Genomic DNA, 144179 nt, shown 5'->3' with positions numbered 1-144179 from the left:
TATGGCAGTTGAGACAGCAGCTCAGTGAGTGAGCCCTCATTGATTCCTTATAAGTCAGGCTGGTGGAAAGGTCTCTGGAGCTCTGTGGCATTTCACAGAACACAAACCCCACAGGTCAGAGACCCCTGCCCTGCCACAAGGGCCACAGGGGCCAGCAGGCCCCGCACCGCCACACCTAAGACTCCTGTCCTCATTAGAGCAGCATGGGACCAGCTACAGCTGCTATCGATACTCAGACAAAACGGTGGTATCTGTGTACGATACAATCAAAACAAGCCTTTGTCCACTGCTCGAAGAAAACAGCAAAACACACTTGTCTTCAGTTGTTATCAGGTGTATTCAAGAAAGCAGATTATGACCCACAACCTAAATCATGTGCATTGTCAGGCATATCAATGTGCAACTAGAGGAGACAAAACTCTTGATAACCTTTACTCCACACACTGAAACGCATACAAGGCTCTCCCTCACCCTCTCTTTGGCAAATTTGACCATAACTCTATCCTCCTGATTCCTGCTTACAAGAAAAAACTCAAACTGAGAGTACCAGTGACACGCGCAATACAGAAATGGTCCGTGAAGCGGATGCTAAGCTACAAGACTGTTTAGCTAGCACAGACTGGAATATGTTCCAGAATTCATCCAATAACATTGAGGAGTTTAACACAATCTGTCACCGGCTTCATTAATAATTGCATCAACAACGTTGTCCCCACAGTGACGTACGTACATGTCCCAACCAGAAGCCATGGATTACAGGAAAAATCTGCACTGAGCTAAAGACTAGAGCAGGACTGTCACGACTTCCTCCGAAGCTGCCACCCCTCCTTGTTCGGGCAGGCTTCGGCGTTTGTCGTCACCGGCCTTCTGGCCACTGCCGCTCCTCATCTCATCATTCCATTTGTTTTGTCTTGTTTATTAAACACACCTGGTTCATATCCCCTCATCAGTACCTGTATACGTGTTCCCTCTGCCCCCTTGTCTTTGTGAGTGATTGTTTACTGTGGAGGATAGAGAAGCTCGTGGCGCTCCGTGTATTTTGTATCGCCGGGATATTTCCCTGTGTGCCTTGTATTTTCCAGTGCGCCTGTTTTGCGCACTGGAGGTTGTGACGCATTACTGCGTAACTCTGTGTTTCAGAATAAATCCTGTTATTCTGTGATTTACCTTCCTGTGCCTGACTCCATCGAAATCACCTCATCACAGGGACACTAATCCGGACACTTACAGTTGAAGTCGGAAGTTTACATACACCTTAGCCAAATACATTTAAACTCAGTTTTTCACAATTCCTGACATTTAATCCTAGTAAAAATTCCCTGTCTTAGGTCAGTTAGGATCACCACTTTATTTTAAGAATGTGAGAAGTTTACATACACTCAATTAGTATTTGGTAGCATTGCCTTTAAATTGTTTAACTTGGGTCAAACGTTTCGGGTAGGCTTCCACAAGCTTCCCACAATAAGTTGGGTGAATGTTGGCCCATTCGGCCTGACAGAGCTGGTGTAACTGAATCAGGTTTGTAGGCCTCCTTGCTCACACACGCTTTATCAGTTCTGCCCACACATTTTCTATATGATTGAGTTCAGGGCTTTGTAATGGCCACTCCAATACCTTGACATTGTTGTCCTTAAGCCATTTTGCCACAACTTTGGAAGTATGCTTGGGGTCATTGTTCATATGGAAGACCCATTTGCGACCAAGCTTTAACTTCCTGACTGATGTCTTGAGATGTTGCTTCAATATATCCTCATAATTTTTTCACGGTTGGGATGGTGTTCTTCGGCTTGCAAGCACCCCCTTTTTCCTCCGAACATAAAGATGGTCATTATGGCCAAACAGTTATATTTTTGTTTAATCAGACCAGAGGACATTTCTCCAAAAAGTACGATCTTTGTCCCCATGTGCAGTTGCAAACCGTAGTCTGGTTTTTATATGGCGGTTTTGGAGCAGTGGCTTCTTCCTTGCTGAGCGGCCTTTCAGGTTATGTCGATATAGGACTCGTTTTACTGTGGATGTAGATACTTTTGTACCTGTTTCCTCCAGCATCTTCACAAGGTCCTTTGCTGTTGTTCTGGGATTGATTTGCACTTTTCGCACCAAAGTACGTTCATCTCTAGGAGACAGAATGCGTCTCCTTCCTGAGCGGTATGATGGCTGCGTGGTCACATAGTGTTTATACTTGCGTACTATTGTTTGTACAGAAGAACGTGGTACCTTCAGGTGTTTGGAAATTGCTCCCAAGGATGAACCAGGTCTACAATTTTTTTTCTTAGGTCTTAGCTGATTTCTTTTGATTTTCCCATGATGTCAAGCAAAGAGGCACTGAGTTTGAAGGTAGGCCTTGAAATACATCCACAGGTATACCTCCAATTGACTCAAAGGATGTCAATTAGCATATTAGAAGCTTCTAAAGCCATGATATAATTTTCTGGAATTTTCCAAGCTGTTTAAAGGCACAGTGAACTTAGTGTATGTAAACTTCTGACCCACTGGAATTGTGATACAGTGAATTAGAAGTGAAATAATCTCTGTAAACAATTGTTGGATAAATTACTTGTGTCATGCACAAAGTAGATGTCCTAACCGACTTGCCAAAATGATAGTTTGTTAACAAGAAAATTGTGGAGTGGTTGAAAAACTAGTTTTAAAGACTCCAACCTAAGTGTATGTAAACTTCCGACTTCAACTGTATAAGAAATCCCGCTATGACCTCAGACGAGCCATCAAACAGGCAAACCTCTCCCTGACCCTGTCAGTAATACCTACATTAGGATTGTCAAACTCATTCCATGGAGGGCCTAGTGTCTGCAGGTTTTTTGTTTTTCATTTAAATTAATCCTAGACAACCAGGTGTGGGGAGTTACTTACTAATTAGTGACCTTAATTCATCAATCAAATACAAGGGAGGAGTGAAAACCCGCAGACACTCAGCCCTCCGTGGAATGGGTTTGACACCTGTGACCTACATGTTGCAAGCAAACCACCATAGTCCCTGTGCCCAAGAACGTCAAGGTAACCTGTATAAATGACTATCGCCCCGTAGCACTCACATCTGTAGTCATGAAATGCTTTGAAAGGCTGGTCATGGCTCACATCAATACCATCATCCCAGACACCCTGGACCCACTCCAATTCGCATACCGCCACAACAGATCCACAGATGGCGCAATCTTTATTGCACTCCACACTGCCCTCTCCCACCTTGATAAGAGGAACACCTATGTGAAAATGTTGTTCATTGACTGCAGCTCAGTGTTCAGCACCATAGTTCCCTCCAAGCTCATCACTAAGTTCAGGACCCTGGGACTGAACAACTCCCTCTGCAACTGGATCCTGGACTTCCTGACGGGCTGCCCCCAGGTGGTGAGGGTAGGCAACAACATATCCGCCACGCTGACCCTCAACGCGGGTGCCCCTCAGGGGTATGTACTTAGTCCCCTCCTGTACTCCCTTTTCACCCACGACTGCGTGGCCGCGCACAACTCCAAGACCATCATTACGTTTGTTGACGACACGACAGTGGTAGGCCTGATCACCGACGATGATGAGACAGCCTATAGGGAGGAGGTCAGTGACCTGGCAGTGTGGTACCAGGACAACAACCTTTTCCTCAACGTCAGCAAGACAAAGGAGCTGATCGTGGACTACAGGAAACGGAGGGCCGAGTACACCCCTATCCACATCAACGGTGCTGTAGTGGAGCGGGTGGAGAGCGTCAAGTTCCTCGGTGTCCACATCACTAAGGAATTAACATGGTCCACACACAGCTACACAGTCATGAAGAGGGCACGACAACGTCTCTTCCCCCTAAGGAGGCTGAGAAGAATTGTGATACAGTGAATTATAATTGAAATAATCTGTCTGTAAACAATTGTTGGAAGAATTACTTGTGTCACGCACAAAGTACATGTCCTAACCGACTTGCCAAAACTATAGTTTGTTAACAATAAATTTGTGGAGTGGTTGAAAAACAAGTTTTAATGACTCCAACCTAAGAGTATGGAAACTTCCGACAACTGTGTACATATCTAACTCAATTACTTCGAACCCCTGCACATCGACTTGGTAGTGGTACCCCATGTGTATAGCTCATTGTGTATTTATTCTTTGTGTTATTATCTTTCTGTTATTTGTTTATTTATTCTCTCTGCATTGTTGGGAAGGGCCAGTTAGTAAGCATTTCACTGTTAGTCTACACCTGTTGTTTAGGAAGCATGTGACAAATACATTTAATTTCATTTGAAATGGGTGCCAATTTACACATCCGTAATGAGTATTCATACTGCTAATGATAATCATACAACATTTGTCACATAACTTTTAAAATAGAATATAGTAGAAACTAAGCTATTAGTCATGTTTTATTCTTTCATTCAGAGTTTCATTGGACAAGTATAATAGTTTCCTCAGACTAAGAGCATTAGTATGCGAGCTGTGTTCTCTGCCCACAGTCTGGAGCATGGAGGAGCTGTGGTGCTCCGCAGGTCAGTGGAGGGTTAAGAGGGTTTGCCAGAAGCGTTGCCCCCAGCAGGCTGAGCCCTCTCTGGGCACAGTTCTCTGATCTGCTCCCCCATCTCCATGCCCTGGACAGAGAGGAGGAGGGGAAACAGAACCACACTATTGATGTTCAAGAGGCAAAGTGTAGCCTGCTTTTCTACTTTTCGCTTTCTTTTTTGTATCTTTTATTAATTATTCAGATTATTTTTTCACAGTCTATTTTGAGCAACACAAGTCTGAATCCAAGGACACAGTGATCAGGGGAATATTCAGATACAGCTGCCTGAGGTTGTGTCCTTCACTGGGACTGAATGGAGGATTGGTCCTTCACAGTGATTATGGTGAGGCCATGCCAATGTGATGTGGTGCCACAGGCACTGTGGCAGTGTGTTTAGTACCATAGATGTCCAGTACGGGCGGCAGGTAGCCTAGCGGTTAGAGAGGTAGCCAGCAACCAGAGGGTTGCCAGTTTGAATCCCTGGTCCAACTTGAACAATCTGGCGGGAAGTGAGCTGGCAACCGGAAGGTTGATGGTTTCAAATCCTAGATGCCATTGCCTGCCGTTGTGCCCTTGAGCAAGGCACGTAGCCCTTTCCTGCAGTCTAGTGGCCTCATGGGTGGAATGATATTAATATTTTTCATAATTAATAAACATGATTATTTTTTAAATGCCGAAAATCCGTGTGTTTCTATGTAAAACAGTTTTGTTATATTTCAGTCTTCTGTGATATATATAAAGTGTAATATTGGCTTGCAAACTAAAAATGTTATACATTTCAACTCTATATCTGACATGGTACAGGTTTCTTTTTTTAAGCCCATAACCATGTGTGTGAGGTGTATACTTTAAGACTACCAACAAACACTCTGTGTGACCCTGATTTAGCCCACTAGCAGTAAAGGTTAAAGGGATACATTGGGATATTGGAAGTGAAGCCCTTTATCTACTTTCCCGAATGAACTTGTGGATAGCATTTTTATGTCTCTGCCTCCAATATGAAGGAAGTTAGAGGTAGTTTTGCGAGCCAATGCCAACTAGCATGCTAGCTGTTACTATAGAGATCCAGTCATTGTGCTAATGCTAGTTAACAATTGTGCTAACGCTAGTTATCAACTTACTTCAAACTGCACAGCAAAATCCTGAAGTATCCCTTTAACCCCCCACCACAACAGCTCCCCAGGCGCCCATTGTGGAAGCCCCCGCACCTCTCCATAACTTGGGTTGGGTTAAAAGTGGAAGTAAGAATTTGGTTGGATCAATAAAGTGATCATAATCTTGCTCCGCTAGGAAGTGTGGACGGTGGTTGAACACGCAGGTGAAGGGGAAATGGCAACCCAACATCCTCTCGCAGACTACTATTCCAATAACCAAACTAGTATGATAATTACAACGCATGCCCAATACATTGCTTCATGTGGATTGCTAGTATGGACATAGGAATTAAGCCTAAAGGAATTAAACCCTGGCCCAGTGCTTATTAACAGTAATGGCTATGAAGTACCATTCATAATGAAGCCCTTTCCTCACCACCCTCACCCCCACTGTATCACCTCTGACAGCTCATCTTTACGCCCCCAAATTAAGCTCTTTGTTAGGGGTGCAGTATCCTCCCTCTCTGAGCACCATGGTGCCACACAGTAAAGGGCAGCAGAGGGACCCACAGCCTAAATGAGAGGCTTAATGAAGGCCACAACACAACCAGCAAGGCCTATATAAAGTATAAACATAATGGCAGTCTGTGCACTACCCTGTATGTGTTTGTAGAGTTTCTGCTCTGGTTTTTGTTAGTTGTGTGCTTTGCATTGCATGGATAATTGTTCTATATAGAACACAGCCATTTTTCATCGGGACCATTGGAAGCGTAGTACTGCAACAATGTATCAGGGGGACTTTTTGTAAAGGTCAGGATTGCCATGGTACGGCCAGTGTGCTGCTCTACCAGTGTGTTGAGGCCACTGCTAAAGCAGGAGCGAGGTTGAGATTTGTCAAATATAATTTACAACTCACATTTCCTATACTGTAGTGAAATGCATCAATGGCTTTGTGATCGGTTGGTTATAATATGTTGCTCCACTAGTACCGACAGACATTGTAGGGATTATCGTGTGTGTGTGTGCGTGCGTGCATACTTTTATGTGCATGCGTGCGTCAGTGTGTAAGGCCACAGTAGCAGAGCCAGTGCAGATTATTATGCGGGATGGTGTGTGTGTCTGTGGCCTGCTCCATTATGTATGAAGCTCAAGGGAGTCTGGCCAGTGGCGTGTGAGAGAGACGCCCAGGAGCAGGCCATGCTGTCGGACACATGTCAGCGCGGTCACACCACCTCTCCACGGACCGCAGACACACTCCTCAAACACACACACTCCTCAGTAGGCTGACAAATCTGTACACACACTCCCTGTCAGAGAAAAGTAAATGTGATCCATACCATGACCTGGATACACTGCACTTTAGTTAGTTAATTGTTAAATACATTGGAGGCTGGTGGGATGAGCTATAGGAGGACGGGCTCATTGTAATGGCTGGAATGGAATCAATGGAACGGTATCAAACAGATCAAACATATGAAAACAATGTTTGACTCCGTTCCATTGATCCCATTCCAGCCATTAAATTAAGCCCGTCCTCCTATAGCTCCTCCCACCAGCCTCCACTGGTTAAATACAATAGACAGAGGCACATGCTGTACATGCGGTAGGCTACAGTAAGGTTTACAGTATGGGTTTGTATATAAATTGTACATAAAGCTGGGTGTCAGTAGTTTATTATTGGCATTAGTGTTAATTATTTGGATTGTTCATATGCTGTCAAGCCTCATTAGGCAGCCGAAGCTAATTGGCCTCTGAAAAGGTGGAATGGAATGGGTTAAATTTAACACAGGAATACATTATTATTTTGATGTATTTTGGCTGTAGCACAGAAGTCAAAAAGGTGTGTTGGTGTGTGTGTTTGTATGTGTGTGTGTGTGTGTGTGTGTGTGTGTGCATGCGTGTGTGTGTGTGTGTGTGTGTGTGTGTGTGTGTGTGTGTGCGAGGGATTGACAGTTTTTTAGTTGGTCTTATCAAACTGTTATTATAATCTCTCCAGGATTTTAAAAGGCAGCATGCAACTCATTCCTAAGAGGACAATGTGGAAACAGTTTGTTTACATTGCCTTGGAGCGTCTGCCCTCTCGCTGGGTAATGCATAAACCTGCCTTCCTTTACTCCTACCTCTCTATTCTCACTGTCTTCTTCCTGAGAATGGGGATACTGTATATTGTTACCGTTTTTTTCAATCACTTTGGTGCAATTTTCACAAGTATATGGTATATTTTCACAACTCACAGCACAAAAATCTAAATGCAATATTCAATTTACTTTGATATGATTTTCTTGTCATTTGTTAACAGTACAATGAACTATCACTTAATCAAACCTTATACGCCATATAAGGAAATCAGTCAATTGAAATGAATTCATTAGGCCCTAATCTACGGATTTCACATGATTGGGAATACAGATATGCATCTGTTGGTCACAGATACACTTTATATACAAAAGTATGTGGACACCCCTTCAAATTAATGGATTTGTCTATTTCAGCCACACACGTTTCTCACAGGTGTATAAAATTGAGCACACAGCCATGCAATCTCTATAGACAAACATTGGCAGTAGAATGGCCTTACTGAAGAGCTCAGTGACTTTCAACGTGGCACCGTCATAGGATGGCACCATTCCAACACGTCAGTTCGTCAAATTTCTGCCTTGCTAGAGCTGCCTCGGTCAACTGTAAGTGCTGTTATTTTGAAGTGGAAATGTCTAGGAGCAACAACTGCTCAGCCGCGAAGTGGTAGGCCACACAAGCTCACAGAACGGGACCAGCGAGTGCTGAAGTGCTTAGCGCGTGAAAATCGTCTAACCTCGGTTGCAACACTCACTACCGAGTTCCAAACTGCCTCTGGAAGCAACGTCAGCACAAAAACTGGGTTTCCATGGCCGAGCAGCCGCACGCAAGCCTAAGATCACCATGTGCAATGCCAAGCGTCGGCTGGAGTGGTGTAAAGCTCGCCGCCATTGGACTCTGGAGCAGTGGAAACACGTTCTCTGTAGTTGTGAATCACGCTTCACCATCTGGCAGTCCAACAGACTATTCTGGGTTTGGCAGATGCCAGGAGAACGCTAGCTGCCCGAATGCATAGTGCCCATTTTTAAGTTTGGTGGAGGAGGAATAATGGTCTGGGGCTGTTTTTCATGGTTAGGGCTAGGCCCTTAGTTCCAGTGAAGGAAAATATTAATGATACAGCATACAATGACATTCTAGACGATTCTGTGGCAACAGTTTGGGGAAGGCCCTTTCCTGTTTCAGCATGATAATGCCCCTGTGCACAAAGCGAGGTCCATACAGAAATGGTTTGTGGAGATCGGTGTGGAAGAACTTGACTGGCCTGCACAGAGCCCTGACCTCAACCCCATCGAACACCTTTGGGATGAATTGGAACGCTGAGTGCGAGCCAGGCCTAATCGCCCAACATCACTGCCCGAACTCACTAATGCTCTTGTGGCTGAATGGAAGCAAATCCCCGCAGCAATGTTCCAACATCTAGTAGAAAGCCCTCCCAGAAGAGTGGAGGCTGTTATAGCAGCAAAGGGGGTACCAACTCCATATTAATGCCCATGATTTTGGAATGAGATGTTCGGCAAGCAGGTGCCAACATACTTTTGGTCATGTAGTGTACCTTTAAAAAACAATTTCCCTCATGCAGCGTGACACATCTCCTTTGAATAGAGTTGATCAAGCCGTTGATTGTGACCTGTGGAATGTTGTCCCACTCTTATTCAATGGTTGTGCGAAGTTGCTGGATATTGTCGGGAACTGGGACACTGTCGTGTTCGCTGTCCGTAGCTTATGCCTGCCCATACCATATCTCCACCGCCACCATGGGGCACTCTGTTCACAATGTTGACATCAGCAAACTGCTCGCCCACACGACGCCATACACGCTGTCTGCCATCTGCTCGGTACAGTTGAAACCGGGATTCATCCATGAAGAGCACACTTCTCCAGTGGCCATCTTCGGTTGTGCGAACCCACAGTTTTATCAGCTGTCCAGGTGGCTGGTCTCAGACGATCCCGCAGGTGAAGAAGCCGGATGTGGAGGTCCCTGGACTGGTATAGTTACACGGGGTCTGCGTGTACTTCCAAATTATCTAAAACGACGTTGGAGACGGCTTATGGTAGAGAAATTAACATTAAATTCTCTGGCAACAGCTATGGTGGTGTCACGCCCTGACTCATGGGACTCTTGTATGTTGAGTCAGGGTGTGGATATTCTATGTTGTATTCTCTATGTTTGTGATCTATGTTTTGTAGTTCTATGTTTGGCCGGGTGTGATTCCCAATCAGAGGCAGCTGTCGCTCGTTGTCTCTGATTGGGGAGCATACTTAGGCAGCCTATTGGCAATTATGGGTTGTGGGATCTTGTTCCGGTTTAGGCTTGTGTTGTGTTTTAGCCTTAGGACTTCACGGTTCATTTGTTTGTTGTTTTTGTTTGTGTGTTTATTCGGTGTAATAAACATGTATGCCTTTCACGCTGCGCCTTGGTCTGACCCGTCCTTAAACGAACGTGACAGAAGATCCCATCAAACACGGACCAAGCAGCGTGCCCAGGAGCAAACACCCTGGACACAGGTCGGGAAGATGTGGTCTTGGGAGGAGATATTTGCAGGGAAAGGACCATGGGTGAAGGTAGATGCCCAGGCAGGAGAGGAGCAACGGCAACACGGAGGGCGCCGGTCGAGGAGGAAGCCCGAGAAGCAGCCCCAATAACATTTTTTGGGGGGGCACACGGGGTGGTTGGCGGAGCCTAGGTTCAGAGCAGAGCCAACTACCCGTACTCACGCTAGTAAGTGTGTGATTGGGCAGGCTCCGTGTTATGCGGAGCTACGTACTGTGTCGCCAGTGCGCTGTACGTCCTGTGCTAGCAAAAATGGGCATCCAGCCAGGACGGGGTTTGCCGTCTCAACGCTCCTGGTCTCCAGTACGCCTCCTCGGTCCCGCATATCCTGCGCCGGTTCTACGTACTGTATCGACAGTGCGCGTGCACAGCCCAGTGCGTCCTGTGCTACTACCACACACGTACTGTGCGGAAGTAGGCATCCAGCCAGGACAGGTTGAGCCAGCTCTCCGCTCCAGACCTCCAGTCCGCCTCCACAGTCCGGTCCGGCCAGTTCCTGTTCCTCGCACCAAGCTAGTGGTGCGTGTCGCCAGTCCGGCCAGACCCATTCCTGTTCCTCGCACCAAGCCAGTGGTGCGTGTTCCCAGTCCGGCCCGGCCCGTTCCTGCTCCTTGCACTAGGCCAGTGGTGCGTGTTCCTAGTCCGGCCCGGCCCGTTCCTGCTCCTCGCACCAGGCCAGTGGTGCGTGTTCCCAGTCCGGCCCGGCCCGTTCCTGCTCCTCGCACCAGACTAGTGGTGCGTGTTCCCAGTCCGGCCCGGCCCGTTCCTGCTCCTCGCACCAGACTAGTGGTGCGTGTTCCCAGTCCGGTCCGGCCCGTGCCTGCTCCCCGCACCAAGCCAGTGGTGCGTGTCACCAGTCCGGCCCGGTCCATTCCTGCTCCTCGCACCAGACCGGTCAGCAGCTCCAGTCCGGAGCCAGAGTAGTCTGCTCCACCGGTGCCTGGTCCAGCTCCGGTCAGCGGCTCCAGTCCGGAGCCAGAGCAGTCCGCTCCACCGGTGCCCAGTCCAGCTCCGGTCAGCGGCTCCAGTCCAGACCCAGACGTCAGCCCCTCTCCAGGTTCGGGGTCTCCCACACCAGGGTCCAGACAGGGCTTGGTACATCGTGGGAGGAAGGAGAGGGAAAGCAGCGCGCCGAAGTCCAGACCAGACCAGGGGCATAACGGGGAGGCTGAGAGAATGTGGTCGTCACGCCCGGAGCCGGATCCGCCTCCGAGGCGGAATGCCCACCCGGACCCTTCCCTGTCATGTCAGGTTGGTGCGGTCGGAGTCCGCACCTTTGGGGTGGGGTACTGTCACGCCCTGACTCATGGGACTCTTGTATGTTGAGTCAGGGTGTGGATATTCTATGTTGTATTTTCTATGTTTGTGATCAAGGTTTTGTAGTTCTATGTTTGGCCGGGTGTGATTCCCAATCAGAGGCAGCTGTCGCTCGTTGTCTCTGATTGGGGAGCATACTTAGGCAGCCTATTGGCAATTATGGGTTGTGGGATCTTGTTCCGGTTTAGGCTTGTGTTGTGTTTTAGCCTTAGGACTTCACGGTTCATTTTGTTGTTTTTGTTCGTGTGTTTATTCGGTGTAATAAACATGTATGCCTTTCACGCTGCGCCTTGGTCTGACCCGTCCTTAAACGAACGTGACAGGTGGACATTCCTGCTGTCAGCATGCCAATTGCACGCTCCTTCAAAACTTGACACATCTGTGGCATTGTGTTGTGTGACAAAACAGCATATTTTAGAGTGGCCTTTTATTTTCCCCAGCACAAGGTGCACCTGTGTAGTGATCATGCTGTTTAGTCAGCTTCTTGATATGCCACACCTGTAAGGTGGATGATTATTTTGGCAAAGGAGAAATCCTCACTAACAGAGATGTAAACATATTTGTGCGCTAAATTTGAGAGAAATAAGCTTTTGGTGCGTATGGAAAATTGCTGGGATCATTTACATAATTTTGGTTCTGTAGTTTGATTAAGTGATAGTTCATTGTACTGTTAACAAATGACAAGAAAATCATATCAAAGTAAATTGAATATTGCATTTAGATTTTTGTGCTGAGAGTTGTGAAAATGTACCATATACTTGTGAAAATTGCACCAAAGTGATTGAAAAAAACGGTAACAATATACAGTATCCCCATTCTCAGGAAGAAGACAGTGAGAATAGAGAGGTAGGAATAAAGGAAGGCAGGTTTATGCATTACCCAGCGAGAGGGCAGACGCTCCAAGGCAATGTAAACAAACTGTTTCCACATTGTCCTCTTAGGAATGAGTTGCATGCTGCCTTTTAAAATCCTGGAGAGATTATAATAACAGTTTGATAAGACCAACTAAAAAACTGTCAATCCCTCGCACACACACACACACACACACACACACACACACACACGCATGCACACACACACACACACACACACACACACACACACACATACAAACACACACACGAACACACACACACACCTTTTTGACTTCTGTGCTACAGCCAAAATACATCAAAATAATAATTTATTCCTGTGTTAAATTTAACCCATTCCACTCCACCTTTTCAGAGGCCAATTAGCTTCGGCTGCCTAATGAGGCTTGACAGCATATGAACAATCCAAATAATTAACACTAATGCCAATAATAAACTACTGACACCCAGCTTTATGTACAATTTATATACAAACCCATACTGTAAACCTTACTGTAGCCTACTGCATGTACAGCATGTGCCTCTGTCTATTGTATTTAACCAGTGGAGGCTGGTGGGAGGAGCTATAGGAGGACGGGCTTAATGTAATGGCTGGAATGGGATCAATGGAACGGAGTCAAACATTGTTTTCATATGTTTGATCTGTTTGATACCGTTCCATTGATTCCATTCCAGCCATTACAATGAGCCCGTCCTCCTATAGCTCATCCCACCAGCCTCCAATGTATTTAACAATTAACTAACTAAAGTGCAGTGTATCCAGGTCATGGTATGGATCACATTTACTTTTCTCTGACAGGGAGTGTGTGTACTGATTGGGAATCACACCCGGCCAAACATAGAACTACAAAACCTAGATCACAAACATAGAGAATACAACATAGAATATCCACACCCTGACTCAACATACAAGAGTCCCATGAGTCAGGGCGTGACACCACCATAGCTGTTACCAGAGAATTTAATGTTAATTTCTCTACCATAAGCCGTCTCCAACGTCGTTTTAGAGAATTTGGAAGTATACGCAGACCCCGTGTAACCATACCAGTCCAGGGACCTCCACATCCGGCTTCTTCACCTGCGGGATCGTCTGAGACCAGCCACCTGGACAGCTGATAAAACTGTGGGTTCGCACAACCGAAGATGGCCACTGGAGAAGTGTGCTCTTCATGGATGAATCCCGGTTTCAACTGTACCGAGCAGATGGCAGACAGTGTGTATGGCGTCGTGTGGGCGAGCAGTTTGCTGATGTCAACATTGTGAACAGAGTGCCCCATGGTGGCGGTGGAGTTATGGTATGGGCAGGCATAAGCTACGGACAGCGAACACGACAGTGTCCCAGTTCCCGACAATATCCAGCAACTTCGCACAACCATTGAAGAAGAGTGGGACAACATTCCACAGGTCACAATCAACGGCTTGATCAACTCTATTCAAAGGAGATGTGTCACGCTGCATGAGGGAAATTGTTTTTTAAAGGTACACTACATGACCAAAAGTATGTTGGCACCTGCTTGCCGAACATCTCATTCCAAAATCATGGGCATTAATATGGAGTTGGTACCCCCTTTGCTGCTATAACAGCCTCCACTCTTCTGGGAGGGCTTTCTACTAGATGTTGGAACATTGCTGCGGGGATTTGCTTCCATTCAGCCACAAGATCATTAGTGAGTTCGGGCAGTGATGTTGGGCGATTAGGCCTGGCTCGCACTCAGCGTTCCAATGAATCCCAAAGGTGCTCGATGGGGTTGAGGTCAGGGCTCTGTGCAGGCCAGTCAAGTTCTTCCACACCGATCTCCACAAACCATTTCTGTATTGACCTCGCTTTGTGCACAGGGGCAGTATCATGCTGAAACAGGAAAGGGCCTTCCCCAAACTGTTGCCACAGAATCGTCTAGAATGTCATTGTATGCTGTATCATTAATATTTCCCTTCACTGGAACTAAGGGCCTAGCCCTAACCATGAAAAACTGTCCCAGACCATTATTCCTCCTCCACCAAACTTAAAAATGGGCACTATGCATTCGGGCAGGTAGCGTTCTCCTGGCATCTGCCAAACCCAGAATAGTATTTTGGACTGCCAGATGGTGAAGCGTGATTCATAACTACAGAGAACGTGTTTCCACTGCTCCAGAGTCCAATGGCGGCGAGCTTTACACCACTCCAGCCGATGCTTGGCATTGCACATGGTGATCTTAGGCTTGCGTGCGGCTGCTCGGCCATGGAAACCCAGTTTTTGTGCTGACGTTGCTTCCAGAGGCAGTTTGGAACTCGGTAGTGAGTGTTGCAACCAAGGTTAGACGATTTTCACGCGCTAAGCACTTCAGCACTCGCTGGTCCCGTTCTGTGAGCTTGTGTGGCCTACCACTTCGCGGCTGAGCAGTTGTTGCTCCTAGACATTTCCACTTCAAAATAACAGCACTTACAGTTGACCGAGGCAGCTCTAGCAGGACAGAAATTTGACGAACTGACTTGTTGGAATGGTGCCATCCTATGACGGTGCCACGTTGAAAGTCACTGAGCTCTTCAGTAAGGCCATTCTACTGCCAATGTTTGTCTATAGAGATTGCATGGCTGTGTGCTCAATTTTATACACCTGTCAGAAACGTGTGTGGCTGAAATAGACAAATCCATTAATTTGAAGGGGTGTCCACATACTTTTGTATATATAGTGTATCTGTGACCAACAGATGCATATCTGTATTCCCAGTCATGTGAAATCCGTAGATTAGGGCCTAATGAATTCATTTCAATTGACTGATTTCTTTATATGAACTGTAATATTTTTGTTTTTGTGCCTATAAATACTACAACATCATTCTCCATCAGCCAGTGTGCTTCAATAGGACAAAGTGGAAAGAGACTCTATGTGCTACAATTCGGAATTATAGTGCAGTGTACAATGCACTGCTGAAATACCTGGGTTGTATTTAAGCAATAAGGCCTGAGGGGGTGTGGTATATTGGCCTTATATCACAAACCCCCGAGGTGCCTTATTGCTATTATAAACTGGTTACCAACGTAATTAGAGCAGTAAACATAAATGTTTTGTCATAGCCATGGTATACGGTCTGAGATACCACGGCTGTCAGCCAATCAGCATTCAGGGTTCGAACCACCCAGTATATAAACAACAATATATTTCTACTCATTATCTGAATTTCATTGATACACTGTAAGCGGATTAATTTCAAGCGGAGAGACAGGTGATTCTGTATCAGTTGAGTCACAAAGTCACGTAGAAATGGTGATCTTGTACAATGTTCCATAGGGCAGAAATGGCATACAACACAGTGCTACATTTCTACAGTAGCCAACTTCTTTACAATAGGCTACCCCTATTTCTGATGATTTGTCCTACATATGTACTGTATAAGGATAATGAAACTGTATGGCTGACATATTCCTCAACATGCTCACAACCTGCCATTGGAAACAAATGATCAAAACAATAGTTCATGTCAAGTTATAGTAAAATACTGTGGAAAATGATATTAACCATCTGCTATTCTTTCTATTCAGAACTTCAAAAAGAACAGTTTTGAAATGTGTATCTTGTATTGGATTAAATGGTAGTTAAAATGACTGAATGATGAGCCTATCATCATCTGATGTATTGGTGACTAAATGAAGTGTTCACATGGTATTTCAGGGAAAACTTTGATTTTGAATGAATGACTCAGGGGTGAAAGATGTGTGAAACCCCAATGAATGCACAATCAAAGTTTCTGAACATAAGATAGGGGGAATTACAAGTTTTATCAGTTTAGAGTTTTGTACTCAGATTTTTTAAAATATACCACTTACATCAGGAAAATGTGCCAAAGTGATTGAAAACAAACTGTAAAAGGCTAGCAAGTTATTCTGGCAGGCTATGAGTGAGTAATGGAGGGGATAACATGGGTTAGAATACTTTTGTGTGCATGCAACATATAACATATGAAGTGATCATCACATTAGTCAATGGGAACAGTACACCTCAACTAGGAGTAACTATAAGTGTTGTTATCAACCAAAGTGTGTAGCTCAGTACTTCAGGGAGCATATTTCTGTGTGTTCTTTTGTGTATACTTGTTTTTTTGTGTGTAAGCGGGCTGGTGGATGAGGTCCCGAGGGATTACCCCTCTGCATGCCCCAGGCCAGAGCAGCTCTGGGGGGATTACTCTCAGACCTGCACCCTGGCTGGATTATACTGCTGGGCCTCATTTCCATCTCCTTATTTACCTCAGCCCACCAGAGGAAACGCTCAGCTGCACAAAAAGAGCTAATTAATGCTATGGAAGCCATGGAGAGATGCACAGTATTCAAGCTTTATTCCTCGGCTTCGCTTTTTGGGATTAAGTTCTCAAAATAGGCAAAAAACATTTTCACTCTGTCAAAAATAGAGACATACTGTTGTCTTGGTTTATCTGTGTGTATGATGTTTTGTGTGTGTTGCATCTGTGTTTTGTGTGCCATGGCATGTGTCTGCTGAGTGCATTCTTTGTGTGTGTGTGTGTGTGTGTGTGTGTGTGTGTGTGTGTGTGTGTGCTTGCCTGTGTGCCCCTGTATGCAGAGGTCTCATTATTCTCTAGGGTGGTGTACAGACATGGCCAAAGTGTGATGAAGACAGTTGGCAGACCTACTCCCCAGCTCTCTAACGAGCTAGTGATGGCTAGAGCCGCCTCGTTTCCCTAGCAACCACGTTGAACTTCGACCCCCGAGGTTGGCAACCTGTATATATTAGGATCACAGGAGTATGCAAATCCACTGCGAGTCCCTTTCCACCTTCTTTCGTCTGTTCCAGTGTCCTTCTTGTTCCATCCAAGACTTGACATGTGTGCTAACAGTGCCCTTGCTCTGAAGGGCAGGAAGCAGAGAGGTGGGTGAGGTGGCTGCTATGACAGGTGAACTGTGCAGCCCAGAATATGCCCAGAATCAGCCCTAGGTCTATTAGTGATTGCAGGTGTGACAGGTGCTCTGGTCTGACTGTATCTTGCAGGCTGCTAATGTGGGAGGTTTGTCCTCTCAGAATAACCCTGGTTAAAGGAGAAATGAATTATTGTGATGAAATGGAAATATTCATTTGTAGATACTGTGGTGTAGATTAGCAAATGTTTTCTAAAGAGTTTTATTTTATGTATTTTCGCCTTCTTTGTGTCCCTTTCCAACCAATTATCCAGGATGTTTTTGTCTCGCTTTTGTCTTTGAGTCGCAGGCTCCTTTGTAAAGAATGGGCTTTATGATTAAATTAGTACTCACATTCAAGTGACTTAGTAAATAGACACACTAATACTGAAGAGCCCACTGTATAGTACTCCATCTCAAGGACAGAAAAGGTGTGATACGCAGCATTTGAAATTAGCTATCTCTTTCTACCCCTCTTTTATAAGGGTTCAATTGATTGTCAGACAATTATAGCACAACATAAAATACTGATATGGCTAAGATGAGTGAATAGATGGAAATTGTACATGTGCTTAGAGAGTGTTTACAGATCTGCAGTCATAGAAGGTCCATCCATGCTATCAGAGTTTACTGTAGGAATATACACTGAGTCTACCAAATATTAGGAACACCTTCCGGATATTGAGCTGCACCCCCTCAATTTGCTGGGGTATGGACTCTACAAGGTGTTGAAAGCATTCCACAGGGATGCTGGCCAATGTTGACTCCAATGTTTCCCACAGTTGTGTCAAGTTGGATGGATGTCTTTTGGGTGGTGGACCATTCTTGATACAAACGGGAAACTGTTGAGCATGATAAACCCTGCAGCGTTGCAGTTCTTGACACTTAAAAGGCACTTAAATATTTTGTCTTGCCCATTCACCGTCTGAATGGCACACATACACAAGCCATGTCTCAATTGTCTCAAGGCTTAAAAATCCCTCTTTAACCTTAAATCATTATTTAACCTGTCTCCCCTTCATCTACACTGATTGAAGTGGATTTAACAAGTGACATCAATAAGGGATCATAGCTTTCACCTGGATTCACCTGGTCAGTCTATGTCAAGGAAAGAGCAGTTTTGTACACTCAGTGTATATTATATAGCTTACCTGGGCTATTAAGAGAAGGTGTTCTTAATGTTTCGTATACTCAGTGAATTGTCTTGCCTTACATGTTATCCTTGTTGTTAGATGTTTCAGGCATGAATGGCTGTTGTTAACCTGTCATGATCACTAGGTCTGATGTGCATTTGTTTGTCTAGGAATAGCCAACCATGTCTACCAACCGTACTCACAAAGGATACATAACAGTACAGTCTCCTAATCTGACATGGGATCCCTGGTCTGCCTGCTTGAGGAGGTAGGTCAGTGAGGTAGGTTTATGCCTTCTATAAAAATAATATCAGTGTGCACATGTGAAGTGATCACAATACTGCTGTGTGAATATTTAAACCAACTTTGTTATACAGTATATCCCAACACACACACACTCTCTCTCACACACACACACACACACACACACACAAATTAATGCATAACCTTCTCATTTGAGGCAGCATGTTGGTCTTGCAGCAAGGATAATTTGATTTCCTGTCAGGCCGACTTGTCTTGTCTCTGTTGGCCTCTATGGAAAGTCAACTAAATAAGAGTTTAATTCTGTTAACAGACTCCTCTCCCTCCGTGCTCTGTGCCGGCCGGGCTGGCCAGGCTCAATGGAGCCTGATTTATGCTCTGACAGGCTATGGAGCCTCGGTGTGTTCTGTGTGCATGGAAGACATATCACTGCTTGGAGCTAAATAAAAAATCAATGAGAGGGAGGTTGGCCGGTTAGGGAGTGTGTCCGCTCGGCTGGAGTTTAACAGCATTTTAACTCTCCACTGACTGTGGCTGGGGGAGCCCACATCGATCTCCCCCCCATCGCCCCCTGTTCTCTTTGATTAAATCAGTTTGGTTGGTGTGTGCGTGCGTGCGTGCGTGCGTGTGTGTGTGTGTGTGAGCGTGTGTGTGTGAGCGTGTGTGTGTGTGTATGTGTGCGTACGTGTGTGTGCGTGCGCGTGTGTGTGTGTGTGTGTGCAAATGTGTTTGTGTTTGTGTGGTATACCTATAACACAAATCTCCCTCTTTATCTCCAATCTAGAAAGTTGGGATGGTTTCTGCTCTTGATTTCTGGTCTAACTGTGGTCTGTGTAGTACTTGGGGTTTTTCATAAACTGGTCTGTATAAGGTTGGGTTTTTTGTGGTTATGTTTTATTCTTAGACCTTCTAATCAATGATCAATTGCATCTTACCAGAATCTTGAAATAAAAGTTCCTGGGTTACCACACAATGTTATAACCACACTTTTCCCCTTCCTGGCCACTCTCTGCCATTTAACACGAACAGTGTCCCCCTATGGAAGGGGACAGGGCTCAAAAAGGACACACTTTTCATATGACACTCACACATACCTCTGGTGTGCTATGAAAGCTCTGGTGTGCTTTACAACGCTCTGGCAGATCCATTTGAGTGAGGAGCTGAACGCTGATCCCAGAACAGCTCCACAATGTCCCAGCCCATCTCGTCTACCTCTCATTGCCAACTGCTGACTTGAGATCAGCCCATTACGGCTCTGTTCTGGCTCTGTAATGATGTTAACACACAGTAATCTCTTCAGCGAGGGTCTCTCCTCTCTCTTTCCCAGGAAGGCAGACAGGCAGGGGGAAGTGGAAGCGCCGGCAGGTTGATCAAAGAAGGGTATTATGGTTTCTGATGACTTCCCCTGGCACTCTGGGACCAAACCAAGCATTCTGAATAGAGGTGGTTACTTACTACTTACAGTACATGTAGCTACACCACAGCAGATAAAATAGAGATCTCCCACTGAAGAGAGAGAGGGACTCATGCTAAAAAGACTTCACTTGTTCCAAAAAGCTGCCAGTTTGAACAGCCATTATTTTGTCCTATTTTCTCCCTATGGCATGGAGCTTTGGTGTGTTGAGCAGTGTTGTAGTTTTGTCACCAGATGTATGTTAGGCACAGTGTTGGCTCAGCCATGTAGACTGTCTGTCTGAGGATAGCAGCGCACATGCTAATGAAGATCCCAGTGTGAGATTGGAGAGGCTGTGTAGGGAGAGGGGAAGGAGAAGGGAGCAGTGGTGTCAGTAGAGACAAGAGTAGGGACAGAGACAGCAGGGCTACGGGCAGGGTCAGAGATTGGGCCAAAGTGAAAGATAATCAAGATGGTCTGTGATCATAATCAGGACTGTGCATGTCACATGGAACATTCTGGGTATCCCATAAAAACATAATGTGCATTTTGGAAACATATTTTCTATTGTGAAAAAGGAGTCTTCAGAAACGTATTTTCTAACATTCCCAGACCATTCACTCATTCTAATGAATAGCTATATTCTGGGAAACCTTTAAAGAACTAAATGTGGGTTGAATGTGACTTTTCCAGAGTTGAGTACGATGGTGTCCTCTCACCCTGGCCCGGACCCCATTCCTCTCTTGACTGGCACTCCCTGATTATAATAATGAGCTGTAGTCACAGCGCAGAGGTCAGAGGCCACAGCCATTATCTGGTGTCTCCCCATTAAAAATGTCTCAGACAGACACAGCGTCCATTTCCAGTCTAATCATTTTGAATCAAAATTAGGGGGCAGAAGCATGAAGATGAACTCGCTCCAATAACAGCAAAAACAGAATGCTGTGGTAGATTTTATGATAGATTTCCATTATGATTATATAGGACGATGTAAAGAGGAGTTTTAATCAGAAAGCAGAGTGTGATTAGTAGCATCAACATAGGCCTCGTCACAGTGATGTTTAGGGGAGGGGGGTGGGGGGGGGTGATTATACAGCAGAGGTCAGTAGGAGACACAGGGGGGTGATGACATGGCTGTTGTAGCCATGCTGGCCCCAATGTCACAGGCACCCCTCAACCCTCTCTGTCACCACGCAGACACAAAGCCTGAAGCCATACACACACACACATACAAACACACACACACAGAGACTCACACACACAGCCTGGGGGGAAGTGACAGACACACCAGGAGCATTTCCAGACTGCTGCGAGAAGAGGAGACAACAGTAGCTATGTCTTTTTCAGAGCCGCTGTATTAGCAGCAGCAGCTCCATAAAGGCTGTGTCAGTGTTGTACCTCTGTTCATTCTACTGTCACCATGGGCTCCTCTTTAGTGCCTCTCACAGCCAGGGGAAGGAAGGAATGCTACAATATAGAGAGAGAGATAGGGAGTAAATCAAGCTGCCTGTAGAGTAGATAGGTTATGAAGTCTCTGCCCCCCATGTTTTTCCTCTGAGGCGTGGCTATTGATTGCTGTGTGTGTCGCTTCCTGTGATCCACATCAAGCCTTAGGAAGCAAGAACAATACATGGCTCTGGACCTGGGGGTTGCAGGTAGTAGAGCACTCGTTTACCAGCTATCTACTGTAAGTGTTTCCTGAGTTGGTTAGATAGTCTTGTGATTATGAGTGGCATGAATTACTCCATTATATACTGTATACATTTCTTTTGATTTATATGAATGATGATTTATGATTAGGGAGATAGTACAGTAAAGATACATCATAGTCAAGGAGTTTAGCTTTCAGTATTGCAGATTACATTTTGACAGCAAAGTTGACATTCTGATTCAAGGAAATGGACTGTGGTTGTAATGCTATAGTTGTAAAGTCAAGAAAGTTGATATTGTATAAAATGCATTGTTTAGATTGCTGTGGTTTCTCCTCTGTACATTTGGACATCTCCCCTGGTTGTGCCCTAGTCTGTGTGGACATGAGAGGAACTCATCTGACCCCCGCTCATCTTCACTCATGCGATGCAGTGGTCCGTGTCCTCGCTGCGTTCCATCGCCCCACCGCTCCCCTTCTCCCATTAAATTCAATTAATGTGATGGTTCATCAGTGGCTGGATGACTCTGTCACGGGCCCTAGCGCAGTATTTATCTGATTACTCTTAATGGGAGAAAATTTGATATATTAAATTATCTCTGACCTATTTCTATATACAGACAGGCGTGAGATTATTAAATTCATTTTTAAAGGCTGGTAATGAAGACCCCTAATTACCTTGACACATTCTGGATATACATGGAATAACAAATACATTACATATTTATGGTGATAAACAACTGGACGTTGTAAAAGGCCACAGTCAGACTGATAGAGTGATATATTGGTGAGATATACACCCCCCCCATCCCCCCCGCACCCCCGTTCTCTCCTCCTCAGTGGCCATCAATTGTTCATGGAGACGGTGTGGACTCACTTCATCTCCCAGTATTGATGATGGGAGTCATGGTGATATGTATTCCTCCAGCAGCCTCTGGAATGATGAAGACAGATGCATATAGATTTAATTAAATACAGAGTTGACTATATTAAGATTGAGGGAGGTAATTTAAGATGAATGTTCACAATGCAAGCCCAGCCCTTTTATGAAGAACAGTGTTACTCTGTGGAAAAGCATGGGCTCCCTCTGTTGGTGGTTCTTCAGAAGCAGTGGTCTGCCACAGAACATTACAGTTATTGTCATAGCAGAGACACACTGGTGCAGTGACTGTCATCTGAGATAAATGCGATAGAGAAGTGTTGGGGTCAGTGTCCTACAACCAAAAATGCACTTGATTTAACCTCCACTGAGAACCAATGACTGCTGCTGTAAGACAAGAATGTTTCCTTCTATTGAGCTGCTTACTCGTTGTATGTGCACCCTTGTGTGTGTGCGTGTGTAGAATACAGTACAGTATATACGTCTGTGCACGTCTATATACGATACTGGCAACCATGTGTTTGTGTGTGGGGATGGGGTGTGTGTGCACTATGTCTCAGAGAGTTCACTGACTCCAAAGGATCGATGAAAGGGGGAGATTCTGAGCCAATTATTTTCAGCTTAATGGTCCCTGCGGGGGGGGTGAACAACAACAGAACACCTTCAACAGAGATCCGTTCTAGACAAGCCAGCTCCTCCATCTCCACAGTAGCAGACGTGAACCCCCAGCTCTCTCTCTCTGTAGCAGACTGGGAACACAACCAACACCAGCCAGCCACAGCAGAGCAGCTGGGAACTGTAGCGTCTGAGTGTCACTATCAGACAGACATGTACTGTAACTCTTCACCTTAGTGTGTCCACTGGGCCCAATAGTGTTAGAACGTAGTGACATTTGGCAAGTGACAAAGCTCTCTGAAAAATACAGTAGACACTAGTGAATCATCTGAAACACCTTTTTTTTCAACTCCTAAATGCTCCTCAATTGTATCTCCAGTGTTCCCATTCATTCCCAGTGTAGATGTTTGGGTTGAATGAAATAAAACGAGAGAGCTTCCTCTGATAATCGTCTTTAGGGATGGGGTGTGTGTGTGTGTGTATTTCTGAGTGAACAGCCTGCTGGGAGGGATGTGGGCCCAGTATTGTCTCCTATTCCAGGTTCTCTAGCAGCGGGATGGATCCAGGGGATCCTCTTTAAAACGTTCCCACAGGGCTTCTCATAGGCACTGTTCAATGAGGCGCCGCTGGCGACACTTTCCCCAACAGCTTATAGCTCATCAACTATTTAGATATGCACTTAACGCTCCTGGGGAACTAAACATCTAGCTACCGGCTGGCTGGCTGGCTGGCTGGCTGGCTGCAGAGAAGGTGCTCAGGTACCAGATATAAGATGTAAATGAAACATGCAGTTGGTTGCTAGTTAGATGTTTTGTTGGTGCATTAAACAAATCAAATCAAATTGTATTCGTCACATGCTTCGTAAACAACAGGTGTAGACTAACAGTGAAATGCTTACATACGGGCCCTTCTCAACAATGCAGAGAGAAAGAAAATAGAGAAATAATAGAAAAGTAATAATAACACGTCATAATAAAAGTAATAATAAATACACAGTGAGTAATGATAACCTGGCTGTATACACAGAGCACCAGTGCCGAGTCAATGTGCAGGGGTACGAGGTAGTCCCCTGTAGCTCAGTTGGTAGAGCATGGCGCTTGCAACGCCAGGGTTGTGGGTTTGTTTCCCACGGGGGGCCAGTATGAAAAATGTATGTCGCTCTGGATAAGAGTGTCTGCTAAATGACTAAAATGTAAATGTAAAAATGTAATTGAGGTAGATATGTACATATAACTAGAAATAAACGGACTAGGCAACAGGATAGATAATAAACAGTAGCAGCAGACAAATATGGAAACCTAATGAAATCTGTAGGACAAATTATAGTTTAGATGGAGGGAGGAGTTGATCTGTAGAGTGGGGACTGTGGTATCTCTCTGCATAGCAGTCTCTCAGCATAGGGCTGTGGAGACTCCCCTTAATGCTGAGTGTCCCTCTACTGTATGGATACACTATATTCCACAGACACATCCTTCAAAGAGTCTGTCTGCTCAAGGCTCCAACCTGTCCCCCATCTCCCTCTTTGCACACCCCCTCTCTTTCTCTCCAATCCCTCCATCTCACACTCGTCCCCAGACTCCCACAGGCAACTCCACAAGGGGTCGCATGATGAATGAGCAGACAGTAAGCAGGGTGTGTGTGTGTGTGTGTGTGTGTGTGTGTGTGTGTTGGTCAGAGAGTGATGACCACAGACACCAGAATGATCACAGTGGGATTCATTATGGTGACAGACAGGGCTGCCTCTAAAACACTGACCATGGGTGTTTACGTGTGTGTGTGTGTCTGACAGGCCCTCCACTAAAACAGCATCTGAGTGGGACAGAATAAACAGCGCCCCTTGTGTAGGTTTGATCAATTATTTACATCATTGAGAAAGCAGCGTCGACACTGTTTATGCCCGCACCTGCTCTTCCCAGTGCTTAAAATATGATTTATGTGTTATGGCCACATTGAATTTCAGCGCTATTGGGACGGTGCCTTTTGGGACAGAAAGTGGTGGTTACAAAGTGCTGCAGCCTCATTTGGGAGGCGGCACAGAGAGAGAGAGAGAGGAGCATCTTACTGAACCAACCAAAGTCCTGTCCAGAGAGCAGTTACAGCGCTTTGTTTCTCTCCCCCTCACATGAGTTATGGACACATCTCTCTGGCGAGGGAGAGAAGGGAAGGCTGGGACAGTGTAGCGTGGTTCTGACATCACAGGAGAACATACCAGGATTAGTTGAAGATCAAAGCTGAGGCCTTCATCAGTCCTTATATCAAGGAAACAGAGAAATAGATTCTGCAGTGGTGGAGTTATTTGATCATTTAGTGTAAGTTCTCAAAGGAAAAACCTATTATTAACACAAAAAAACATGTCCCCTAGTTTGACTGTTACAAGCAGCACTCATGGGTGCTGTGATATGGAATATAAAACAGTCTCTGAGTTTCTATCAGTTGTCTAGGCTTGGCATCATATTGCATCATGCTCCCCAAAGTGTCCCCAAACATGTCCTAGATATCAGTCTCGCTGGTGTCACACCCACATTTATATAGTGCCTCAACAACACAGACACCCAGTGGTACCACAACGCTGCAGACCAGCTTAATATTTCATCGCCGTATGAAATATGCCTGAATGTGTGCTCGGCATCTGCCGTCTTTGGGGCTATACTTCCCCAGGAGGCCCGTTTGATCTGTAATTGGGAAGTGTGCTGAATTAATCAGCAGTTTATCTGCTTTTTAATTGAAATAACATTCAAAAACAGCGCTTACATGGTGAACATCACCACTGTTCCCTCTCATATTGTCATTCTCATATTGTCATTTTCATCTGTGCTCTCAAACGGTCTGCTGAGAGTCAAAGGAGCATAACATTAGGTTAGCGGCAGAAGTCAGTTACAGCTAATAAAGATAAATAATATACAGTGTTTTGGGACAACATTTCCTTTGTGCACAAAATAGTGTTTACGAGATGAAATAGCTAGGATTTTTTCATTCGTTCAGCTGTTTGTGTTTTGTATGTGTGTGAGTATGTGCTTTTTGTTGCGTTCTCTACAGTATGATGTCTGGTAGCATTATGGTGGACAGAAACACTGCTATGATCATATACATGCATGAAATTAGATATTGTTTATTAATAGTTTCATTTTATTTGTATGCCTGAGGCCACAGAGGCAATTGGCTGATGGCAGCACTGTTTCCTACAAACATTGGCTTGTTACCCCCTCAACTGCTTTCAGGTATCAGCTGCCCCCCACCCCTACCCCTCTGTAACTCTGAATTATTATGGACCTCCCTAACCCGTGAAACCCTCCAGCCCTGAGTCTCTGGCTCCTGCCCCAGTAATTTACGCCGGCTCCATTGCCCTCAGTGGTAAACTTGTATTTAGTGTGTGGCTCTGGCCACGACAGATGTCCTCCCAGACTGGCCTGAAACCCAGCCAGAGAGGGGGGACCCACCACCAGCAGCAGTCAGTGTAATAACATTGTAATGTAGATACAGTGGGTCCTGATGACAAGACATTACTACCCAGTCTCAGCCTGTCATTATGACAGCATAGTGTTGTCCACCACAAAGATCCTATTCCTATGTTGTCCACCATAAACTGAGACATCCTGTGTCCTGGCTCAAATTCTTATATTATTAGAATACAGTCTGTGTTCTATTGAAGTAGCACATGATTATATAATATAATTTAAATGTAGATGCAATACAATATTAGAGTACCATATAATATTCCAATAGTCTTTATTCTGCTATTGGATTAACGCTGTATTTTCAGCTGAAAATACAATATCACAAAAGCTTTCTACCGCTGTAGCTTTGTGGACATGTGATGGTGACATATTATTAGAGATTATATGGGGCTCTCAAACAAAAGCAGGGAGGTATCTCATAACTTCCCCCTGACAATAGACGATAGCTGAGCTCATATAATGAATTGTTGCAGTGGAGATCAGTGTCTGTGGGTACAGAGCTAGGGAAGGGAAGGACGGGAGCGGCTCTCGTTTGTCCTGCTCTCTGTGTTTCCTCTCTTTAAGAGAGATCCCTGGCTGCCCACATGACGGATGGTGAGCGTTCTAGAGTGGCCGTTTGGTACTTGGCATCACGGCGGAGCGGGAGCTAGGGCCGTCAGGCCTGAGACGGCGGGCATCCCCCAGCGCTCCCCAGGAGGGCCCCCAGGTGCCTACACTCTGCCTAGGAGGAAAGGGGCCTCCATAAATCAGGCTGTCTGGGGAACTCGGCTGTACCCCGTCATCCATCTCAGCTCTGTTCCCCGAAGGAGGAGGAGGTGGGCGGAGGAGAAGGGTTAGGGGTATCTTCAGATGTGCTGAGGAGCAGGAGAGGGCAGGGGGTCTCTTCTAGCCTGATGACATGGTAACCTTGTGGCAGGACAACCACAGGAGAGGAAAACAGCATGGGAGAACAGCAGGAGAGAACAGCAGGAGAGAGGCTGAGGAGAAACCGGGGCTCAGATCACACTGCCTGGTGCATTTGAATAAGGTACCGGTAAACCATAACCACATCACTGTTATTGAGGCATGAGAGGGGGGAAACAGATAGCTAGATGGTGAGGTATAACTACAAACTTACAGGGCATAGATCATATGGGCTGGTGTGTGTGTGTGTGTGTGTGTGTGTGTGTGTGTGTGTGTGTGTGTGTGTGTGTGTGTGTGTGTGTGTGTGTGTGTGTGTGTGTGTGTGTGTAGTGTATGCCCGTGGCGGTGGCAGGGTCCGGGGCCCCTCGTCTTCAAGGCTGGGGCACCAGGCCCCTGCAAACGGTGACAGTGCCCCAGGGTTGGGTTTAGAGGTGCACAGAGGCTTCAAAGAGAGGAGACACAACTGCAGGGCACAGCATCTGGGGCAGCGCTTCTGATCTGTACTGCACGCTGCCATGCACGCTCCACCCTCTAACCGCAGCACAGAGAGATGGAGACAGAGAGAAAGAAAGAGAAAGTTCTCAGTTCACTGCTGCCTTACTCTCCTCAACATCCCACTCTACAGTACAAACAACAGAGACAGGGAGAGAGAGGGAATTGAAGAAGTTGCCATTATCGCCCGTCACACATCTTAAATATCGTGCTCCATCTCTCCTCCTGGGAGCGGAAAACCAGAAATGTGCCAAAAGCTACAGAATAAATAACAGGCCTGTTCTTCAAATGAATGCAAATTTTTTTCCCCTTCTCTCTCCTCCAAACTTTGTTCACATATTGATGCGTTCTGCAATCAACTTCAATGGCACGAGCCATCTCGGCTGAGAGAGAGAAAGAGAGAGGGGGGAGGGAGGAGATTATTTCCTCGTCGGGCGGCGGGCGGCAGCACCAAAATGCTGCTTCTTTCATTAGCACTCCATTAATTAGGCTCCTTGAGCTCATTTGCAATTCGATGGCCATGGCTGTAGGACAGCCGGCTTTGAGCCGCACCCCTGTGATCTGTGGGTCCTCCAGCCCCTCTACCCGCAGACACTGGATGCAAGCCTTCCTGACAATTAGTACAAAAGAGATTCATGTTCCTTATAGCCAATACATTATTCATATTTCTCTCTCCTCACTTAAATAAATCATAATGTTCTTGAGGGTTTTGCTTAAACTACACCCACCCCTGTCCCCCTTCCACCACCCCCACCCCATCCAGGCTAATCTTCCAATGAAGTGAGCCAGGGGATGACCTTGGCACATATTTGGGTCATTTCCTGAATAATATCAGACTGGCAGAAAGCCCTACCTCTCCCCCAACACTGGGGTCTGAAGTAAAGAGGACAGCGGAGCCACCCTTCCACCCTCTCATGCTGACACAGCTGAGTTATCAACTAATTCAATTACATGACCATTTTGATCAGCTTAATGTATATTTTCTCTCACCCAGGGTTGGTTATGAGGTCCCCTGATAATCAGGCATCTTTCCACAGGCACCCAGGTCTCAAGCCCGAGTTGGTGCTCCCTCAACGAGCTAGCAGGCAGACTGAGGCCTCATCTCCAGTGAAGAACGCCTGTGCTGTGCTTTCATGTCTTCTTCATTGATCTATTATCTCTTGTGTGAGCGGAGAGCAGACTGGACAGAGCACTGCAGTCATCTCAATGATTTAGCAGCCCTTTGTACTATTATTCACCGGTCAGAGGGGAGTCCGTGTCCAGCTGAGGGTCTACATATTTTATGACGACTTGAGGCCAATCCAGACAAAGGTACTTCCATAGAATAGTTACGGGACCCACTTCACATGTATATTAATAGCGTATTGGATATGAGACATGGAAATGACACTGACATTGACTGACTACAGTATGATTAGATAGAGATGGATGGAAATTGGGACATCTTTCTTTTATTAAATAAGACAGGAATCTATCATGTAATGGTATGATTGCTGTCAATCCTCATTCGATCTATTCTGTCTCTCATAATGTGCTCTGCTTGGTGTTGCTGCAATTGGCTTTTTTCCATCAACATAGTTGAGAGATTTCATGGATAACATGGATATCGTTATAACATATATGTTATCATATTCTCTTGTCTATCTGTCATGTGTTAGTTAATCCATCAATGCCCACCTGACAGCTGTCTGAAGTGTCTCTAACCAGGAACGTCTGTTGACTGTTCATTTGGAATTACATCAACCTCCCCATTCTCTCTGAAGTAGTACAGCTATGGCCGAATGTGCTGTGCATTTCAGCATTACAGCTCATCCCCAACACAACAGAGTCCAGGAGATCTGAAGACACAGTGCTAACAGCATCCTGTCACTGGATCTTGGAGCCTGGGCTAGAATAGGTAGAGCAATTAGCCCTGAGAGAACATATTTATATGTGACAGCAAAGCAGACTCCCAATGTATGTATGCTATTAGGCTATTTTATAGAACTCATTTGAGCTACAAAAAGGGGGAATGTGTGTGATTCCGTTCCTCTATCCAATTAGGAGAGGATATCCTCACTTCAGCATTTATTAGACCTACTCAGTATTCTGCACGCCGCTATCAGTTTCCATAACTAGACTGCACAAAGAGCAAATGCTCCATTTGGTGTGATTTGTTGCCTCGCTTGACCACTTCTTTGTCTGGGGCCGGGACGAGGGCTGGCTGGTTAAGCGGTGTGGAATGGGGCACCCCCGCTGTTTTATCAAGTCTGCTGAATCTGTAATGAAATAAGTGGGGATGACAGTGATGGCTGGAGCAAGGGAGGAGAGGGAGAGAGAAACAGACCGCCTTATTTGAATCATTTAAGAAAGACCCAATTATGGCAGGGCTTTGTGTGGAGGAAACGGCCTGTTTTAAAGGCAACACAAATCAATGAGCACGGTGATGGTGATGTGTTTGACAGAAATGCCTGTTAGTGGGTATAGCAGAGCTGGAGGATCATTACACACCCTGTATCCAATACATTATCACCAAAAGGCAGGAATGAAAACAAAGAGCAGTGTGAAGGCAGGAAGGGAGCACTGGACCATCTATATAGTGGGCTGTGGCTGCTCTTTTGGAACCTGATAGCAGCACAGCAACTCTATTTCCAGCACTTTAAAGGGTTCCAAAATGCCTGCTGCTTTACTATGACTCTATAATCTTATTTGCATGATTCTACGACATCATACTGTATTTAATCTAATATCAAATTAGGGATGGTTTGGAGGATTGGCAAAGTTCCACACCTGGGAGTGAGAGCAAGCTAAAAGCTATTAGACTTGATTAGACTTGATCTCATGGTACTTTACAAAGACCCTTGACATAACTGGCAAAATCCTCCAGTTTGTCTATGCATCAAGACGCATTATTTACATTTACATTTAAGTCATTTAGCAGACGCTCTTATCCAGAGCGACTTACAAATTGGTGCATTCAACTTAGGATAGCCAGTGGGACAACCACATCTTGATCACTGTAAGTACACTTCTTCAAACAAGCAGCTGTGAGCAAAGTCAGTGCAATCAGGGACAACTACATCTCGATCACAATAAGTACATTTCTTTAAACAAGTCAGTGCTAGCAGGTGAAATAAGTCAGGTGTTAGTTTAGACAAAAGACAGTGGTAGTAAAGGGGGGGTAAAATGATTACTGTTATATTATTCCAGGTATAATACATCCATCTGTAATGTTTTGGATGTAATAACTCTGGCGTTTTCTTTCAGTCCCCTGGGCTGCTTGAGTTCAGTACCAGTCCTCCCTCCCTCCATCTCCGCCTGCCCGAGGAGGCCATCTGGCACAGCAACTGTCTGCTTGGCTGGTAACTGGAGCCATTGGGCCAGCGTGTCAAACACATCGCTCTGTATTGGCCTGGGAGCCCGATGATCCCCTCAACATAACATTTAACATTTGGAACATCCCTCATTTGCACTTGTACAGACAAGCTGTGCAGGCTAGGCCTAAGAAAAGCATCATTAATAAAATGATCATGTAAAAATATGGGAGGTTGAGATGGACTGTGGTGGAAATGATCCGTTGCTGTATCTGTGTCAGCTGGCTCGGCCTTTAACTCTGAGAAAGAGGACACTGGGGATTGAGTAGTAACTGTGAGAACTTGTAAGAATGAATTAAAGAAGGTTCTGGGCTACAGACTTATTGCCCGGAAAACAGGAATGAGAGTGGCCTCCACACTCCAGACCAACCGGCTGGGAAAAAAAACACACCTCTCAGTTCAGGGTCCACTGGCCTGTCCTCTCAGCTTCACTGATCACGAGACCTGCAGACTGCAGCCAAATTGAGAGGAAGTCAAGAAACTGTCAAGTATCCATTCACTGAGCTATATTAAAGCTAAATGAATGCAAGGAGAATGGGTTCCAGTAACTTAAGCTCTCTATCCCATCTCCAGAGTTAACCTCCTCCGTATCTACCTACCTACCCCCTGGTCCTCCGTGGAGAAGCCTGGCTGGCCATTGGAGCCCCAGCCTGGCCCTCCCCTCATCTATCAGTGACACTACTGGCTGACAGAGCACTTATTCATGCTTACTCATGAATATTCAATTTACTCCCACTTACAGGGTACAAAATATATATTTATTCACAAGAGAGAGGAGACATCCCTCTCTCTTTCTCTATTTCTCTCCCTCTCTCTCTTTCTCTCTCTCTCTTTCTCTCTCTCTCTCTCACGGTCTCTCTCTCTTTCCCTTCACTTTCTCTCTCTCTTGCCTCAGCTTGCACAGCCAAAAACACAGCGAGCAAACGTGGGCTCTAATTTCATGCACACATTTCATTAGAGGTGTCGACCAGGAGACATTTTTCCTGATACTTTGAGCAACTCGACACAATCTTGCACCGTTCGCTAGAAAAAAAATCCCATTTGTCCTTTGTCAGCACAAACACTTTTTGGATGCTTTCACTCCTGAGTAAGCAGCAGATCTCCTCAGAAGCCCTCAGAGACACAGGAAATGCATGTGGGTCCTTTCCTCTACCTCATCAGCAACTCACCTAATACTACATGGCCTCCATGTTTTATAAATTATTTGAATCATGCATAAGTGGAAATACTGTAGAGGGGAAAAGTGCAGGTGTGTCAGTTTCCAAGTGGCCAAAACAACGAACCATCACAAATCACACACTAACTAGGTCTTACTGTATACAATGGCATTCAAAATATACAGTATGCTATACTGTAAGATAGTAATGAAAGTAATCATGTACTTTATCATGCCTTATATTATACAATTAAATTAGGAAGCATTTACATACAGCACTGATTGTAACAATGATTGCATTCATGATCACAGAAAGACTGAGCTGTAGACATTTCTTTTTTCTCAGCATAGGAAATATATGACTGAGCTGTGAGCCCACTCCATACTCTGAGCTGATCCCTGTCAGGACCGGCATTCAGAGAGGAGCCCAGGTAGAGTGAAGGTCATCAGGTTCCTGAAGCTGCTCTCTGCCCTTCCTTCCTTTCCCTGTAGTGGTTCTACTGATGACTGGAACCCTATGCCTTTGAAACTCTGTCATTTAGCAGACGCTTTGATCCACAATTGACAGTGACTCATCCAGACAGTATGATTAGAGTGTAGGCCGTGTGGGAATCAAACCCATAGCCTCGGTGTTGCCACTTGCCAGAACCATTCTCTAACCCACTGATCCATTGCGACCATGTTCAATGTACAATATATCCACACATATAGGGCTTATGGTACAGTACATAGTGAATCCTCCCAAAAGTCAAGTCTCTGGGGAGCAGACGGTCGGTCAGGCGTGGAGCCCTCTCGCGGTGCCTCATAAACCTCAGTCACAGCACACTGAGCAGACAAGGCCCCAGACACCTCTGACTGACGGCCCTCTGCCCTGTCAGACACAGCCAGAACATAGCCAGCGCCACTGTCCGACACAGCTCCACCACACACACATGTCACTCACACAGTCTGTCAACCACAGCCAATCACGTCCTCAACTTTATTCATATCATGCACACAGAGAGTGACTGGGCGTGGAGACATACTCATCAGCTCATATGTAATAGCAAACCTACTATACTGTACCTGAACAGGCCACCGAGATATACGGCACCATTCCTACCTACATCACACATAAAATACATTATGTATATACACTGAGCGTACAAAACATTAGGAACACCTTCCTAATATTGAGTTGCTCCCTTTTTTTCCCCTCAGAACAGTCTCAATTCGTCGGGGCGTGGACTCTACTAGGTGTCAAAAGTGTTCCACAGGGATTCTGGCCCATGTTGACTCCAATGCTTTCCATAGTTGTGTCAAATTGGCTTGATGTCCTTTGGGTGGTGGACCATTCTTGATACACACGGGAAACTGCTGAGCGTGAAAAACTCAGCAATGTTGCAGCTTTTGACACACTCAAACCGGTGTGCCTGGCACCTACTACCATACCCCGTTCAAAGGCACTTAAATCTTTTGTCTTGCCCATTCACCCTCTGAATGGCACACATACACAATCCATGTCTCAATTGTCTCAAGGCTATTATTTAACCTGTCTCTGTCCCTTCATCTACACTGATTGAAGTGGACATCAATAAGGGATCATAGCTTTTACCTGGATTCACCTGGTCAGTCTATGTCATGGAAAGAGCAGTTTTGTACAATCAATGTATATTATATTGCTTACCTGGTCTATTAAGATTATACGATTTCCTCTGTAATGTATACAGTAATGAGGGGTAGATGTTTGGCATCATAAAATCTGTCACGGTGTGCAGAATTGAAATCCTTCATTCTGATGTCTTATATTGAGATCAGCATGTTACTCTCCAGGTGTGATGAGGCCTTAATTAGCTGTTTGTGATGGCTGCTGTGCTGTGGGTTGCAGCGTGAGGTGAGCCACGTCGCTGGGGCAATGAGCGGGCTAAGTGCAAACCTCTGTTCTCTGTAATTGCACAGCTGTTTCACAGTGTTGGCTGAGGTAATTGTTGCCTCCCCATCTCATTCACATCCGTAGTCTGTGACTGCAGGTAAAAGTCAGAGCAGGTAAACCAGAACAGGGAAACCTGTCTCTCCTGTAATCAACAGAACGGCAGCACAGATGAACAATTGTCTGTGATTGAGACGTCTGAACAATAATAACTCATTATTGACTCACAAGCTGGAGCCACTGAGCATTGAGTCCTTACCCAACAGCAGCACCTAGTGGGCATTTTTTGAATTTTAGCTGGGAATTTAAGCCCACATACAGGTAACTGCCAAAATAAAGGAAACAATTGAGTAGATGAGGGATGCAAAGTACACTGTATGTGTTCACATGCTCGTTGAACATCTCAACCCAAAATCATGGACATTAATATGGAGTTGGTCCCGCTTTTGCTGCTATAACAGTCTCCACTCTTCTGGGAAGGCTTTCCACTAGATGTTGGAACATTGTTGCACGGACTTGCTTCCATTCAGCCACAAGAGCATTAGTGCACTGAAGTTGGGTGATTAGGTCTGGCTCGCAGTCGCCGTTCCAATTCATCCCAAAGGTGTTTGATGGGGTTGAGGTCAGGGCTCTGTGCAGGCCAGTCAAGTTCTTCCACACCAATCTCGACAAACTATTTCTGCATGGACCTCGCTTTGTGCACATGGGCATTGTCATGCTGAAACAGGATAGGGCCTTCCCCAAACTGTTGCCACAAAGTTGGAAGCACAGAATCGTCTAGAATGTTATTGTATGCTGTAGCATTAAGATTTCCCTTCACTGGAACTAAGGGGCCTAGCCCGAACCATGAAAAACAGCCCCAGACCATTATTCCTCCTCCACCAAACTTTACAGTTCGCATTATGCATTCGGGCAGGTAGCGTTCTTCTTGCATCCGCCAAACCCAGATTTGTCCGTCGGACTGTCAGATGATGAAGCGTGATTCATTACTCCAGTCTCAGTCACCAGATCTCAACCCAATTAAGCACTTATGGGAGAGTCTGGAGTGGCGCCTGAGACAGCGTTTACCACCACCATCAACAAAATACCAAATGATGGAATTTATCGTGGAAGAAGGGTGTCGCATCCCTCCAATAGAGTTCCAGACACTTCTAGAATCTATGCCAAGGCGCATTGAAGCTGTTCTGGCTCGTGGTGGCCCAACGCCATATTAAGACACTTTATGTTGGTGTTCCCTTTATTTTGGCAGGTACCTGTAGTGTTCTATATTTAAGAAAAGTAAGTTGTGCAGTTAATCATAACTTACATAAGGTAATAGAATTTCTGTCAGATTTTAACCACATCAGTGCACTTGGATTTCTCAGTTAGAATTGTGCATGTGTAGTGTAGGAGGCTGGTGCTAGTCTTGTGGTCACTTGCAGGGTATATAGAATCATGCCACTTGGTGTCAGTGTGTCAATGGGAATAGCTGTCATGCTCTGTGACTGTCCAGTGCAATGTAACCCAATTTAGCAGTCGCGAAATAAACGAGTGAGCAGCGTTTCCTTCTTTCTGGTCCTGACGATAAAATGTTTTTGTCGTGGGAGGTTCTCTTCTGCACTGTTCAACCAATCCATTAAATGTGGAGGGGGAGTTAAGATGGAGTGTTGCCTTGTTGATGCAGATATACTGGTTAACGTCGAAAAAGCGGAAGTCCTGTCACAGGTTCTCTTCCATTTCCCTTTAAAATAGCCCGCTGAGGGTGAGTGGACTGTAGCTCAGAGTACTATCCTTATCACCTTTTATATCTCACCATGCTTTTTACATATTAACTGTGTTGAAATCCACCAAGCCTGCAGTGACAAGAAAAAATAGAGCAAAATTGAGTTTATTTGACAATAGAGATTTACTGTACTAGATAGCTAGGAATAATAGTTAAAAACGAGGGTGCAGTTATAGAGTGACACATTTGCTCATTTTTAGATGCATTATCATTTTTATTAGAACGCCCTAAAACCATTACAAATCAGCTGTAGAGATCCCCACAATTCGATGGGTGTATCTGCACTTGACTAACTCATTCAAAATCCACAGTATCATGTGTTTCTCTCAAGTGGGGGTATTGGGGTGCCTCAAAAGTGGGGTCAGGGGACAGACTTCCACACATAACATCCACATACCTTTCCTTTCTAACTGCAGCTCAACATATTATCCTCCAGGAATCCTCATAGTGACAGTCACTTCTTTATTGCAAGAATTCTTCCCTTTTTTGTACATTCTTCATGAATGCGATTTTCAATGGAAAGACTTTCATTTGGAGCAGCAGAGAGCTCTATGGGTATGATAGATGTGAACTGAAAGACAGAATAGTTCACCTTCAGATAGAGATAGAGAGAGAGAGAGAGAGAGAGAGAGAGAGAGAGAGAGAGAGAGAGCGAGAGAGAGAGAGAGAGAGAGAGAGAGAGAGAGAGAGACATTATAGAAGAAGAACAGATTACAGGATTTCTATAATTCTCTTCAGACCCTTCACCACATATCTCTATTGTGTATCTGTTTGTTACCTATTATACCTTGAAATCCTATTAAAACAGCTCATAATAGGTTGGTATTGAAGTGTCATGGGGAGGAAGTGACTGAACATAATGTTTCAATACTAGATGGTGCTCTATGATTGGCTGCTAAGGACTAGAACTGCTAGTTAAAGAAGCTCGACATTTTTGATTTTCCTTGGCCACACAAAATGTGAAGGATTTCTCAGAATTCAGGAACTGCTGAAGGACCAAAGTTTGAGTTCAGTTTTAAACTTTAACATTGGACATTTAAGTTTAGAATATACAGTAGTTTTTATCAACAGATGTGGGAGGCTTTACGACTGACAAAGCGAGTTTACAGTAGATGTCCAGCACAGTTTTATGCATTGGTGCTTTTTAGTGAGAAAGAGGTCTGAAATGAGAGGTGGTTTTAGGATGTGTATGGGGTAACAAAGGTCAGACGCAGACCTGGCAGTGGCAGAGTGCTCTGACATACAGCTAACAGCTAATGTTAGACCGCACCCTGCTGTGACTGCATCAGACCATCTCTCTCTATTTTTTGTTTCTTTGTTTCTTTCTTTCTTTCTTTTTCTTTCTTTCTTTCTCTCTCTCTCTCTCTCTCTCTCTCTCTCTCTCTCTCTCTCTCTCTCTCTCTCTCTCTCTCTCTCTCTCTCTCTCTCTCTCTCTCTCTCTCTCTCTCTCTCTCTCTCTCTCTCTCTCTCTCTCTCTCTCTCTCTCTCTCTCTCTCTCTCTCTCTCTCTCTACTCTTCTGTCTTTGTATTGTCCTAACAGCCCTACAACGTTTATGGCGCTGCTTTTAAAGGTGGTCTCCGTAGCGACGGTGTGACCCTTTCCCCAGCAGAGGTGCTGATTGATGGTTCAAGGGGCGGTCATAAACATTATCTGCTCTGGCCAGATTAGGCCAGACAAACATGCCCCCAATGGCCGGCAAGGCAGGAATGTTTGTTTACGATGCGACATTCCGCCATTTTCTGAACCCCAGATTTACAGATTTACCCCCAACCCCTTTAAGAATTCCATTAAATCTCATCTACGAATGTATTCTTATATTCTTGTCTTTCTGGTGTTTTTTTTATCTCTTCGAATCATCTCTTTATCTGACTACAGGTTAGTCTTGTCTGTCAGAGGACTCACATAGTCTTTGTTGTCCCCCACGATGAAATCGGGGAGGGGACTGTGGATCTGTCTCTGTCCGTCTGCTCGTTCGTATGTTAGTCACATGCGATATCTCAGACAGCACCGGCCCGATGTTGACGAAACTTGGGTAAATGATAAGTCTTGCCATATTAGAATTAGACGATATGAGTAGAATTTGCTTTGTTGAGAATTCACTGGACTCTGGATAGTTAAAGTGTTCAGTTCAGAGTCAGACATTACTGAGCAAAGAACAGTGTAGTAATGATCACACTGAAATGGAGCGGCATAGCAAAACTGTGCAGGTATCCCCTCAACTCTCAAAACATTGATGCCCATTTTAAACTATAGTCATATGACACTTTGTTGCATCTCCAGATTGCTTAAGGTAGTACAGGATGTAATATAGCATTCAGCTTCATCATATACACTACATTACCAAAAGTATGTGAACACCTGCTCGTCGAACATCTCATTCCAAAATCATGGCCATTAATATGGAGTTAGTCCCTCCTTTCCTGCTATAACAGCCTCCACTCTTCTGGGAAGGCTTTCCACTAGATGCTGGAACATTGCTGCAGGGACCACAAGAGCAGTAATGAGGTCGGGTACTGAAGTTGGGCGATTAGGCCTGGCTCGCAGTCGGCGTTCGAATTCATCTCAAAGGTGTTTGATGGGGTTGAGGTCAGGGCTCTGTGCTGGCCAGTCAAGTTCTTCCACATCGATCTCCACAAACCATTTCTGTATGGACCTCGCTTTGTGCACGGGGGCATTGTCATGCTGAAACAGGAAAAGGCCTTCCCCAAATTGTTGCCACAAAGTTGGAAGCACAGAATCGTCTAGAATGTCATTGTAAACTGTGGCGTTAAGATTTTCCATCCCTGGAACTAAGGGGCCTAGCCCGAACCATAAAAAAAAACAGCCCCAGAGCATTATTCCACCTCCACCAAACTTTATAGTTGGCACTATGCATTCAGGAAGGTAGCGTTCTCCTGGCATCCGCCAAACCCAGATTCGTCCATTGGACTGCCAGATGGTGAAGCATGATTTTTCACTCCAGAGAACGCGTTTCCACTGCTCCAGAGTCCAATGGCGGCGAACTTTACACCACTCTAGCCGACGCTTGGCATTGCGCATGGTGATCTTAGGCTTGTATGCGGCTGCTCGGCTGGAAACCCATTTCATGAAGCTCCCGACGAACAGTTATTGTGCTGACGTGGCTTCCAAAGGCAGTTTGGAACTCAGTAGTGAGTGTTGCAACCGAGGACAGACAATTTTTACGCGCTGCGCGCTTCAGCACTCGGCGGCCCCGTTCTGTGAGCTTGTGTGGCCTACCACTTCGCGGCTGAGCCGTTGTTGCTCCTAGATGTTTCCACTTCACTATAACAGCACTTACAGTTGACCAGGGCAGAAAGGTAGCATCCTATGACGTTGCCATGTTGAATGTCACTGAGCTCTTCAGTAAGACCATTCTACTGCTAATGTGTCTATGGAGATTGCATGGCTGTGTGCTCGATTTGATACACCTGTCAGCAACGGGTGTGGCTGAAAAGGCGAATCCACAAATTTGAAGGGGTGTCCACCTACGTTTGTATACTGTATATAGTGTAGAATCTTGTTGTTGAACAAGACAAAGTTAATGGGGGTGTCAGTATCCCAGGGTGTCTGGGCAGCCTACAGTGGGCTGGTGCTTCTGGGAAAAGTGTTCATCCTCTCCCCACATGTAGCTCACTGGCCCTTTGTCTCCTCTGATGTGAGCCCGCGGAGCCCAGTGTTTGACGTTTCCATGCCGTTCTTACAACCCCCAGGTTGTCATGGAAATACGCTGCTTGGCAAAGGCCACAAAGTTACAGTGGAGGAAAGGGGAGAGAAAAGAGGGTGAAAGGCGGGCTCAATTACTCCTGGGCTCTTTTGTATTTCTACGACATCATGGCCAAATGTTGATTAAAATAAGCTGTTGACTGCTTTACCATGGATATTTGTTAACACCAAGCTAAAGAAGGTGTGACCATACTCAGGCAGTTCAGAAGCCTAAATGTTGTACTTTATTAGTTTTACAGTACATGGACGTCTTGTTAATGATTGTAAATGTTTAATGTGTTTCAGTCGCATTGGTAAAAGATGGACTTCTTGACTGTGTAAAACAGAGAAACTTGAATACCCCCCTCTATCCCTCTCTCACTCTAGCCATCAAAGTAGTGCAGCCCTTACAAAAAAAACACATGACAAAATCACGTGAAAAGAACGTGAAAAAACGTGGTTCTCGGACACGTGCTAACACGTTTGAACAAATCCTGTGAAAAATGTCACTTGTGACATTTTCACGAGTTAGACACGTGGTTTTCGACACATATAGCGTTTCACATTAAATTTTCACATGCGAACAAATCACAGAAGTGATATTCTAAGTTTCACGTGTGCTTTTGTAACTGCAGGGATTCTCCCACAGGAGAAGCTAATGTGTTGACGATTTGAACTAGATGGCCAACACAAATTTTGAAGTCACAGATGAGGCTACCTCTTCAAGTGACTATGGGCAACCGTGACAGACTGATGACAGACTCATGACCGACTCATGTCCACTAAACTTTCACATGTGCATTTTCACATTTTAATGTCAACTATGGCTGTCAAACAGTTCAAAAATGTAATCAGGTTTATGCTTTTCTTCTCACATGTGAAAATGTGGTGTTAACATGTGAACACATGTAATTCATGTGAAAATATGGTTTCATACAGTGGCTTGCGAATGTATTCACCCCCCTTCGCATTTTTCCTACATTATTGCCTTACATTTACATTACATTTACATTACATTTACGTCATTTAGCAGACGCTCTTATCCAGAGCGACTTACAAATTGGTGCATTCACCTTATAGCCAGTGGGATAACCACTTTACAATATGTTTATTTATTTATTTTTTTTATTTTTTTGGGGGGGGTGGGGTAAGGGGGGGTAGAAGGATTACTTTATCCTATCCCAGGTATTCCTTAAAGAGGTGGGGTTTCAAGTGTCTCCGGAAGGTGGTGAGTGACTCCGCTGTCCTGGCGTCATGAGGGAGCTTGTTCCACCATTGGGGTGCCAGAGCAGCGAACAGTTTTGACTGGGCTGAGCGGGAACTGTGCTTCCGCAGAGGTAGGGGGGCCAGCAGGCCAGAGGTGGATGAACGCAATGCCCTCGTTTGGGAGTAGGGACTGATCAGAGCCTGAAGGTACGGAGGTGCCGTTCCCCTCACAGCTCCGTAGGCAAGCACCATGGTCTTGTAGCAGATGCGAGCTTCAACTGGAAGCCAGTGGAGTGTGCGGAGGAGCGGGGTGACATGAGAGAACTTGGGAAGGTTGAACACCAGATGGGCTGCGGCATTCTGGATGAGTTGTAGGGGTTTAATGGCACAGGCAGAGAGCCCAGCCAACAGCGAGTTGCAGTAATCCAGACGGGAGATGACAAGTGCCTGGATTATGACCTGTGCCGCTTCCTGTGTAAGGCAGGGTCGTACTCTGCGAATGTTGTAGAGCATGAACCTACAGGATCGGGTCACCGCCTTGATGTTAGCGGAGAACGACAGGGTGTTGTCCAGGGTCACGCCAAGGCTCTTCGCACTCTGGGAGGAGGACACAACGGAGTTGTCAACCGTGATGGCGAGATCATGGAACGGGCAGTCCTTCCCCGGGAGGAAGAGCAGCTCCGTCTTGTCGAGGTTCAGCTTGAGGTGGTAATCCGTCATCCACACTGATATGTCTGCCAGACATGCAGAGATGCGATTCGCCACCTGGTTATCAGAAGGGGGAAAGGAGAAGATTAGTTATGTGTCGTCTGCGTAGCAATGATAGGAGAGGCCATGTGAGGATATGACAGAGCCAAGTGACTTGGTGTATAGCGAGAATAGGAGAGGGCTTAGAACTGAGTCGTGGGGGACACCAGTGGTGAGAGCACGTGGTGCGGAGACAGATTCTCGCCACGCCACTTGGTAGGAGTGACCAGTCAGGTAGGACGCAATCCAAGAGTGAGCCGCGCCGGAGATGCCCAACTCGGAGAGGGTGGAGAGGAGGATCTGATGGTTCACAGCATCAAAGGCAGCAGACAGGTCTAGAAGGACAAGAGCAGAGGAGAGAGAGTTAGCTTTAGCAGTGCAGAGAGCCTCCGTGACACGGAGAAGAGTCTTGACAGTAGATCTTGAAACCTGACTGGTTTGGATCAAGAAGGTCATTCTGAGAGAGATAGCAAGAGAGTTGGCTAAAGTTTTGGAGAGAAAATAAAGAAGGGATACTGGTACCAGCTCCTTCAAGTTGGATGGGTTCCGCTGGTGTACAGCAATCTTTAAGTCATACCACAGATTCTCAATTGGATTGAGGTCTGGGCTTTGACTAGGCCATTCCAAGACATTTAAATGTTTCCCCTTAAACCACTCGAGTGTTGCTTTAGCAGTATGCTTAGGGTCATTGTCCTGCTGGAAGGTGAACCTCCGTCCCAGTCCCAAATCTCTGGAAGACTGAAACAGGTTTCCCTTGAGAATTTCCCTGTATTTAGCGCCATCATTCCTTCAATTCTGACCAGTTTCCCAGTCCCTGACAATGAAAAACATCTCCACAGCATGATGCTGCCACCATCATGTTTCACTGTGGGGATGGTGTTCTCGGGGTGATGAGAGGTGTTGGGTTTGCGGCAGATATAGCGTTTTCCTTGATGGCCAAAAAGCTAAATTTTTGTATCATCTGACCAGAGTACCTTCTGCCATATGTTTGGGGAGTCTCACACATGGCTTTTGGCGAACTCCAAACGTATTTGCTTATTTTTTTCTGTAAGCAATGGCTTTTTTCTATCCACTCTTCCGTAAAGCCCAGCTCTGTGGAGTGTACAGCTTAAAGTGGTCCTATGGACAGATACTCCAATCTCCGCTGTGGAGCTTTGCAGCTCCTTTAGGGTTATCTTTGGTCTCTTTGTTGCCTCTCTGATTAATACACTCCTTGCCTGGTCCGTGAGTTTTGGTGGGCAGCCCTCTCTTTGCAGGTTTGTTGTGGTGCCATATTCTTTCCATTTTTTAATAATGGATTTAATGGTGCTCCATGGGATGTTCAAAGTTTCAGATATTTTTTTAGAACCCAACCCTGATCTGTACTTCTCCACAACTTTGTCCCTGACCTGTTTGGAGAGCTCCTTGGTCTTCATGGTGCCGCTTGCTTGGTGGTGCCCCTTGCTTAGTGGTGTTGCAGACTCTGGTGCCTTTCAGAACCGGTGTATATATATTTTTTTTTTTTTTTTTTTTTATTTAACCTTTATTAAACCAGGTAGGCCAGTTGAGAACAAGTTCTCATTTACAATTGCGACCTTGCCAAGATAAAGCAAAGCAGTCCGATAAAAACAACAACAACACAGAGTTACATATGGGATAAACAAAAACGTACAGTCAATAACACAATAGAAAAAAAATCTATATACAGTGTGTGCAAATGTAGAAAGTTATGAGGCAATAAGTATGAAAATGCAATAAGTATGAAAATGTATGCACTCACTAACTGTAAGTCGCTCTGGATAAGAGCGTCTGCTAAATGACTAAAATGTAAATGTAAATGTAATAAATAGGCCATAGTGCAAATTAATTACAATTTAGTATTAACACTGGAGTGATAGATGTGCAGAAGATGATGTGCAAATAGAGATACTGGGGTGCAAATGAGCAAAATAAATAACAATATGGGGATGAGGTAGTTTGGTGGGCTAATTACAGATGGGCTGTGTACAGGTGCAGTGATCGGTAAGCTGCTCTGACAACTGATGCTTAAAGTTAGTGAGGGAGATAAGAGTCTCCAGCTTCAGAGATTTTTGCAGTTCGTTCCAGTCATTGGCAGCAGAGAACTGGAAGGAATGGCGGCCAAAGGAGGTGTTGGGTTTGGGGATGACCAGTGAGATATACCTGCTGGAGCGCATACTACGGGTGGGTGTTGCTATGGTGACCAATGAGCTAGATAAGGCGGGGATTTGACTAGCAGTGATTAGTAGATGACCTGGAGCCAGTGGGTTTGGCGACGAATATGTTGTGAGGGCCAGCCAACGAGAGTGTACAGGTCACAATGGTGGGTAGTATATGGGGCTTTGGTGACAAAAAGGATGGCACTGTGATAGACTATATCCAATTTGCTAAGTAGAGTCTTGGAGGCTATTTTGTAAATGACATCGCCAAAGTAAAGGATCGGTAGGATAGTCAGTTTTACGAGGGCATGTTTGGCAGCATGAGTGAAGGAAGCTTTGTTGCGAAATAAGAAGCTGATTCAACTTTGGATTGGAGATGCTTAAGAGCCCGAGAATTGAACCCTGTGGCACCCCCATAGAGACTGCCAGAGGTCCAGACAACAGGCCCTCCGATTTGACACATTGAATTCTATCTGAGAAGTAGTTGGTGAACCAGGCGAGGCAGTCATTTGAGAAACCAAGGATATTTAGTCTGCCAATAAGAATGCGGTGATTGACAGAGTCGAAAGCCTTGGCCCGGTCGATGAAGACGGCTGCACAGTACTGTCTTTTATCGATTGCGGTTATAATATCGTTTAGGACCTTGAGCGTGGCTGAGGTGCACCCATGACCAGCTCGGAAACCAGATTGCATAGCGGAGAAGGTAAGGTGGGATTTGAAATGGTCGGTGATCAGTTTGTTAACGTGGCTTTCAAATACTTTCGAAAGGCAGGGCAGGATGGATATAGGTCTGTAACAGTTTGGATCTAGAGTGTAACCCCCTTTGAAGAGGGGGATGACCGCGGCAGCTTTCCAATCTCTGGGGATCTCAAACGATACGAAAGAGAGGTTGAACAGGCTAGTAATAGGGGTTGCGACAATTTCGGCGGCTAATTTTAGAAAGACAGGGTCCAGATTGTCTAGCCCAGCTGATTCGTAGGGGTCCAGATTTTGCAGCTCTTTCAGAACATCAGCTATCTGAATTTGGGTGAGGGAGAAGCGGGGGGGCATGCAGCGGAGGGTGCAGAGCTGGTGGCCGGGGTAGGGGTAGCCAGGGGGAAAGCATGGCCAGCCGTAGCAAAATGCAATTATCATAGATTTATCGGTGGTGACAGTGTTTCCTAGCCTCAGTGCAGTGGGCAGCTGGAAGGAGGTGCTCTTACAGTGAGGGAAAAAAGTATTTGATCCCCTGCTGATTTTGTACATTTGCTCACTGACAAAGAAATGATCAGTCTATAATTTTAATGGTAGGTTTATTTGAACAGTGAGAGACAGAATAACAACAACAAAAATCCAGAAAAATGCATGTCAAAAATTTTATAAATTGATATGCATTTTAATGAGGGAAATAAGTATTTGACCCCTCTGCAAAACATGACTTAGTACTTGGTGGCAAAACCCTTGTTGGCAATCACAGAGGTCAGACGTTTCTTGTAGTTAGCCACCAGGTTTGCACACATTTCAGGAGGGATTTTGTCCCACTCCTCTTTGCAGATCTTCTCCAAGTCATTAAGGTTTCGAGGCTGACGTTTGGCAACTCGAACCTTCAGCTCCCTCCAAATATTTTCTATGGGATTAAGATCTGGAGACTGGCTAGGCCACTCCAGGACCATAATGTGCTTCTTCTTGAGCCACTCCTTTGTTGCCTTGGCCGTGTGTTTTGGGTCATTGTCATGCTGGAATACCCATCCACGACCCATTTTCAATGCCCTGGCTGAGGGAAGGAGGTTCTCACCCAAGATTTGAAGGTTCATGGCCCCGTCCATCGTCCTTTTGATGCGGTGAAGTTGTCCTGTCCCCTTAGCAGAAAAACACCCCCAAAGCATAATGTTTCCACCTCCATGTTTGACGGTGGGGATGGTGTTCTTAGGGTCATAGGCAGCATTCCTCCTCCTCCAAACACGGCGAGTTGAGTTGATGCCAAAGAGCTCAATTTTGGTCTCATCTGACCACAACACTTTCACCCAGTTCTCCTCTGAATCATTCAGATGTTCATTGGTAAACTTCAGACAGGCATGTATATGTGCTTACTTGAGCAGGGGGACCTTGCGGGTGCTGCATGATTTCAGTCCTTCACGGCGTAGTGTGTTACCAATTGTTTTCTTGGTGACTATGGTCCCAGCTGCCTTAAGATCATTGACAAGATCCTCCCGTGTAGTTCTGGGCTGATTCCTCACCGTTCTCATGATCAATGCAACTCCACGAGGTGATATCTTGCATGGAGCATGTGAGATCTTGCATGGAGCCGAGGCAGAGGGAGATTGACAGTTATTTTGTGTTTCTTCCATTTGCGAATAATCGCACCAACTGTTGTCACCTTCTCACCAAGCTGCTTGGCGATGGTCTTGTAGCCCATTCCAGCTTTGTGTAGGTCTACAATCTTGTCCCTGACGTCCTTGGAGAGCTTTTTGGTCTTGGCCATGGTGGAGAGTTTGGAATCTGATTGATTGATTGCTTCTGTGGACAGGTGTCTTTTATACAGGTAACAAGCTGAGATTAGGAGCACTCCCTTTAAGAGTGTGCTTCTAATCTCAGCTCGTTACCTGTATAAAAGACACCTGGGAGGCAGAAATTGTTCTGATTGAGTGGGGGTCAAATACTTATTTCCCTCATTAAAATGCAAATCAATTTATAACATTTTTGACATGCGTTTCTCTGGATTTTTTGGTTGTTATTCTGTCTCTCACTGTTCAAATAAACCTACCATTAAAATTATAGACTGATCATTTCTTTGTCAGTGGGCAAACATACAAAATCAGCAGGGGATCAAATACTTTTTTCCCTCACTGTATTCTCCATGGACTTTACAGTGTCCTAAAACTTTTTGGAGTTCGTGCTACAGGATGCAAATTTCTGTTTGAAAAAGCTAGCATTACCTAACTGATTGTGTATATTGGTTCCTGACTTCCCTGAAAAGTAGCATATCGCGGGGGCTGTTCGATGCTAATGCAGTATGCCACAGGATGTTTTTGTGCTGGTCAAGGGCAGTCAAGTCTGGGGTGAACCGGGGGCTATATCTGTTCTTAGTTCTGAATTTGAATGGGGCATGCTTATTTAAGCACATTTAAAGAACAACCAGGCATCCTCTACTGATGGGATGAGGTCAATATCTATCCAGGATACCTGGGCAAGGTCAATTAGAAAGGCCTGCTCGCTGAAGTGTTTTAGGGAGCGTTTGACAGTGATGAGGGGTGGTCGTTTGACCGCAAACCCATTATGGACGCAGGCAATGAGGCAGTGATCGCTGAGATCCTGGTTGAAGACAGTGGAGGTGTATTTAGAGGGTAAATTAGTCAGGATGATATCTATGAGGGTGCCCATGTTTACGGATTTAGGGTTGTAACTGGTAGGTTCCTTGATCATTTGTGTGAGATTGAGGGCATCTAGTTTAGATTGTAGGACGACCGGGGTGTTAAGCATATCCCAGTTTAGGTCACCAAGCAGTACGAACTCTGAGGATAGCATATATAATTCATGTATGGTGTCCAGGGCACAGCTGGGGGCTGAGGGGGGTCTGTAGCAAGCGGCAACAGTGAGAGACTTATTTCTGGAAAGGTGGATTTTTAGAAGTAGAAGCTCAAACTGTTTGGGCACAGACCTGGATAGTATGATAGAGCTCTGCAGGCTATCTCTACAGTAGATTGCAACTCCGCCCCCTTTGGCAGTTCTATCTAGACGGAAAATGTTGTAGTTGGGGATGGACATTTCTGAATTTTTGGTGGCCTTCCTAAGCTGGATTCAGACACTGCTAGAACATCAGGGTTGGCAGAGTGTGCTAACGCAGTGAATAACTCAAACTTAGGGAGGAGGCTTCTGATGTTAACATGCAAGAAACCAAGGCTTTTACGGTTACAGAAGTTAACAAATGATAGCGCCTGTGGAGTAGAAGTGATACTGGGGGCTACAGGGCCAGGGTTAACATCTACATCACCAGAGGAACAGAGGAGGAATAGAATAAGGATACGGCTAAAGGCTTTAAGAACTGGTCTTCTAGTGCGTTGGGTACAGAGAATAAAAGGGGCAGATTTCCGGGCGTTGTAGAATAGATTCAGGGCATTATGTACAGACAAGGATATGGAAGGATATGAGTACAGTGGAGGTAAACCTAAGCGTTGGGTAACGATGAAAGAGATAGCATCACTGGAGGCACCGATTGAGCCGGTCTCTGTGTGTATGGGGGGTGGGACAAATTAGCTATCTGAGGCAGGTTGAGCGGACTGGGGGCTCTACAGTGAAATAGTACAATAAGAACTAACCGAAACAGCAATAGGCAAGGCATATTGACATGGGAGAGAGGCATAAAGCAATCACAGGTGTTATTCGAGAGAGCTAAGACAACAGCTGGTAATGGCGACGAAAGTTTGGGCTGAGGCTAAACAGATAAACAGGATTTTTTTTCATTTCACTTCACCAATTTGGACTATTTTGTGTATGTCCATGACATGAAATCCAAATAAAAATCTATTTAAATTACAGGTTGTAATGCAACAAAATAGGAAAAACACCAAGGGGGATGAATACTTTTGCAAGGCACTGTATGTGAAAATGTGAAAACTGCAAATTTGATAGGTGGTTTTTTTTGTAAGGGAGTGTTGACTTTGGGTGAAACAAGGCTGTTCTGAGGAAAAACCCATAGTGGCCAAACAATGTGTCTGAATGTGCAGTTGTTTACAGAGTGAGCCCTACGCAACCAGCTTACAAAGCCTTCAAAAGCACTCTGAGAGATATTTCTCCACCATCTCCAGTGGCGTTTAAAACATCATCATTATGTACAGTGCCTCGCAAAAGTATTCAACCCCCTTGACGTTTTTCCTATTTTGTTGCATTACAACCTGTAATTTAAATGGATTTTTATTTGGATTTCATGTAATGGACATACACAAAATAGTCCACATTGGTGAAGTGAAATGAAAAAAATAACGTTTAAAAAAAGTCTAAAAAATAAATAACGGAAAAGTGGTGCGTGCATATGCATTCACCCCCTTTGCTATGAAGCCCCTAAATAAGATCTGGTGCAATCAATTACCTTCAGAAGTCACATAATTAGTTAAATAAAGTCTTCCTGTGTGCAATCTAAGTGTCACATGATCTGTCACATGATCTCAGTATATATACACCTGTTCTGAAAGGCCCAAGAGTCTGCAACACCACTAAGCAAGGGGCACCACCAAGCAAGCGGCACCACGAAGACCAAGGAGCTCTCCAAACAGGTCAGGGACAAAGTTGTGGAGAAGTACAGATCAGGGTTGGGTTATAAAAAAATATTCGAAACTTTTAACATCCCACGGAGCACCATTAAATCCATTATTAAAAAATGGAAAGAATATGACCAGGAAAGGAAGGCATTAATCAGAGAGGCAACAAAGAGACCGAAGATAACCCTGAAGGAGATGCAAAGCTCCACAGCGGAGATTGGAGTATCTGTCTATAGGACCACTTTAAGCCATACACTCCACAGAGCTGGGCTTTACGGAAGAGTGGCCAGAAAAAAGCCATTGCTTAAAGAAAACAATAAGCAAATACGTTTGGTGTTCGCCAAAAGGCACATGGGAGACTCCCCAAACATATGGAAGAAGGTACTCTGGTCAGATGAGACTAAAATTGAGCTTTTTGGCCATCACGGAAAACGCTATGTCTGGTGCAAACCCAACACCTCTCATCACCCCAAGAACACCATCCCCACAGTGAAGCATGGTTGTGGCAGCATCATGCTGTGGGGATGTTTTTCATCGGCAGGGACTGGGAAACTGGTCAGAATTGAAGGAATGATGGATGGCGCTAAATACAGGGAAATTCTTTCAGTCTTCCAGAGATTTGGGACTGGGACGGAGGTTCACCTTCCAGCAGGACAATGACCCTAAGCATACTGCTAAAGCAACACTTGAGTGGTTTAATGGGAAATATTTAAATGTCTTGGAATGGCCTAGTCAAAGCCCAGACCTCAATCCAATTGAGAATCTGTGGTATGACTTAAAGATTGCTGTACACCAGCGGAACTCATCCAACTTGAAGGTGCTGGAGCAGTTTTGCCTTGAAGAATGGGCAAAAATCCCAGTGGCTAGATGTGCCAAGCTTATAGAGACATACCCCAAGAGACTTGCAACTGTAATTGCTGCACAAGGTGGCTCTACAAAGTATTGACTTTGGGGGTTGTATAGTTATGCACGCTCAAGTTTTCTGTTTTTTTGTCTTATTTCTTTTTTGTTTCACAATAAAATATATTTTGCATCTTCAAAGTGGTAGGCATGTTGTGTAAATCAAATGATACAAACCCCCCAAAAATCTATTTTAATTTCAGGTTGTAAGGCAACAAAATAGGAAAATTGCGAAGGAGGGTGAATACTTTCGCAAGCCACTGTACTTGCCGTTTGCAGCATCCCAATAACAACATCACCATTTTCAGACCTTCTCATGTCAGCAAGCCAGTGACACTCTCTTCCCCATATCTACAATGACAGTTATGATCTGACATACAGTAGCTAATCTACTACTGTTTGTGTGGATAGGATCAGCACCAGGATACACAAAGTTATGTAGTAGGTCGGAGCCTCCCCCAAAGTCCTGGGCTCTTTCTTTACCATGAACATGCAGCTGTTAAAGAGGTGCTTTTTCAGCCAGACTTTTATCTCCTTGCTCCTGCTGTGCGCTGGGAGCCCCCGGACAATCCTGTGGTGCCTCCTCCACATTATGTGTTGACCAGCATTGCTTTTATCACTCTGTGATTCATTGCATTGTAGTTGAAATACCTGTGTGCCAAGGTAGTCATGCTTCCACTGCATTCCACATCTCCTCCCTCAGCCCTACACACCACATTCTCCTCACACTCCTCAACATGGTTGTCACGCTGTCACCCTACATCTCAGTACCTTTTCAGAAAGCCCTGCAGTTAGCCCAAATTACATTAAGGGAAAGATGGATTGAAGTGAATAGCTGAAGATTGATTAGTGTTGTCAATTAGTTAATTAAACCATCAATTGATATGTTTTTGAATGGGATTTAAAATGTCTTATGCATACAGAGACCTTTCCTGAATTCATGCCCCTATCACACCAACACACAAGACAAATCCCTTCTCTACCTTTCACAAACATAACAATGGGATTGATTCATAAACTTTAACCACCATGTTAAACGTACTACTTGTTTTGTAAAGGCAAATGACATGAGCCGTCAATACCCCACTAAACATCATCATGAGTTTCAAATATTTGCTTGTGTGTCCTTTGCTGACACCCTGAGTGGGAGGAAACATCACAACTATACCCATTATTTTTGTCAACTCAGTGTATAGAGCGAACAGGTGGTAGTTAAGTTTTATGCATCAACCTCTAATGTGTTTTACTGCAGTGAGTCAGCAACACAGGGCTTATACTGTTTACACAGAAGGTGGACAGAGACACGCACTTAGAACCTAATTTATACTCTTCATAAAGCCTGTTGAGATGATTAATAGTCAATGCAGACCATACATTTTCTACAATGAACGGAGGAATTTTAAACAATCTGAACCCTTCAATACATCTGAGAGACATGCATCTATTTTGTTACAATATTTCCAAATGCAAACTTGCAAAAGATGGTTACGTGGTCAAACCAATGTGTATGGTCTGGATGAGGGGAGGCAGCAGGCTGCTGTTCAGAGACTAGATAAAGAGAGGGGAGAGATGAGGAGTGCCCATCTCCATGCAGCAGCAACAGGCTTTGTGGATCTGGGTCTGTGGTGTGGCTTTCAGGCTGTGGGTTAGTTGGTGCGCAGGGGAATACTAATGCAGCTCTTTGTCTTCCAGATCAGTGTACATTGGGCATTAGTGATGTCATGGATTTTGTGTTGGGCTCTTACACTCAAGGACACGTGTGTGTACTTAGGGGCACACGGGAGGATCCCTCTCCCGAAACAGACAGAGTGGTCCATACTATTTACTTCATTTAATATACAGTGCAGGTATGCAGTATACTCACTGTAAATGTGTATAAATCTATACTGTACACTATGTACATCCAAGAAGAAAGTATGTGTAAGTATGTTATACAAATGGAATAAACTACCTGAAATAGATGATGCCCTATCATTTACTTTGGTTGCATTTATTATCATCTGTAGTGAATGGCGTCTCTTTGACTACGTAATGTACTGATACCGTATGTATACAGTAAACTTAAAGGAACTCAGCAGCAGTAGCGACATTAATCGGAGGGGTGCTAAAATGCCTACCACCCTGCTGGTCTTGAATAACTCTCTGTGCCAAGCGCTTGACACTGCTTGCGTTAGTAGGGATCTTTTTTTTTAATGGCCCTATTTGCATGACAAAGTGTGCTTCTGATTCAAGGGTGCTGAGGAAGGTGGAGGTAGAGGGGAGAGTAGGCTGGCTGGAGGCAGAGGTGGACTGTTGGACAGAAAGGCTGTGATTTGTACCTCCTGGCTGGCAGCATCAGACGGACACTCCTCACCATGTACGGCAGAGGCTTCGCCACAGAGGCCAGTTAGCCAGGACATGCTGGAGACTGGAGCTGGACACTGGATGAATGGACTGGGCATATGTCAGAGGACACACAGTACATCGGAGTAGTGGTCATCAGGACGTAAGGAGAGTTACAGCAGCCTTGGCGTAACACTGAGCAGTGAGAGCTGGAGCAGGAGCAGCCTGTTCACTACAAGTCTACAGTAAGCCCAGTTACTCATCACATGTTGCAGTCTGGTTCTGAGGTACCTTTTATATGTGTTAGATGAGGAGTAGTGTAAAGCTATTTTATTTGACATAGTTCTCTTTGAAATATACAAAACATATAGTATAGTATCTATCATCTTTCAAATATTGTTTAACCACACATGTTTTTGTGCTGTGTTAGTCATTGTATTGTTGAACAGAAGTGAATTTGTCTTTGATATGAAAAGAGACTACAGCATGATCCATTGAAGTTAACCTAAATGTTCCCTGAAAGGCAGAGGCCAGTAAGCATTTTGTTTTCTTCCAGCTGTGGAACATTGAGAAGTAGAGATGACTGGAACCCTGCTGACTCCGGTTCTGCTCTGTTGCATAGTGGTAATGTCTATTCCTTTCTTACGTAAACTATGAAATCATTTGGAGAAAAAAACAAGTTCACATTTTCAGTGTTTTATTTTAGAAATGAATGCATTCGTTGGTAGATCTGATAAGTTTGATAGGCTTAACACAACTACTAATTTGACTGATTATTCGGTTTGTTTCTATTTTGAGATTATTGGATAAATAAATATCAAGGATATTACATGTCTATGCCATAGCCAACAGAATAAAGCAGTGTAAATGTTTTCCTTTATGGTAGGTGCTGTGTGAATGTGAGCCAACACAGCCAGGGCTAGACAGAGGAGAGAGGGGCTCAGAAGGTGAGTTCTGGAACTGTCAATCACTTTCAATGCCATGGCAGCAACTCTTACAATCTGATGTATGATGCTTGAAACTCTTTTGTACATCAAGGCTATTCCATGTTGTTTCCATAGAGATTTGCTCAAAGAGATGATAGAGGTGTTCCTGTAAAGTGTGATATCCACATGTGGACTGATCCATGCCTATTTGTGGTTGTGTGTTCCTGGTGTCATATTGACAGAGGGCAGCAGTCTGCGCCTGGTCCATCAAACATCAGACTGGGTGTTCCAGCTGGTCAACGTGTCCCTGGACCTCTCCCAGGCAGGGAGCTTCTGCAGGGGCCAGTTCAGCTCCCTCACCACCCTGGGCCAACCTGAAGACGAGGACGGAACCCTGGAGCTCCAGAGGCAGGCAGGCCTGCATGGACCCATATGGGTCAGGGACCCCAACAGACCAACTAGCAGGTCTCTGGCCCTCACCAAACAGTGTGAGTTAATAACTTAAACACCTACAGATGTAGGATCATAATTTGATCACTCTTTTGTTGCTGAGAATTTTCCTTCATAGCAGGAAACGCAAACTTGTAGTGTATTTTAGTTTTTAAAAGGCTTCTAAACTTTGTCATTTCCACTTTGAAATGTCAGACTTGATTTGCCCTAATGAAACAATTGATCAATCCCTACAAAAATGTCAATTAATTATAATCCACATAATAATTCACATTTCCTATTGCTGCAGGATTGTTTTTCTGCTGTAGAAAATTGGCTCAAATTAAGATCTTAGATCGGTATGTCCTGATGCAATATTGCATGATGATCTGTACTTTGGTGTTGTGGGTTTGGGTTAGGGTTAGCATTGAAAGTGATCTCCTTCTGTCTCTACCTGTTTAGATGTGTTGTTCCAAGCCCTGAACTTCCCCAGGGACTCCCAGGAGGGCTACGGCCGTGTCAACATGACGTTCCCGGCAATGCCAGCGGTGAGCGTGTGCGTCCGCGTGCAGTGGGACCCCCAGTGGTACCAGGTGTCCACCATGTACTCCTACGCCGCGGCCGTCTTCACCAACGAGTTCCAGCTGCGCGGGCAGTTGGACGGGACAGGACGCATCCTGCTGGCGCTCATTGTTCATGGGCAGCACCGCCCCTACAAGGCATCCTTCCCCAACGATGGGGCCTGGCACCACCTCTGTGTCACCTGGCGCAAGACTGACGGCCACTGGGCCATCTATGTGGATGGGGAGAGGGGGGACATGGGCTCCGGGTCTGACACCCCCAGGGACATACATGGAGATGGCATACTTATCCTGGGGCAGGACCAGGACTCGTTTGGGGGGAACTTCACTGAGCCCTTTGTAGGGAATATCACAGATCTGAATGTCTGGGACACAGCCTTGGAGCAGAGGCAGTTCCGTGCCCTGAATGGCTGCTCATCTTTGACCCAGGACGCTATCTTTACCTGGAGTATTGATAATATGACCCGTCACCCAGTGGTCAGAGAGGTGCCAGCCATGCTGTTCTGTCCAGGTGAGACTGCACCTACAGTCACACAGCAATGAGATACCCCTACATAGCAGTTGAATCTTGGCCAAAACTTTCTGTCAGCCATATTGTTTCACCTGCCCCCTTGTGGTCTCCTGCTCCTATTGCGGTACTTTACATTGATGAAGGATTTGTTCACTCATAAAATTCAGCTCACATTATTTGGGTGGCCTCCTGCAGGTTTTGATCAGAATGTAGGTCTTTTGATTCTTTCACATAGCATTTTAATTATCTTATGGTACCTCCTCAATAGGACATTCTATGGCAAACCTATAGCCCTTCTTCCAGACCAATCCATTTCTATTACTAATCCAATACCGAGGCAGTGGTGGTTGTTCCCAGTCTTCCGTCAGTTGGTTGTTGGAATCATTCAAGGTGATCTACCTCTAAAGAGGCCAGTGAAGCCAGTGGCTGTCTGCCTGAACACATCCACTATGTCTGTCTGAGAGAGAGACATGGGGGAGAGGAAACTGGTTAGCATGGTTCACTGGCTAAAGGCCATGTGGAGGGCAGAGGGACGGGGCTTCGTGCAAGTATGAGGTCTGCTTTACGAAGAGAATGGAGCTCTACTCAATAGTGAAAAGCAACAAAATGTTTAACCGTCATGAAAAATAATGGATTTCATTGCTATGTGTAACAAGTGAACTGACTCACGATGGATGGGCTTTTTGCTGGCATCCATTCTCAGTAAAAACACGGTCAAATCAATTGCAAGGAATTGTCTGTGTTTTCAAAGGTTGTTGAATATGATGAATATTAAAATATTATGGTATTTCTCTTATAAATTGCTTTAGATTTCAAATATGTTATGTTAGGCTACAGCATGCTAAAATAAACAAAATACTTAGAGGACTATGGATTAAACAAAAGTGTCACAAAATCAAGAACTCACTTGATGCAAGCGAGTCATTTAAATGTATTTCCATTAACTTTGGTAGAACAGATGATGTAGTCACTGGAGCTGTCTCATGCTGTGTGTGTGTGTGTGTTGTGTGAGCAGCGGTCCACAGGCAGAGGGCGATGCAGGGCTGCAGGACTCTAAAGGGCTGGTCTAGCCAACAGCTCCCCCTGTATGACTCTGCGGACTGCTCCACCACACTGCCCTTCATCTGCAGGACCAGCAGGGGTGAGACCTAGACTGCCACTACCTAGGACCAGACCATTACTTACATACTGTAACAAAGAGGGCTATCACAGTACTGCATGGCTCGTTACTGTACACCCATAAGTTGTCTACTTCTGAACAGACAAGTGAAATGAATTTTGCATCACATTAGGGAAACTGACTGAACATGAATATTTGTGACTTTGTACAATGCTAGTAACTACCCTCACCAAACATCAGAGAGGAACCATGGACTGTCTCTGACATGACTGTTTGTTACAGAGCGCTATGTTAAGATGAAGGAGTTGAGTGAGTCTCAGCGCTCCCATCCCAGTCCCTTCATGCACCAGCTCATGCAGCTCTCCAATGGAACGCAGGTAAAGACTGATTACTGTAAATCGTTGGTTGTTCTGTCAGTGAATTGGTTGTTCTGTCAGTGAATTGGTTGTTCTGTCAGTGAATTGGTTGTTCTGTCAGTGAATTGGTTGTTCTGTCAGTGAATTGGTTGATCTGTCAGTGAATTGGTTGTTCTGTCAGTGAATTGGTTGTTTTGTCAGTGAATTGGTTATTCTGTCAGTGAATTGGTTGTTCTGTCAGTGAATTGGTTGTTCTGTCAGTGAATTGGTTGTTCTGTCAGTGAGCTATGTTCAATATTATTTTAACCCTGTTTTTGACTTCCTCTCCATCCTCTGCTGTGTGTGTGTGTGTGTGTGTGTGTGTGTGTGTGTGTGCATGCTTGTGTATTAGGGCATGGAGGGTGTGATGGGGGAGCAGCCAGGGGGCCAGATGAGCTGGGGTCAGGCGTCCAGTCTGCTCAACATGTCCAGGCAGGCCCTGGAGGACACTAGGGAGGGGCTGCAGCCAGGGGACATGCTGTCCCTGGTCCAGCTGCTAGCGCGGGTTGCAGACGTGCCCACAGACACGGCCGCAGTAGGCAACGACAGCCTGGCCACCACCAGCGCCGGGGAGCTCAGCCACACCTTTATCACTGTGGCTGACAGCATCATCAGCCAGGACAACGCCCCCAAGTGGCAGGCCATCAAACAGGTACCAATCAATTATTCAAAAGTTTTTATAAAGCCCTTCTTACATCAGGTACCAGAGAGGCAGGCTAAAACAATGACTGGGAACAGGTGGAGGTAGAGCCGCCAAGGTGTTGGGAACATAAACAAGAGTATTACAGTGTTATTTGAGCATATCTCCACTAGAGGGCAGTAAGCTCAAATGGATAATGTGAATGAAAAACTATCAAATGAATGGTTACACTTGGCTAGATTAGTGTACTTGTACAGAGCACATAGGGTTGAATCTTGATCAAACTTAATCGCAGATACACTCAATTTAATCTGCTCTAGATTGCATGAAAATCGGGCATGACAATAAACAGGTTGAATTTGTATATTGATGCAGCACTTTTTCACTGACTATTATGATCTCTGGGAATTTTCAAATGTGTGTGAACATTTTGAAGATAATATCCATTATTGTCTTTGTTGAATGTTCTTCAAAGGAACACAGTGAAGTGTTTTGTGCTATTATGGTTAACAGATCCCATCCAAAACAATTACTCAGACATGTCTAATATTATACTTCATATAAACAGCAAGTATTTCATGTCTATGTATCCTAGTGCTAGCCATATGATAAGCGTTCATATTGTTGCAGATCTTGCCTCCCCCATTTCACCCACCTCCCCCACCTCCCCTCCCCCAGGCCTCTCTACCCTCCAAGGTCACAGCAGTACAGCATAGCCAGACTGAATGTATTAGAGCAGCTTGAGGACTGAAACACTGTGGCTTTCCTCATCCACATAGCACTGCTTCACCCACAGTGTCTGCTCTATCCAATAACTACAGCCAGGAGTCTCCTGACCGCCTGACCAAACTCTGGGTCCTAGTTATAGGCTTAATATCCTGGTCAGGTCACGTGGTCAGGTGAAACTCCTGGCCCTACCAATGACCAGTATATCTCTATGATTCAACCCCATACCCTTATCCCCACCTTGTCCTAGGTGGTGAGTGGACCGATGGCTGTGGTCAAGAGCATTGACCGCATGGTGACCAGTCTGAGCACTCGGCTGATGGCAGAAACGGACCATCTACTCATCCACAGCTCCAACATCAGTGAGTCACTTAGTAGATTACAGTACATTCTCTAGACTGTTAGAGTGTGTTCTGTGTGCTGCTGAAAGGCTGAGAGAGCGGACCGACCATAGAATTAGGAATTAGAACACTATAATAGGATCTCTATGGGACAGACATACTACAACACAAATCAATATCGAACCGATAATATCTAATTCAGAATTGGCCACTTAAAAATGTTATTGGTTCGGTCTTGCTTTGTGTTGTGTGTTTACTGCTATGCAGAGACATCTGGACTTCTTTTAGACCCCGCCACATGAGCTCCATGCTGGTCCTTTCCTTAGTTCTTCACTAGCTCTATGCACACTCACTAGACTCTACCCACACACTCAAACATACTACACTGACACTCCACACACACACACACACACACACACACACACACACACACACACACACACACACACACACACGCACACACATACACACACACACACACACACATACATATTGACGCCACACACACATTCACACATAAACACACTTTCACACTCTTCACATACGCTGCTGATGCTACTCTGTTTATTTTCTATCCTGATTGTCCAGTCACTTTTACCCCTACCTACATGTACATACTGTATTACCTCAATTACCTCAACTACCTCGTACCCCTGCACATTGACTCGGTACCAGTACTACAACCATTCCTCTTACTATAGTATTATGTTAATTCCACTGAGAATATGTCTTTATGTGATTCAGAGCTGGAGGTTCGGCAGCAGAGACTGGGAGAGAGATCTAGTGGGCCTAAGTTCTGTGGTCGAGACGTAGAGAGCGACACCAACATAGACTGTATCTCAGTCCCCACGCAGAACATGCAGAATCTCCATGACAACGGTGAGAGACAGCCCTGAGAGCGTATCTCATCTGCACTCCTTCAGCCATAGCCTAGTGCTTTACAGTCTCAACCATGCATTCCACTAACAGTAAACACCTAGTGAAGCAGGATTTTATTTGACATACCACGCATTTATCAAGCACAGTTTTGTAGGCATATCCCACTGGGCACACCATGTCATTTCAATGTGGATAATTGGGTAATTTTTGGTTGAGATGTTGATCAATGAGATTACAACCTATATTCACCCACTCAAAACTAAAACCAAAAGTTTGTTAAATTTCCAATGTGTTATCACAATGCTTTCAACCATCTAAAAGCACAACCAAATTCCAATGGAAAAACAATGTCATGTTTTTGGTTTACACCCAAATGTCTATCACTGCGCTTTCAACCATTTAAAATCACAGCAAAGTTCAAATGGGAATACAATGTCAGATATTTTCTTTATTTATACAACAAATTGATGTGTTATCACTTTGCTTCATCTAATAGCATAACTAAATGACCTGGATTGCAGTTGAGATTACATTAAAAGTACATGGCGCAAGTGATCAATGCCTTTCGAGATTCTGCGCAGATTATTACAGCAATTGTGAAGATATCCACAGACCTGACAACCTATCCATGTTATCTTGAACATACACGCTTTATATGATTATATAAAAATAAATGTATAGTTACATAAGGTTGAATGTTACATTAGTTTGTAAGATAGCCTTAACCTTAGGCTATTTACTGTATTACAAAAGTAATATTGAATTGTGTTTGGTTGACAACCTAACCAAATATCAACATTTAAAGGAGATGTGACACCGGGTAAAAACTGGTTGAATCAACATTGTTTCCACGTCATTTCAACCCAAAAAATCTATGTGATGACATTGAATCAATGTGGAAAACTAATTGGATTTGTAAAAAGTTATCAACGTAAGGGCAGTTCGTCTTATAAAAAAATATATATATATCCAATGACATGGTGACGTTTTTTGTTGATTTCACGTTGAATTCAAATTAGTTGACAACTCAACCAAATGTAAATTAAGACATTGAACTGACGTCTATGCCCAGTGGATAGTGACTACTGCTTGGGTAGTTCCATCTGAGCCACTGGCTTAAACACATTCTTTAACTTTTATTTTTGTTGAGTATGAGACGTTAATCCAACATATAATTTATTAACTTGTCGACAAGTTAATAGGCTATTTATTGTATTTCAAAAGTGATATTCAATTGTGTTTGGTTGTCAATGCAACCAAATATCAACATTTGAAGGATATTTATATTCTGCTTGGATAGTTCCATCTGTGCCACTGACTAAGTCCGGCTTTAATTCCAGTTTGTCTACAAATGAATAATGTATATGTTGGATTCACGTCTACATCTCAACCAACAATCTAAACTAAAGAATAGGACTAAATCAAACTTTAAATGCACTTTCAACAACGTTTGATTTACTCCTATTCTTTAACTTAGATTTTGGTTGGGATGGAGACGTGAATCCAACATATCAATTATTCATTTATATACAAAGTGGAATTAAAGCCAGAACCAAGTCAGGGGCACAGATGGAACTATCCAAGCAGAAGTTGATGTTTGGCTGTGTTGACAACCAACCATACACAATTCAACATCACTAAATATCATTACATTTTAAATCAACCAGAACTTGAAACCCTAGGCCTAATGTATTAGTTGAATTCTGGGTTTAATCGAAACAACAGCTGTTGATGACTTTGAAAATGCTATATAGGCCTAAATAGCATAATTGATGATATATGAGTGATTAAGTATATTCACATTTCATTCACTCTGTTAAACCTACCCTTTAGAATTACTTCCATTGCAACAATGAATCTATTTAGTTTTTAAGTGTAGATCTCTCAACAATCATTCTCACGATAGCACATTGGTAATAGTCAGTGACAAATATCAAAGCTTGGTTTAAACCTTGGATCGGTAGCTGTAAATAAATACATTCTCTAGTAGGAGGTGCTGCCCAGACAAATTGTGTTTTTTTCTGATAGTGGATATAACGTTGAAGATCTGACATTGTTTTAAAGGTACAAATTCAACATATTTTATACAAGGTTTGTCTATGTTGAAATTTCACTCTCAAAACAACAGTTTTTTCAAATGCAATGTATTTTCCACAAAGATTCCAAGTCACAATAAGTTGACAAATGACGTTGAAACAGCATTGATTCAACCAGTTTGTGCCCAGCAGGATATGTACTGGTACAGACTTGTCAATGCATGGTACAGACAGTATGTATTCATGCATTTGCACTCCCAAGGCCTTTAGTCAACTATTCATTACAATCTATATTAACTGGCTATTGTGAGACATAGCATTGATCTGTGTTTCCACTTAGTGCTGCATGTTAAACTGTCTAGTGTTCTTAGAAGACAGTGACACTCAGTTTGGTTAGTGGAGATGTGTTGTTTATGTTGATGTTGTATGAGCAGGCTTCCAGAAGGTGACTGTGGTCAACACGTGGTACAGTTCCCTGCGGCCTCTCTTCAACTCAGAGGAGAACATCACAATGTTTCCCATCGTCACTGATGGCATCCAGAGGTACGGAAGACGAGAACTCTGAAATGTTTTAGACCAAGGTCACGTTCAGTAGGCACGAAATGAGGAGAAATAATTTTAAACAGGGCGAGTCGTTTTTTCATTAATTACTGTAGATTTGAATCAGTCCAAGGATCGGATCCATTTTTTCAATTTTCGCCTAAAATGACATACCCAAATCTAACTGCCTGTAACTCAGGACCTGAAGCAAGGATATGCATATTCTTGATATCATTTGAAAGGAAACACTTTGTGGAAATGTGAAATTAATGTAGGAGAATACAACACATTAGATCTGGTAAAAGATAATACAAACCAAAAAACATGCGTTTTCAATATTTTTGTTGTTGCATGATCTTTGAAATGCAAGCAAAAGGCCAGACAGTGATGTAGGATTCTAGGTGTAATTTAGATGTTGTCCACAAGATGGCAGCAGTGTGTGTGCAACGTCTCAGACTGCTCCAGTGAAGAATTACATCACTACACAATATTTTGTATCAAGTCTGCCAGGAGTTTTCCCAAATGTGCTGAATTGATAAATGTATACATTTTCAAGTACATAACTATAGAGAACATACAAAAACACTATGGTAATAAAAAATTTAAGTTTACACACTCCCAGGAATGTCATACATGATGGATCATTAGCTTCCCTACAGAAAAGACACTAACCTTCACACCTCTAGATGGCCGGGCGGGGGTGGGTGTGGAGCCAGAGACAGCAGTGGGGTCAAACTGTAGAACCCAGTTCCTACGTTTGAATATAAAAATGGATTTTTCAAACAAAACGACACTGCATTTTATCTCTGGGACCCTCAGGATGACAAATCAGAGCAAGATTACTGAATGTAAGTACATTATTAACCTTCGGAGGTGAATGTATCAAACCAGTTGCCGTGATAAAAGTGTTTTGTTGTTGTACACAATCCTCAAACAATAGCATGGTATTTTTTTGCTGTAATAGCTACTGGAAATTGGACACTGTAGTTAGATGAACAATCATGTAAGCTTTCTGCCCATATAAGACATGTCTATGTCCCAGAAAGTTGGCTGTTGTTTCCAACGCCATTCTAGTCACATATCGCATATTGAGCAGCAACTGTCCCGGTAATTTTCCATTAAGATTTCTTTCTCCATTAGTGCCTACTGAGCATGATCCAGTGTTGATACACAGCCTTATGTGTGACTGTCACCATATGGCCTGTGCTGTGCTATGTGTGTCAGGTACCTGGGCACCATCCTGGGCTCCTCTGTCATCTCTACTACAGTCCTGGGGGATGGACAGCCTGTCAGCATGGCTGTACGCTTCCAGCTCCAACACAGAGCTCAAGTAAGGACCTCAGTGTCTCACACTCACATGGACTATATTTCCTCTATACACTATATACCTCTGCCTCTTTCACAGAGAATATGATATATCCCTCTATCTCCTTCATAAGCCTGTCCTTTACTGTAAGTGGGAAATTATGTCCTGTTCCATCAATTCCTTTAGAATCCTGCAGGGACCGTGTATGACCCAATCTGTGCATTCTGGGACTTTGATCTGATGTGAGTATAGTGACAGCACATTCTCTGCCATTATGTCTAGCAGGTTGACGTTTATTGGGATGAGTCTTTTCCTGGAGGCAGAACTGAGCGATTTCTACTAGATGGCCAGCTGCAAAGTCAAAATTGGCTATATTGTAAAAATGTAAGGTTAGGATTAGACATTAGGGTTAGCAGTGTGGTTAAGGTTAGGATTAAGGTTAGGGTTAGGTTTAAAATCAGATTGTATGACTTTGTGGCTGTGCCAGCTAGTGACCAATCTGCAGAGCTGCCTCCAGAACAAGATTCATGACGAAACACGCTAACCTGCTTACATCTATAGAAATCAGTGTTTGATTTATTAGTGTAATGGTTACCATACATTTTTATGAAAGTGTAAAACTGTTGTCCCCCTCTAGGCCAGAGGCAGGTGGGTGGTGGTCTACTAAAGGCTGTGCAGTCATCTCTAAACAGTATGACTCCACTGTCTGCTTCTGCAACCACACCACCAACTTTGCCCTGCTGATGCAAGTCTATGAAGTCCAGGTTAAGGTCCATTCTATCCTCCACATTGTGAAATAGTACAATAGACAGTAGTCAACAGACACTTATAGTCTGTATAGTTAAGTAATAATGCCTGAGAACCCGGGAATTATCATGTGACAACTCCCGACAAAGGCTGTTCTGAGTGGGTCAAAACATGAAAAAAGAACTAACGACCATCACGATGCAAAAAAAATGTACTCTCTAAAATAATGTTTTTAATGATAAAATGTCATTCGGGTTAGGGGAGGGTTTGGCCGGCCGGGATTTTCTTGTCCCATCGCGTTCTAGCGACTCCTTGTGGCGGGCCGGGCACCTCCACGCTGACTTCGGTCGCCGGCTAGACGTTGTTTCCTCCTACACATTGGTGTGGCTGGCTTCTGGGTTAAGTGAGCAGTGTGTCAAGAAGCAGTCCAGCTTGGCAGGGTCGTGTTTCGGAGGACACATGGCTCTCGACCTTCGCCTCTCCTGAGTCTGCAGGGGAGTTGCAGCGATGGGACAAGACTGTAACTACCAATTGGATATCACGAAAAAGGGAAAAAATTGTTTTCATTAAAAACATGATTTTAAAGACTTAAAAATGTTTTGCATTGTGAAGTTGCTACCCAAGCGGGCTGGTCGTTAGTTCCTTTCTCATGTTTTGACCCAGTCGTTAATTCTAATCATTCTATTCATTCGATGTTGCTATGCTAAACAAATTATTGGCATGTAGCTAGCTAGCAAATATTCAATGATGATGAGACCAAAGAACTTCAATAAATATTGATTTAATAAATATCCAATAGGCCTCTATTATGGTTGGCGAGTCCGAGCTAACCAAGCTAGTTGGTGATGTTAATAGTGACGTTTCCATTAATGACACGAGTGGAAGAACTGTCCATGGTCCTGGTGCTGGTTGGTGACAGCCAGTGCGTTCCTCTTCTTTGCTGGCACGGGAGGGATTGCATTTGTAAAAATAATACATAGTTGCACAGCTCGTAGAGGCAGACAGGTAGGTTTATACAACCCCCAGCTGTTGCAAACCAAATAGTAGCATGGAAAAATAATATGTAGACGCTTTTTTCCTGAGGGAGATTACATTTATGAATGTCCTGCCTGGGCTACGAACAGTTGAATTATGACATTAACACATCATGGTCTTTTTTGGGAGTTGTTATCCCACAACTCCCGCATATCAACCAATCAGCATCCAGGATCCAAACAACCTGTTTTATAGTTAAGCAATAAGGCCCGACGGGGTGTGGTATATGGCCAATATACCACGACTAAGGGCTGTTCTTACGCACAACGCAACGCGGAGTGCCTGGACACAGCTCTTAGCCGTGGTATATTGGCCATATATCACAAACCCCTGAGTTGCCTTATTGCTATTATGAACTGGTTACCAGTGGTGTAAAGTGATTAAGTAAAAATACTTTAAAGTATTACTTAAGTAGTTTTTGGGGGTATCTGTACTTTACTTTACTATTTATATTTTTGACAACTTTTACTTTTACTTCACTACATTCCTAAAGAAAATAATGTACTTTTTACTCCATACATTTTCCCTGACACCCAAAAGTACTCATTACATTTTGGATGCTTAGCAGGACAGGAAAATTATCCAATTCACGCACTTATCAAGAGAACACATGGTCATCCCTACTGCCTCTGATCTGGTAGACTCACTAAACACAAATGCATCATTTGTAAATGATGTTGGAGTGTGCCCCTGACTATCCGTACATTTTCAAAACAAGAAAATGGTGCCATCTGCTTTGCTTAACATAAGGAATTTGAAATGGTTTATACTTTTACTTTAACTTTTGATACTTAAGTATATTTTAGCAATTACATTTAGTTTTCATACTTAAGTATATTTAGAACCAAACTAGACTTTTACTCAAGTAGTATTTTACTGGATGACTTTCACTTTTACTTGAGTACCTTGCTATTAAAGTATCTATACTTTTACTCAAGTATGACAATTGGGTACGTTTTCCACCACTGCTGGTTACCAACGTAATTAGAACAGTAAAAATAAATGTTTTGTCATACCCGTGGTATACGGTCTGATATACCACAGCTGTCAGCCAATCAGCATTCAGGGCTCGAACCACCCAGTTTATAATCTCTGATACCTACTCATGTGTGTCTGTGTGACAGAGGAGTCCAGAGAATGAGAGAGCCCTCCAGGTGATGACGTTCATTGGCTGTGGAGTGTCTCTGTGTGGCCTACTCTTCACCTTCATCCTCTTCTTCGCTGTGGGGTGAGTGGTGCCCTGCTCCAGCGAATAATCTACTAGCTTGTACAATACATCTGTCTGTTTGAATGATTCACTCTGTCTGTAAATCACTTCTCTTTACCATGCTGAGCAGACAAATTGCTGCTGTGTTTTCTATGACTGTATGATGACTGACTCACAGTCAGTTTGTCTGTATGTTGGTCTGACCTTGATCATCTCTCTGTGTCCCTCTCCCCTGTCTGGCCTGGTGTGGTGTGGGGGCAGAGTTCCTAAGTCTGACCGCACCACTGTCCATAAGAACCTGATCGTGGCTCTGGGGATAGCTGAGCTGCTGCTGATGTGCAGTGACTGGGCCTCTGCTAATGAGGTTGGACTCTTTACATGGCTGTGTCTGTCTTTAAACATCTCACTCTCTGTCTGTGGTTATGGGTACTATGGACCAGAGGAGGGCATAGGGTCAGTTTTGTCAGTGATCCAGGAGTCTGTAGGCTTTTAGCTGCTTCTGTCGTTGAATGTATGATAGGACTCCATTCTCTTCTCTGGACTAAAGTACTATATGTGCGTTACTTTCTATTGTTTTTTAACTTGTGTCACCATGTAAGAGTAACTAGTGGACAAGTATCTATAGTGACAGTAACCATGTCAATGCCATGTCCCTCCTGTCCACTAGGGGGCATGTCTTCTGGTGACGGCCTTGCTGCACCTCTTCTTCATGGCCTCCTTCTCCTGGATGCTGGTGGAGGGGCTACTGCTGTGGAGTAAGGTGGTGTCCGTCAACATCAGCGAGGACCGCAGGATGAAGATGTACTACGGCATCGGCTGGGGTAAAATACCCTGCAGAATCACACATCACTACTTATTATTAATGATACTGTACAATGTTCCCATACATTCCACACAGGACTCATCCACTCACATAAGATCCTGTCCTATATTATATAGTACATAGCAGTATTGTTTGGTAAGAACACAGTGCTGTCTGGAACGCAACTCATCTAGACCAAAGGTTGTGTTCATTCGAAGAGTGTGTGCATTCAAAAAGCTAAACACACTCATGATGATGTTTTATAAGATGCCCAGATATATCGGCCAGCTGTCTGAGGTTTTCACTTTGTTCAGACTAAATAGAATGGCTGGTGAATGGACAGTTGGTGCCTACTGCAGTTTCTGGTCCTGTACCACAGCAATGTAAACTCTCTTCACTAAAGATATTCATGTGTTGTATGAATATAAGAGACCTGGTGAATTAAAAGCAAAAAATATTGTGTTATTTTTGCAGGTCTGCCTGTTGTGGTTGTTGGTGTAACCTTGACGATATCCCTGGACAAGTACAAAGCAGACAGTCACTGCTGGCTCAATGTGGAGACTGATATGATTTGGGCCTTTGTGGGACCTGTTCTGTTAATCTTGGTCGTATGTAGCTTCACTTCACTTATTGGCTTTGCTTGATTGCATGCGTGTGTGTGTGTGTGTGTGTGTGTGTGTGTGTGTGTGTGCGCTTGCGTTTCTGTGTGTGTGTGCTTGCATGTGATGTTTACTAATGTGTCATACACGTGTCATTATGCAACAATATGGCATGTCCATCGGTTGTTCTGAGACTTTGTGTACTCCTAGGTCAATGCAGTGGTGCTGTGCCGGGTTGTCATGGTGACGGTGTCCAGCGCTCGTCGTCAAGCAAAGAAGCACACTCCCAGTTCAGCATCTAAACTCCACACCTTTGACCTGACCTGGTGAGTCACCACACTATAGCCCATTCTCTCTCTATATATATATATATACAGTTGAAGTCGGAAGTTTACATACACTTAGGTTGGAGTCATTAAAACTTTCAACCACTCCACAAATTTCTTGTTAACAAACACAAACTGTGCCTTTAAACAGCTTGGAAAATTCCAGAAAATTATGTCATGGATTTAGAAGCTTCTGATAGGCTAATTGATATAATTTTAGTCAATTGGAGGTGTACATGTGGATGTATTTCAAGGCAGGAGGAGACGCGTTCTGTCTCCTAGAGATGAACGTACTTTGGTGCGAAAAGTGCAAATCAATCCCAGAACAACAGCAAAGGACCTTGTGAAGATGTATCTATATGCACAGTAAAACAAGTCCTATATCGACATAACCTGAAAGGCCGCTCAGCAAGGAAGAAGCCACTGCTACAAAACCGTCATAAAAAAAGGCAGACTACGGTTTGCAACTGCACATGGGGACAAAGATCGTACTTTTTGGAGAAATGTCTTTGGGTCTGATGAAACAAAAATAGAACTGTTTGGCCATAATGACCATCGTTATGATTGGAGGAAAAAGGGGGCCGCTTGCATGCCGAAAAACACCATCCCAACCGTGAAGCACGGGGATGGCAGCATCATGCTGTGGGGGTGCGTTGCTGCAGGAGGGACTGGTGCACTTCACAAAATAGATGGCATCATGAGGAAGGAAAATTATGTGGATATATTGAAGCAACATCTCAAGACATCAGTCAGGAAGTTAAAGCTTGGTCGCAAATGGGTCTTCCAAATGGACAATGACCCCAAGCATACTTCCAAAGTTGTTGCAAAATGGCTTAAGGACAACAAAGTCAAGGTATTGGAGTGGCCATCACAAAGCCCTGACCTTTTTTTTTATTTATTTTTATTTTTTGTCATTTAGCAGACGCTCTTATCCAGAGCGACTTACAGGAGCAATTAGGGTTAAGTGCCTTGCTCAAGGGCACATCGACAGATTTTTCACCGACAGACCTTTTTCACCTAGCGACCTTTCGGTTACTGGCACAATGCTCTTACCCACTAAGCTACCTGCCGCCTCAATCCTATAGAAAATTTGTGGGCAGAAAAGTGAAAAGGCATGTGCGAGCAAGGAGGCCTACAAACCTGACTCAGTTACAGCAGCTCTGTCAGGAGGAATGGGCAAAAATTCACCCAACGTATTGTGGGAAGCTTGTGGAAGGCTACCCAAAACGTTTGACCCAAGTTAAACAATTTAAAGGCAATGCTACCAAATACTAATTGAGTGTATGTAAACTTCTGACCCACTGGGAATGTGATGAAAGAAATCAAATCTGAAATAAATCATTCACTCTACTATTATTCTGACATTTCACTTCTTAAAATAAAGTGGTGATCCTAACTGACCTAAGACAGGGAATTTTTACTAGGATTAAATTTCAGGAATTGTGAAAAACTGAGTTTAAATGTATTTGGCTAAGGTGTATGTAAACTTCCGACTTCAACTATATATACACTACATTGCCAAAAGTATGTGGACACTTGCTCGTCAAACATCTAATTCCAAAATCATGGCCATTAATATGGAGTTGGTCCCCCCTTTGCTGCTATAACAGCCTCCGCTCTTCTGGGAAGGCTTTCCACTAGATGTTGGAACATTGCTGCGGGGGCTTGCCTTCCCCAAACAAAGTTGGAAGCACAGAATCGTCTAGAATGTCATTGTATACTGTAGCGTTAATATTTCCCTTCACTGGAACTAACGGTCCAAGCCCCAACCATGAAAAAACAGTCTCAGACCATTATTCCTCTTCCAACAAACTTTACAGTTGGCACTATGCTTTGGGACAGGTAGCGTTTTCCTGGCATCCTCCAAACCCAGATTAGTCCGTCGGACTGCTAGATGGTGAAGAGTGATTAATCGCTCCAGACGACACTTGGCATTGCGTATGGTGATCTTAGGCTTGTGTGTGGCTGCTTGGCCATGGAAACCCATTTCATGAAGCCCCCTACAAACAGTTCTTGTGCTGACGTTGCTTCCAGAGGCAGTTTGGAATTCGGTAGTGAGTGTTGAAACCGAGGACAGACGATTTTTACACGTTACGCGCTTCAGCACTTGGCTGTCCCATTCTGTGAGCTTATGTGGCCTACCACTTCGCGGCTGAACTGTTGTTGCTCCTAGACGTTTCCACTTCACAATAACAGCACTTACAGTTAACCAGGGCAGCTCTAGTTGGAAAGGTGGCATCCTATGATGGTGCCACACTGAAAGTCACTGAGCTCTTCAGTATGGGCCATTCAGCAACTGGTGTGGCTGAAATAGCTACATCCACTCATGTGAAGGGGTGTCCACATACATTTGTGCATATATTTCCTTGTCTCTCTCTCTTTCTCTCTCTCTGTTTCTCTCTTTTTCTCTCTCTATATATCTCTCTCGCTATCTCTCCCTCTCTCTCTCTGTGTTCCTGGCTTTCTCTCTCTCTCTTTCTCTCAGGAGCTTCCAGCATGGTTGTTAATTAATGTGAATGAGCTGACCGCTGGCCCCGGAGTACCCCTCAAAGAGCTGCTAGTTAATTTAGATTTACTGAGGTTTCATCCAGAAGAGAGGGGAGAAGATATCAACCTCAGTCTTCCTCAGAGCAGAGAATATACTTATAGAAACAACCCACTGTTCTCACCAAGCAGGAAGAAGTTGGTCATCATCATATAATCAGGAACTACTATCCACACAGCCTCATCAACAAGTTGGCTAACTCACTAAAGCCAGGATAAAGCACATATTGTAGGTAGTAAAGGGGTGTCCACATATATCTGGCCATGTAGTGTATATCTTTCCCTGTCTCTCTCTCTTTCTCTCTCTCTCTGTTTCTCTATCTGTTTCTCTCTCTCTCTCATCCACTCTCTCATCGACACTCTCATCCACTCTCCCATACGCTCTCTCATCCTCTCTCTCATCCACTCACTCATCCTCTCTTTCCCTGACTCTCCTGCTCTCTCACTCACAAACACACGTGTCACGTGCCTGTGACTCGACCCCAACATCCAACCCTTGGTGGCTTTTCATGGTCTGCTTTATATGTGTGAGATATAATGAGCTAAATGTGTGTTGAGGGCTGAGTCAGAATATGTTTAATTTGAAGCTCAATAGAATAGGAAGTTTTCAAATCCACAGGTGACAGATCCACACAGACAAACTGAACAGATTCGAGCAGAGAGACAGTGACTGTGTGAGAATAAGGTAGTTTGAGTTTGAAGTAGTGGGAGTTGTGTGGGTCTTATCAGCCTACCACCTGGTCAGAGAGAGAGAGAGAGAGAGAGAGAGAGAGAGAGAGAGAGAGAGAGAGAGAGAGAGAGAGAGAGAGAGAGACTCTGTCTGGGTGGGTGTCTGTTGGTCTGTGTTCTTTTCACTGAGCTCATTGTCTGCTTAATGTGGACTCTAAACGGGGACCAGAGCCTAGTGTTCAGTCCTGTCCCAACAATATGGAAAGGTTCGCAACATGCTATACTCATATAGCGACATAGCTGCCTACGTGTAGAGTCGTGGTCAAAAGTTTTGAGAATGACACAAATATTAATTTTCACAAAGTCTGCTGCCTCAGTTTTTATGATGGCAATTTGCATATACTCCAGAATGTTATGAAGAGTGATCAGATGAATTGCAATTAATTGCAAAGTCCCTCTTTGCCATGAAAATGAACTTAATCCCCCAAAAACATTTCCACTGCATTTCAGCCCTGCCACAAAAGGACCAGCTGACATCATATCAGTGATTCCCTCATTAACACAGGTGAGAGTGTTGACGAGGACAAGGCTGGAGATCACTCTGTCATGCTGATTGAGTTAGAATAACAGACTGGAAGCTTTAAAAGGAGGGTGGTGCTTGTCCGGAGAAGACAAGGTGAGCGCTACCATCAGTCCTGTGTCATGCCAACAGTAAAGCATCCTGAGACCATTCATGTGTGGGGTTGCTTCTCAGCCAAGGGAGTGGGCTCACTCACAAGTTTGCCTAAGAACACAGCCATGAATAAAGAATGGTTTCCGACACATCCTCCGAGAGCAACTTCTCCCAACAATCCAAGAGCAGTTTGGTGACGAACGATGCCTTTTCCAGCATGATGGAGCACCTTGCCATAAGGCAAAAGCGATAACTAAGTGGCTCGGGGAACAAAACATGGCCATGGCCAGGAAACTCCCCAGACCTTAATCCCATTGAGAACATGTGGTTAATCCTCAAGAGGCGGGTGGACAAACAAAAACCCACAAATTCTGACAAACTCCAAGCATTGATTATGCAAAAATGGGATGCCATCAGTCAGGATGTGGCCCAGAAGTTAATTGACAGCATGCCAGGGCGGATTGCAGAGGTCTTGAAAAAGAAGGGTTAACACTGCAATTATTGACTCTTTGCATAAACTTAATGTAATTGTCAATAAAAGCCTTTGACACTTACGGAATGCTTGTAATTATACTTCAGTATACCATAGTAACATCTGACAAAAATATCTAAAAACACTGAAGCAGCAAACTTTGTGAAGACCAATGCTTGTGTCATTCTCAAAACCTTTGACCACGACTGTAGAGACAAGACAAATACATGTATATTGTACACACTGCTGATCTATGAACGCCAAGACCATATTTCATACTAGATTTCTGAAATGCAATTTTTCTTCTCATTCATCACCTGTTCATTTGCTCGTAAAAAGAGTGAAGGAGTAAGCAAGTCATCTTTGCCCCCTCCGCAGTCTATCTGTTCCCTGTAAGAATGTGATGACGTCACAAGATTAGAAAGAAGACTAAATTGAAAAGAAAAGCAAAGGAAGAAGAGGAACTACTCACTTTGTCCTTGTAGACATAGTTCAGTGTGAACTCAATCTCCTGGCCCAGGTGCAGCAAGAGGACAGCAATAGAAGTTTGAACAAATAACCGTAATGTTATTTCACGTATAAGCACATAGCAGATGAAACGGATGATTGTAAAGAATGAAGAGCACGACTGCAGTGCCCTGTGAACCTTTGTGAGGATGAAAACATGATGCGAATCCAAGGAGTAACTATTTCATGTTTTTGCTCCACTGCCATCGAAGGTCCTCTGTGTATTACGCTTTTTGTTGTATTACTTTTGACACTAAAGGACAGGTTCACTTTTTTTTCACCAAATCTGTATTTTGGATGTAAATGGTATGTTATAGACGGGTTGGTTGTTTAGTAACAAAACCGAAGCGTGCGCAACGATGGGGCAAAACATACATTGCTGGCTTAGATTGTTGACAACATGTAAACTATATTTTGTCTCCAACAAAACATACAAATATTACAATGAGCACTTGTTGTCTATCAAATACATCGTTACAGTTGTTGGTTAACTAGTAAGCAAATTTGAGCCATATTAGCATAGATGTGACATCAGTCAAAACACCTCAAAACAATACATGGTATCAAGAACAAGATAAAACTAGCTGAAAAGAGACACCTACGATACCCCACATTGCAGCGTCTTGTCATGGTTGCTAGCTATCTGGTCATCCAGAATCCCAACAACACACATCCTTCTGCCCCATTGAAGTGCACGCATCGTTTTTGTGACGTTGTCCAGACACTTTTTTGCAATTTCAATGGTTTTGAGAAACTTAACCCGCCAGCGATAGACTGTCTCATGCTCGTTTTGCAGTTGCAGGGGCACAGATAAAACATGAACAAAGGCTCCAAAAACAGCCAAATCACAAAAATATTTATCTGGACACTATAACATGACCTTTAATTCCAAAATACAGATTTGGTTTAAAAAAAAAGTGAACCTGTCCTTTAAGCGGGCCGAAATGGCTGCTACACTCCTTGAGAGGAATTTATGGAGGGGGAAAAACATTTAAAGTCCAAACTTCCAAATCAGAGACACAGAGCATATACAGTGAGTGTACAAAACATTAGGAACAACTTACTAATATTGAGTTGTACCCCCTTTTGCCCTCAGAACAGCCTCAATTCGTTGCGGCATGGACTGTACAAGGTGTCGAAAGTCTTCTACAGGGATGCTGGCCCATATTGACTACAATGCTTCCCACAGCTTGCCAATTTGGCAGGATGTCCTTTGGGTGGTGGACCATTCTTGATACACATGGGAAACTGTTGAGTGTGAAAAACCCAGCAGCATTGCAGTTCTTGACACACTCAAACCAGTGCGCTTGGCACCTACTACGCTTGGCACCTACTACTATATCCCGTTCAAAGGCAATTAAATATTTTGTCTTGCCGATTCAGCCTCTGAATGGCACACATGCACAATCCATGTCTCAATTGTCTCAAGGCTTCAAAATCCTTCTTTAACCTGTCTCCTCCCCTTCATCTACAGTGATTGAAGTGAATTAACAAGTGACATCAATAAGGGATCATAGCTTTCACCTGGATTCACCTGGTCAGTCTGTCATGGAAAGAGCAGGTGTTCCTAATGTTTTATACACTCAGTGTATATAATCTTAACATAATAATGTGACATTTTGAAAAACTTAAACTGAATTTAAATTGAATCCAGTCAAATCAAGTATAGCTTTGCCAAATCATTTAATTGCATGCAGTTATGCAGGATGTTCACTTAATATAAGCGTGCAGGTTTGCGTACATCAGTGTGCGTGTTCATGTGGGTTGGTGCGTGAGTGTGGGTGTTTTTACTATCCTGACAGTCTGACTTCTGTAGGGCTGTGACACGACCAGTCCTTATTCTACTGCCAGTGCTGGGCCTGACCTGGCTGTGTGGAGTCCTGGTGCACCTCTCCATGGTGGTGGCGTATGTCTTCATCGCTCTCAATGCTTTTCAGGTGAGCAAAGCCACCCATCGAAGGATCATTGTATGTAATGGTTTCAAGAGAAACTGAGGGTGAGAGAGACGAAGAGTGGAGGAAGGTGGGCCTGCTGTAGATAAGCAGAGGTGGGCTGCAACAGGTCCAGTGGAGCGGTGTGTGTGGTGTGGCGTGCTTGTGTGTGTGCGTGTGTGTGCGTTTGTGTGTGTGTGCATGCATGCACGTGTGTGGGGGAGAGGGTGGCTCAGACTGGGCCTTTGAAGGACAGGTCATGGCAGGGCTCCCGGGCTCTCCAGGCTGACCCATCGCCAGATATACCTCCACCTCCCTTCCCATCACACCCCTGATAAGACCTGTAAATCAGCTGGAGGTACTCTGGACTTCCCCTCTATTCCTCTCTCTCTCTGCCTCTCTCTCTGTCTTTCGCTATCTCTCCCTCTCTCTCTCTTTTCCTGGCTTTCTCTCTCTCTCTTTCTCTCAGGAGCTTCCAGCATGGTTGTTAATTAATGTGAATGAGCTGGCCGCTGGCCCCGGAGTACCCCTCAAAGAGCTGCTAGTTAATTTAGATTGACTGAGGTTTCATCCAGAAGAGAGGAGAGAGGAGATAAACCTCAGTCTCCCTCAGAGCAGAGAATATACTTATAGAAACAACCCACTGTTCTCACCAAGCAGGAAGAAGTTGGTCATCATCATAGAGTCAGGAACTACTATCCACACAGCCTCATCAACAAGTTGTCTAACTCACTAAAGCCAGGATAAAGCACATATTGTAGGTAGTCTACAGCCATGGGTAATATCTTATGGTCTTCTGTCCTTCCCTTTCTGCAGGGCCTGTACATATTCTTGGTGTATGCGGTTTACAACAGTGAGGTAGGTTTTCAAAGAACTCTTTCAGCGGGAGTTCTTTCTCTCAGAATGTAGTTGTCCATCTGTGGCATGCCAACCACTTGACACTGCCAAATACGTCAGTGGGTGTACAAGCTATTGAGGGTGCTGTCTGCTTTTCTTAAAGGTGAGGAATGCCATAAAGAGGATCAAAGAGAAGAGGAAAGCCTTGTCTTTCACGGTGAGCCAAAAAGCATACAGCGACATCCTTACTAACATTTGTATTATGTTCAAACTGGAGAAAAACATTATGCTAATTCAGTATGCACATGCTTGAATACACAATCAGACAGCCTCATCTAAACAGCTCAACACATTCTTATTGGTTGTAGAACTGTTCCAAGCCAATCAGCTTCCTGCCGTCCCAGAGGGGTCCGGCCCAGTCGTGGACCCACAGTCTGCCCCGTCCCTCCAGCCCAGAGACCAGCGAGAACTCAGGCCCCGGCAGCACCACCTCCACCTCACTGGTCATCAAGAACGGTAGGAGAGGCAGAATAGGGTGGGTGGGCCTGGGGCTGGAGTGAGGCATGGGCTGTGGTGGGTTGGTCAGGTTAGCTGGGTTTGGGTAGGTTGGGTTGGGTTAGGATTGGGTAGTGGTGGGTTGTGGTACAAGGGGTTTAGTAGAGTCATGCAGTCTGGATATTACACTTAGGTGTTCTACACCACCTGACATGAATGCCATTAATACCAGGTGAATAACTGGTGGGATTTTACCTTTTTGTCTTTCAGAGAGTTTTGGAAAAGAAAGTCGTTTTGTGAGCTTCTCCTTGAAACCAGCATCAGGAAACCAGGTATGTTTGGTATTATGCATCTAAAGAGGCCATATCCACTTATTAAGCCTACTATCACTCCTAAATGGTTATTGTGTATTTGAGAATTCTGCTCCATCTCCAACACATCAACATGTCTGTTCTACTTTACCAGGTGGTTCAACTGACTGCTTTCAAGCCCTCAGGTAATTTCACAATTTCCTTGACAGTGAATCTGACTTTAAAATTCTAAAAAGTCTAAGCAGTTTGGGGGGTCTAAGCTGACATATGGAATTGTTTTAAGATGGTTATACTATGGATCATTTAGCTATTTGATTTAGAATTTTAGGACCCCTTTAGGTATTACAAAAATATATACAAAAAATGATTTGATAAATAATTGAATTTGGCCTTTACTACTATAGCCCAGAGAAACGCATTGAATAACACATTCATAAATGGGGAAAAAAGACAGTCAAAAAATGAATCATAACAAACAAGGTTTTGAAGTGTATATCTCTGAGATATAAGAACGGTCGGGAAATATATATATATATATATATATATATATATATATATATATATATATATATATATAAATATATATTACACATATTTAACCCTTAATTTGGGTAGGCACAAAACTACCTTCATACTTCCATTAATTTTTTTAAGCCAGTACCGGTTACCTTCAGGATGCGGTGGATTGAGACGCAGCCAATGCAAAAAAACAGATAGGGATGGGGATTTTTGTATTATGTTACTTAGATTGACACATCGGTGTGCCAATCGACTCTAGGGTTATTTATCTTGGTTTATTAACGATAATGTGGCTGGCACACATAGAGTAAGGAACCAGGCTACATTGTCTGCTGACAATTTCATCATAATTCAATCCCCTTCAGTTAGTATATTTATTTTCACTACATGTAATAACATCAGGTGTGAGTTATGTAAACATATGGGCAGTTCTCTTTGGCTTGTTGAAGTGGGCCAGGTCACTTAACCATGTGTCTAATCATAAGAAAGGCTGAAAGTTTTATCTGTTCTTTCTGTTTCTCAGAACATTAGGAAACCTCATTTTCCTCATTAGTTAGACAATCAGACTACCGCCGATCATCCACTCAAACACCTGCTCCCACAGAGGGACTGTCACCCGCACCCACACACACATACGCACGCACGTAAGCACACACACACACAGACAGACCCATTCAATCCACCAAGAGGTTCTGTGTTGGGGCAAAACTGAAGGTTTTTCGAGGTCTAGTCTGTAAGGATTCAACCATTTATAGACATTCTGTGTAGTTTCCTTTTTTGCAAAGAAGGGAAAATCTATTATATTGAACAGAAATAATATGTTGATAGAATAATAAATATTTTGTTACTTTTCTGTTACTACAGGCTGCTGATGGAATTGGATACAAAGGCACATGTATCATATAAACTGGTGGGAAGAAAGCGGAATTGGACAGTAAATATCGCAAACAGATACACACAATAGATGAATCTACTCTCATACACATACAGTGCATTAGGAAAGTATTCAGACCCCTTTACTTTTTCCACATTTTGTTACGTTACAGCCTTATTCTAAAATTAATTAAATTGTTTTTTCCCCTCATCAATCTACACACAATACCCCATAATGACGAAGCAAAAAATTGTTTTTAGAAATTTGTGCAAATGTATATAAAAAAAATATATATATATATATATAAGTATTCAGACCCTTTACTCAGTACTTTGTTGAAGCACCTTTGGCAATGATTACAGCCTTGAGTCTTCTTGGTTATGACGCTACAAGCTTGGCACACGTGTATTTGGGGAGTTTCTCCCATTCTTCTCTGCAGATCCTCTCAAGCTCTGTCAGGTTGGATGGGGAGCGTCACTGCACAGCTATTTTCAGGTCTCTCCAGAGATATTCAATCGGGCTTTGGCTGGACTTGAACCCGAAGCCACTCCTGTGTTGTCTTGGCTGTGTGCTTAGGGTTGTTGTCCTGTTGGAAGGTGAACCTTCACCCCAGTCTGAGGTCCTGAGCACTCTGGAGCAAGTTTTCATCAAGGATCACTCTGTACTTTGCTCCGTTCATATTTCCCTCGATCCTGACAAGTCTCCCAGTCCTTGCCGCTGAAAAACATCCCCACAGCATGATGCTGCCACCACCATGCTCCACCGTAGGGATGGTGCCAAGTTTCCTCCAGACGTGACACTTGGCATTCAGGCCAAATAGTTAAATCTTGGTATCATCAGACCAGAGAATCTTTTTTCTCATGGTCTGAGAGTCCTTTAGGGGCCTTTTGGCAAACTCCAAGCGAGCTGTCATGTGCCTTTTTCTGGGGAATGGCTTCCGTCTGGCCACTCTACCATAAAGGCCTGATTGGTAGAGTGCTGCAGAGATGGTTATCCTTCTGGAAGGTTCTCCCATCTCCACAGAGGAACTCTGCAGTTCTGTCAGAGTGACCATCAGGTTCTTGGTCACCTCCCTGACCAAGGCCCTTCTCCCCCGATTGCTCAGTTTGGCCAGGCGGCCAGCTCTAGGAAGAGTCTTGGTGGTTCCAAACTTCTTCCATTTAAGAATGATGGAGGCTGCTGTGTTCTTGGGGACCTTTTATGCAGCAGAATTGTTTTGCTACCCTTCCCCAGATCTGTGCCTCGACACAATCCTGTCTCGGAGCTCTACGAACAAGTCCTTCGACCTCATGGCTTGGTTTTGCTCTGACATGCACTGTCAACTGTGGGACCTTATATAGACAGGTGTGTGCCTTTCCAAATCATGTCCAATCAGTTGAATTTACCACAGGTGGACTCCAATAAAGTAGTAGAAACATCTCAAGGATGATCAATGGAAACAGGACGCACCTGAGCTCAATTTCGAGTCTCATAGCAAAGGGTCTGAAAACGTATGTAAATAAGGTATTTTTGCATTTTATTTTTTTATAAATTTGCAAAAGTTTCTAAAAACCTGTTTTCGCTTTGTCATTATGGGGTATTGTGTGTAGATTGTTGAGGGAAAACAATTATTTAATCCATTTTAGAATAAAGCTGTAACGTTACAAAATGTGGAGAAAGGGAAGGGGTCTAAATAGACACACACTCAAATGCTGCACACATACACACACACACACACACACACACACACACATACACACACACACACACATACATATCCCTACATACAGAATTAAAGACTCAAAGATGTACGCACACACACATACACACACACACACACACACACACACAAACACACACACACACACACAATGCAGGAAGAATCTTTTGGGAGGACAGCTCCTCCTCCACAGTTCCCCATTCCCAGGGTCAGGAATCATCTGCTGTTTATGAAATGGCTGTTTTAGAGAGGCAACACAATGTTTGTTGTGTGCAGGCAGAATTCAGTTTCATTCTCTGTTGGAGAGTGGCTGATCACACCTTCAGGCTTTTTTACAATGATATGTGTGTGTGTGTGTGTGTGTGTGTGTACTTTTTGTTTTTACAGACATAACTAGACAGTAGTTTTTACTGTAAACTGGATATAAACCTTTTAATCTAGGATTAAAGGGTTTTACTACTGTAAAATATCATATGACCAGACAACACGATTGTGTTGTCAGTGTGAGAACATGGATAGACTGATGACAGATTATCTCATAGATCAACAGTATTAGATAGTAGAGATATGCTGCTGACTTACTGTGGATTGTCTGGGCAGCTCATAAAGAGACTTTATGAAGCCTATCACCTGTTGTCCACCTACTGTATCACCAGCCAACCACTATGTGTATTTGAGGCTGTTCTAGCTTCAGCTTGGCTGTCTCCCCAAGCCTTTCCTCCCTCCCCTCCCCTCCCCTGGCCACCCCTACCTTACAACAAGCAGCAGCAATCCTGGCTTCTCCCTATCTCCACTACAGGAAGGTGCACTCTGAACTGAGACACATTATTCACTATAGCTCAAATGGTTGCATGAAACAGTTTAAATCCCACAGGGAGTGTGGTTTTGTCCCAATACAAGAATATGCTGGGGCAAACATACTGTATATTATCGTTTGATGTAATTGTATACATACTGTTATGATATGGGGACAAGCACACTACCACGCACTTCCACACCTCATCCCCAGGGGGCAGCAGCACCCTGGCTCAAATGCTTAGCCAGGAAGTCTTGTGGATCCTTAGTAAGTGTTGATTGGAAACAAGAGTGAGCCAGCTTGCAGAGCCGTGAGGCTGCTGGTTTTTCTTGGTAGCCATGTGCGCCCTTGGCTTTGGTTAGAATATTTTGTTTGGCCATGTTTTTTCCTTTTTGTATATATTTATTTTTGTCACCCCTTTGAACAATCAAAAGGAAGGGTCGACCAAGAGGTCATGATCTAAGGTTGCTGTCTACTGGGTACATGTACTACAACACGGTTCTCACACACTGATTTCTCACATACAGTGGGGAAAAAAAGTATTTAGTCAGCCACCAATTGTGCAAGTTCTCCCACTTAAAAAGATGAGAGAGGCCTGTAATTTTCATCATAGGTACACGTCAACTATGACAGACAAAATGAGAAAAAAATTCCAGAAAATCACATTATAGGATTTTTAATGAATTCATTTGCAAATTATGGTGGAAAATAAGTATTTGGTCAATAACTAAAGTTTCTCAAGACTTTGTTATATACCCTTTGTTGGCAATGACACAGATCAAACGTTTTCTGTAAGTCTTCACAAGGTTTTCACACACTATTGCTGGTATTTTGGCCCATTCCTCCATGCAGATCTCCTCTAGAGCAGTGATGTTTTGGGGCTGTCGCTGGGCAACACGGACTTTCAACTCCCTCCAAAGATTTTCTATGGGGTTGAGTGGCTAGGCCACTCCAGGACCTTGAAATGCTTCTTACGAAGCCACTCCTTCGTTGCCCGGGCGGTGTGTTTGGGATCATTGTCATGCTGAAAGACCCAGCCACGTTTCATCTTCAATGCCCTTGCTGATGGAAGGAGGTTTTCACTCAAAATCTCACGATACATGGCCCCATTCATTCTTTCCTTTACACGGATCAGTCGTCCTGGTCCCTTTGCAGAAAAACAGCCCCAAAGCATGATGTTTCCACCCCCATGCTTCACAGTAGGTATGGTGTTCTTTGGATGCAACTCAGCATTATTTGTCCTCCAAACACGACAAGTTGAGTTTTTAACAAAAAGTTCTATTTTGGTTTCATCTGACCATATGACATTCTCCCAATCCTCTTCTGGATCATCCAAATGCACTCTAGCAAACTTCAGACGGGCCTGGACATGTACTGGCTTAAGCAGGGGGACACGTCTGGCACTGCAGGATTTGAGTCCCTGGCGGCGTAGTGTGTTACTGATGGTAGGCTTTGTTACTTTGGTCCCAGCTTTCTGCAGGTCATTCACTAGGTCCCCCCCGTGTGGTTCTGGGATTTTTGCTCACCGTTCTTGTGATCATTTTGACCCCACGGGGTGAGATCTTGCGTGGAGCCCAGATCGAGGGAGATTATCAGTGGTCTTGTATGTCTTCCATTTCCTAATAATTGCTCCCACAGTTGATTTCTTCAAACCAAGCTGCTTACCTATTGCAGATTCAGTCTTCCCAGCCTGGTGCAGGTCTACAGTTTTGTTTCTGGTGTCCTTTGACAGCTCTTTGGTCTTGGCCATAGTGGAGTTTGGAGTGTGACTGTTTGAGGTTGTGGACAGGTGTCTTTTATACTGATAACAAGTTCAAACAGGTGCCATTAATACAGGTAACGAGTGGAGGACAGAGGAGCCTCTTAAAGAAGAAGTTACAGGTCTGTGAGAGCCAGAAATCTTGCTTGTTTGTAGGTGACCAAATACTTATTTTCCACCATAATTTGCTAATAAATTCATTAAAAATCAATTTGTCTGTCATAGTTGACGTGTACCTATGATGAATATTACAGGCCTCTCTCATCTTTTTAATTGGGAGAACTTGCACAATTGGTGGCTGACTAAATACTTTTTTTCCCCACTGTAGATGCGCATCTTAAATCAGGTTAAAGACCAGTTGACTAGACCGAAGACCCCTAGACTTAGCGAGTGCAACAGTATTAGCAGGCTAGTTAATCTGTTTCATGACAATACATTGTAAGATTTGTCTGAAAAAGCCCTTATACTTTGTTCCTCAAATGTATTGTTTAATTACTGTTAATGACCTCCAATCTTTGTGCAATTTGAAGTCATTGGCTGAAATGTACATTTACACATGTATTTGTGAAGTAGCACTGACTTATCAGCCACAAACCACAGACTTTCACATTACTACGAATTACGTTGTCATGACTCATAAATTGCTACCACTATCCTGGATAGCCTCCCGAGTATTTGAAAATAATGTATTATGTATATTCGACCCCCATCGTCATTGAACAATAGCGGGATGGTTCAGTAGAAATGGACAACACATAGGTAGAGCTTTACTTAATTGTATTTATTGGTTTGATGCTATTACAATAAAATATATTTCAAGAAAACACAAATGTTTTGATTGTTTCTGTTTGAAAAGCATTCAAATTGCTGAGAGAGGTAACAAAGTGGACCATCAAAGACAGTTTGAGAATGAGGACTTAAACAGATCTCATCACCAAAACAACCAAGACTGGGACCTCACATAATAAGGTGAAACCCAATAGAAGCAAAAGCAACATCAAGAGAACCAATTACAAATAGAAAAGTCTGTGTGTTGAAACATCTGAGCTTGGTATAGCTCACTGTGTTAATCTTCTCATGTTTCAAAATTGAAATGTACTACAGCGGAGACGCACAGATGACACGCATATCAGTTACAAAACCATGGTCCATATATTCACAGATAGACAGGCCAGGGTTATCTTAAGGCAAGTGTTATGATTGTCTAGAAGAAGTTAAAAGAGCCAACCCTGCCATGTCTGTATGAGGGAACAATTCAAACATGTTGCTTCACTATGTGCTGAAATTACGCAACAGATATGTGCGTTACATGTTGTTACTGTGGTTGTTGATGTTGTTCCTCATTCCTTGCAATCCTGATACTTGTTGTTTTGCGCTTCATCTGCCATTTCTCAAGTACGATTGGTCTATTTTCTCTTTACACTTCAATACAATTGGATTTCCCTAGATCTCCTTCACATTTACCTAGAAAAGCAAACATTGCATACATTGCCAATTGCATGTTTTCATTCATTCTGTGACTACAAAGGGACTGGAGCACATCCACTGTGCACGACCCCCTATCCTTGACCTGGCTCTGTTGCCAGGGTAGACAGCTCTTTGGTAAGAGGCTGGAGGACTTATACCATAAAGCTTAATTTTTAACATGTCTACTTAATAAGAGATTGCTTTCTATGTTGTTCATTTTTCTGGCCACACATGTGGGCTTCTCTTTCTGGGGCCCTCCTCCATTCATCTCTTAATAAGAAATGGCCGCAGCCGAAGATGGCTTCCTTTCATTCTCTCCCACACATCAGCGCCACATTTTCCCGCTCCACTGTTTCTCTCTCTCTTTCTATCATTTTAAGCAAATATCTCATTGGAGTAACAGACTGTCATTAACCCTTTACAGTCTAAGCTCTGTCTAAGCCAGGGGTTCTACTAAGCTATATGGAATTGTTTTAAGAAGGTCATACCAACGATAATTTAGCTATTTGATTTTGAATTTAAAGACCCTTTGAAGTATCCCCCAAAAATATGTTAAAAAAATTAGATGCATTTTTTGGGGGGGCTTTACTGCTATTAGCCCGTATAAATGCATTTAATAACAGATTCACTACATGGAACAACAGACAGTCCCCCAAAAAAATCTAACGGAAGTTTGTTCTGACATCTCTGTCCTATATCTGAGAGATAATAAAGATCAGGAAACATATTGTTTGTTTTTCTTACATGTATTTAACCCCTTATTTTTGGCACTAAACAGTCTCCATATTTACTTCCATTCATTTCAACAGGTACCGGGGGACCTTCAGACGAGTCTTGTAAGGCCTGTGGGTGTCCTAGAGCAGACCAACCGACATGTATGTGTTTGTGAGAGACACATTAGTGTGCAGCCCAAACTGTTCAGACGCTACAGACAGAGGTTGGCAGATCGGCTGTACTGAATTCAGACGAGTCCCAAGACGCTTGTGGGGGTCATAGAGCAAAACGGACAACACCATCGTGTTCGTGAGTCTCGTCTTTCCATAGAGGAATCATATTAGTTTTGTAGGCCAAAACGTTTGGACGCTACAGGTGATTTTGTGAGAAGACCGATTTTCTGGATGTCTCATGGTCTGACAAACACCGCTCTAGCTCTGTCACCTTTCACCGCAGATGCGGAAGTGCAGATAAAAAACAGATATCTCTAGCTTAAACTGACAGATTTGTATGTGGATCTTTGTATTATGCTAATTAGATTTCCACGGGGGCGCGGACATCGATTTTAGGGTTAAACTGAATATGAGTGTGCTTATGTGATTCTTGTAAACACGTGTAGTTAATATATTAGAATATCAATATCTAATAGAAAAAAACTATATTGAACATAACCTATTTTTCACACAACAATTTTATGTGGTAAAGTTGGTGACAATTTACAAAGGAACAAGTGCTCAAATAAATATAGTGTTTACACTATATTTGAAAGGCTAGGACAAGTCTGAATGACGTGTGTTATAGTGCCTCTTTCATCTGAAGAATCTGAAATATCTCCACTAGCTCTGATATAAGACTACACTCTGCTGCATTCAACAAAAGGTAAAAGTTACATTTACATACAGTATCATAATAAAGCTTGCTTTGTAAATTTGATAACTATGTACATTTAAAGAACTGCCAAAAACACAAGTCCATATTCTGTTTACACACACCTGGGACAGAGGGGCTGCTCACGCACGCATGCACACACAAACACAAACACACACATCATTCTCTCTCAGCTGTAATCGTAAACCCCCTCTTTCGCTTCCACAGCGTCAGTCCCACAGACAGTCTGCTGGTGTATGGTGGTGGTAGCGTGGTGCTCATACACAGGCCCTCTTGGCATGCAGCATCTCGATGAGCAGGTTGTTGCAGGGCACCTCCCCACTCAGGTGTTTGTAGCACAGGTAGTCCTCTGCCTGGGTGCTGAGGGCTCGCAGCTCTGGCAGACGCAGCACCAGCTGGCTGAACTTGTCCAGGTACAAGGGGTAGGTGCACAGAGTGTACTCCAGCAGAGCCCCATTCACCTGCTCCTGAACACTCTCCACAAACGCTTGATTCTCCAACAGCTTTACATCTGGACAGGGACATAGGAAAGGGCTTTAAGGGGATTCAATTACTCTCTAGATGATCACATAAATGGGAGAATATTTATTTATTTATTTGAAACTGTTCCTCAAATCCCAGTGTTAAGTGTTAGCATCAGCAACTTTTTGTGATCAAGTGTAGGCCTAAACTTTAGCATTGAAATTGCATCAGTGTATTACCAATATTCATTGTCTGGTACATTGGATATGTACAGCATGCAGCAGGGTTGTGTGTGTGTGTGTGTGTGTGTGTGTGTGTGTGTGTGTGTGTGTGTGTGTGTGTGTGTGTGTGTGTGTGTGTGTGTGTGTGTGTGTGTGTGTGTGTGTGTGTGTGTGTGTGTAGTGTGTGTGTGTGTGTGTGTGTGTGTGTGTGTGTGTGTGTGTGTGTGTGTGTGTGTGTGTGTGTGTGTGTGTGTGTGTGTGTGTGTGTGTGTGTGTGTGTGTGTGTGTGTGACAATAGCTTGAAGTCCTCAAATGGACTTCTATTCAGCATCAGCTGAGTCCTGCCAGGAGAGGTATTCATAGAGTAATTAAATATTTTGAATAATCTTTTCAAAACGCTTAAGGGCAATTAAATTGCCCTGATAAACCTGACTCATTGATTGAAAGATGAGAGAGAGAGAGCGACAGAATGAAACATTCAACGGAGATGGCAATATTTTCTGCCTGTGACGAGTGCTCTCATTATTCTAAAGCCTTTTGTTCCCAGCTCGCTGGCGCTAAATAGCTGTCGCTTAAGGGAATCTGGGCAACTGCTGTCCATACACACAACATATGCAGAAGGAACTGCATGAATGTCAGTCAGACTATCGATTGATAGGCCCATCCATTATTGTTCCATTGAGTGCTATTAAGGAATAATGGGTAGAGTTGTCTTCTTTGTTAATGTTGCCTTTTGACAAGGCCCTACATTTAATTAAGTGAATTTACCTGAGAATAAAGGATTGGTTCAGACAACAGTTGTAACCTTCTGGGAAAATAAACATATATCAATGGCTGTGACATTTCCATTTAAAATGTCACTACTGCCTTTCAAAATAAATGGGACAGCGTGGGTTGAATAGATCCGTACCATCTTGTCAACTAAAACCTATTTCCAACTAAGCTTTTGACAAAGTTATTTGCCCAAACCACAGCAACATTACAAAAAAGTGTGAAGAAGTACCTCAAACCTAATCAAATTCAGAACTTGAAAGGCCATAATAATTTTCAAGGATGAGAAAAAAAGTGCTGTTATGTGGTCTATCACAAATCTATTCCATTCTTGAGCTAGCTGTAATAAGCTATACATGAGCTGTATGTCGTGCAGTCAGGGTAGGCAGTGTAGGCAGTGCTTACACTGTGATAATCTAATTTAAAAAGCTGTTATGAAAAGCCAAATAGAAAATACAATTATATAAAAATGGTCATTCTTTTTTGTTATCTAATGCTTTTTCGAAATATTCTGGTGGTTTTTATGGGTAAAATAATGTATATTACTAAAACTGCATCAAAACCTCAGGACAGGCGCCAGGGCTGGCCGATTTCCATAATTTATTTTTATAATTTATTTTTATAGTGAAGACCATAGGCGGCCTGTGAGTTTACAATTTATCCTACCATTTCTACCGATCTGCGTGCCAGTTTTGATCATTTTTTGTGGAAAAGTTTAATTTCAATAATAAAGTTCTAATTTCTCAAAATCATTGCCACGTGGTTAATAATAAAAATCTGAATTAAAATGACAAAAATTTAACTAATGGGAGAGCACCAGCCTCAGCTATATTGACACATTGATACACTGTGATCCATTTGCGGCTAAACACATAGGCCTAAAGCCGACAAATAAAAACAGTAGAAAATATCCTGTCTGCCTCCCTTTCTATCTGTCTTGACTTGAGCTATGCTCGTGAAGTGCAACGTATCAAATCAATCAACTGGGTCCAGCCCGAAGCTGTGGCTAGCGAATTTGCAACATTGTATCAACTAGCCTATTATGGGCCCTCAGAGTTTCCTGCGCCAGTTCCGGACAGACAGCTGTTTTTTTATGACGTTTCCACTGGATATATGGGATCATCAGATCATGACATTTTGCTCTTTCACACCAAGGCTTCGTAATTATCGAGGCCAGGAAAGTGTTGAAAATACTTTTCTAATACTGTGAGGAACTATTATCATTCTCAATGGATGTTAAAAAACAGACTTTCTTGACTTACTGTGTGAGCTGAAGAAAAAATGAAGAAGCTCAGCTTATTAGTGGTGGAAGTGCTGAGTAAAAGAAAGGTTCACCCATTTTGAATGTTATATTGTTTTTGTGCATCTATGAGTGATGTTCCATCTATTCCCTGGGTAATTTCATGTTTTCATGTGTATCTGAGTTATTGGCGTTCAAGCAGGCAGAAATTCTGCTGGTATGATGTAGCACTGTGATAAAGTTATGTAGCACGGTGATAAATGACGTAGCACTGTGACTACACTGGAAGTTAATAGGAATAGGACTTTAAGATCGCGAAAACGTCTATCATGCATGTCAGATTTCAATACTGGCCAATGTCTTTGTCTTGTTTTGTATGCTTTGTACAAAATAATAAAATGCAGGACGACAGGATATTTATAAACGTAGCTCTTTATTAACTAGCTATAACTGGCATGTTCATGTGTCTCCGGCCATGATCATCTTTCCAATGACCTTACCACCTGGGTGGTCTTAACCAATCATAGCACAATATGATATGACAGTAGAATGCATCCAATTACAATTCAGTATGCTGACACATTTGAATATTACAGTCTTCACTGGAATTAGCCATTGATCATATTTTTGCTATATTCCTACCTCGAGAAATGTGTAATTTAACGGAGGTTCTAGCACATTTTTCCTATTTGTTTGCCTCTTTAGTTCAGGGTGCGTTGCATGTGCCGTTACCAGATATATTATAGAAAAAATATAGGAATTCAATGAATGAATGAACGTATAACGCCTCACACAGCAGACTGTCGACCAATCGCGTTCACGTTGCGTCACGCAACATGACAACAAAAAAATATCCTGTCATCACGCAATCCCTTCTCAGAGTCAGTGTATATGTCGAGAAACTTGCCTATTTTCCTCAAAAGTACGTAATGTCACGATTCCAAAGCTATACGACACAACAGATAGCAAACTAATTATCTCACATCTCGGAAAAGATTTGTAATGGTGTACTTCTTGTTGACGAAATTCGTGCTTATGTTGGGTTTTTGAGATAGCTCCCAATAGACTCCCATTCACTCCTTGAAGGAGAGTGCTCTGTCCCGGTATCGCCGAGAATGCACCGCGCGGCCCATTGCCGGAACATGGGCAACATTTCCCATCTCTGTGAGGCACATCGATCGGCAGTTTGAACATGGTGAGATTGTCGACTCCTAAATTGATAGTGCAGTTTGTTTAGGCGATTTTACAGCTAACCAGCTACTTCACATGTTCATTTTGTCTTTGATATTATTGTGTGTAGCTACGTTTGCCAGCCAGCCCATGGAGAAAGCATTGCATTGTGGATTTTGTAGTCGACTTGAGCTTCAACCGATTTCCAGAACGATTTTCCATGTTGCTACCAACCTTATTATAACGCCAAAAGGAAACATTTGGTCACCAAACTATTATTCTCATGTTATTTAAGACTGTAAATTAAAGGAATTAGTGGGTTTGGGTGTGGTTTTCCTTTAAGACAATCAGAAATCAGTCATCCCCAAATGGGCACTTTCCTACATTTGTGCTAAGCAGGCCAGGTATTTCTGTGCGTGTGCTCCCTAAAAGTCATCAGGACAGAGAAACCAAACAAATATGGATGCACTCCAAACAAAAGACAATAAAAAAATGGATGGTTATGAAATAAACCAAAACTTGTTTCTCACAAGTGTAGCAGGTTGTGAACTCTGCAAACAACGTTTCCACTCCGAGAATGAGAACAGTAAATTACTGTAATTGATACATGCATTAACATAACTTAATGTAACCAAATGACAGGGATTAACAGTACATTTGCTAGGCCTACTGGTGACATGTGTAATGGGGAATTGATACAAATAAACAATCAAAGGGCAAACAATTCACACAATGAAACAATTAATGCACAAGAATTAGCGGGAGACAGCTAAACACATTCCGGGGAGCTGAGTGCATGCATTTTGGAAAGAGATGTGCCATTTCTTTGCCACACACCCCTCCCCTTCTTCTTGTATCAACATTACAAATGATATTCAAGACACATTATCTTCACACATATTTGACATGCTTTTCACTGACAGCCACAACTCAATAGTCAACTAGGCCTATTGTCACACGCACTGCCCAAATTCGGGGCTTCCCAAATAGGCATAGGCCTATTTTTTTTATGAAGCTAATGATTATCATTGGCTAAGTCATGCTCTCTGGGGAAGTATTTTGAATAATTTTATTTAGAAAGGAGTAATTATATTATTTTGGCAAAACATACATTTGCTTTAGGAGAAACCATCATACGAACTGTGCACTGTGCACCTGCCAACTTTCCTTTCCAATTCGTGTGGCTGAAACCAGAGATCTGTATATAATGACGAGATGCTCATGTCTCCATCCTAACATTGGGAGTCATTGTCCCAAAGGCGGGAAGCTTAGCTCTGTACATTAAGCCCATAGAAACCCATTGGGCTTATTTTGGACAGATTTTTGCGAGAGTGAGCCCTCTCGCTTTGCCAGGACCCCTAAGGCCCGCCCATAACACCGGCCCTGGGGTATGCATGCCTTCCTCCCCAATGTCCCCATCCATTCAAATCATTGACTTGCGCGCAGTTCCTGACTCCAGTCACTGTTAAAGGACAGGGTCAGCATTTGCCTCGCTGCTTTGCCTATCTGGCATTTGTTTCATTGCAAATTAAGGGCATGCGTATTGCCTAAACACGTTGTGTGGGTAAGCTCTGCACATTTGGGCGTGTTTACATAATTTGGCGCACGTGTCCCTTAAACTGAATGAAGCTAGCTAGCTAGCAAAAACAACCTGACAAATGGACACTATATACTGCACCTAGGGCTGCGGCGGCCATGAAATGTTGTCAGCTAGTGATTGTCAAGCAAATAACTGCCGGTCTCATGGTAATTGCCTATTAATTAGCATAAACACATTTAGCATCTCCTGGCTTCCACGCATAGCCTAAACACCACTAATGCAGAGCTTTGGAACATCTACACTACCAGTCAAAAGTTTTAGAAGACCTACTAATTCAAGGGTTTTTCGTTATTTTTACTATTTCCTACATTGTACAATAAAAGTGAAGACATGAAAACTATGAAATAACACATATGGAATCATGTAGTAACCAAAAAGTGTTTAAAAAATCAAAATACATTTTAATTTGAGATTCTTCAAATAGCCACCCTTTGCCTTGATGACAGCTTTGCACACTCTTGGCATTCTCTCAACCAGCTTCATGAGGTAGTCACCTGGAATGCATTTTAATTAACAGGTGTGCCTTCTTAAAAGTTAATTTGTGAAATGTCTTTCCTTCTTAATGCGTTTGAGCCAATCAGTTGTGTTGTGACTAGGGGGGTATACAGAAGATAGTCCTATTTGGTAAATGACCAAGTCAATATTATGGCAAGAACAGCTCAAATAAGCAAAGAGAAACGACAGTCCATCATTACTTTAAGACATGAAGGTCAGTCAATACCGAAATTGCAGTCGCAAAAACCATCAAGTGCTATGATGGAACTGGCTGTCATGAGGACTGCCACAGGAATGGAAGACCCAGAGTTACCTCTGCTGCAGAGGATAAGTTCATTTGCGTTACCAGCCTCAGAAATTGCAGCCCAAATAATAATAATTAACAGACACATCTCAACATCAACTGTTCAGATGAGACTGTGTGAATCAGGCCTTCATGGTTGAATTGCTGCAAAGAAACCACTACTAAAGGACACCAATAATAAGAAGAAACTTGCTTGGGCCAAGAAACACGAGCAATGGACATTAGACCAGTGGAAATGTGTCCTCTGGTCTGGAGTCCAAATTGGAGATTTTTGGTTCCAACCACTGTGTCTTTGTGAGACGCGGTGTGGGTGAACAAATGATCTCTGCATGTGTATTTCCCACCGTAAAGCAAAGAGAAGGAGGTGTTATGGTGTGGGGGTGCTTTGCTGGTTACACCGTCTGTGATTTATTTAGAATTCAAGGCACACTTAACCAGCATGGCTACCGATACGCAGCGATACGCCATCCCATCTGGTTTGGGCTTAGTGGGACTATCGTTTGTTTTTCAACAGGACAATGACCCAACACACCTCCAGGCTGTGTAAGGGCTATTTTACCAAGAAGGAGAGTGATGGAGTGCTGCATCAGATGACCTGGCCTCCACAATCCCCCGACCTCAACCAAATTGAGATTGTTTGGGATGAGTCGGACCGCAGAGTGAAGGAAAAGCAGCCAACAAGTGCTCAGCATATGTGGGAACTCCTTCAAGACTGTTGGAAAAGCATTCCAGGTGAAGCTGGTTGAGAGAATGCCAAGAGTGTGCAAAGCTGTCATCAAGGCAAAGGGTGGCTATTTGAAGAATCTCAAATATAAAATATATTTTGAATTGTTTAACACTATTTTGGTTACTACATGATTCCATATGTGTTATTTCATAGTTTTGATGTCTTCACTATTATTCTACAATGTAGAAAATAGTAAAAATAAAGAAAAACCCTGGAATGAGTAGGTGTGTCCAACATGTTGACTGGTACTGTCTATCCATGTGGTCTACTCACTGGGATTGAAGAGGAGGAGGAACTTAAGGCAGGCAACCTCTCTCCTGTCCACCTGCAGGGTCAGCAGCCTCCCAGCCAACTCCTGTCCTCTCTGGACCAGGCCTGAAAGAGTCACCCCTGCCTGGGACCCCATGGATGACAGATCCATCTGCAATACCACACAGGAGGACAACATTATATTGTACTGTATATACAGGCTTTAAATTGTGCTGGAAACCCACCACATACAGTACAAATGTACTGAATTACAGTACAGTACAGCTTCAGTACAAATACATAGATGCCATATAATGAGTCAGCCGTAGCTTCTCACGACTTTCTAAATGAATGAGATTGATAATTTATGTAACATATTGGACGTTAAATCCTCCAATTCCCATAGCAGTTTCTAGAAATAATAGCACTTCCTCCTGTTCCCACAAACCTAGTCTGTAGATAAAAATGCTTTAAGTTTTCCTGCTGTCTTATGATAAATAAATAACGGCATTTCAACAAGAGACAAATAAAAACAAACAGCTATATTTCTCCTCTCCACCCAGGAGTCAGTTACAAGCTGCAGAGACAAGCTGAAGCCTGTCAGCTGATGGTTGTTTTTTCCTGTTCTATTCTGCATCTCCAAACATGACCAAATGTGGAAAAACAAGAGCAGGCATCTGTGTGGGTCATCATTTGGTCAGGGATAGGCACTCCTTACACTACCAGGGTCTCCGCTTACAGTAGTAGGCTATCTATCTATCTATTTGTGGATATAGTCCCAATTTATATTGTGTCACTAAAATAATGTGTGGTAATTACATTGGAACAATGTAATAACAGTAATTACTTTGTAGAGACACATTATTGCAAAATAAATCTATCTACACAAATATTTATTGCTATCCATAGAGGTTGTGTATTTGTAATGACTACATGATGAATGCATGTGTGTGTGAGACTGTATGTATTTCTGGTATTCATTAATGAATGAGCATTGCATTATTTTTATGTTGGAACTGCAAGGCTGCTTACCTCCTGGCCAGTAACCAAGAGCAGGTTGCTCTCCTTCCCATGCTGCACTTGTCTGAAGACATGGTCCAGGACCAGCAGCTCAGACCAACTGTTGTGAAGAAGCTTCATCTGATCCCCCACCTCAAAGAATAAACAGAAAACAACAGGTCACCTCAAAGCTCAAACTCATTCCACACAGCTGGCAAAACATAGTGGTAGTGGAGAACCAATCTAATGTCAAACCCAATGTCAAATAAAACAGCCTACACTGATATTACAACCTCAAGCGGGCATCAATTTAATATCAACCCCCTTAAAAGCTAGCATCGACATGGGATAGTGTGGTTCCACCTGAAACACACCATAGCTACGTGGACAGATAAATGGGGTGACTATAAAACCAAGAGAGGAAGATGAGGGTCCTTGTGCCATATTTCCAGCATCTGGGGCTGGTGTCAGTGTCTCGCGTCTCATCACGCTGCATTTACGAGCCACAGAGATGACCTCTCCCACCTCCTCACCTCTCCCTGTCCTCCGTCACCCCCCTAGCCCTGCCCATTAAAGCCGACAGGAGTGTGTGGTGTGTGAGGGGCTGAGGTGGCCAGGGGGGGGGGGGGTGATTGGACACTCACTGCTAGCACATATTACTCTGGGAGCCGAAGGACGACTCAGTCAGTAATTCTGCAGCTGGTGACACACTGAGTGTTGCTGTAGCCCCCTAATAGCATTGTCCCGCACCCGGACACACATTCATCTGGCACGGGGATGACAGAATTACTACCCCTCGAATGAAACTATATATCTGTCCAGAGGAGAAGTCCAATCTTGCTCCCGGGTTGGACCTACAGGACCAACACAAAATATTTCACACACGCACACTCACATACACACAGAGACACATAAGAGGCTCTCACATTCTCCATAATCATAATCCCATAGCTAGATGAGATTACATACAATGTACTAAAATAAGATTTGATGACCATTTTATCTGATATTATTTCAAAACGAAACCCCATCACTATCGTTGATGTTATGTCTCAGACCATTGTTTGTCCAGGGGCAGAATTCTCCTCCCCAGTCAGGTCTTACACCATAGTCCTGATGATCCTGCCGTAACTACTAACCACTGATCACTGCATTAGAACGTGGGTCCTCATAGGCATATAGGCCTGCCACCCCTAAAGAAAGACTAAAGGAAACTAAAGTGAGGGGCCACTGGCCACTGTGTGTATCCCTCTGACACAGCCTATACAGAGATACAGTGCCTTCAGAAAGTCTTCATACCCCTTGACTTGTTCCACATATTGTAGTGATACAGCCTGAATTCAAAATTGATTACATGTATTTTGTTCTCACCCATCTACACACAATACTCCATAATGACAAAGTGAAAACATGTTTTTAGACATTTTTGAAAATGTATTGTAAATTAAATACAGTATCTCATTTACATAAGTATTCACACCCCTGAGTCAATACTTTGTAGAAGCACCTTTGGTAGCGATTATAGCTTTGAGTCGTCTTGGGTATTTTTGAGTCGTCTTGGGTATCATTTACATAAGTATTCAAACCCCTTTGCTATGACACTCTAAATTGACCTCAGGTGCAATTTCCTTTGATCATCCTTGAGATGTCACTACAACTTGATTGGAGTCCTGTGGCCAATTAAATTGTTTGGACATGATTTAGAAAGAAACACACCTGTCTATATAAGGTCCCACAGTTGACAGTGCATGTCAGAGCAGAAACTATACTATAGAATTGTGATATGGCATATATCTGGGGAAGGGTATAAAACAATTTCTACAGTGTTGAAAGTTTCCAAGAGCACAGTGGTCTCCATCATTGGGAAATTGAAAAAATATAGAACTACCCAGATTCTGCCTAGAGCTGGCCGTCCAACCAAACTGAGCAACCGGGTAAGAAGGACCTTGGTGAAGGAGGTGACCAAGAACCCAATGACCACTCTGACAGAACTACAGAGTTCCTGAGATGGGAGAGCCTGCCAGAAAGACAACAGTCTTTACAGCACTTCACCAATCTGGACTTTATGGGAGAGTGGCCAGACAGAAGCCACTCCTGAGAAAAAGGCACATGACACCACGCCTGGAGTTTGCAAAAAGGCACGTGAAAGACTCTGAGAGCATAAGGCAATAGATTATGTGGTTTGATGAGATAAAAATTGCTCTTTGGCCTGAATGTAAAGCGCTATGTCTGGGGAAAACCAGGCACAGCTCATCACCTGTCTAACACCATCCCTACCATGAAGCATGGTGATGGCAGCATCATGCTATGGAGATGCTTTTCAGCGGCAGGGACTGGGAGACTGGTAAGGATAGAGGGAACAATGAATGGAGCCAAATACAGGCCAATCCTTGATGAGAACCTGCTTCAGAGTGCAAACGAACTTAGACTGGGGAGAAGATTTACGTTCCAACAGGACAATGACCCCAAGCATAGAGCCAAAGCAACGCTGGAATGGCTTCAGAACAAGAATGTGAAAGCCCTTGAGTGGCCAAACCAAAGCCCAGGCTTGAATCCCATTGAAAATCTGTGGTAAGACTTTAATATTCCTGTTCACCAACGCTCCCCATCTAACTTAACTGAGCTTGAAAAAATCTGCAAGGAAGAATGGGAGAAAATCTGATACAGACATACCCAAGACGACTCAAAGCTATAATCGCCGCCAAATGTGCTTCTAAAAAGTATTGACTCAGGGGTGTGAATACTTATGTAAATGATTTTTTCTGTATTTAATTTTCAATAGGTTTGCAGAGATTTCTACAAACATGTTTTCACTTAGTCAATATGGGGTATTGTGTGTAGATGGGTGAGGATTTTTTTATATATTTAATCCATTTTGATTTCAGGCTGTAACGCAACAATATGTGAAATAAGTCAAGGGGTATGAATACTTTCTGAAGGCACTGTACCATTTTCCTTTCTCACTCAGGGAGTGTGGCCCATCAGAAAATCCACACAATGGACTCACTGTCTCTGAGATAAGGCTGAGAGAGAGATAACAATAACGTGACAAAAAGTTGCTTCTAAATATACGCTTCAATTCAGACCTGGTGCTACATGTTTTCTAATGTTTCACGTTGCAAAGAGCAAACAATCCGTTAGTAAGTTCCCGTCGCAAACCATTCTCTGGCTGAGGACAGCATGAACAAATAGCACAGTGACCATTGAGCAATACCACTGGTCAGCCTTCATCATGGATGGGTAACAATGACAAAATACAATTACAAAATACCATAAAGATCAATGTATCAAAATAGACTACAAAATACTTGTATTTTGAAATGTATTTCATTAAAATACATGTATTTTGTATTTTAAAGTACAGAAATTCATTTGCAAGTAGCTGGCCCGAACAACAACAACATTCTCGGTAACGGTTACAGAAACGTTTTACTTGCTATAACTGAGATGTGTTTTTTTCATTCCATATGTGTTATTTGTCCAATTTGCAATTTGTAAGTCGCTCTGGATAAGAGTGTCTGCTAAATGACCAAAATGTAAATATATATATGAAAATGAACATACCAAAATTAACTGCAAAGCACACTGGGTATTATTATTGGCCTTGTGTCGGGCGGAGCTCATTAGAATAATACTTAGCATGCTTTGCAATTGTCCATTTTTACATATACAATTAAATGTAGTTCCTTTAGCAGATGCTCTTATCACAACATAGTGTCATCAGACTTCTGATACCAATGAAGGGTAAACTGCGATAATATTTTTTATTATAAATGTATTTTGTATTTTAAAAATAAATACTGTCCCTCATCAAGACCAGCATGCTTTGTCTCCTTGCATTGTCTCTGTAACATAACATATCCAGGTCAGCTACTACAGTGTCCAACAACAGTATTGATGTCTCTCTCTGGGGCCGGGAGTAAAATTTGACTGGAGCCATAACTTATGCTGTACAGTATGGCACAACTAAAATACACCATTCAGTTGACAAAGATAATTAAAGTACAAGGCCTATCTGGCTTGGACAGTGATGCATCTGAAATCATTACCCAGACTGGGTTATGGTGTCATCTCCTTAACTGCTGCTCTGTTTGAGTGCCACCACCAGGAACAAGGAGGGGCAGAAACAATGACAGCTATCTGTCATAATAAATATAACATTTTACACAGGCCTTCATTCTTTACTGCGAATACCTGTGTGTGGGTGCAGCGTTCCAGCAAGAACATCAGGTAACCAAAAGATAAAGCTCTACCTCTATAATTTATTCTTGAATGTTCTTGATATCACTTATCTATTAAGTGGAATAATAAGATCATTACAATGATAATATATGATACTGTGATCATGGTTATAAGGATACTTTCTCAATGTGCATCTCTCGCCTATCGTTTCTGTGTGGACTGGAGCCTGGGAGCTTACCTTGAGCTCCTTGAAGAAGATGCAGCTCCTGGCCCACTCCACTATGGAGAACAGAGTCTGGTCTGCCATGCGACACATGAGGCTGAAGGTGCTGAGCTTTTCCTGCCGGCCCCGGCCACTCTGCTCCTGCTGCAGGAAGGCCATAATCTTACTCTGCACCTGCATCTCGTCTGGGTCGCAACGCAGCAGCTCCAGCACAAGGGGGGGCAGGCTGGGAGCCTGCGGGGAGCCACCGGTGGGGTACACGTCCGGTAAGGGGTACCCCACCAGAGACTCTGGGGAGCTTGTGTAGTGGTCAGGGTACTCAGACTTGATGGCCCTACTGGGGAATGCTGTGTACTGGTACTGGGTGGGCAGGGGTCCATGGGGCTGCATGGCCACCCCCAGGGAGGGGGGTCCGTAGAGGCTGGCCTCGTAGTCTGTGGCATTGTTGGAGGCTGGGATGGAGGGCATGAGCCCTTTGGGGAGGGAGGGGAGGCTGTGCAGGGTGCCGGTGAAGCCATAGTTAGTCTGTACAGGGGAGAGCTGTGGAGGAGCAGACTCCAGCTTGAAGCCTGTGGAACGGATCAAAGCCTTCTTCTGCTGCTTCATGGCTCTATCCCGCTTGTACATGGGGCCAAACTTATTCCTGCCCCCACGCATGCGGTCTGCACGCACCGCTATCAAAGGAAGAGACATCACGTTGAGAAACAGAACTAGATCGACAACAGTGGATCTGTATATGCAATTTGTTACTAGGCTACTATAGCCAGAAAGATATCATGGACAAATGTCACTCGTGTAAAATAATTCCTTATACAGTACCAGTCAAAAGTGAAATTGTTTACATTTTTAAATTTTCGTCATTTAGCAGACGCTCTTATCCAGAGCGACTTACAAATTGCAAATTGGACAAATAACACATATGGAATCATGTAGTAACCAAAAAAGTGTTAAACAAATCAAAATACATTTTAATTTGAGATTCTTCAAGTAGCCACCCTTTGCCTTGATGAGAGCTTTGCACACTCTTGGCATTTTCACCTGGAATGCTTTTCCAACAGTCTTGAAGGAGTTCCCACATATGCTGAGCACTTGTTGGCTGCTTTTCCTTCACTCTGCAGTCCAACTCATCCCAAACAATCTCAATTGGGTTGAGGTCGGGGGATTGTGGAGGCCAGGTCATCTGATGCAGCACTCCATCACTCTCCTTCTTGGTAAAATAGCCCTTAAACAGCCTGGAGGTGTTGGGTGATTGTCCTGTTGAAAAACAAATGATAGCCCCACTAAGCCCAAACCAGATGGGATGGCGTATCGCTGCAGAATGCTGTGGTAGCCATGCTGGTTAAGTGGGCTTTGAATTCTAAATAAATCACAGACAGTGTCACCAGCAAAGCACCCCCACACCATAACACCTCCTCCTCCGTGCTTTACGGTGGGGAATACACATGCAGAGATCATCTGTTCACCCACACTGCGTCTCACGAAGCCACGGCAGTTGGAACCAGAAATCTCCAATTTGGACTCCAGACCAGAGGACACATTTCCACTGGCCTAATGTCCATTGCTCGTGTTTCTTGGCCCAAGCAAGTCTCTTCTTATTATTGGTGTCCTTAAGTAGTGGTTTCTTTGCAGCAATTTGACCATGAAGGCCTGATTCACACAGTCTCCTCTGAACAGTTGATGTTGAGATGTGTCTGTTACTTGAACTCTGTGAAGCATTTATTTGGGCTGCAATTTCTGAGGCTGGTAATTCTAATAAACTTATCCTCTGCAGCAGAGGTAACTCTGGGTCTTCCATTCCTGTGGCAGTCCTCATGAGAGCCAGTTTCATCTTAGCGCTTGATGGTTTTTGTGACTGCACTTGAAGAAACTTTCAAAGTTCTTGACATTTTAAGTATTGACTGACCTTCATGTCTTAAAGTAATGATGGACTGTTGTTTCTCTTTGCTTATTTGAGCTGTTCTTACCTTGTTACAACACAACTGATTGGCTCAAACGCGTTAAGAAGGAAAAAAAAATCACAAATTAACTTTTAAGAAGGCACACCTGTTAATTGAAATGCATTCCAGGTGACTACCTCATGAAGCTGGTTGAGAGAATGCCAAGAGTGTGCAAAGCTGTCATCAAGGCAAAGGGTGGCTATTTGAAGATACTCAAATATAAAATATATTTTGATTTGTTTAACACTTTTTTGGTTACTACATGATTCCATATGTGTTATTTCATAGTTTTGATGTCTTCACTATTATTCTACAATGTAAAAATAAAGACAAACCCTTGAATGAGTAGGTGTGTCCAAACTTTTGACTGGTAATGTATAAGTCCTTATAAAGAAACTCATGCAAACATCTATCATTGAAAATACAGCCATAACAAGTGCACAGGAAAATAGCCTAATTTAGTCAGGAATGTGTTTGGCAGTTTCCTGAACCAATTTTTTGAAAAAGCAATGTAAAACAACCACCAGGGTATCATACTCCGGTAACACTTTATTTGGATAGACTGTAGCTCAGTTGGTAGAGCATGACGCTTGCAACGCCAGGGTTGTGTGTTCGTTTCCCACGGGGGGCCAGTATGAAAATGTATGCACTCACTAACTGTAAGTGGCTCTGGATAAGAGCATCTGCTAAATGACTCAAATGTATCAGTAGCATTTCAACTAACTATCTACTAACCTTACCCTAACCATAACCGTAGCAAGCAGTTGCTCATTAACAGATAGTTTGTTGAAAGTGTGACCCATTCTCCTTTATTCTATTACACATTTGAATTATCTTTTTGACAATTTACTGTACACAACATAAGCTAATGCCTTTGCAGTTACATAACGTTAACCTTGTTGATGTAAATAGAACGTATCCGTTTAAAACCTCAGCGAGAAGCCCAGAGTTTTATCAGCAGGTCAAGAATGTGTAATTTCTCCACGGAAACAGGTGCTTTCTCGCATCACATGCCTGGGAATCACTGGCGCAATCCGCGCTCTGGCCCCCTCATGTTTTGCGCGCTCTAGCCCCTCACAAAACCACGTGGACCCTCATGCTAAACCGCTCTAGTCTGTATATTGTCTGTCCCTAATTCAAAGCTACCACTACAACTTTTGCAAAAACATTTAACAATCCAGATGCAACTGATTGCTAAAACAGGCATCCATTGTAGGCCTACCGGCCATAAAGAAGAAATCTACATATTTTAGGCGAATAGCAAATTATTACAAAATGCAAATAGATCTACAGTCATAAATATATATATATATATATATGCATATGGAAAAATATAGCACAACATTAAGGGTATATTTATTCTGGACAATAATGTTGAAATGCTCTCACTGATAACGTCAAATGAAGGGGAAGAATGATGAGGAGAACCATACCTTCTAATCTCATGCCAACATTGAGGCATTTCTGGAATCGGCAGAAGGGACATCTCTTCCGCTGTGTTTTGTCTATTTTACACTCCTGGTTTTCTGCACAAGTGTACCTCTTATTGTTCTGGACTGTCCTCTTGAAGAAGCCCTGGAGAAAATATCGACATTAGGTTGATGGGCCACAAAACCCACAAACACAAGGGGGGGAAAGGACATTTTAAATAATGAGTTATTCCAAATGAAAATACCTTACAACTTTCACATGTAAGGAGTCCATAGTGGTATCCTGAGACCTTATCTCCACAAACAGGACACAATTCTTCCAAATCTGCATCATAGGTGTAGTCCATTACTTTCAAAGGGACGCCTAGTTCGCAAATAAAATCAAGGGTCAAGAAAAACGGATGACACAGGGATGTAATTAATCAATTCATTCAAATAATGTACCGTTTCTTAATCAAATGCATTTACTGCCCTTGACAAATTAGAAAACACAGGACCAAATTGCAGGATGCATAGCAGTTGTGAATAAAATGTCTGCTTTAAATCAAACTTAATTCCAATAGGCCTAAAACCTAACAAAAAAAAGTTTGGCTATTAATAATTATGATCTTAATATGGTTTGACATATCATAATGCACATAGGCGAAGAATGCAGAAGTTTATTGATTTCCACATTGAACATGATAAATTGATGATGCACGCATGACTGTAAGTCGCTTTGGATAAAAGCGTCTGCTAAATGGCATATTATTATTATTATTATTATTATTATTATTATTATTATTATGATCTGGTGATATTCACATTTTTAAGAGAGCTGATTGGCAATCGTTTGTCTATTTCACAAACATAAGACTGATGATTCCATACTATATGCGAGCATACCATTTTTTAAAAATATTAATAGTTTATACAAATCCAATTTAATTCAAAAAATATAGAATTATGTAACGTCTATTAGGGCCAACCAACATTATCCTAAAATAAAACAGGCAAATGTTTAGACAGATTCGTTGAGCCCAAAATACACCAAATATTAGGCGCATAGTTGGATACCTTTATTGTCCCCTTCTTCCAAGTGCTTAATCCTATTAATCATGAAATGCCCCAGACCAGGATAGAATAACGCGTTTTATAATCCACACACACAATACGGTCCACGCGCGCTTCAGCTTCAGTAGTCTTCTGTCTTTATACGCCTCGCACGCATAGCCTTCGACACGCGCACAGGTCCTGTACTCAAGGCTCTTCTATTGGGAGATTGGTCAATTAGCCGTGGATGCGACAACCTATATTTAGAAAACAACCTATGCGGGACGGTGTACTCTTTCTTGCTACCTAATAAACGGTTAGAGATGTCAAATCTGAAGGAGAATGCCGTGAACCAACATGGTATCAAAAAGGAATGGAGGATGACCGAAGGTGATGATATCCATTATTATTCATATTATTAGTAGGCCTATTATTAGTAGTATTTTTCTTATTAATCTTATGATTATTATTATGAGTATCATTATTAATAATAATAATATTTATATTAATATTAATATTATTTATCATTGTTAGGCTATAATTATATTTATTGCAATTACTGTTATTATTATTCATGTTGTTTGTTGTTATTGATATTACTATTATCATAATCATCAGTCGTTTTTGTTTTCGTTATTAAGATGTAGACTAAATTAGGCCATATTGATGTGAACAGCAATATGTTTTACAAGAAATGAGTAGGCCTTCGCATCAAAGGATAGACGTATACTTTCACATCAATAGGCGTTAGATATGTGCTAGGGTAGATCTATAAAAGTAAACGCAGACCCCATGCATATGACTTCATTATATTTCAAGGCCGTTTCAACAATACATTTCAACAAGGAGCGTTAGTCTATTAACTAGCGTACTGTCATTAATTTTGACAAAATAGGAAGATTAGGTTATATCAGATAAGTAGGCTTAATTATTTTGTTTGGGCATAAGCTATTTTGTAGAATTCAATTCGATTCACTGATTCATATTGACTCTATTTGCCGTTTTGGCAATTATGCAAACAGCTTTAAAGATATCGAAATCTATTAGCCTACTCTATATCTCAAGTCCAGATGTCGAGAGGAAGCATTTCATTTTGTACCATTTTGATTTCAAATGCGCCAAACTAGGTAGCTAGTGTAATATTTGTTCTGATTTTTCTTACTGAGACATGAAGAAGCCAAACAAACCAAAAATAAAAGTGTTCAAGGATAAATACTTTTGAACTTATCGAATAGCTTATTCCTCGGATAGCCTGCTGAAGGCTTATGCAAGGTTTATATAATATTTGTCTAGATGCATTATGCTTTAAGGCTTCGCCACAAATATGGGAAGTGCAGACATAATTTATTAATTAAAATTGTGGTCTATCTCCTTCCTAATTACTTTAAATAGGCTATTCGAAATGGACTTGCTACAACAAAACATTAGAGGCATATTACTCTATGTATAAAATATTGCATAGGCCTATCTGTGGGTTTACAAAGTTAATGTTGGCATATCCAAAGTTTAAGACAATTTTACAGATTCAACTAGGGGATATTAGACTTACCTTGTGCCTTTTCTCCCAACATTTGATTACCTATGAGGTAGGCCAGACGTCGACGATAATTAAACCTATTAAATGCAATGCTGCAAAACTTTGGCCACTTTGGATGTCATATAAAATCCGAATATAAAAAAAACAAATACTTTGACTAAAGACGGATGATTTGGGATAATGGGGATCTCCACGAATAAATGCAGTCATTTCCAGCTTTGTCTTTGCTCATCGTTCTTTATCAAATAGCAAAAAAGTTACTGAAGTTCTTATTGGTCATCGACATGTCATGTGACGACTACGGAGACGATGATGCCCCCTTTTTATTATTTTACCACACAAGCAATATAATAACTGAGATGCACAAATACAGTAGACAGACACAGTGTATAGTAAGGGGCTATCAGTGTCCTCAACCTCATCAGTACCATATATGCCAGAAAATTGACATATTTTAAACAATCCATATTGTATGTCTGTCCTTGAGCACTGTGTATGGCAGTTCAGTCAGCTAATGTAATTATGAATGTTTTATTACTGTGAAACTGGCATACTGTGGCTATGACAAAGACAATACAGAATCGCCTTACAATTGTAGAAAATATTTAATTAATATACACTACCGGTCAAAAGTTTTAGAACACCTACTCATTCAAGTTTATTTTTTTATTTTTTATTTTATTTTTTTACATTGTAGAATAATAGTGAAGACATCAAAACTATGAAATAACACAAATGGAATCATGTAGTAACCAAAAAAGTGTTAAACAAAGCAAAATATGTTTTATATTTGAGATTCTTCAAATAACCACCCTTTGCCTTGATGACAGCTTTGCACACTCTTGGCATTCTCTCAACCAGCTTTACCTGGAATTATTTTCCACAGTCTTGAAGGAGTTCCCACATATGCTGAGCACTTGTTGGCTGCTTTTCCTTCACTCTGCAGTCCGACTCATCCCAAACCATCTCAATTTGGTTGAGGTCGGGGGATTGTGGAGGCCAGGTCATCTGATGCAGCACTCCATCACTCTCCTTCTTGGTAAAATAGCCCTTACATAGCCTGGAGGTGTGTTGGGTCATTGTCCTGTTGAAAAACAAATTATAGTCCCACTAAGCCCAAACCAGATGGGATGGCATATCGCTGCAGAATGCTGTGGTAGCCATGCTGGTTAAGTGTGCCTTGAATTCTAAATAAATCACAGACAGTGTCACCAGCAAAGCACCCCCACACCGTAACACCTCCTCCTCCATGCTTTACGGTGGGAAATACACATCTGGAGGTCCCCTGTAGCTCAGTTGGTAGAGCATGGCGCTTGCAATGCCAGGGTTGTGGGTTCGTTTCCCACGGGGGGCCAGTATGAAAATGTATGCACTCATTAACTGTAAGTGGCTCTGGATAAGAGTGTCTGCTAAATGACTAAAATGTTTTAAAAAATTACATCATCCGTTCACCGACACTGCGTCTCACAAAGACACAGCGGTTGGAACCAAAAATCTCAAATTTGGACTCCAGACCAAAGGACACATTTCCACCCGTCTAATGTCCATTGTTCGTGTTTCTTGGCCCAAGCAAGTCTCTTCTTCTTATTGGTGTCCTTTAGTAGTGGTTTCTTTGCAGCAATTCGACCATGAAGGCCTGATTCACACAGTCTCATCTGAACAGTTGATATTGAGATGTGTCTGTTACTTGAACTCTGTGAAGCATTTATTTGGGCTGCAATTTCTGAGGCTGGTAACTCTAATGAACTTATCCTCTGCAGCAGAGGTGACTATGGGTCTTCCATTACTGTGGCGGTCCTCATGAGAGGCAGTTTCATCATAGCGCTTGATGGTTTTTGCAACTGCACTTGAAGAAACGTTCAAAGGTCTTGATATGTTCCGTATTCACTGACCTTCATGTCTTAAAGTAATGATGGATTGTAATTTCTCTTTGCTTATTTGAGCTGTTCCTGCCATAATATGGACTTGGTATTTTACCAAATAGGGCTATCTTCTTCAAACTGAAGCTGGAAAGACTGCAAACTAGCTGCACTTCATTTGGTTTTACCTTTTTTCAATTGACATTTATTTGTATAAATCCATAAAAATGATGCCAGCTGATTCATGATTTCGACTGGCAGAGAAACGCTGCCTGCCTGTCTGTCTTGTACCGACCCCCAACATGTTCATTACTATGGGACAGCTGGAGATTTAATTTGAATATTGAAACAATGTTGCAAATGTCATGTTGCAAATGTCTGAGAGACAGACAGCAAGGTTTATACAAATCTCCGCTGTTGAAAACTAAATGTTAGTCTAAAGAAATGTGAGATAATGTCTAGGTGCTTTTTATAGTGGAGATCAAGTTTATAAATGACCTGGCTGGGCTGATGAGACCGTGGATTGAGCAGTCAGATGGAACAGAGTAAATAGGCATTTTAACGTCATAGATTTAGCCGGTGGTAACTTGTGGAATAGACACCGGCTGGAATGCAGTTTTAACCAATCAGCATTCAGGATTAGACCCACCCGTTGTATAATGTGGATTTAGAACATCGGTTGGGTGAGGGGAGATATTGTATAATGCTATATTCTTAAAGGCCCAGTGCAGTCCAAAATGTAATTTTCCTGTGTTTTATATATATTTCCACACTATGAGGTTACATATCCCTCCCATTAGGCTCGTCCAATTAGGCCCCTCACTCAGACCACTCCCAGACAGTCCTAGCAAAATTCTTGCTTAAGAAATGTTGGGTTCTTTTTTTACCATTTTTATTGAAGAAAATTACATTAAGGTACTTAGCTGTTACCCAGACATTATTTGATATTGAGATAAAATTGGCTATATTGGACCTTTAAGATATTGTGCTGAAGTGCCTGTCTATTTTAATGACATGAAGGTCAAGCTTCGATTCAACCTCTGATTTGAACGTAGAAAAGCTCATAACATGTGTGGTGAAACATTGCAAGTCTACGCCAGGGCATTTGGTTATCTAGTAATTCTAGTTGTATCAATTGGTCTGCATAGCTGGAGCAATACAAAACCCACAAGGTATTTCTTTTGGAATTCCTGTTCATGATAAACACTTGCTTCATTCTCCATTCCACGCATTGTTTGTGCTCATGCAGGTCGAGGACAGGGTTATTATCCTATGAGGTGGTGCAAAGCAGGAGTTTAAACTATTACATTGCTATTACATTATTCACATGCTGCTGGTTCACCGTTGCAAAGACGGAATGAAAATAACTCAAATTGGTCATTATTGTAACAGCAGCATTAACTGTAACTGTAAAAGTGGCATTAGCTCTATGAGACCAAGGCTAATGAGACATCTATCCTACACTCCCTGTTGTATGTATCCTATAGTGCCTTGACCCCACTGCAGTGAAGGATCTTAGTATGGGGCAGTGACCCTTCAAGGTCTCAGATTAGGCAAAAAAAAAGGTCCCTGATTAGGCTATCTACACATCCTATTATTATATCCAAGAGGCAGAAAACAAATATTGAGCCCACTGTCAGAACAGGGTGAGGAGGAGGAAGAGGGCCTGTTGAGGCAGACACCAGGCCAGGCCTCTTGTCAATGAATCCCAGAAATATGGCCTATCTAATGTTTGTCTCCAGCACTCTTTTGTTTTGCAAGTGTGCTGTGGCTACAGGTCAATGGTGCCCCAGCATCAGAAGCGCTCTGTCTCTGTCTCTGAGATATATTAGTACAATAAATAAAGAGCAGGATTGGGGCTTGGATGTTGTTTTGACTTCATCGTTTATATTTTGCTCATTGTGCCCTCTGCAGCTATTTTCTGCTAAAACAGCAGAATCTCTGGGATAAAAAATTATAGGAAAACAATTGCTTTATAGGTGAAAGTGCATTTATGCAAATCTCTTTTACATGCAATAAATCTAAAAGAAATTAAGAGTAAATATGTCACAAAAATGTTTTAAAGTATTATTTTCTGTGAACATTTAAGTGAATGTATTCATGATACAATTATGCAATAGAAAATACATGCTTATGGTTCAGACAAGAATGGAATTACAGTAGAACAGACTGACTGGATGTCAGAACGTCAGTCCATGTAGAACGTCAGTCCATGTGTAACCATCTAACCCCGGTGTAACAACCTTTACAAGTTATTGATTTGATCAATTGTGCCTCAAAAAGGAGCTATCAGAACAATACAGAAGAAAGTGTAAGGAGACTGCTTTCTCAGAAGAAAGTGGAGACTGCATTTGAAAAAGAACATACAGTGGGGAAAAAAGGATTTAGTCAGCCACCAATTGTGCAAGTTCTCCCACTTAAAAATATGAGAGAGGCCTGTAATTTTCATCATAGGTACACGTCAACTATGACAGACAAATTGAGAAAATGTTTTCCAGAAAATCACATTGTAGGATTTTTAATGAATTTATTTGCAAATTATGGTGGAAAATAAGTATTTGGTCACCTACAAACAAGCAAGATTTCTGGCTCTCACAGACCTGTAACTTCTTCTTTAAGAGGCTCCTCTGTCCTCCACTCGTTACCTGTATTAATGGCACCTGTTTGAACTTGTAATCAGTATAAAAGACACCTGCCCACAACCTCAAACAGTCACACTCCAAACTCCACTATGGCCAAGACCAAAGAGCTGTCAAAGGACACCAGAAACAAAATTGTAGACCTGCACCAGGCTGGGAAGACTGAATCTGCAATAGGTAAGCAGCTTGGTTTGAAGAAATCAACTGTGGGAGCAATTATTAGGAAATGGAAGACATACAAGACCACTGATAATCTCCCTCGATCTGGGGCTCCACGCAAGATCTCACCCCGTGGGGTCAAAATGATCACAAGAACGGTGAGCAAAAATCCCAGAACCACACGGGGGGACCTAGTGAATGACCTGCAGAGAGCTGGGACCAAAGTAACAAAGCCTACCATCAGTAACACACTACGCCGCCAGGGACTCAAATCCTGCAGTGCCAGACGTGTCCCCCTGCTTAAGCCAGTACATGTCCAGGCCCGTCTGTAGTTTGCTAGAGTGCATTCGGATGATCCAGAAGAGGATTGGGAGAATGTCATATGGTAAAAACTAAACTCGTCGTGTTTGGAGGACAAAGAATGCTGAGTTGCATCCAAAGAACACCATACCTACTGTGAAGCATGGGGGTGGAAACATCATGCTTTGGGGCTGTTTTTCTGCAAAGGGACCAGGACGACTGATCCGTGTAAAGGAAAGAATGAATGGGGCCATGTATCGTGAGATTTTGAGTGAAAACCTCCTTCCATCAGCAAGGGCATTGAAGATGAAACGTGGCTGGGTCTTTCAGCATGACAATGATCCCAAACACACCGCCCGGGCAACGAAGGAGTGGCTTCATAAGAAGCATTTCAAGGTCCTGGAGTGGCCTAGCCAGTCTCCAGATCTCAACCCCATAGAAAATCTTTGGAGGGAGTTGAAAGTCCGTGTTGCCCAGCGACAGCCCCAAAACATCACTGCTCTAGAGGAGATCTGCATGGAGGAATGGGCCAAAATACCAGCAACAGTGTGTGAAAACCTTGTGAAGACTTACAGAAAACGTTTGACCTGTGTCATTGCCAACAAAGGGTATATAACAAAGTATTGAGAAACTTTTGTTATTGACCAAATACTTATTTTCCACCATAATTTGCAAATAAATTCATTAAAAATCCTACAATGTGATTTTCTGGACATTTTTTTCTCATTTTGTCTGTCATAGTTGACGTGTACCTATGATGAAAATTACAGGCCTCTCTCATCTTTTTAAGTGGGAGAACTTGCACAATTGGTGGCTGACTAAATCTTTTTTTCCCCCACTGTACGTATACGGAGAGAATGCATTTATACTTGACAATAACAAATCACAAAGCAAGCATGAACAATACGATAACCCATGGCTCAATACATATGTCAGTGTCTTCCGTCTGTCCTTGGGGTAAGGGTACTGCATAAACTAAACCAAACAAAACACTTGGAGGAGGAAAAAATATGATTAAACTACAATAGCATCTTAAGAAAGCAAACGTGCAAGGGGTTTCCCCCAGTGTCTTCCCACAAGGTCAAAGATTAAAACCACAAACACTTTTCTAAGAGCTAGAATTACTTTGGAACTAAAATCCTTTTTCCCTCAAAGAGTTTTATATATCCATATGAATTACATTTACAATAGACCATGGGGTTTGATTAAATGTGATGGACAAGATGAACATGTGTATCTGTAATGACTATTTTGGAGTTATGCCCTCTGCTGGTCTTGATGCATATAGACTGCCAAGGACTACAAAACCAAACACTCTTTCAGTAGTGGTTGAAGCATGGACAGCAGGCCTACTGTGAGCATTGGGGATTGTATTAGTTATTAATTACTATAGGAAGTAAGTAGTAAGTAAGTAGTAGTAGTAAGTACAGCGGTGGAAAAAGTACCCAATGTCATACTTGAGTAAAAGTAAAGATACCTTAATAGAAAATGACTCAAGTAAAAGTGAAAGTCACCCAGTAAACTACTATGTGTGTAAAAGTCTAAAAGTATGTATACTTAAGTATCAAAAGTAAAAGTATAAATAATTTCAAATGGATTATATTAAGCACACCAGACTGCACAATTTTCTTGCTTTTTAAAATGTACAGATAGCCAGGGGCACACTCCAACACTCAGACTCCAACACTCAGACATAATTAACAAATGAAACATTTGTGTTTAGTGAGTCCGCCAGATAAAAGTCAGTAGGGATGACCAGGGATGTTCTCTTGATAATTGTGTGAATTGGACCATTTTCCTGTCTTGCTAAGCATTCGAAATGTAACAAGTACTTTTGGGTGTCAGGGAAAATGTATGGAATATAAAGTACATTATTTTCTTTAGGAATGTAGTGAAGTAAAAGTAAAAGTAGTCAAAAATATAAATAATAAAGTAAAGTACAGATACCCCAAAAACTACTTAAGTAGTACTTTAAAGTATTTTTTACTTAAGTACTTTACACCACTGAGTAAGTAAGTAAGTAAGTAGTAATAATAAGGTAGTAGGAGATTGTATTGAATAGTAATTGTGAGAAACCAATAAAACAATGCAGCCATTTCAGTATTTGTAAAATGCTTAGCCTCATTGATGCTCAGAGCTGCTTTGTTTTATGGTTTCTCACAATTACTATTTTAGATGGAGCACCTCAATGATTTTTTGGATGGAGCACTACCACCATTCCTTGGCCTTGACTTAATCCTGAAATTTAACAGCCGTTTTCCGTTAGTGCTCTTTTGAGAAGTCAGCTTTGTGTTCAACAACAATAGAGACATGCTGTTAGACTCTCACAAGGTCATCCTCAATTGAAACCTTGCATGCACTTAAATATATCCCTATATTTTGGTTTGATAATCCATTATAGCAGTCAAAGTAATTTCATGCAGTATCAACTTGGTATGCATCAAAAGGGCCTATACAGTACATTGTTGTAGTACATCTCTTCAGAATATTATTCTGCTGTCACTTCAGTCCAATAATTCACTGTCACTGTCCTTCACATTTTAACATGTCAGAAATCTTCAGAAACCGCCTTTATACATGTTTATTTGGCAAAACATTCAGTAATGAGAAAGACAGGAGCAACCCAGTTGTCTAGTACAGAGTATTGTATTATAATAAAGGTTTGAGGTGGATCTGTCAATATGGACTCTCTGGACTATACAGCCATTTTAAAATGTACAGTACAGATATTACTGTTACTGCCTGGCAAACCTCCTGGAGCTGTCCTTGACCAAAACTCTCCTCTCGAAATTTGGAGACAGATCTAAAAGTCCTCAATCTCTTTTGACTCCAAATTGTTATAGACGCAAATACAAAACTTTAAACAAATTCTCATTTGTTTTCCCTCAATTTCATTTCCTGGCCCTGAGAATCAGGGTTATATCGCTCAATGTTTGATATGAGAATTTATTAAAATGCTGTTGCCATTTATGAGCATGCTCTAGTGAAGGGAATCAGATTGAAGTGATTAACTGGACAAGCAGATGTTCAAATGTTGGAGTCTGCCAGAAGCCCATTCACATTCAAGGTTACAACAGTCTGTTAGGTATTCATTAGGTAAGATTATACCATTTATAGCTTTCTATCCATTATAGATCTCTGACACCAGACAGAGCATTTGTAGAGACAAGAACAAAATATACATTTAAAATATATAAGGCCAAACATATCTTAAACAATATATACAAATGATTTTAATCAATTTTCAATCATTATTTCCTTATAAACTCAACAGTACATCAACAGTACATCTCATTTGTTCCTGTACAGGAAAAAAAAGAGGACTGAGCACGCCCCCATTCTCATCGACGGGGCTGTAGTGGAACAGGTTGAGAGCTTCAAGTTCCTTGGTGTCCACATCACCAAAGAACTATCATGGTCCAAACACACCAAGACAGTCGTGAAGAGGGCATGACAAAGCCTGTTCCCCCTCAAGAGACTGAAAAGATTTGGCATGGGTCCTCAGATTCTCAAAAAATTCTACAGCTGCACCATCGAGAGCATCCTGACTGGTTGCATCACCGCCTGGTATGGCAACTGCTTGGCCTCCGACCGCAAGGCACTACAGAGGGTAGTGCGTACGGCCCAGTACATCACTGGGGCCAAGCTTCCTGCCATCCAGGACCTCTATACCAGGCGGTGTCAGAGGAAGGCCCTCAAAATTGTCAAAGACTCCAGCCACCCTAGTCATAGACTGTTCTCTCTGCTACCGCACGGCAAGCGGTACCGGAGTGCCAAGTCTAGGTCCAAAAGACTTCTCAACAGCTTCTACCCCAAGCCATAAGACTCCTGAACAGCTAATCATGGCTACCCGGACCATTTGCACTGCCCCCCCCACCCCATCCTTTTTACGCTGCTGCTACTCTGTTAATTATTTATGCATAGTCACTTTAACTCTACCCACATGTACATATTACCTCAACTACCTCAACTAGCCGGTGCCCCCGCACATTGACTCTGCAACGGTACCCCCCTGTATATATAGCCTCCCTACTGTTACTTTATTTTACTTCTGCTCTTTTTTTCTCAACACTTTTTTTGTTGTTGTTTTATTCTTACTTTTTTTGTTAAAAATAAATGCACTGTTGGTTAAGGGCTGTAAGTAAGCATTTCACTGTAATGTCTGCACCTGTTGTATTCGGCGCATGTGACAAATAAAATTTGATTTGATTTGATTTGATTTTGTTGTACATCTTAAAGGGGCAATCTGGCATTGGCAATCTTTTTTAAAATTACTTATATACCCATTGATTCTTGAAGAATACCATATACAGTAAGAACCCAAAATATAAGCTTGTTTTACTCCATTGTTTGTAAGCAATATAGCCCCAAAACATGGTTCGATTATTTTGATATCATGGACGGTCAGTCTATGCATTCATAGCTCTGTCTATGAATTTGACAGTGGTTACATGTAGGGCTCCCGAGTGGCACAGCGGTCTAAGGCACTGCTTCTCAGCGCTGGAGGCGTCACTACAGACCCTGGTTCGATTCCAGGCTGTATTACAATCTGGCCGTGATTGGGAGTCCCATAGGGTGGTGCACAATTGGCACCGCGTCGTTGGGGTAGGCTGTCACTGTAAATAAGAATTTGTTCTTAACTGACTTGCCTGGTTAAATTAAATTCTCCAGGCCCAACTTTGTTATTGTTTAAACTGCAGATTTCTTCTTTAACAACCAGAAGAACATTATGGAGATTCAAGGGTCTTTCAACCTTGACAGTACAGGCCTATCAGTGTCCACTTGGCTTTATTGGCCTGTGTCCTTTCTGCCACGCTCCTGAAGCGTGCTTTCTCCAGGTGTGGTCCTCTCCCTCTCTTGTCTCCCCCCTCTCCACATCTCCTCACTCTCCCTGGGGGAGCCCTATCATCTTGTTCCCCTTGACCCTGGCGCACTCTAGCCCCGCTGCCTTACGATAACAGTCCCACCATTCCTCACCCTCCGCCAACTGACACACTTTCAGAGGGATCTAACCTTGTTCCCTCACATTTCTCTGATGCCTCTGCCATTTCCTACAGTCCATGCTCCCGAAATGATCTCTCTCTCTCTCTCTCTCTCTCTCTCTCTCTCTCTCTCTCTCTCTCTCTCTCTCTCTCTCTCTCTCTCTCTCTCTCTCTCTCTCTCTCTCTCTCTCTCTCTCTCTCTCTCAATCTCTCTCTCTCTCTCAATCTCTCTCATTTTCTCTCTCTCTTTTATCTATGTCTTTATCCACCCTCTCTAATTATTTTTTCCTACCTCACTTTCTCCATCCCCCTCGCACTCTCTTCACTTGTATCTCTCTCATTTTGGTGAGGGGGTCAGCCCTAGCTTTGACGTGTCTCCAAGAGTAATGTAAATGGGTTCAACCTAAAGCACAGGCAGGTGTCATGTGGCTAGTTAAATTAAACACCAACACCACCACTGCTACCAACAAATTCATATTACAGTAAAAGTATACATCGGCAAGGCATTGAGTGAACAAACTTAACAAATGATAGTGCAGTTGGAGAAGGAATATGTGCATGAATCCCAAAAGCTTGTTATGATGAAACCCCTTGGCAAAACAAGTAAAGATGTGTCATTTCCTTGAGGTTGTCTTTACATCTTAATCAAAGCAGTAGTCCTCCCCTAAGTCTGTGGTACTGTGCTCTTCTATCTCAGCTCTAACTCTGTGTTTATCAAACCTCTGGCTCTTATCAAAGAGATAGGATATTGGACTTTTAGTTATGATAAGATAAACCTGGCTCAGAGGGTGGTATTTCTAAAGGGCAGCTCCCGCTATGGTGGGCCAACGAAAACCTAACGCTGCCAGGGCCTGCAATTAAGATCTCTCAACCCTCTCCTGACTGGGAGCTGCACAAATAATACTATAACCATATTTGGTTCAGAATATTTTGGTCTTGACAATGATAATGATTTTGTGACTTTTATAGTGTTATCATAATGCATTGAATTGTGTATACTGCATTTGTCTTGGTATGGCCAATTTCTCTATTATGAGTGGTATATGCAAATAGTGGTATTGATGGGAGTTGCTATTATGTTAGGTATACACCATCATATTCAACACAATCCACGCATAGGATACATTTTCCCCTTCATACGCTTTGCATGATATGTCTCCATTGAAAGGGACTCCACACCCCCAGCCTTGAGTGGGCCTGAGAGTGGAGGTCAGTCAGTGAGGGAGGGGATCCTGTTAGGGGAGAGAAGAGGGGCTGCTGCTAGAACAGCCTGTCAAAATCCCCTCGCCTCGCCTCACTCAGCCTTGAGTAGATAAGTAGGTCCTCCTCTGCCCATGGCCCATTCCTGGGCCGGATCACAGACATGATGCAAGCAGCAGCTCTACTGATAACCATCAATCAATCTCCAGATAACCTAAAATGGACCATGTCACTGGCGATCGTGTGTGTGTTTCGCCTCTATCTCCTCCTCTTCTCTGACTATATTAAGGACGACATAGAGATTAATTGCTTTACATTTAAATATGCATTGCAGTTCCCTATAGCCTTAGCTGGTCCTGTCTCTGGCCCTGCATTTTAGTTACACCCTAAATGTAGATTATCATAATACATGTTGTCTAGATACAGATCTTTCTCTCTCTAATTTGACATGCAGGAACAGTTTGTTTTTGTGTGTGTGTGTGTGTGTGTGTGAATGATAGGCTGTCTCAGTCTGCAAAACAAATTAGGCTGGGTGTTGGGGGATGGGTCAGGGACACACAGATTAGAACCATCCTAAATCTGCTGACTGGCTTCAAATGCCAGAGCGAGAGTGTGTCCCTAAAACCCTAGATGTACATGTACATGTCTTGGTAAGCTTAATACTTTCAGATAGAATGATCAGATAGCAACTGTCATTTTTTTATAGCAAATAAGCATCATACCTAAAGGAAGCATAGAGACTCTTCACACTGTTCACTATCTGTTAAATAATGCTAGACATGACAACAATCTCACAGTTGCATAACGTTCACATTTATTTGGTTTCAAGTCCTAACAATTTCTAAACATGCGTTTAACACATATGGATCACATTTGTCACAGGTAGTTAAAGTAAGAAAAGCAGAGGAGAGAGGTTTTTCAAAAGATTTAAAGGGATACTTTGGGATTTTGGAAATGAAGCCCTTTATCTACTTCCCCAGTCAGATTAACTTGTGGATACCATGTTTATGTCTCTGTGTGCAATTTGAAGGAAGTTGCTAACTAGCGTTAGCGCAATTTCTAACTAGCATTAGCGCAATGACTGGACGTCTATGGTAACAGCTAGCATGCTAGTTGTTGACATTGACTTCCATTCATTGCGCTAATGCTACTTAGCATTGGCTCGTTAAACTACCTCTAACTTCCTTCATACTGGATGCAGAGACATAAAAATGGTATCCATGAGTTCATCTGACTCTGGGGATCCCTTAAAGTATCCCTTTAACGAAGAAAAAAAACATGGCAGATAAAAATGTAATGTATTTAATCTGCATATCCAGTTGTGCAGATTCAATGGAAATACTTTAAGACGTTGTTCCCTGAGATATGATATGATTTTATCTACTCTAGTTGCCCCATTGTGGGCTCCTTAATAAGGAGCTTCCATGAATGAATTGTAATAACACTGAATAAGCTTGTAATAACACTGTTATAACAGAAAACCATTCACCATTCATTGTTGAGATGAGTGAGGAAAAGCATGTTAACAACAGGATATGGCAGAAGGGCCAAAGTTACATTCTAATTAATAATCACTCACAAGCAGCATTTTATATCAAACATGATACTGCTCATTTAACCCTTTTAACTCTTTACACTTCGCATTTACATTGTTTGGTACACACCATCTTGAAAACTATATAAATATAGTGAATGAACACAATACATTGATTGGAATATCATACTGGGTTATATGATGCTATATAAAGTGAACAAAGAAACACTGATTCACCAGTAAAATGGGAAGTATTGATAAAACGACCACAGAAAAGTGAACAAATGGTAACCGCCTAAGGCATGTGAATACATACAGTATGTCGAGATTCCCATATAAATTATTTGATATGGTAATCAGGTGTGGTAATGATTGGTAATGTATGGTCATGATGTGCTAGTAGCTAAGTCATCAGTTTCATCCGTTTTCATTGATCACTTTGTGTGATGTTATAAACTACATGATCGATCACAGAAAGAAGTGGTCAGAGTAAATGTAAACTGGCAAGGTGGTCAAACTGACTCCCACCCACTGAGGGTGAGGCTACAGTTTGTCCTGAGGTAGCACGGAAAAACATATGAGGAAACATTTACATGCAAAATAGGTAACAGTGAGAGGTAACTGGATGAAATAAGAGACACAAAATAACATAACATTGGTGCAATGAAACCAATAAATAAGATTTTTTTTTAAACATTACCTGTGTGAAGGTAAGCAACGTGATGACACAAAAAAAGAGGTAGTATCAGTATAGAAATTGCAAATTACATATCCATTATCTGTAAAAACATTCCAGAAAATAATAAGAATGATAATGAGTTTGTATTACAAGTATTTCAAAACATGACAGGTGTTGGCAGCAAGGCAGCAATGTGACGTTTGATTTGAAAAGAGACCGCAAGGAAGAATCTGCCACTTAGGGTCCCTATATTCATGTATGATGGCCAGAGTGACACTGTATGGCAGCAGCAACACTGGGCTAGGGTCTCAAACACATGTCCCCTAAGAAGTTCTGATCCCTGAGTTTAAGAGTGCCATATGCACTGAGCCCCCCAGACCAGTGGCTGGCTGCTCCCCACCATGACTACTGGCACACCTCAATGTTCTCTGCTTTATTCACAGATGGTCAACTGAAAGAGAAGTAGGAAGCCACAGTGTGTGACTACCTTCTAATATCTGAGTTGAAAACTCCACACCTCAGACCCAAAGGACACTGGGGAATACAGTAAAGGCTTTGCATGTGAAGGATCATGCATAAATATGCATAATATTTACCGGTTTCACAGGTGCCTGTCTTCTGCTGAGTTAATTCACTGTCTGCAGATATCATTTTATTCATCAAATCTGTAACATGTTTTTGGTAATAGTAAAAGTGATCAATCCATGAAATTTTTTGAATTGTAATATCACTACCATAAACACTATATTCTTTTGGAACTCAAGTTACAGCAGAGACAAGGGAATGAGTTGATAGAATCACATCCAACATCCATCAGAAAGAATTGTAATGTAAATGTAAACAAACACGGTATAGCCTCAAAACATTGTTAAAACTATAATTGATATAATGGATGGCCAGTCCTTGCATCCATAGCTCTGTCTATGCATTTGAGAGTGGTTACATTTCTCCCATCCCTCAGCCTTTTACCAAAACTAAGGTGGGGTGACGCTTTGTTATTGTTTTAATTAAGGATTCTAGCTTTAACAATAACATTGAAAATGTATAAAAACAAAACATGGAAAGGTGGCTACTTGAAAACTACTGAAACAAAGAACACTCCATTGGTGAAAGTATTCAAAGGGTGGTTCAGGGCATGAGATAGTACAGTGCTAAAGGAACATTCCACCCAGAGATGCATCATAAGGGGATGATTTCTGTATTTTGAAAGTTACATATCTTGAAAACTTGATTGCTGACAAGCAACACATTTTGGCACTATGTCAACAACGGACAAATGAAACAAATACCAAAAGATAGTTTTTGGGTGGAGTTTTCCTTTGAGGCTAAGGTAGTACAGTGTTAAGGCTGAGATAGACAGACCAGGCTAGACCTACAGTAGACCTGATAGTTGAGGTTATTTTGAGTATGCTCAGTTTGGAAAAGGGACATCTCTGGCATTTCTTCCCTGTCTCAGACCACCTTCAGCCAAATCAGCTCAACACTGAACTGGGAGCAATGGTTCACCAGTTGTTTTAAATATGTTCTGCAAGTCTTATAACATGCCCTTAAAACCAACACATTCACTTTCATGAAACAGAAAAATATTTGAAAAAGAAAACACTTTCTAAAAGGACCTACAATGTCCAGAATCCTACGACTACAAATCCTACAAGTCCATCAGCATAGTGATCACTGAGTAACTCCTGAATGCAATACATAATACTCACTTTACCCTGTTTAAATACAGGTCCAAAAGGACCTGAGAGAGAGGAGCATGCAGGGTGGGCACTTTGCCAAGGTTATGGTCAAAGAATGTCTCCTGCCTTACCACAGCACGCATAAAAGAGAGTCGTTTTAAGGGCTGCATTGCCCCAAATTATTTTGAAACAATGGTTGCTGTGAAACAGCTAAAACTTGAATGATCAAAAAAGACACTTCAAGTGGTTGAAATGATCATTTCATACTTAGAAAATAAAGAACCTTTTTCTCTGTATGTTTTTTTTTAAACAATGTGCATATCTGTCTCAGATGATGTGCAAGCTGGAAGTAACCTCTAGTCTGTCCAGATTAATGGACAAGCCCCTAATGTCTCCTCTATCTCTACTCTTTTACAGCCAAAAATTAGTCACCTGAGCATTCTGAACCCAACACCGTCTAAAGATGTAGTAGTAAAAATGAGTAGGCCAGCATTTCCTTCTAGCCTAACTGTGCGGACTGGACCACCAACCCAATGAGCATGTGCAGAGGCTAAGGATTGGGCAAGGGAGTACCAGTGGAGGGCTAAAAGTTGTATGTCTGGAGCAATAGATGGGTGCTACATGGACTAGGAGGGAAGACAGTGGGGCTTTTGTCTGTGGTGTTTCAGCGTTAGGGGTTAGGATGGGAACCAGCTATACTGTGTCTGTCTGTCAGCAGAAGGTCTCCCCTCTGGCTCCGATGCAGATTGATTCATTTCTTATTCTGGTCCTTCATTGATAAGAAATCATTACATTGAGCTATCGGCTCATCACACATCTATGGGTGCTGCTTGAAAAAGCTTTGCATAACACTTTGGTCAACAACAAAAAAATCAATACAGCTAATAACAAACTTCCCCTGCAATTCAATTTGTTCTGCAGTCTATGATTGTAGAAAATACCCGTATGCTCGATTTCTACGAAGATCCCACAATCCCACTAAATGTCACCTCACTGAAAGTCTAGGAATGTTCAAACTGACCAGCCCATCCCTTACAGGATGTCTGTCTGTGGGTTCTGTAAGAGAGAGTGTGTGTAACACAGTATAGAAACATACTACAAGAATTGGGACAATACACCAGTACTGAACATTCATTTGCTGATTGCAGGGGTGAATGCTTTTCTATCTTTGGTTCAAAATACAGCAATGCGTTTGGTCAATTTCATGGTAAAGGCCTACTTACCAATCTATGATTCAGGAGTTTAAAGCATTTACAGGGATTTGATTCAGACTGGGCAACTCTTCATTTCAAAACAGTGAGAAAAAGGTACCTGAAAATAGCAACAACATCTTCCTGAGGTAGTCTCAAAACACTACTAATTTATACCCGCCCCCATCCAAATAAAATAAACCTTTCAAATCTAGTTCTAACAATGGCAACACCGACACGTTGAGCAATCGGATACACACTTGTAAACTCCAAAGACCAATGCATCTATGTGCATTTAGTTTGTACAGAAGCATGTGCACAGTGTAAATCAGCATACATTCAGCTCTGTCGTGTAATAAATATATAGAGAAAAAAAAGTTTTTAAAAACTAGCTGCTTGTCACATTCACAGGAAGGAGGACCAGTCCCTTGCCCTGTCCCCCAGGCCAGCTCTGAGTAAAGGGGCGGTCCTAGAGCCAGGAGGGCGGGGCTCAGTTCCCAGGGGAGGTACCCGTAGAAGTCAGACAGGGGGAACTTCCTGTCCTGTAGCTGATTAGGCTGGATTTGCAGGAGTGCAAGACTGCTTTGAACAAGAGGGGGAGCTGTTCCAGGGGAACATTCACCAGCTTGCCTGGAAAGAAACATGTTTCACAGGGCGTGAGTACAGAACAATTATCCTATCGCCTACTTTGTTATGGACCTTTACATTAGCATTTCATAATACACCGCCCGCCATGCCAATCCCTGATGTAATAGATGCCCCAACTTACCTGCCATGAAGCGGATCTCTGGCAGACACATCATGATCTCAGGGAAGCGTTTGGGCTGGTGAGGGTACTTGTACTCAGTGTAGTCCTGACACACGTACCAGTAACGCTTGTTCAGCTGCTCCAACTGGGAGATGTTAGTCAGACCACGGATATCTGCCCAACAGACAGGAACACATTGAGGAGAGGACATTAGCTACTGTTCATGTATGTGTGATGTTTGTATCCTTTTTATTCAATAAAGCATCTGAGCAGCAGAGCCGTTTTGAAAATTCCTGTTGGAACAGTGCTGTGTCTGACTGTGTGCGTGTGTGTGTTACCTTGGTTCAGGAAGTTTATGGCTTTCATGCAGGCGTACTCCTCGTTGCTGACCTTCAACTGGTGGAACTTGCGGAACAGATAGATCAACCTCTCCATCACCTCCATGCCATTCTCACTGAACCTAGGGGGGACGTATACAAAAACATGGTGAGATTGTGAAATGTGATACGCACGCACGCACACACACTCACAAACAACCCACAAAATCAACAAGACTACCAGCTCTCGTACACACAGCTACAGAAGTGGAAAATCACAAAGAAATAAAAAGTGAAGGGAGAGTAGATTCATGATAATGTGAGAGTTGATTAAATCATGACCATACTAAGAAGATGAGCAAAAGGGGGAAGAAGTGGATTATGCCTGATCCACTACAAGTGATTAAGGACATTAATCTCTCTGACTAAACATTTCCTTTAGCTTTAAGGATGGAGCATGTACTTAAACATGTCAAACTGAATAACTGAACTCATCAATCTCTATACCCGTCTCTACAGCTCCTCTTAAATCTTGATCTCTTTAACTATATCTTTAGTAAATGTGCCTACACACCGTTTAGCACTGCCTTAGTAAATCAGACACCTTCTCCTTGTATGTGCAAACTGCAGGCAAATGGGCCATTGCAACACAACCCAGTCGTAAATCCAATAGAAAATTAGGAACAAGTGTGCCAAAAGGTCAGATAATTCTGGTCTGATTTACACACAACTAAGCCCTCACAGTATTATGGCCAATCTGGGACAGAGGGACAGACCTGTATTTCATAATGGCCCAGACAGTGCTAGCCACAGTCCTGAGGAGTCGTCCACTTCACGGGCCAGTTCACTGGCACACTTCCAAAACCAATATACCCCGATGTAATGGTAGAAATATCATAGCCTTTATAGATTGTGAATCCACAGAGTGGAACGGTGGTCTCCGTAGGAGACTGTTGTTGCAGAAGGAAACACAACTTCAATTTTGACATCATCCCTTCTCTTTAGAGCCATATTCAGCCACCACACCTCCCAAAAATACTACAATAACATAAGTCTAGGTAAGCAAACACTATTGCCTTCTAACCTCTGATGCATGAATGCCTACACAAAAGCAGAAGAGGAGGGTCTCCCAGCTAAATGGTCTCTTTCCATACAATGATTCCAAAATAAACCTATGAACACAAGGCCAGCGGTTATGGTTAACCCTAGTATCATTGTTTAACCCTAACAGTGATCCCACTGTCTGGCAATACTCACCCTTGCAGCTCGTCATCAGAGGGCGTGTACTTGGCGGTGACGTCAGCCAGGTCTCCAAAGATCTGCGCACTGTAGATGGTGAGGCAGGAGAGCAGGATGAGTTCCTGCCAGGTGGAGCTGAGCAGACAGGTGTAGTCCTCGATGGACAACTCACAGAAGAACGGCAGCTTCTTGATCCACGAGATTTGACGGAACAGCAGCTCGTCGGCCAGACGACACAGCAGTGCAAACAACTCCACCTGAGTCACCTTGTACCTGACAGGGAGACAGAGAGGCATGGATGTGAATATCAACAGAATTCATAACAGCATGCTGTTCATATTATTGTATTGGGCCAGGATTTGTAGCTGACCTGGTCACATGGTCAGAAAATTCATATTGTAAAATGGAACACACATTTCTAAAACACATTTCCAAATAGATGTCTGCTGGAATTGGTAGATCAAAAACATGCCACAGTTTGAGTGCTCAGCAGATATTTCAGGTTAAGCAGGCCTACTCACCCGTCCTCTATCAGCATGGGGGTGGCCAGTGGAGCCAGGTCCTCTGCAGCAACTAGCTGCAGCACCAGGGGGTGTGACTGGGGGTAGAGGCTGCGGGGCTGGGGGGCCAGCAGGCCTGACTGGGCATGGTAGCTGAAGAGGTGAGGTAGCAGCTGGTAGGGGGTGTTCATGGGGGTGTTGATGTACTGGTCCCTGAGAGCAGCCGTGTAGCCACCATTCATCTCTACAGAGCGACTGGACAGACAAAACACAATGGTCAAACACACTAACACTTCAGACATTATGGAAAACACAGTAGAACTGTCACTGCCGCAAGATACTTCACTCACAATAGTCGTTCAATTACATACTGTACTTACACTAAATGCCAGAAATTATACTGTTCTGGTATCTGGCAAGTGTGCTCATGTTGTTGAGATTTTATTTGATAAATAACTATTTCTGTGCATTTCTAACATAATCAGAGTACATGGCTGATATAGATAAGTTGATGTTTACACAGAGAGAGACTAAAATAGATACCACCACTATATTTGGCCTTGCTGCTTGTAGATAGACACTATGCATGTCTCCATAGCAAGAACAGCAGATACTGGTATGAATTCATTGTACAGATATCACTGCTAAGTCTGAATAGATCGCATTCAGGCATTCTTCTAGTGGCAAACACCTTACTAACTTGGCAATGAGAATGTCAGGGGCAGTTAATTATTTAATAAATGGACAAACTGTTGACAATGGCTACGATGCGCCCTCATGTAGACAAATTGCTAACTCACTTGGATGACAGAGTGGATGCGGGTGATGGCTGGTTGCCCTCGGAGGCGCCATTGCTAGGGGAACTGTGGTCACTACTGTCACCGTTGTTGCTCCAGCTGTGCTCCGGGAGACTGGCTTCCTCCTTAAACTCCTGTCCCGACATGATCCGCTCAATCTCGTCATCTGTGATCTGAGAGAGAGAGAGAGAGAGAGAGAGAGAGAGAGAGAGAGAGAGAGAGAGAGAGAGAGAGAGAGAGAGAGAGAGAGAGAGAGAGAGAGAGAGAGAGAGAGAGAGAGAGAGAGAGAGAGAGAGAGAGAGAGAGAGAGAGAGAGAGAGAGAGAATATGTAAAGAGTCATGGCATTGGCAAGCCCATTAACTATTATAATTAATTCCCCTGGGTACTTCAAGTCTTTAGCTGTTAATACTACAGCATTGTTTTCAGGCATCTGAATGGATTAACATAGCACTGTTGTCCAGGGTATAATTATCCTAGGACAACTTGTTCCACAGAGGCACAAGGACACACCATGCGCACTCACCCACCCACGAACACAGGGGTCATTCCACCTCAAAAAGTTTCTGTTGTTAGAAACAAATAAGATTAGTATCCCTGCAACATTATATTGTTGACATATAATTTCATCACTCAGAAATTAAGCTAATTGATTGCACCCAAATTGGCCATTTTAATTTATAGGATTCATATAATATTTAATAAATATAGTACCTAACATCTGATTTGGACCAAACTTTTTTCTAACAATGAGTTAGACATGAGGAATCCAAAGAAATTGTCAAAAGCCATTCCTTATGTCTTACTCATTGTTACAAAAAAGTTTGGTCCAAATCGGATGTTAGGTGCTATAATTATTGAATATTATATGAATCCTATAAATTAAAATAGCCAATTTGTGTGCAATCAATTAGCTTAATTTCTCAGAGATCTAATTATATTTCTACTAAATAATGCTTCCGGAATGCTTATCTTATCTGTTTCTAAATACAGACACGATTTCAGAACAATCTGAGATGGTGGGTGTCATGACTTGCTGAAATGACATGGAACGACCTACATCTTAGCTATACAAAATTATATTTGAAAAGCATGGCTAATCCTTCATCTAATGTTAATGACATAGATTGAATTGAACACTGTAAATAATGACTGGTGCTGCAAGCAATTGTGGATGCTGATTTGCCCGATTATCTTGCTTAAAGCCAGCTAATGAAATTATAAGTTAATGTGAGCATGAAATCACTGTCAGGGATGGGTTCAATTCCATTTCTATTCATTGCAGTTCAGGGCAATGGGTTAGAAATTACCAGCATTTTTACATAACAATTCTTAGTAAGCAAATGAAATTTAAATGGATATAAATAAAAATGTATAACAATTCTGAAATATCAAATAGCACAGTGAATATTTGCCTGGACAGGTCCAATGCTTTTGTTTCTCCCTCCTGGCATCCCATCTTCCCTGATTGCTGGAAAACACACAGAACAGCCATAAGCATCACAATAAGAGGAACAAACTGTATGTTTTTTTTAAATACTATGTTTGGGTTTCAAGCCATAAAAACACCAAAGTACAGTACAATTCCTAGGGAGGTTGTCATAGCAACATTGGAACTCTCCCTGGTGGCTGCTCTGATTGTGCCACAGGAGATAATCAGGAAAGAGTACAGTAAAATGTGAAAGTTCACCTACACAGTCAATGCAGCAGAGGGCACTATCTACATAACTACAGAGCTGGGCGGTGTTGCGAGTTGAAAAGAGAGTGGGGTCATTACTAGTTAAGGCTGCCACAAAGTCATAAAACCCCTCTATTTCTACAATTTATCTTCTTAAAATGTGATGTTAAACTTTAGCCTTAACCCTAACCCTAACCACACTGATAACCTTATGCCTAACCTTAAATTAATATTTGTTTTATTTTCATGAATTTCTACAATTTTGACTTTGTGGCTGTGCAATATATTCGAAACCCTCAAGGAACTCTTCCAATGAAATCTGTGGTTCTAGAACAATCTACTATGGTTCCAGTACAGTACATTCAGGTCAGCATTCTAGGCCTCTGCATGTGTGGCTCTCGTCTGCTCATCACTCTTGCCTCTTCGGTGTCCTCTTACCTTTGCGGTTCATTCCCATCTGTAGACACTTGAGCAGGCGGCAGTATTGACAGCGGTTGCGCTGCTTGCGCGACATCTCGCAGTTCTTGTCACGGCTGCAGCGGTACACTCGCTTGTTGCAGATGCTGCGCTTGAAGAAGCCCTTGCAGCCCTCGCAGGAGATGATGCCATAGTGCAGGCCTGTAGCGCGGTCTCCACAGATAAGGCAAACACGCGGGTCTGCTGCAACATCTGACAGAAGAGACAGAGTGACTTGTTAGAGCAGAAGACAGAAAACCAACAGACACCTGCCACATATCATATCCACACATCACAACATTCAAAGTACATCAATGACAAATTGGACTTAATAAAGAACAATGTCTAAGGAGAAAATGCAGCATGATCAAAATTGTGCTCGGATCTGAAAAGAAACCCATTGCCATAAGTCCTCACCAAGCATATGTATCCTACAGCTCCAACCATCGTCGTGTAACTTAGGGTAGCCAACAAATGTAACCAGCTGGATGTTAGGAGGGAGATTAGGCACAGAGAGTGCAGACATCTTGAATGTTTTATTCAGTAGGTCTGAGCAGAGAGAGGACCAGGCTAAAGGACACACGCTGGGCTGCCTGGTGATTTGCTTACAGGCTCTCTTTTCCCTTGGACACAGTGGCGGCGTCATTTCAACTCTTCAGTGTGTCTATAGTCTAACACCACTCGGTGAAACCTGACTAGATTCACTCCTCTTTCCACATAAGCCCACATAAGGTCTAAATCTCTCACTGTGAGCGTAACACACTGGAATTTGTGACAAGGGAATTTATGTTTGTTTAAATATATCAGACCAACTAACTGTTAATTATTCTCCAACTGCACAGGCAGCCAGTGGCACCTTAAATGGGGAGGACAGGCTCATAGTATTGCTGAAATTGAATAAATGGAATGGTATCGAACACATCAAACACATGGTTTCCATATGTTTGATACCATTCCATTCACTCCAATCCAGCCATTATTATGAGCCGTCTTCCCCTCAGCAGCCCCTCAGTAGGTTCATATCACAGCTGTCTTCCTTAGAAGATAAACACAGTGCAGACCAGAGCCTTTACATTTTAGCCTTAACCTTGTTTCCTCTAAGGGTATATGGTGCAGCTTTTTTGCTGAGAGTTTCAAAATGTGAAATGTTGTTAAGACCAAGTGAGGGCAGTAACTTGGAACACATGTGCTTGGGTAGAGGCTAGAGGGAAGGGCAGCCTTTGAGGAAGTAGTGGAACAGGATGTCCCAAATGAAGCACATTCAAAAATAGTTGGTTAAATTACACAGTGCTCTGAGTTTAAGGTTAGCCAGCAGATTAACAACATGTGGTGGCCACGAGAGACCCAGATGTGAAAACAGAATAAAGTTCAAAACACCTAGCTTACTACAGTCGCCCTTATCCCCAAATACCAATACCACTGATGCTAAATAGCTTTTGGCTTTACATTCATCTCTATAGAGTGACATTTCTTGCTTGCATGTGTCTGTGTGTGCATACGTTCCATTGGGTGTGTGTGTTGGAGTTTGGATCATAGAGAGATGTATTTAAAGCTAGAATCCTTAATGGAAACAATAACAAAGTGTTCTCTCCCCACCCCTGTTCTGCAAAAAAGCTAAGGGATGGGGCTGGAGAAATGTAACCACTCTCAAATTCATAGACAGAGCTACAGATACAAGAACTGACCATACACGATCCCAAATGTATAGTGTTAACCATCTTTTGAGGCTATACAGTTTACATTTACGTTGATTACAAACATTGGAGTAAAACAATCTTATATTTTGGTTTCTGATCGGGTACTATAGAGTTGAACTAAGCTCATGAGGCATTTATAGTTTATATTCTTCAAGAATCAATGGTACATGTAATTCATTTACAAGTCCAAAAAGAGATTGAGCAACTAAGGATTCTAGCTTTACATTGAAGACTTACAATCCTCTGTGAACTCCTGACATTCTTAATTACTTTACTAATCACCACAGAAACTGCACAATCTGCAGACCAGCACACTTTGAGGACACCAAACTTTAAAAAGTTGTTAAAAGTCTTAACTGGTATAATCCCCATCTACCTCTAGGCTAGATAATAAAACACTATGCAGGCAGAGAATGAATTAGACTGAAAACCTACATTCCCTACTCTCTGCTGTCCACAGTTTTAGTGCTACCCTATCGATCAACCCCCGTCCACCAACACACAAACACACACACACCTCAACCCCCGCACCATCCCCCCTCATAAAAGCTCTGAACAGATGGGTTGACGCCATGGTTACAGTGAATAGCCCAGCAAAGCAACGGCTGCCAGAAGAAGAGATAACACACAACAATCCAACCCTTACTGGCTTAGCCTCCTAATTATGATATCAGTTAACAAGGCAGCCCATCCCAGTTTATGTTGGTCAATCAGCAATTACATGGGGTTTGTTGTCCCCACTTTCTCATCATCCATTACTAAGTAGGGAGTGTGCTTCAAACCGAATTCCCCAAATAAAGTAACATCAACTGGTTCATCCTGAAAAACAGGTGACCACTACTGGGAAAATATAAACAGTCAAGTTATCAAAGTGAAGTTTTACAGATCAACATGGGAGACTGCATTAGGAGATTTCGCAAAGATATAGAGAGAAACATCCAGAACCCTTGTCTTCACCTCCATTCTCACCTATTACACCAGGATTAGAACTGGAGTCCATAAAGCACGGACACACCGGTAGCGTTTTCTGGCCGAGAGTACTTAGCACCTCTGAGTGCCAGCCATAATTTGCAAACTGACTGCAAACCGATTCTACATGTAGATTTACATGAAAATGTCACCAGTCAGACGCCCACCGGCGGCGGGTGGTCCCGAAAACACACCCCACCGAGCAAACGGCGAGCGAACGGCAGATGAACGTCAGATTGACATTTGGTGCGGTGTGTGCGCTCCACAGGCGGCCGGTGGCACCTTAATTGGGGAGGACGGGCTGATAGTAATGGCTGGAATGGAATACATTGAAAGTTATCGAACACATCAAACACAAGGTTTCCATGTGTTTGATACCATTCCATTCACTCCCTTCCAGACATTATTATGGGCCGTCCTCCCCTCAGCAGCCTCCTGTGATGCGCTTCCATAGTTAGTGAGCGCACTGAGAGCAGACTGAACTACTTTCCCTGGATTCTACCAACAGTGAGTAATGAAGACTGGGTTGTTGGTCCCATAACCCAGTCCTGAAGGAGACTGGTGAGAACTCTGCTATAGTGGGCCTGTTTAATGCTACCTTCTCCTGAACCCATAAATTAACCCTAGCTGCTCTGAGGTAAGTCTCTTACCAACGCTCTTTGGTCAACCCATACTTCACATGGCAATGAACCTTCCCCTCATACAGGCTCTTCCAGTCATGGACTAACCCATCAGATATAAGAGGGAGTCATGGGTGCAGTGTTCTAAAGCAACAAGGTCATCAAACCCATGCCAATCCATACTGTTCAAAGGCTTTCTTTGCCTTACACATTTATTATCATCAGTGCTTGACTTGGGATACTGCTTGAGCTCCTGTTCCTCTTATATAATATTAGCTCAAAAGTATTGTGGAGCTCCTGCACCTAAATATAAACAGAACCGGCCCCCAAAATGAGTCCCGGATCCTATTTCAGTCCAAATCAAGCACTGATTATCATGAACGTATGAGATTGGCCAAAAGCTAATAAAATGGCAGATAGCAACTTTAGGCCTCTATAGTATAAACCAAAACAGGTACTGTCTACAAGGGCACACCCAATGATTAAACAATAAACTACTACTACTGAGTGGTAACCTCATCTTCTATATCACTTAAATATAGCTGCAACCGAGTCAGACATAATCCTGTCAAATAGATGAGAGAGGTCCAATATGTCCATCCCTGCTCTAAGCATACTAGAAGCTGCAGTGTGCTTTCAGAGCCCAGGGTAAGTTTCCTCTTACTAGAAGGAGCAGAGTGGGCTTTCAGAGCCCAGGGTAAGGTTCATGTACTAGAGGCAATTAGCTGGGGAAATGTAAAGAAGTATAAAGCCTCTCCCAGATCTACTGAATGGTGAATGGAAGACCTCTAAAGCCCAATGGGATTACCTATGAGTTTTAAGTTCTGTCTCCTCGGGAGGCTCTTCTGGGGTTGTCATACTGTACACAAAAGGGTCACTCGGCTCCCGCCAATGGATTCAAATGTAATCCTTAGTCATTAACGTGAACATACCACCAACCTGAGAACAGTGAGGAGCTCTTACTCAAAACAAACTTGTTGAAGTTTGTAATAGATTATTTTTTGACACCACTATTATTTTTGGTCCATAAGGAACACTCATGTAATGACTGTCTTTCACACTGCAATACAGTTAACAACGTAATACAGAGAAACGTCCTGCCAGAAGTAACTCCAGAGTGCAGTAACAAACATATCTAAATAAGTATCATCAGTATGCTTTCACACACTACTACATATTGCAGCATGTAAGAACTTGATATCCTGAAAATGTAGATGTCCTATAATACTCTATTATAATGATTCCATATAAAGTGACTTTAGCCTAATTAAAGTGGGCTCTTGGAGCATAATGAGGACAAAGCTTGATGCTGAAGGAAGGGTGGAGGTATCAGTGAAGACTCAGCTTAAGGTCTAAATCAAGAGCCTTTCAGTCATTAAGCCACTGTTCTGTGTGTAATAGAATAACACCTCTACTAAGCCTGCCAGAAAAGAGGACAGGACCCACATACTTTCCCCCTTTATTTTAACTGTGAGAGCTCTCTCCATTCTCTTTCTCAAAATGGCCACCTGCATTGTCTTGCATATAAGTTATAGATCGCACAAAACCCTGCTTTGTTTTGCTATTTTACTTCAAACACAAGCTGTGAGAGCATGTGAGAGATTCAACTGCCTTAAAGCATGTCCAAGATCACATAGGTTTACACCACGGAGAACATCCCTTCTGTAGGTTTTCAATCCAACCCCAGTTTTAACTGACCTGATTCAGTATATCAACCAGCTAATTATTAGAATCAGGTGTGCTAGATTAGGGTTGTTGCAAAAACCTACAGGATGGTAGCACTCCAGGAACATGATTGGAGAGCCCTGCTTTACACTATGGATCCTCTCCTCCTCAATAAAGGCGTCCGCATGCTTCCCAACCGAAACGGTTCGGTACAGTTCGTGCATATATTATGACGACATTTTGTGATGTTTTTGTTCGTTTTGGGGTTCGGTTATGGTTTTGTTGACTGTTCAGGCACACAAAATAAATTATCATGGGCCAGCCGATGTTTTGAAGCCGAAGTCTACGCCCCTTTGTCCATGATTGGTCAACTGTAGGGGTGACCCGAGTTTCTGCTTCATGTTGATTCAGCCCGAAACTCAGTGTGGATTCAACATGGCGAACGACAACTTCGAGCATCGATTGACCGAGGAGGTACAAAAGTACCTTCACCAGTATGATTCTAGCCATGCATTATATAAAGACCAGCATGTAAATGCCAATTAATGGAGGGAGATTGCGGAGACGCTGGGGTCCGACTCAACCACTTTTTCAAAAAAGTGGGGCAGGGTTCGTGACTAGTTCGTCAAGGCAAAGAAAAGAAACAAAGGTCACAGTGGAGATGCCGGTGGAAAGACTACTCCAGAAATGTTGCTGCTGGCTTGTTCGGTACGTGAAGCATGGGAAGACTGAAAGCAACATGCCGTCTTCACCAAAGGATGGGGTATGTTGATCTATTTTCTAATGTAGTCGACGCAAAGAGTAGCCATGTTTTGCTAACAATAGCTAGCCAGCTAGTGCTAGCTACTTGGCTCTCTAGTGGCTAGGTAGCCTAGCAGCATACTCATGCAGGGAAAGCAAGCCAACCAACTAAACTAAATATCTTTACAAATTCTGATCAAACATCATTTTGTCATAGAAAGAAAACCAAAAGCATTCCACAATGGTAACACCAAAGTCAAAGTTTGGTAGCATGGTCCAGCTAGTCAAAATGTTGCAAACTATTGAGCAGAGTTGAGTAGCTAGGCCAGGCCTACTCAACTCTGCTCAAATGGTTGCAACATTGTATAGTCTGTTGTAATCTCGTTTAATGATATTTGATGTACATGAATGTTTTGGATATGTGTTCTAAATAGCCCTCTACTTGTTTATTTTCAAGGCACAATCATCAGTGAATGGAGCACCTGGTTTTGTTCTCTGCGCCCCAGCAATGCCTGTTCACCGGCCCCAAGCACTACCTCTGCCCCCAGTACTGACTGGTGATCGGCTCCCAGCCCATCTCCCGCACTGAGTTGCAGTGCAGAATTAGAAACAATCTCCATTCAGGACCTGGGAAGCTCTATCCTGGGCCCACCTACAATACCTACTCCACTGGTTTGCTCCTCACTGATGCTACAGAGCAGCAGCAGTAGTAGCAAGGGTGTGAGAAGAAGGGAGAAAAGAGCTGCAGACTCAGTCCTTGACACATCACTCACAAAAAGGGATGCAAATGATTGAAGACATATCTCAAGAGCTGGAGAACATCGTGCACTGAGCCACCAGCTCTCTTCTGTTGTCCTTTTTCATCCTCTCCTCACCAAGCACACTGCTCTCCAGACACTCCTAATTTCCCACCTCTTCTCATCCTCTCCACACCTATAGCTGATTTAATGGATGAACTCTCGCCAAAACTCCGGGAGGAATTTGATCACCAGCTGCATGAGTTTGTGCATGACTTCAAGAAGAGAACATGAACCGAACGACTGGGACCACAGTGAAATTAACAACTTGTTATGTTGTTCAAATCAAATCAAATTGTATTTGTCACATGCGCCGAATACAACAGGTGTAGACCTTACCGTGAAATGCTTACTTACGAGACCTTAACCAACAATGCAGTTCAAGAAATAGAGTTAAGAAAATGTTACAAAATAAACTCAAGGAAAAAATAAAATACCAAGTAACACAATAAAATAATAATAATGAGGCTAAATACAGGGGTCAAGCAGCAGTGTAAAAACAAAGGGGGGGGTCAATGTAAATAGTCTGGGTGGCAGTCAGCAGTCTTATGGCTTGGGGGAAGAAGCTGTTAAGGAGCCTTTTGGACCTACACTTGGCACTCCGGTACCGCTTGCCTTGCGGTAGTAGAGAGAACAATCTATGACTTGGGTGACTGGAGTCTTTGACAATTTTTTGGGCCTTCCTCTGACACCGCCTAGTATATACAGTAGGTCCTGGATGGCAGGAAGCTTGGCCGTACGCACTACCCTCTGTAGCGCCTTACGGTCGGATGCCGAGCAGTTGCCATACCAGGCGGTGATGCAACCGGTCAGAATGCTCTCAATGATGCAACTGTATAACTTTTTGAGGATCTGGGGACCCATGTCAAATCTTTTCAGTCTCCTGAGGGGGAAAGGGTGTTGTCATGCCCTCTTCATGACTGTCTTGGTGTGTTTGGACCATGATAGTTTGTTGGTGATGTGGACACCAAGGAACTTGAAATTCTCAACCCACTCCACTACAGCCCTGTCGATGTGAATGGGGGTGTGTTCGGCCCTCCTTTTCCTGTAATCCACGATCATCTCCTTTGTCTTGCTCACGTTGAGGGAGAGGTTGTTGCTCTGGCACCACACTGCCAGGTCTCTGACCTCCTCCCTATAGGCTGTCTCATCATTGTCGGTGACCAGGCCTACCACTGTTGTGTCGTCAGCAACCTTAATGATGGTGTTGGAGTCGTGCTTGGCCACACAGTCGTGGTTGAACAGGGAGTACCGGAGGGGACTAAGCACACACCCCTGAGGGGCCCCCGTGTTGAGGATCAGCGTGGCAGATGTGTTGTTACCTACCCTTACCACCTGGGGGCGGCCCATCAGGAAGTCCAGCATCCAGTTGCAGAGGGAGGTGTTTAGTCCCAGGGTCCTTAGCTTAGTGATGAGCTTTGTGGGCACTATGGTGTTGAACGCTGAGCTGTAGTCAATGAACAACATTCTCACATAGGTGTTCCTTTTGTCCAGGTGGGAAAGGGCAGTGTGGAGTGCAATTGAGATTGTGTCATCTGTGGTTCTGTTGGGGCGGTATGCAAATTGAAGTGGGTCTAGGGTTCCCGGGATGATGGTGTTGATGTGAGCCATGACCAGCCTTTCAAAGCGCTTCATGGCTACCGACGTGAGTGCTATGGGGCGGTAGTCATTTAGGCAGGTTACCTTTGCTTTCTTGGGCACAGAGCCGGTGTAGTAGAATTCAATCTTAGTCCTGTATTGACGCTTTGCCTGTTTGATGGTTCGTCTGAGGGCATAGCGGGATTTCTTATAAGCGTCCGTATTAGTGTCCCACTCCTTGAAAGCGGCGGCTCTAGCCTTTAGCTCGGTGCAGATGTTGCCTGTAAAACATGGCTTCTGGTTACGCTTTGCCTGTTTGATGGTTCGTCTGAGGGCATAGCGGGATTTCTTATAAGCGTCCGTATTAGTGTCCCACTCCTTGAAAGCGGCGGCTCTAGCCTTTAGCTCGGTGCAGATGTTGCCTGTAAAACATGGCTTCTGGTTGGGATATGTACGTATGGTCACTGTGGGGATGACGTCGTCGATGCACTTATTGATGAAGCCGGTGACAGAGGTGGTATACTCCTCAATGCCATTGGATGAATCTCAGAAAATATTCCAGTCTGTGCTAGCAAAACAGTCCTGTAGCGTAGCATCCGTGTCATCTGACCACTTCCGTATTGAGCCCTTACCACCTGGTGCTTTAGTTTTTGCTTGTAAGCAGGAATCAGGAGGATAGAATTATGGTCAGATTTGCCAAATGGAGGGCGAGGGAGTGCTTTGAATGCGTCTCTGTGTGTGGAGTAAAGGTGGTCTAGAGTTTTTTCCCCTCTGGTTGCACATGTGACATGCTGGTAGAAATTAGGTAAAACGGATTTAAGTTTGCCTGCATTAAAGTCCCCGGACACCAGGAGCGCCGCTTCTGGATGAGCATGTTCTTGTTTGCTTATTGCCTTATACAGCTCGTTGAGTGCGGTCTTAGTGCCAGCATCGTTTTGAGGTGGTAAATAGACGGCTATGAAAAATATAGATGAAAACTCTCTTGGTAGATAGTGTGGTCTACAGTTTATCATGAGGTACTCTACCTCAGGCGAGCAATACTTCGAGACTTCCTTAATATTAGACATCGCGTACCAGCTGTTATTGACAGACACACACCCCCACAAGACGTAGCTGTTCTGTCCTGCCGATGCGCGGAAAACCCAGCCAAATGTATATTGTCCGTGTCGTCGTTCAGCCACGACTCGGGGAAACATAAGATATTACAGTTTTTAATGTCCCGTTGGTAGGATAGTCTCGAATGGAGATCATCCAGTTTATTTTCCAGTGATTGCACGCTGGCCAATAGAACGGATGGTAGAGGCGGGTTACCCAGTTGCCGACAAATTCTAACAAGGCACCCTGATCTCCACCCCCTGTATTCCTCTTTTCTGCACACGAATGACGGGGATTTGAGGCTGGTCTCGGAGAAGCAGTGTATCCTTCGCGTTGGACTCATTAAAGAAAAGATCTTCATCCAGTTTCACTGGGACCACAGTGAAATTAACAACTTGTTCTGTTGTTGTTCAGACATCTCAGGAGTAAGACACCAGACACTTCCATTTTATTCCATAGACACTTTTGTTATTTACATGTCTGTTCATAAGACACAGTCTTACTATTGTTCAGAAATATTTATTGCTCATAAATATTTGTATCTACACTCTTGACACTTTATATTTGACCCTTTTATTGTTTACATGTCTGTTCATAGCAGACAGACACTGTTGTACTATTGTTCAGAAATATTTATATTCAGAAATATTTGTAACTACACCGACGCTTACATTTTATTCCATAGACACTTGTTTACATGTTTGTTCTCAGCCCACACTTTTGTATTGTAGTTCACTTTCAGAAGCAAGAATAAATGTTAATTGACTCGGTACCGGTACCCCCTGTATATAGCCTCGTTATTGTTATTTTATTGTTACTTTTTTCTTTCTTTAGTTTATTTAGTAAATATTTTCTTAACTCTATTTTCTTAAAATGGCATTGTTGGTTAAGGGCTTGTAAGTAAGCATTTCACGGTAAGGTCTACACCTGTTGTATTCGGCACATGTGACAAATACAATTTGATTTGAAAAAGCTCTGTTGGCATTTCTTCATCTCAATACAAGGTGTTTCAATGCATTCTATTTGAACATCAAATGCTGACAACGTACAGAAGAGCTGTGTGCCACAGACTTCATAGGCTTTCTTCTACTTGTGGTCTAGTTCAATCTAATCTAATCTAAATTACTGCACACTGAGACATCCCAGAATCAGGTTTCATTTTATTAACAAGAATACAACTCTACTGGTTCAAAGAGCTGAGTCTGTGCGTCAATCAAGAATCCTCATCCTTGCAGCCATGATGCCGAATGCATTCTCTGACTCTCCGACAATGAGAGTGGTGGTAGTCCCAGGTACGCCCAGGTTTATTGAGATGGACACCTGTGAATGAGAGGTAAAAAGAGAATGTCAGATATATATATGTGGTTAACAAAAACACCATACCATTTTCCAGGAACCCTATTCCAAAAGCCTTGATAAAATGGCACTTCTCATATAGAGGTGCATACATGTATGCAGTAACAATGGAAATTAGAAACAGAAAAAGTGAAATTGTATTATCAACATACCTGGATAAGGGCGCATGAGGTTCTCATGTAGGGGGAAAGCTGCATCTCCCAGGAAAACATGAGGACTTGGCGTTGTGGTACCTGGCAGGACAGCTGGCGGTGGTTAATCTAGGGTCTTCTGCAGCAGTTTGGACCCAAAATAACTCTCTTGAAAGCTCTCTCGGCCGTATGCCCCTACATCCACCATTGTGAACCTGTAGCGGGCATCTTCTCTGTCTCCGTATCTCGCCTATTATGTGTTGCTAGGTACATCAAATCTAGTAGATCCCGGGCAATTAAGACAAATTAAATGTTCTCGCCAGTCGACTGTCTCTCTGTACACTATTTTATTCATGTGTCTTCCTTGTTTAGGTGTGTCGTCACTTCATTGTCTGGCCATAGATGGCTATTACCAGCTCATCGCCCTCGACTGTCCCGGGGTAATATTGCTGCTTTCCCCCTTTTTTTTCATTTTTCAAGCAAACGTCTTTTCGGGAGCATGCGAGCACACTCATTCGGAAGTCGGCTAGCAGACAGCCGAACTGAAGCATGCTGACACCTTAAGCCATTTGTCAGTTTTATTTTAGCACATGTGGTAATTCAAAGAATGCATCAAAACCATATATTTAATTGAGCATCACATGTGAAATGCCTGACTTCCTTCAATGAGAAAAACACAATGACCGTTATTTCCTTCATTCACACCAGCAGAGTCTTATTTGCCAAATCTGTCACCCTCTCTTTCAAGTGCATGGCCACCATATAATCAGCCTGCTTCACACCTTCACACACTTGATCTCAATGTCACATCAAACTCTGGCTCCACCTCACACACCCCTCCCTGTATGGCTGTCAGTGGTCCAGTCCATCAGACTGGTTCTGTTCTGGTTCTGGTCACCTCCCCTCCCCTCCCCCAGCTCATCATGGATCATGTAATGGGGGTGATAAATACCAAGTGATGGGACATGTGGGAGAGTTGTAAAGTCAGGCCTTTGCTTCATCTTGAACTCCACCCCCTCTCTCTCTACAGTCTGGATCCTGGGACCGCCTCCTCTCCCTCCGTCCCTCCCTCCTCCACCTCACCACAAGGCCTGCTGAAGGGTATTTCACTCAGCGGTGTTGTCTTGTGTTTCCATCACAATCATCACCAGCTGAGAGGCAGCGGGGGTTGAAGGGATCTGCTGTACTTTTCCACTGTTACCTCCCCTCCTACCTCCCTCCCTTCCTCCCTCCCCTCCTTCTTTACATCTCTCTCTACTCCATACTCAATCCTTTATGGGAGGAAAGGGTGCATACTTTCTCCTAAGTTCAGTACATGATGACTCTCTCTCGCTCCCACTCTTTCTATCTATCTCTGTGAGATAGTAGGAAGATATAACCAATATGGGCCAGAGATACACATTTCCAACAGTCAGCCACCATGCTGTTTGGTCTCTAACTGAGTCTCCATAGTGTTATGTTACATACACACAAAAAAAAAAAATTATGCACGCATGACTGTAAGTCGCTTTGGATAAAAGCGTCTGCTAAATGGCATAGTATTATTATAGTATTATTATGTTAATCTTTTTACTTCTATGCAGTTGCAGATTTGGCTCATAGTCATGTCAATGGTGGCCTGTTGACATCGCATACTGGAGAACATTTAACCCCCCTCACACAGTACTGTCTCAGGGTGGCGGGCTGAGATTCTACAAGAGATTACAGCCTGGGTCATTAGCATTGGGTAATTAGACTCCAGCCAAATACCATGTTAATTATATGCTAATTAATACTGAATTAGTCACTCGTTTGTTAGATATTTACATTTTAGTCATTTAGCAGACGCTCTTATCCAGAGCGACTTACAGTTAGTGAGTGCATACATTTTAAAAAAGTAATACTGGCCCCCCGTGGGAAACGAACCCACAACCCTGCCGTTGCAAGCGCCATGCTCTACCAACTGAGCTACATGGGGCCTATTTCAGAGATTCCATCAAAGTGAATGTTGTTTCTGATTTCCATAATCCAGCTCATTCCAAAACATTTATTAAGTTCACAAATGAATCAGTAACAGCATGAAGGGTAATGCTGTCTTGCATTCTCTTTTGTCCTAAACAGCAACAAGTCTTGAGACAACAGATAGAAATACGAACAACAGAGCTCACTATGTTTTCTCCTTTCAACTGACACATACTGCCCTAACACAAACACGTTTGAGAGGGCCATTGATTTCCTAAAGGTACATTTTAAGGTCTTTGATCTCATTATTGGAATGTAATCAATATTAAAATCAAATTTTATTGGTCACATTCACGTGTTTAGCAGATGTTATTTCGGGTGTAGCGAAATGCTTGTGTTTCTAGCTCCGACAGTGCAGTATATCTAATAAGGAATACCTAACAATTTCACAGCATATACCCAATACACACGAATATAAGTAAAGCAATGATGTGTTTGGCTATTTCTCTGCATCATAGCTCCTTGGGTTCTCAGTCCTGGCAACAGTTACAAATCCTTCCTTAAAATCCATCAAGAAAAGGCCCCTAATCGAATCTTTAAATTCAACATGACCATTGACACAAATTTAATTGATTCTCTTCACAGACTGGGGCACACTATGTCTGAGCGATTATATAATTACTATAGTGTTCAATAAAAGTCAAAATGTAAGGTTTCAACAAACGTAGGCCATTTTGCATGTTTAAATACTATTTATTTATTTTCAAACATGAGTGTGCTGGCAGAAGTCCAGTACAGCAGTTTGATAGTGTACTTGTTAATGTGGAGCCTAAACAGTCAGCACAACCTGATATGAACCACATGGTGGTATTTAACAACACAGGCGCTTGTAACACTGGACCATATAAACCCCCTCTTTAATAAAAGTCTGTTTTCCCCAGCACTCCTCAGTATGACTGGAGGCTTGCTAGAGACAGCATAAGCTGGCTAACAGGCTCAGCAGGCTAACTCCCACCCATCTTTCCCACGACCAGACTCTTCCTCTATCAGGGAATACACACTATAATGCAATCAAGCACTTTATATTACTTCTATGTGCGCGCGTTTGTGTAGGTGGTTGAAATAAGATTTCAAAAATCAATAAAGTTATCAGGTTAAACTACGTCCTTTGTTCATAAAGGGTATCAGATGGTGTTTGTGTTAGATTTAAAGTGCGTATGCATCGGGGGATGGGTACTGGCAGTTTAAATAACACTCCCCTTGGAGACAAAGGTCTGAGATATGGTGGACTTGATGGTTTGATTTGTCTGGATCAGAACTCACATAAAGGTTTGAATTAAAAGACCCTAGACGGCCATAATAAGAGGTGTTGGCATTGGCTATATTTAGCCTGTATTACAGAAGCCACGATTCCTGACCTCCCCCACTGTTATTGATCTTCACACACACAGCCTCTATCCCCCTACCCCCTCATCCACACACACACGCACACACACTCCCCCCACCCAGAATTTGTAAGAAAAGGGACTTCCTGGCAAGTCCAGAGTGACGTGGTGTGTTGAGAGACAGGAAAGGCATCAGCGGGCTCCTTTACATGATAAAAGACTGATTGGACTTAACCCTCCTTCAGCTGCAGAAGAAACACCTTTTTTATTTATTATTATAAAAAAAATTAGCAGACGCTCTTATCTAGAGCGACTTACAGTTAGTGAGTGCATACATTTTCATACTGGCCCCCCGTGGGAATCGAACCCACAACCCTGGCGTTGCAAGTGCAATGCGCTACCAACTGAGCTGGTAGAGCAACACAACCTCCAATGCTGACTGGATAGGATTAGCATGGGGGGAATGAGCAGATACAGTAACCCTTCCCTTCCCTGAAAATACGACACTTAAAGCTGCAATATGTAACTTTTTGGGCGACCTGACCAAACTCACATAGGAATGTGAGTTATTAGTCTGTCATTCTCATTGAAAGCAAGTAGAAAAAGCAGTAGATCTGTTCTATGTGCGTTATTTCTATGCTTCTTGTTCTTAAGTTTCGTTTTGCGTCTTTTAATTTCGGTTTGGTACACCAGCTTCAAACAGTTTAAAATACAATATTTTTGGTTGGAAAATATATTTCACAGTGGTTTAGATGGTACAATGATTATCTACACTATACTTGCTTGTTTGGTCACATAAACCTAAATTAGGGGAACTATTTGAATTTCTGCAACCAGGAAATGGCGGAGCGATTTATGCATAGTGCACCTTTAAAAGACAATAGGAAACATGAGAGAAATGTTCCCAGAGAATTCGGAAAGGGAACAACTCAGATGAAGCTTGCTGATAGTTAAACCACTAGACTAATGATCACAATGACTATCACATACCCATGTGGCTCAGTTGGTAGAGTGTGGCACTTGCAACGCCAGGGTTGTGGGTTTGAATCCCACGGGGGACCAGTATGGGGGGAAAAAAGTATGAAAATGTATGCGCTCACTACTGTAAATTGCTTGGGATAAGAGTGTCTGCTAGATGACTAAAATGTAAACATGTATAACCATTATCAAACAAATAATACCCAGCAAAGAGCTCTTGATCTGGTTGTCCATTCAACATGGTGTCTCTAGAACACTGCCTGGTGGAAACTGTGGTAACACTGAGTTGTGAGTCATGTATGAAGAAATATTACTGATTCCACGTTGAAAAAACATTCCACACCAAAAAAAGTGTCCCCACAACCACTACATTGATTTGTAACTCGGAAAAGATAAATGTGACATAATCCAATTGACTGAGAACATTGCAGAGGTCTGAGTCCTCTGCACAGTCTAAGGACATGACAGTTAGTGGGACTGACTGAATGGATTGGTTTGGGCTGTAAATGAGCAACTAAAATGAATTCACACTTAAAAAAATTCTAAAGGGATTTATATCAACATGAAAGATGATAAAATATCCAATAGTCAGTGAGAGGCAGTACATTAGCTACTTATCATACCCTGACAAATTAAAATGTGATGAAATAAAGTGAAACTGTGTTAGGTTTGGGAAGGTAGTCAAAGCTGGGCTAACCCAGGAGGTTAAAACTGCCCAGTGGAGTAATCCTAACCTCTCCTCTATCACATAAACAATGCTGACTGGGGACAAAACCTTTTCCAGATGGGCCACAGACACATACCACAGATCAATACATATGTAACTTCACTCAGCAGTACACAACAACATAATCAACTATACATACCAATACACACAAATACTCTACTACACTCAAATTAACACATTGAAATACTCTGAAAAGACGTTGAACAATATTTAAATATGTATTCACTAATTCATAAAAAATTAATTGATTATTCAACAAAATACAAAAACATATTTGCAATAACAAATATATCACATGTATACCTTGGCAAGTATAATGGCAACAAAAGTAAAAAACTGGTCAAAATATCATTACGTAATGGGTTTGTAACCAGTCCTTTTTCCCAAGAAGAAAATAGGAAACAAAGAAAATAATTTGACAAAACCATTGTCTAAATTTCATTTAACAAAAAACATTCTGTTCATTCTACTTCTCTCAATTTCATGTTGTTTGAAATAAATATTTTATATCCTCAGTGGAACAACAACATCATTCATTGATTTATTATTTTTTCAACTCCAGAATCATCCTCATCTATTGCTAAACATATGAAATGAAAACAAAGTGCTAAGCCAAATGCTAGTGAATCTGGTGATGGTAAAAAAGGAAACCAAAATGATTCGCCCCAACTAAATGCTAGTCTGTTCTCTCATTTATACATGCAGATTTAGGGTTGCATAAAGTATGGACCATAAAGGCAATAGACCCAACCCCTTTCACTCTCCCATCCCATCCTCCCTTACCTTCCCATGTATCCATTTCATGCTTCTCCCAGTTTGCCAGGACGCCATTCAAGCACAGATTCTGCTAAAGAAAAGCCAAAGGGCATGGGAGCCTTGGCCTCATGACTCTTCTCTCTCTCTCTCCCTCTTGCTCTCTCTCTCCGACAGACAACCTCCTCCCTCCACAGCCTGTCCTCTCTCTGAGCATAGACTTCTAAGCCAGCACCACTGGCCACTTTACTGCCTGGTCACATGACCACAGAGTTCAAGCCATGGGGTCACGGCTTGGCTTGAGGTCCAATGACGGCTAGGGGTTATCTGAGTGGAACTGATAGTCCTATTTTGTCTGTTGAACAATGCTTTCCCTGCCCAAATTAGCCTCCCCTCCCTCTGCCTCTGGCACTTTTCACAGAGGACCAAAGTGCATGTCCAAGCATAAACACAGGTTCAATCTGACAACATACACTGACATTACCTAATTGAGTCATTTTGTCAATAAAATACAAATATAGTTAACCTCTATGGGATCGGTGTCCCGTATACGGGACGGTTGAGCAAACGTGCGCTAATTACATTTTAGTCATTTAGCAGACGCTCTTATCCAGAGCGACTTACAGGAGCAATTAGGGTAAATGCCTTGCTCAAGGGCACAGCGACAGATTTTTCACCTAGTCGGCTCGGGGATTAGAACCAGTGACCTCTCGGTTACTGGCACAACGCTCTTAACCACTAATCTACCTGCCGCCCCGTGATTAGCATGACTGTTGTAAGTAACAGCAAACTTTCCAGGACATAGACATGTCTTATATGGGCAGAAAGCTTAAATTCTTGTTAATCTAACTGCACTGTCTAATTTACAGTAGCTATTACAGTGAAAAGATACCATGCTATTGTTTGAGGAGAGTGCACAACAAGAAAACGTATCAAGGCAACTGGTTTGATACATTCACCTCTGAAGGTATATCATGTACTTACATTCAGTAATCTTGCTCTGATTTGTCATCCTAAGGGTCCCAGAGATAAAATGTAGCATAGTTTTGTTTGATTATAGTTTGAACCCCTGCTGTCTCTGGCTCCACACCCAACACGCCCGGCCATCTAGATGTGTGAAAGTTAGTGTATAAGCTAATGATCCATCATGTATAACATTCCTGGGAGTGTGTAAACTTACATTTTGTATTACCATATAATTTTTGTATGTTCTCTATAGTTACTTGAAAATGTATCAATTGACCAATTCAGCACATTTGGGCAGACTTGATACATAATAGTCCAGTATTGCAATGCTTCACTGGATCAATCTGAAACTTTGCACACATCTAGCAATATCAGATTGTGGCCTTTCTCTTGCCTTTCAAAAATGATGGAACAAAACAAAAAGTTGAAAACTATTGTTTTTTTGTTTGTATTATCTTTTACCAGATCTAATGTGTTATATTCTCCTACATTAATTTCACATTTCCACAAACTTCAAAGTGTTTTCTTTCAAATGGTATCAAGAATATGCATATCCTTGCTTCAGGTTCTGAGCTACAGGCAGTTAGATTTGGGTATGTCATTTTAGGCGAAAATTGAAAAAAAGGGTCAGATCCTTAAGAGGTTAACCAATGTGTCAGTGCTAGGTAACAAACCAGGAACAGTGCAAAGGAAAAAAACAAAGCCTCTAGATATGGCGTAAAAAGTACAAGATATTAATGATATTTATCTGTTCCTGCAGGTGTATGCTTCCGTCCACAATGATGATCCAACATTTCATGTCACAAATGTACCCCACAAAATGAACCCACAGAGCAACATCACAACATACAGCCACTCATACAGTTCACCAATGAATTGCTTAGTATAGTGTACTCCTATAACTAGTTCTTAGTTAATTCTTTGTTCATGCCTTACCATCCACTGGGTTTTCCTCCTTCATTCCCTCCAGTGTCCTCTCTAGGAAGCCATGTTATGAAGGGTACAGTTCTGAACCAGTGGACCACGTACTCTACTGCTATCCTGCTACCCTGTACCCGTCTTACCCTAATGATACTCTACCCAGTACCCTCCTCTCCTAGGGTCACCCTTGTCCTGTCCAGTCAGGTCTCAGCCCACCCTCCTGAGCTCCCCCCTGCTAATGCTGCAGCCACTTGTTCACTCTCCCACAGCCTCACACAGCCCCACAGCCCCACAGTCACACAGCCCACCCCCCATGCCAATGCTAATGACCTACCTCAGTAAGTCACACATAAGAGGCTTTTCACATTCAAATGCCATGGAGGAGAGGGAGAGACTGAGAGAGAACGCTGCAATAGTGAAGCTGTAAACTTAGCAGTAGGAAGCATGAAGAGTTTATTTGACCTATCAGCTAACCAATCAAATTTAAATTCAAGCAGAAAAC

At 43.0% G+C, this 144179-nt stretch overlaps 3 protein-coding genes across 5 annotated transcripts; 1 reads left to right on the top strand and 2 right to left on the bottom strand.

Moving 5' to 3' along the window:
* Positions 1–52480: 52480 nt before the first annotated feature.
* Positions 52481–77665, top strand: LOC121550686 (adhesion G-protein coupled receptor D2-like). The gene is made up of 27 exons (XM_045227049.1): positions 52481–52768; positions 53080–53147; positions 53410–53470; positions 53692–53937; positions 54341–54970; positions 55986–56111; positions 56373–56467; positions 56838–57137; positions 57804–57830; positions 58102–58213; positions 58937–59071; positions 61542–61650; positions 62872–62977; positions 63140–63195; positions 63591–63717; positions 65860–65963; positions 66204–66306; positions 66610–66763; positions 67219–67352; positions 67554–67669; positions 74351–74471; positions 75282–75323; positions 75466–75519; positions 75671–75818; positions 76068–76129; positions 76263–76293; positions 77492–77665. The coding sequence occupies exons 2-27, from the start codon at positions 53103–53105 to the stop codon at positions 77497–77499; spliced, it is 3252 nt and encodes a 1083-aa protein (XP_045082984.1). The 5' UTR covers positions 52481–52768; positions 53080–53102; the 3' UTR covers positions 77500–77665.
* A 6745-nt stretch (positions 77666–84410) lies between these two features.
* On the bottom strand, positions 84411–103592 carry LOC121551185 (nuclear receptor subfamily 5 group A member 2). Of its 2 annotated transcripts, none has more exons than XM_041863734.2 (7): positions 103416–103592; positions 101080–101198; positions 100838–100979; positions 97483–98141; positions 93096–93215; positions 92088–92235; positions 84411–85335 (listed from the first exon to the last, which is right to left on the bottom strand). In XM_041863734.2, the coding sequence occupies exons 1-7, from the start codon at positions 103435–103437 to the stop codon at positions 85082–85084; spliced, it is 1464 nt and encodes a 487-aa protein (XP_041719668.1). In that variant the 5' UTR covers positions 103438–103592; the 3' UTR covers positions 84411–85081. The 2 variants fall into 2 exon arrangements, with proteins under 2 accessions (XP_041719668.1, XP_041719667.1); XM_041863733.1 differs by lacking the exon at positions 103416–103592 and adding an exon at positions 101891–101977.
* A 12177-nt stretch (positions 103593–115769) lies between these two features.
* On the bottom strand, positions 115770–143882 carry LOC121550473 (nuclear receptor subfamily 6 group A member 1-A-like). 2 transcript variants are annotated; one of them, XM_041862739.1, is made up of 9 exons: positions 143693–143882; positions 125340–125570; positions 124639–124694; positions 123229–123398; positions 122450–122683; positions 121947–122201; positions 120711–120832; positions 120394–120546; positions 115770–120254 (listed from the first exon to the last, which is right to left on the bottom strand). In XM_041862739.1, exons 1-9 carry the CDS (start codon positions 143715–143717, stop codon positions 120115–120117), a joined length of 1386 nt encoding a protein of 461 aa, XP_041718673.1. In that variant the 5' UTR covers positions 143718–143882; the 3' UTR covers positions 115770–120114. The 2 variants fall into 2 exon arrangements, with proteins under 2 accessions (XP_041718673.1, XP_041718674.1); XM_041862740.1 differs by lacking the exon at positions 143693–143882 and adding an exon at positions 141821–142012.
* Positions 143883–144179: the final 297 nt, after the last annotated feature.

The sequence above is a fragment of the Coregonus clupeaformis genome, chromosome 18 (assembly GCF_020615455.1).
Source record: "Coregonus clupeaformis isolate EN_2021a chromosome 18, ASM2061545v1, whole genome shotgun sequence".
Classification (NCBI taxonomy): Eukaryota; Metazoa; Chordata; class Actinopteri; order Salmoniformes; family Salmonidae; genus Coregonus; species Coregonus clupeaformis.
The sequence above is the reverse complement of the archived record's forward strand: the minus strand, read 5'-3'. Positions and strand labels throughout refer to the sequence as shown.

What these genes read in the sequence shown, in the direction of transcription:
- LOC121550686 (XM_045227049.1), top strand. Translation starts at nt 53,103, where the DNA reads ATGACTGGAACCCTGCTGACTCCGGTTCTGCTCTGTTGCATAGTG. An exon ending in GTCACTGATGGCATCCAGAG is followed by an intron (nt 61,651 to 62,871) that starts GTACGGAAGACG and finishes TATGTGTGTCAG; the next exon opens with GTACCTGGGCACCATCCTGG. An exon ending in TGCAAGTCTATGAAGTCCAG is followed by an intron (nt 63,718 to 65,859) that starts GTTAAGGTCCAT and finishes TCTGTGTGACAG; the next exon opens with AGGAGTCCAGAGAATGAGAG.
- LOC121551185 (XM_041863733.1), bottom strand. Translation starts at nt 101,933, where the DNA reads ATGATTAATAGGATTAAGCACTTGGAAGAAGGGGACAATAAAG. An exon ending in TTACATGTGAAAGTTGTAAG is followed by an intron (nt 100,980 to 101,079) that starts GTATTTTCATTT and finishes TATTTTCTCCAG; the next exon opens with GGCTTCTTCAAGAGGACAGT. An exon ending in TCTTGGTTACTGGCCAGGAG is followed by an intron (nt 92,236 to 93,095) that starts GTAAGCAGCCTT and finishes GTGGTATTGCAG; the next exon opens with ATGGATCTGTCATCCATGGG.
- LOC121550473 (XM_041862739.1), bottom strand. Translation starts at nt 143,717, where the DNA reads ATGAAGGAGGAAAACCCAGTGGATG. An exon ending in AAAGCATTGGACCTGTCCAG is followed by an intron (nt 123,399 to 124,638) that starts GCAAATATTCAC and finishes TCTCTCTCTCAG; the next exon opens with ATCACAGATGACGAGATTGA. An exon ending in GCATCCACTCTGTCATCCAA is followed by an intron (nt 122,684 to 123,228) that starts GTGAGTTAGCAA and finishes TTGTCTGTCCAG; the next exon opens with TCGCTCTGTAGAGATGAATG.